We start from the raw sequence: 144179 nt of genomic DNA, 5'->3' as shown, positions 1-144179 counted from the left end.
GCTGTTAAACCATATTGTTTAGGAAATAATGACAAGGAAAGAAAAGTCTATACATATTCAGTATAAATGCTTTTCTCCCAGATATTTTCAATCCACAATTAATTGAATTCACTGATGTAGAAACCCCAGATATGAGGAGCCAACTATATATATACATATCCTACTGGCTCTTTCTCTCTGGAGAACTCTAACATGCCTTCCAAAACATTTAGAAAGCAAATATGATCCTGAAAACAAAATCTACTATGAATATTGTTGCAAACTTCTGAATAAAATACTAGTAAATTTAATCAAAAAGTATATTAAAATAACAAAACATGGCCAAATAAGGTTTATTCCAAGGATGCAATAAAATTTCAATACTAGGAAATCTGTTGTCATAATGCAGCACATTAACTGGTAAAAGCAAAATATGTTCATCTTTATTTTTATTTATTTATTTATTTATTAGATGGTTTTGCTCTTATTGCCCAGGCTGGAGTGGAATGGCACGATCTCAGCTCACCACAACCTCCGCCTCCCAGTTCAAGCGATTCTCCTGCCTCAGCCTCCCAAATAACTGGATTACAGACATGTGCCACCAAGACTGGCTAATTTTGTATTTTTAGTAGAGACAGGGATTTTTCATGCTGGTCAGGCTGGTCTTGAACTCCCAACCTCAGGTGATCCACCTGCCTCAGCCTCCCAAAGTGCTGGGATTACAGGCATGAGCCACCACACCCGGCCAAAATATGCTCATCTTGATATGAGCCTGTGATGGTTAATTTTATGGTCAACTTGAGTGGGCCCAGATTAAACATTGTTTCTGAGTATATTTGTGAGGGTGTTTCTGGATGAGAATTGCATTTGAATTGGTGGGCCTAGTAGATTGCCCTCCCCAGTGTCTATGCAGCCGCATTGCTTGAACTGACACATCTTTTATCTTCTGCCGCCCCCAAACTAAGATTTATGTCATCATTTCCTCTGCTTCTCAGGTCTCTGGACCCAGACTGAATTATAGCCCAGGTTTTCCTGGGTCTCCAGCTTGTAGAAAGCAGATTGTGGGACTCTTCAGCCTCCATAATTGCATGAGTCTACTCTTCATAATAAGTTTATTCTTAGGCCAGGCACGGTGGCTCACACCTGTAATCCCAGCACTTTGGGAGGCCAAGGTGGGTAGATCATCTGAGGTCAGGGGTTCAAGATCAGCCTGGCCAACATGGTGAAAACTTGTCTCTACTAAAAATACAAAAATTAGCTGGGCGTGGTGGCGGGCACCTGTAATCCCAGCTTCTCAGGAGGTTAAAGCAGGAGGATTACCTGAGCCCAGGAGCTGGAGGCTTAATTGAGCCATGATCATGCCGTAGCACTTCAGCCTGGGCAACAGAGTAAGACCCTGTCTCAGAAAAAAGAAGAAGGAAGGAAGGGAGGAAAGGAAGGAAGGAGGGAGAGAAGGATTCTAGTTATATAATTCTATGTATAAAATATGCAAATTTTAAAAATATAAGAAAGACATAAAGTTATATTCTTTTTGACAAAAAGAATTTTGTGTAATACAGATATTATGTAAAGGCTATTTATAAAAGATATTAAAAAGAAACTAGTAAATAGGAGAAAGAGATGTAAACAGAGTCACAGATGTAAAGATGCATTTTTGGTAACAAAGATGAAAAAGAGAATAATATTGTATGAGAAATAATCTTGTATGGTAAACTTTTGTCCTACAGTGAAATGACTGTTTATTTAAGAAAGAGGGAAATTTAGGACAAAATAAAAAGTTCAAGTGTGTTGTAAATTTTCTGTATAAATCATGATAAAGTTCATAAAAAGAAAAGTTATAAAAAATTTTGTGTATGATTAACTTGGCTATAATTAAAAGGAAATAATTTATAACAGTCCTTCTAGAGATTGAGCTTTGATATTAGAAATACACTAATAGGCCGGGCGCGGTGGCTCAAGCCTGTAATCCCAGCACTTTGGGAGGCCGAGACGGGTGGATCACGAGGTCAGGAGATCGAGACCATCCTGGCGAACACCGTGAAACCCCGTCTCTACTAAAAAATACAAAAAACTAGCCGGGCGAGGTGGCGGGCGCCTGTAGTCCCAGCTACTCGGGAGGCTGAGGCAGGAGAATGGCGTAAACCTGGGAGGCGGAGCTTGCAGTGAGCTGAGATCCGGCCACTGCACTCCAGCCCGGGCTACAGAGCGAGACTCCGCCTCAAAAAAAAAAAAAAAAAAAAAAGAAATACACTAATACAGGCCAGACGTAGTGCCTCACACCTGTAATCCCAGCACTTTGGGAGGCCTAGGCGGGTGGATTACCTGAGGTCAGGAGTTCGAGACCAGGCTGGCCAACATGGCAAAACCTGTCTCTACTAAAAATACAAACCTTAGCTAAGCATTGCGGCACGTGGCTGAAATCCTAGCTACTAGGCGGGGTGGGGGGCTAAGGCAGGAGAGTCACTTGAACCTGGGAAGTGGAGGTTGTGGTGAGCCAAGATCACATCACTACACTCCAGCCCGGGTGACAGAATGAGACTCCGTCTCAAAAAAAAAAAAAAAAAAAAGCAGCTGGGTGTGGTGGCACATGCCTGTAATCCCAGCTACTCAGGAGGCTGAGGCAGGGGACTCGCTTGAACCTGGGAGGTGGGAGTTGCATGAGCCAAGGTCAAGCCACTGCACTCTAGACCTGGGCAATGGAGTAAGACCCTGTCTAAAAAAAATTTTTTTTAAAAGAGGAAGAAAAAATTAAATCTGGTCCTGCACCCCAATATTAAGTATATCTACCACATGGGTGCTCCTACAGGGAAGGCTACTTCTGTGAACACAGAGAGTGGGTGAGAGTCTCAGGTCCTTGAGGAAACTGCAGGCTTCCGGTTCCTCCCAGTCCTGGGGAGTTTCCCAAACCTCTCTCCCTTTGTCTTGACACTTCCTCTCATTCTCTTCCCCTGGGGTCAACCCACATAATCCCGGTGCAGCCCATTCCTTCCGGGATTAGCCCACTAAAATGCTAAAATCCTTCAGAGTTTCCTTACCACCAACACTGCTCATGAACACACCTGTCACCAGGACATGAACTGTACCAAGGGATGCTTTTCCCAACTATAATCTTCATCAACCTCTTAAATAAAATAAGCACTTACAATATCCTCATATAAACACGAATAAAGGCATCTCTGGAAAATGTTTCTGTTTTAGTTAACCTGCAAACGCTTCATCCTTACAAGGCACATACCGTTTCAAGGCAAATCATAGCTGCCCCCTGCATCCCCAGACCACCCCCTCCTGACTGAAGCAGGAGAGCAGGGTCTGGAGGCAGGGAACCTAAGGTCGATTCAGTGTGAATCGACCTTAGGTTCTAGAACTAAATCAAAAGGAAAATCCCAACTTTCCACACCTAAGTAACAAAAGGACTGGAGGCTACTCCCTTTGCAAACCCCACCCACCTTTTCTGTGGGGCCGTTGGAAAATTGAAAGTATGTCTGATTGGTTGCAGAAAGCAACCAATCAGATCTTTGCATAGGAGTGTATCTTTGTAACTTCACTTCAGCCTCTTCACTTCAGCCTGGTTGGTTAATTTCGCAACCAATCGGACTGATAGTGGGCCACTATTTCATTTACCTAGAGTGTACACCAAGTCGCCAATGGGAAACCTCTAGAGGGTATTTAAACCCCAGAAAATTGGCCGGGCGCAGTGGCTCAAGCCTGTAATCCCAGCACTTTGGGAGGCCGAGACGGGCGGATCACGAGGTCAGGAGATCGAGACCATCCTGGCTAACACGGTGAAACCCCGTCTCTACTAAAAAATACAAAAAACTAGCCGGGCGAGGTGGCGGGCGCCTGTAGTCCCAGCTACTCGGGAGGCTGAGGCAGGAGAATGGCGTAAACCCGGGAGGTGGGGCTTGCGGTGAGCTGAGATCCGGCCACTGTACTCCAGCCTGGGCGACACAGCGAGACTCCGTCTCAAAAAAAAAAAAAAAAAAAAAAAAAACCCAGAAAATCCTATGCTTGGTCTGCTCACACCCTGTGGAGTGTACTCTCGTTTTCAATAAATCTTTGCTTTTGTTATTTCATTCTTTCCTTGCTTTGTTTGTGCATTTTGTCCAATCCTTTGTTCAAACTGCCAAGAACCTGGACATCTTCCACCCATAACGTAACCAGATTGCTGCCTCTGAGCCTCTTCTTTTTAGAAATTCTAGAGGCGCTGCTGAGAATATGATGCATGTCCCTTCAGCCACTAGCTGTTCCCATCCTCTCCATCCGCCCACAGGTTCAGGGAGCCAAGGGAGCCTTCCAGAGCCTCTAAGACACCTCTCTGGGAGGCTGTCTGCCTGGCCCACACACAGGCAGGCCCCATTCTTGGCCTCCCCAAGCCAAGAGGGCACAGACTGATGATCCAGGGCAGGTCTAGGCAAGTAGGACATGCAGGGATATTGTATTATAAGCCTAAGCATCACGAGAGGATCTGATGACTCAGGGAGCAATTTCTTGAGCCCATATTGTCCACCTGGGAAGAAATTGTGGCTGAAGAGTGTTCAGGAGCAGCTATCGGGGAGAGAGGGGCAGAAATGCACTTCAAGGTAGGCCTTTACTGGGTTCAGGAGGTCCCGGGGCTAGGCAGAGAAAGGCAAGCTTGAGACCCAACAGTGCCACCCACGGTGCATAAATCGGCTCGCTAGTCATCAATTCGCTTATGAATACCGAGGCCCCAGAAAGGTGAAGGGGTGCCTTCTGGTGGCCAGCTGTGGAGGTGGCCTCAGAGAAGAGTGACCCCAGTGACTTCAGTTGCAGTGAGCGCCGGCTGCGTGCCCAGCCGCGTTGCACAACTCCAGGGACACCAGGGGGCGCAATTCTCACAGGCTCCAGCGCGAACGGTGCTCCTTGGAGTTGAGCGGCGCGATGGTCCTGCAGCAGCCAGCCTGGGATGTACCCACAGCTCACCGGGGAGGCCGGGCCATACTTCAGCTGGATCTTGAATGAGATGAAGACGGGAAGAAAGGGCCTTCCGGACAAAGGGCTTACGCCCTAGATAAAGGGCGTGGAGGGGCGTGGCACATTCAGTCTGGACAGAGCATAAAGTGCATTGGAGAGAGGCTGCAGACAGCATGGAAAAGGAGGGTGGGAAGAGCTGTGAAGGGTCCCCAGAGCCTTGCTAACGTGTTTGGACTTTATCCCGCGCCAGACATTTTAAAGGTAGTAAGTAGTTTACAGATGTGCATTTTGAGGCCAGCACAGTTTTTTTTTTTTTTTTTTCTTTGAGACGGAGTCTCACTCCCAGGCTGGAGTGCAATAACTCGATCTCAGCTCACTGCAACCTCCGCCCCCCAGGTTCAAGTGATTCCCCTGCCTCAACTTCCCGAATAGCTGGGGCTACAGGCGCCTGCCACCATGCCTGGCTAATTTTTGTATTTTTAGTGGAGACGGGGTTTCACCACGTTGGCCAGGCTGGTCTCGAACTCCTGACCTCAGGTGATCCTCCCGCCAAGGCCTCCCAAAATGCTGGGATTACAGCCATCGCGCCGGGCAGCAGCACAGTGTCTTAAGCAATTTTGGATGTGAATATCTTCAAGACGAGCTTGCGCTCCCACAGACCCCACCACTCCTGCAGTCTGTAATTACCCCCAGCTGCACCCATATACGTAGCTTCCCTGGTCCAGAGGGACGTGCGTGTGTGACCCTGCAGGATAGTGGGGTGGCCTTGCATGGCATGGCTGCCAGTGCTAAGAGGGGTGTACCGCCAGCCTCCGGTCCCTCTCACCCGCGGGCCCCCCATCATCATCACTATATGATGACCTCAGGCTCCCGAGGAAAGGCTGCCGCCCTGGTTCCTACAGTGGACGCCTAAACACAGAGTCCTAAACACATGCAGGGTTGGAGGGAGACTGACGAACTCAACCACCAGCCTGCAGTCGGCAGCCATCAGTGGATTGCAGGTACCCTGCGTGCGAGTCTCGGCTACATTGCGGAAGAGGCCTTAGGAAGTGGGAACGGGCGCCATCTGGTGGTCATCTCTGGAGTGACAACAGAGAATTGGAACATATTTCATATTTTGTTCCGACTGCTCCATGACTTGAATGAAGCAGAAACAATTCGGAGAGTAATGTAGTATTAAATACCTAAGGACAGGCCGGGCGCGGTGGCTCAAGCCTGTAATCCCAGCACTTTGGGAGGCCGAGACGGGCGGATCACGAGGTCAGGAGATCGAGACCATCCTGGCTAACACGGTGAAACCCCGTCTCTACTAAAAAATACAAAAACCTAGCTGGGCGAGGTGGCGGGCGCCTGTAGTCCCAGCTACTTGGGAGGCTGAGGCAGGAGAATGGCGTAAACCCGGGAGGCGGAGCTTGCAGTGAGCTGAGATCCAGCCACTGCACTCCAGCCTGGGCGACAGAGCCAGACTCCGTCTCAAAAAAAAAAAAAATAAATAAATAAATACCTAAGGGCCACACCAGGCCAGAAAGAGCAACAAAAAAGAAATGCTAAAAAGTTCTTCAGAGAGAGATCCAAGAAGGAATAAGTGAAGGTAAAATGAAATATTTTTTCTTATACTTAATTAACCTAATAGATAACTGATCAAAGTTCTAACAGCAACAATGTATTAGGCAATTATAGCGTATGGATAAGTGAACTGAATAACGGCAATGTTATAAAGGATGGGAAGGAGGAATTGTGGATGCATAAATGGTACCTGCACCACTTGTAACACTTGTGAAGTGCTGCAGCGTTATTTACAAGTGGAAGTAGCCAGACACGAAAGGGCAAATATTATATGATTCCATTTATATCATTGCCTACAATAGCCCAAATTAGAGAGAGAGAAAGTAGTATAGAGTTTACAGGGACTAAGTCAAGGGAAAAATGGGAAGTTGTTATTTAATGGGTAGAGTTTCCGGGATCGTGAAAAAATCCAGGGACAAGTAGCGGCGATTTTTCTTTTTTTTTTTTTTTTTTGGGGGGAGATGGAGTCTCGCCCTGTCACCCAGGCTGGAGTGCAGTGGCCTTCTTGGCTCACTGCAACCTCCGCCTCCCAGGTTCGAGTGATTCTTCTGCCTCAGCCTCCCAAGTAGCTGGGGCTACAGGCGCCTGCCACCACACCCCGCTAATTTTTGTATTTTTTAGTAGAGATGGGGTTGCCATGTTTGCCAGGCTTGTCTCAAACTCCTGACCTTGTCATCCGCCCACCTCGGCCTCCCAAACTGCTGGGATTACAGGCCTGAGCCACCGTGCCTGGTCCAGCAGTGATGTTTATACAACATTGTGAGTGTACTTGATGCCACTGAATTATACACTTAAATATTGTTAAAATTTGTCAGGCATGGCTGGGTGCGGTGGCTCACACCTGTACTCCCAGCACTTTGGGAGGCCGAGGTGGGTGAATCACCTGAGGGCAGGAGTTCGAGACCAGCCTGGCCAACATGGTGAAACCCCGTCTCTACTAAATATACAAAAATTAGCTGGGCGTGGTAGCGCATGCCTGTAATCATAGCTACTCGGGAGGCTGAGGCAGGCAGAATTGCTTGAACCCAGGAGGCGGAGGTTGCAGTAAGCCGAGATTGTGCCACTGCACTCCAGGCATTCCAGCCTGGGCTACAGGGCAATACTCCCTTTAAAATAAAATAAAATAAATAAAATAAAATAAAATTTTTTCGGGCATGTTGGCTCATACCTATAATCCCAACTCTTTGGGGGGCAAAGGTGGGAGGATCACTTGAGCCCAGGAGTTTCAGACCAGCCTGGGCAATATAGTGAGACCTCAGCTTTAGAAAAACTTTAAAAAGTAGCCAAGTGTGTGCACGTGTAGTTGCAACTACACAGGAGGCTGAGGTGGGAGGATCCCGTCAGTCTGGGAGGTGGAGGTAACAGTGAGCCGAGATCATGCCACTGAACTCCAGCCTGGGCTACAGAGCAAGACCCTGTCAAAAAAAAAAAAAAAAAGGTTAAAATGACAAATTTTGGGGCTAGGTGCGGTAGTTCACACCTGTAATCCTAGCACTTTGGGAGGCCGAGGCGGTTGAATCATTTGAGGTCAGGAGCTCGAGGTCGACCTGGCCAACACAGTTGAAACCCCATCTCTACTAAAAATACAAAAATTAGCTGGGCATGCTAGACTGCACCTGTAGTCCCAGCTACTTGGGAGGTTGAGGTGGGAGAATCACTTGAACCCGGGAGGCGGAGGTTGCAGTGAGCTGAGATCACAGCACTGTACTCCCACCTGGGCAACAGTGAAAGACTTTATCTCAAAATAAAAATAATGAGAATAATAATAAACGACAAATTTTATGTTATGTATATTTTACCACAATAAAAAATGAAATAGGCTGGGTGCGGTTGCTCACACCTGTAATCCCAGCACTTTGGGAGGCTGAGGCTGGCGGATCACCTGAGGCTGGGAGTTCAAGAACAGCCTGACCAACATGGAAAAACCCCATCTCTACTAAAAAGACAAAATTAGCCAGGTGTCGTGGCACATGCCTGTAATCCCAGCTACTCGGGAAGGCAGAGGCAGGAGAATCGCTTGAACCTGGGAGGCGGAGGTTGCAGTGAGCCGAGATCACGCCATTGTACTCCAGCCTGGGCAACAAGAGCGAAATTCTGTCTCAAAAAAAAAAAAAGGGAAATAAATAACATGTGGCCAGGCACTGTGGCTCACACCTGTAATCCCAGCACTTTGGGAGGCTGAGGAGAGAGGATTACCTGAGGTCAGGAGTTCAAGACCAGCCTGGCCAATATGGTAAAACCCCATCTCTACTAAAAATATAAAAAATTAGACAGGCGTGGTGGTGCACACCTGTAGTCCCAGCTACTTGGGAGGCTGAGGCAGGAGAATCTCTTGAAGCCAGGAGGTGGAGATTGCAGTAAGCCAAGATCGCGCCACTGTAATCCAGCCTGGGCGACAGAGCAAGACTCCATCTCAAAAATAAAAAAAAAAATTAAAAAATAAACATGTGACATGAATAGAAAACAGTTACAAATATGGTAGATATTAATCTAACTATATCAATAACCTTTAAAATCTGAACCATTTTTTAAATCTACTCTGATGGTGTGATCATCCGAGTGGATTTTAAAAAGAAACCCAATTAGATGGTGTATACAAGAAATCCACTTTAAATATGAAAACTCAGATTGATTAAAAATACAAGAATGAAGTAAGATATATTATGCTAAAATTAATCCAAAAAGAAAACTGGAATAGCTATATTAACGTTGGACAAAGCAGGCTTCAAAACAAGGAAAATATCATGGATAAAGAGGGCAGTATGTAATGACAATGGAGTCAGTTTTCCAGAGGGATATAACAATCCTTAACATACGTATACCTAACAATAGAGCATCAAAATATGTGAAGCAAAAACTGATAGAACTGCAATGAGAAATAGACATTCACCATTTTAGTTGGAGACTTCAGCGCCCTTGTATCCGTAATTGACCCACTCATGAGGCAGAAAATCAGTAAGGATATAGTTGAACAGAAGAGCATCATCAATCAATTGAATCTAATTGACATTTATAGAATATTTCATCCAACAACAGCAGAATACACATTCTACTCAAGCTCATATGTAATATTCACTAAGATAAACCATATTCAGAGCCACAAAACATGCCTCAACAAATTTAAAAGAATAGAATACAAAATACATTCTGAGACCACAGTGGAATTAAATTAAAAATCAGTAAGAGAAAGATAGCTGGAAAATCCCAAAATATATGGAGAATACACAATATAATTTTAAATATTCCAAATAAATAGATCATAATAGAGCTGTCAAGGAAATGTTTACATATTTTGAACTAAATAAAAATGAAAATACAGGTCAGCCATGGGGGCTCATGTCTTTAACCTCAGAACTTTGGGAGACCAAGATGGGTGAATCACTTGAGGTCACGAGTTGGAGACCAGCCTGGCCAATATGGTGAAACCCCATCTCTGCTAAAAATACAAAAATTAGCTGGATGTGATGGCACGCACATGTAATCCCAGCTATTCGAGAGGCTGTGGCAGGAGAATCACTTAAACCTGGGAAGTGGAGATTGCAGTGAGCCGAGATCGTACCACTGCTCTCCAGCCTGGGCAACAGAGTGAGACTCATTGCTAAAAAAAAAAAAAAAAAAAATAGAAACTACAACTCATCAACATTTGTGGGCTATAGTGAAAGCAGTGCTTAAAGGTAAATTTATAGCATTACATATAAATAGAAAAGAAGAAAAGTTAAAAATCGATAATCTGGCCCGGCGCAGCGGTTCACACCTATAATCCCAGTACTTTGGGAGGCCTAGGTGGGTGGATCACGAGGTCAGAAGTTCTAGACTAGCCTGGCCAACATTGTGAAACCCCATCTCTATTAAAAATACAAAAAATTAGCCGGGCATGGTGGCGGGCACCTGTAATCCCAGCTACTTGGGAGGCTGAGGCAGGAGAATCACTTGAACCTGGGAGGCAGAGGTTGCAGTGAGCCAAGATCATGCCATTGCACTCCAGCCAGGGCGACAGAGCAAGACTCCATCTAAAATATATATATATTTTGGATCAATAAATAACAACTTTCCATGAAAGAAAATACCAAGCCCAGAGAGTTTCAGTGGTGAAGTCTAACAAACGTGTTCTTAATGATATCAGTTCCCTCTCATCTTTTCCAGAAAATAGAAGCAGAGACAATACTTCTGTTTTGTGTTTTCCTACAGTCTATATTTATCTGTTTCACATCCATTAGTCACAGGGCCAAACTAATGGCCAAAGTTGTTTAGCACCTGTCCTGCAATCCAGAGTCCATACCCTGAACCACCACCCTTTGTATCTAATTCTCAGACATCAAGACAATATTTTCTTTTCCCTAAATCAACCCAGGGTCCAGTACCAGACAACTAGGGACAGCCTCTGTGCCCCAAAGCCCACTGGAATTCTTCCAACCGGCTAATCCTAAAACGTTTCCTTCGCCCTGCCTTGCTTTTCCCATGGAAAACACAACATAGGCTCTGGGCCAGGCTGTCCCCTGGCTCACTCTGCCTCTTGACCTACTTTGGTACTTCCCCATGTGGCCCTCTATTGCATGCCCCCTTCTCCTGGGAAACACAAATAATAAGTTATTCTTTCAAAGACAGTTGTCTGTATGTCTGTCAACTTACCACACCTAATTAAGACAAATCCCAGGTGCACATTTTAGAGCAACTTCCTGACTCATTGAATGGGGCCAGCCTTACCCTAATACCAAAACCAGATAAAGGCATTATAAGAAAGGAAAACTAGAGATCAATATCTCTCATGAACATAGATGCAAAAATCCTCAACAAAACATTAGAAAATCAAATTCAACAATGTATAAAAAGAATTATACACCATGACTAAGTGGGATTTATTCCAGGTATGCAAGGCTGGTTCAACATTCAAAATAAATTAATGTAATTCATCACATCAACAGAATAAAAAAGAAAAATCATATGATCATATCAATTGATGCAGAAAAATGCATTTGATAAAACCCGACATTCATTCATGATAAATGAGCACCCACTCTCAGCAAACTAGGAGTAGTGGGAAACTTCCTCAAGTTGATAAAATCTATCAAAAAACCACAGTTCACATCATACATAGTGGTAACAAACTACATGCTTTCCCCCTAAATTCAAGAACAAGAAAATTACATCCACTCTCATCACTCCTATTAAACATCACATTGAAAATCCTAACTTATGCAATAAAATAAGAAGACAAAAAAAAGTTAAAGGCCAGGTGCAGTGGTTCATGCCTTTCATCCCAGCACTTTGGGAGGTTGAGGTGGGAGGATCTCCTGAGTTCAAAAACAGCCAGGGCAACATAGTGAGACCCTGTCTCTAAGAGAAAAGAAAAATGATCTGGGCATGGTGGTGTGCACCTGTAGTCCCAGCTACTTGGGAGGCTGATGTGGAAGGATCGCTTGAACCTGGGAAGCAGAGGTTGCAGTGAGATCAAGCCACTGCACTCCAACCTGGGCAACAGAGCGAGACTGTGACTCAAAAAAAAAAAAAAAAAAAAAAAAAAGAGAAAGGAAAGAAAAGAAAAGAAACATTAGCTGGGCATAATGGTGTGCACCTATAGTCTCAGCTACTGGAAAGGCAGAAGTGGGAGGATTACCTGATGCCAGGAAGTCAAGGCTGCAGTGAGCCATGATCATGCCACTGCACTCCAGCCTGGGTGACAGAGCAAGACCCTATCTAAACTAAAAAATAAAAATAAAAAAGAAGAAGAAGAAATAGTAGGGGGTAGGTATAAGCATTGGCAAGGAAAAAAAAAAACCTGAGTTTCCTCACAGATGGCATTAATGTCTCTGTGCCCAAAAAACTCAACAAGATCCTCCTAATGCTAATAAGCCTTATAGCAAGGCTGCAGAATCCATTAGTCGCAGGGCCAATATGCAACAGTCAATTGCTTTCCTATACACTAGCATGAACCATTGCAATTTGAAATTTATTTTTATTTTTTATTTATTTATTTTTTGAGACAGAGTCTCACTCTGTCACCCATGCTGGAGCACAGTAGCCTAATCTCAGCTCAATGCAACCTCCACCTCCTGGGTTCAAGCGATTCTCATGCCTCAGCCTCCAAGTAACTGGGTGCCCACCACCACACCCGGCTAACTTTTTGTATTTTTAGTAAAGATGGGGTTTCACCATGTTGGCCAGGCTGGTCTCGAACTCGTGACCTCAGGTGATCTGCCCACCCCGGCCTCCCAAAGTGCTGGGATTACAGGGGTGAGCCACAGCGCCTGGTCACAGTTTGAAACTTAAAACACAATACCATTTATATTAGCACCAAAATAGAAAGAAGAAAGAAATATTTTGGAATAAACCTAATAAAAATAAAAGGAGAGATATTCCACGTTCATGAATGAGAAATTTCAATATTATTAAGATGACAATTCTGCCCAACCTGATCTATAGATTCAAGGCCATCCCAATTAAAAAAAAAAAAATGCTGACAAGTTATTTTGTGGATATCTATAAATTGATTCTAAAGTTTATATGGAAAGGCAAAAGACCCAGAATAACCAACACAACATTGAAAGAGAAAGAACAAAGTTACAGGTCTGACACTATTCAATTTCAAGACTTACTATAAAGCTACAATAATCAAGGCAGTATGGTATTTGCAAAAGAACAGACAAATAAATTAATGGAACAGAATACAGAGCCTTAAAACAGATATACACAAATACAGCTATCCGATCCTTGACAAAGGAACAACGACAATACATTGGAGAAAAGACAGTCTTTTCAACAAAGAGTTGGGAACAATTAGATGTATATAGGCCAAAAAAAAAAGAATCTAGGTCGGGCGCGGGGGCTCACGCCTGTAATCCCAGCACTTTGGGAGGCTGAGGCGGGCGGATCGCCTGAGGTTGGGAGTTCGAGACCAGCCTGACCAACATGGAGAAACCCCATCTCTACTAAAAATGCAAAATTAGCCAAGTGTGATGGCGCATGCCAGCTGAGGCAGGAGAATCACTTGAACCCAGGAGGCAGAGGTTGCGGTGAGCTGAAATCGCACCATTGCACTCCAGCCTGGGTGACAAGAGTGAAACTCCATCTCAACTAAAAAAAAAAGAAAGAAAAAAAAGGAATCTAAACACAGGCCTTACACCTTTCACAAAAATTAACTCAAAATGGATCAGACACCTAAATGGAAAATGGAAAACTATGAAACTTACAGAAGATAACGAGCCAGGTATGGTGGCTCACACCTGTAATCCCAGCATTTTGGGAGGCCAATGCAGGTGGATTGCTCAAGCTCAGGAGTTCGAGACCAGCCTGGGCAAAACCCCATCTCTACAAAAAATACAAAAATTAGCCAGGTGTAGTGACATATGCCTGTAGTCTCAGCTACTCAAGAGGCTGAGGCAGGAGGATACCGTGACTCTGGGAGGCTGAAGCTGCTCTGAGCTAAGATTGTCCCACTGCACTCTAGCCTGGGCAACAGAGCATGACCCTGTCTCAAAAAAGAAGAAAAAAGTCAACTTGAATTTAAACTATGGACCTTAGCTAATAATAATGTGTTCATATTGGCTTATTAACTGTAATTAATGTACCACACTAATGCAAGATGTTAATAATAGGAGAAACAGTGAGAGGAAAATATATGGGAACTTCCTTTACTATCTGTTCGATTTTTCTATAAGTTTTCTATAAATTCAATTTTCTATAATGGTGGGCTGGGCACAGTGGCTCATGCCTGTAATCCCAGCACTTAGGGAGGTCAAGGCAGGCAGATCACCTGAGGTCTGGAGGCCAAGACCAGCCTGGCCAACATGGTGAAACTCCTTCTCTACTAAAAATACAAAAATTAGCTGGGCATGGTGGTGCACACCTGTAGTCTCAGCTACTCAGGAGGCTGAGGCAGGAGAATTGCTTGAACCTGGGAGGCGGAGGTGGATGTGAGCCAAGATCGCACCACTGCACACTGCACTCCAGCCTGGGTGATAGAGCAAGATTCCATCTCAAAAAAAATTAAAATAAAAATAAAGGTGTTCTAAAAGGTTTTTTTGTTTTGTTTTGTTTTGTTTTGTTTTTATGCTTAGACCAGGCGCGGTGGCTCACGCCTGTAATCCCAGCACTTTGGGAGGCCAAGGCACGCACCTGTAATCCCAACTACTCAGGAGACTGAGGCACAAGAATCACTTGAATCCAGGGGGTGGAGGTTGCAGTGAGCCAAGATGATGCCACTGTGCTCCAGCGTGGTCAAGAGAGCAAGACTCTATCTCAGAAAAAAGTCTGGGCATGGTGACTCACGCCTGTAATCCCAGGACTTTGGGAGGCTGAGGTGGGAGGACCACTTGAGCCCAGGAGTTCAAGACCAGCTTGAGCAACATAGGGAGATCCTGTCTCTATAAAAAATGAAAAAATTCACTGGCTGTGGTGGTATGCGCCTGTGGTCCCAGCTACTCAGGAGGCTGAAATGGGAGGATCGCCTGAACCCAGGGGTAGAAGCTGCAGTGAACTGTGGTCACGCCACTGCACTCTAGCCTGGGTAACAGAGTGAGACCCTGTCTCAAAAAACAAACAAAACGTCTGAGTCTGGACTTTGAGACTTCCAAAATCTAAAAGTGACTTAGAAGATATTCATTCAGACTGGATAGTTTTCCTTTTGGGGAGGAAAGAAAAAAAGTGTCCTGGACTAGGCCAGGTGTGGTGGCTATAACCCCAGCACTTTGGGAAGCCGAGGCAGGCAGATCATGAGGTCAGGAGTTCGAGACCAGCCTGGCCAACATGGTGAAACCCCGTCTCTACTAAAAATACAAAAATTAGCCGGATGTGGTGGCATGCACCTGTAGTCCCAGCTACCTCGGAGGCTGAGGCAGGAGAATCGCTTGAACCTGGGAGGTGGAGGTTGCAGCGAGCTGAGATCACGCCATTGCACTCCAATCTGGGCAACAAAAACAAAACTCCTTCTCAAAACAAAAAAAAAGACAGATGATCTTAATGTCAATGTGCAATGTCCAGTGGTCTTCCATGTTGTTTTCAGCACAACCTCTTCAACTTGCATACAAAGGGAGGTTAGACAAGACACATCTGCTCTGCCCGTCTAATCTCCATCTTGATCTGGAAAGGGTTTATAGTGGTTTACAAGTTTATAACAAGACAGAAATTAAAACGGAGGCAAAAGGGCTGGGCGCGGTAGCTCACGCCTATAATCCCAGCACTTTGGGGGGCCGAGGTGGGCGGATCACCTGAGGTCAGGAGTTCAAGACCAGCTTGGCCAACATGGTAAAACCCCATCTCTACAAAAATACAAAAATTAGCCAGGCGTGGTGGTGCATGCCTGTAATCCTAGCTACTCGGGAGGCCATGGCAGAGAATCACTTGAACCTGGGAGGCAGAGGTTGCAGCCAAGATCGCACCATTGCACTCCAGCCTGGGGAACAGAGCAAGGCTCAGTTTAAAAAAAAAAAAAACTGGCCGGGCGCGGTGGCTCACGCCTGTAATCCCAGCACTTTGGGAGGCCGAGGCGGGCGGATCACAAGGTCAGGAGATCGAGACCACAGTGAAACCCCGTCTCTACTAAAAATACAAAAAATTAGCCGGGCGCGGTTGTGGGCGCCTGTAGTCCCAGCTACTCGGGAGGCTGAGGCAGGAGAATGGCGTGAACCCGGGAGGCGGAGCTTGCAGTGAGCCGAGATCGCGCCACTGCACTCCAGCCTGGGCTGGGCGACAGAGCGAGACTCCGTCTCAAAAAAAAAAAAAAAAAAAAAAAAAAACTGAGGCAAAAGTAGAGAAAAAGTCAAGCCAGGAATAGGGATTACAAATTCAGAGCTTAGGCTAGGCGTGGTGGCTCACACCTGTAATCCCAGCACTTTGGGAGGCCCAGGCGGGCAGATCAAGAGGTCAGGAGTTCAAGACCAGCCTGGCCAACATGGTGAAACCCCGTCTCTACTAAAAATACAAAACTTAGCTGGGCACAGTGGCGTGTGCCTGTAGTCCCAGCTACTCGGGAGGCTGAGGTAGGAGAATCGCTTGAACCCAGGAGGAGAGGGCTGTACAGTGAGCCAACATCACACTACTGCACTCCTGCCTGGGTGACAGAGCCAGACTCTGTCTCAAAAAAAAAAAAATTCAAAGTTTAACCAGACGCGGTGGCTCACGCCTGTAATCCCAGCACTTTGGGAGGCTGAGGCCGGTGGATTGCCTGAAATCAGGAGTTTAAGACCAGCCTGGGCAACATAATGAAACCCCATCTGTACTAAACATAAAAAAAATTAGCTGGGCGTGGTGGCGGGTCCCTGTAATCCAGCTACTTGGGAGGCTGAGGCAGGAGAATCGCTTGAACCCGGGAGGCAGAGGTTGCAGTGAGCCAAGATCGTGCCACTGCACTCTAGCCTGAGCAACAAGAGCAAAACTCCATCTCAAAAAAAAAAAAAAAAAAAAAGGAAGGAAAAAAAATTCAAAGCTTAAAGAACTCAATGCTCAATGCTTGCCAGAGCTGGGCCGTATATTTGATTCAAAGTTTCCTAGCAGCCTGTGTGAAAAGGGAAATCTGATTAGTTATGCAGTTTACAGTATCTATGAGATAAAGGCAAACTCTTAGCCTTTATAAAAAACTGTAAAAAGAGAATAGTCTCTATTTGTCTCCCAGCACTTTGGGAGGTCCATGTGAGAGTCCAAGAATTCGAGACCAGCTTGGGCAACATAGTAAGACCCCACCTCTACAAAACATTTTAAAAATTAGCAGGGTGTGGTGGCACACGCCCGTGGTCAGCTACTCAGGAGGCTGAAGTGGGAGGATGCCTTGAACCTAGGAGGCTGAGGCCACATGAGCCGTGGTCACACCACTGCACTCCAGTCTGGGAGACAGAATGAGACTCTGTCTCAAAGAAAAAAAAAAGGCATACTTCTGAATCTAAAGAAGTATAACTCTTTTTGATATAAGACCAGAAAAAAAAAAAAAGAGTAAAACTCTATCCTGGAGTTTCGTATAAAGATGACACGTGTATGACTTATTATTCATTTAAAAAGTGAAACCAGAGGAGAAACATCCTGAGGTAAGACTTTAACTGAACACATACATGGTATAACAGACCTTATTTTTCAGTTCATCACGCTACATGCTAAGTTAGAAACAAGTTCCCACACATGTTAGAGTACATTTATGCTACCGTGTCAGAGTCCATACAGTTATTTTTTTCTTTCTTTCTTTTTTTTTTTTTTGAGATGGAGTTTCGCTCTTGTCGCCCAGGCTGGAGTACAATGGCACAATCTCAGCTCACTGTAACCTCCTCCTCCTGGGTTCAAGCAATTCTTTTGCCTCAGCCTCCCGAGTAGCTGGGATGCCCACCACCATGCCCGGCAAAGTTTTGCATTTTTAGTAGAGATGGGGTTTCACTGTGTTGGCCAGGCTGGTCTCAAACTCCTGACCTCAGGTGATCCACCCGCCTTGGCCTCCCAAAGTGCTGGGATTACGGGCGTGAGCCACCGCACCAGGCCGTGTCCACACAGTTTTCTAGTTTGCTGAGCTGCAGACACACCAGCAGGTCTGCAGAGAAGGGATGTTCCTGGTAGAGCTCCTTAGGCCTCCCTCGGATCCATGGGATGCACTGGGACTATTTCTTTAGCTACACAGATAGGTGACCATGTTCATCCTCTGCAGTTATTTGGTTACCCCAATCTTTCAGTGAATTATCTGCTAGACAAATGGAGTTGTAAGGTGACCTTGGTGTGACAGTGGGGGTAGTGATTATGGTAGTGGTGATGTGAAAGGGTGGTGGTTAAAGTGAAGGGGATGAGGGTAGTGGTGGGGGGCGGTTACTTAAGGTTACAGTCTGCAGTCCACTGCCGTGGCTGCTGAGAACAGTCTTTATTTGTCTGCCATCAGTCTATCCAGATCCTTCTACCTGGGGGAAGATCTGGACTGGCCAAGCCTGGTCACACGGCAGCAACCAGGTTGCAACGAACAAAATTTCCTCTCTGGAGGGAAAATTAATCTAGATTTAGAAACTGCCAAGAGTGGGTTTCTCAAGCCATCTTGGCCTTGAACTTCCTCCAAGGGAGGCCATCAGTGAGGGTGTAAGAGGTACTTGGGAGCCTGCAGTTGGTGGAGCTGAGATGGGTGTGGTGACCCCGCCTTTGTGATGACCTGCAGGTTTCAGTTTTAAGCACGTGGATTTAAAGGGGAATTTCCCCACCAGAGGAGGAAGAGCTGACAATTGGAACAGCCCCTGAGCTTAACAAACTTTGCCAAAAGCAGCTACAATTGGCAAGCAATAAAGACTGAGATGGTGGAGTGTCCACGCAGCTGCCAGCCGCTAGAGCCAAAACTGAAATCCAGAAACTTACCCTGACCGAACCAGGAGTTCGTGAAAGCACAAACTTCTCCCCTTTTGTGGGGAGGACAGGGGAAATGAAAGTTAATATTAGGCTAAGCAGTTGTTGATAACAGTAAAAGTTTGTGCCAAGTCAACGTGAAGAAAGAAATGACCAAAGATGGGCTTTCTGGTGGAGGAGATAAAGGATCATTGGGATGAAATGAGACCAGCATACCTTCCCTGAGATGCAAATTGCCCTCACCCCCCAATCTCAGCTAGGGAGACTGGGGGAGGGGGCTCTTTAAAAAGTCAGGCCAGGCACAGTGGCTCATGCCTGTAATCTCAGCACTTTGGGAGGCCAAGGTGGGCGGATCACTTGAAGTTAGGAGTTTGAGACCAGCCTGGCCAACATGGTGAAACCCTGTTTCTACTAAGAATACAAAAATTAGCAGGGAGTGGTGGCGCATGACTGTAATCCCAGCCTGTGCAACATGGTGAAACCCCATGTCTACTAAAAATAGAAAAATTAGCTGAGCACCTATAATCCCAGCTACTCGGGAGGCTGAGGCATGAGAATCACTTGAACCCAGGAGGTGGAGGTTGCAGTTAGCCCAGATCATGCCCACTGCACTCCAGCCTAGGCAACAGAGCGAGACTCTGTCTCAAAAAATAATAAATAAATAAATAAATAAAACATAGTAAGTTCAAAATTCCAATGGTAAAAAGAATACACAGTGGAGTTGCCCACTCTGGGACACCCAGATCCCTTCCCCAAAGGATCTACTGGTTTCTTTTGTTTCCTTCCCTGAGCTAGTTTATACATATCCAAATTATATGAGTGTGTATGCATATGTATACTTTTTACCTTTTTTTCCTACAAAAGGCAGCATATTATTAATATAATAGGGTTCAGATACATGCTTTTTCATATCTCAGGATATCTTGGAATGATCCAGATCAGTACCTAAAGAGATTCCTCTTTTTTTTTATAGTTGCATAGTATTACTCTGTGCAGTTGCACCGTCGTTGTTATTTATGTTGAGCACACAGGTTACTTCCAGTCTTAGTTATTACCAACAGTGCTGCCGTGCAAAACCTTATACAAATGTAATTTCATACACATGCAAGGAAAGAAGCAGTCCTAGAAGAGAAAATGGTGGTGAAATTTTGTTAGTTTTATTGCCAAATTGCCCTCCGTAAAATTTACACCAACTTTACGCTCCCATTTGCAATACAGGGCAGTGCTCCAGGTTTGAATGGAGACAACTTCAAGCTCACTGTGCTGAGAATCTGCTTTTCAGAGGGCTTCCACAGAGCCCACAGGTGAGTGAGTCCCTGGAGGAAGGGGCAGCTCTCGCCTTCCAAAGCTCTTCCTGTATACCTTTCTTATCTGAAGTTACGAAATGCACCATGGTCATTTGTTTAGTCAGTCTCCCCACTCTGGCTGTGAACTTCTCAGGAGCTAAGATTTGGCCTTATTGGCCAGTGTGATGGCTCACGCTGTAATCCCAACACTTTAGAAGGCCAAGGTGGGAGGATTGCTTGGGCTCAGGAGTTGGAGACCAGCCTGGGCAACATGGCAAAACCCCATCTCTACAAAAAATATAAAAATTAGTCAGGCGTGGTGGCTGTCACCTGTAGTGCCAACTACTCGGAAGGCTGAGGCAGGAGGATCACTTGAGCCCAGGAGACCGGGGTTGCAGTGAACCAAGATCGTACCACTGCACTCCAGCCTGGGTGACAGAGGGAGACCCTGTCTCAAGAAAAACAAAAACAAAAACAAAAGATTAGGCCTTATTCACCTTTACACATTTAGTGTCTGGCCCAGAGCTCTTAGATGATCAATAAGGGTTCATTAGATGAGTGAAAAAATTGATAAATTGGGCCAGGCATGGTGGCTCACACCAGTAATCCTAGCACTTTGGGAGGCCAAGTTGAGACAATCATCTGAAGTCAGGAGTTCAAGACCAGCCTGGCCAACATGGCAAAATCCTGTCTTTACTAAAAATACAAAAATTAGCCAATTGTGGTGGTGTGTGCCTGTGATCCTAGCTAGTTGGGAGGCTGAGACAGGAGAATCACTGGAACCCGGCAGGTGGAGGTTGCAGTGAGCCGAGATCACACCACTGCACTCCAGCCTGGGCCACAGATTGAGACTCCATCTCAAGAAAAAAAAAAAAAATGATAAATTGGGCTTCTAGGTTCAATCTTAGGAAAACAACTGGAAACTATATACTGTAAGGACTGAGGCTATAATCACCTTAAGAGATTTCATGACTCTGCAACTTCCCCATGTGTGGGGTTTTTGTCTTCTCATGTATATTTCCCTAGAGAGACTAGTAATTAAACATCTAAAACAAAAAGGGTCTGTTCCCTGTAAGCATGTAGAGTATCCTGACTCAGCCAGCAGGTATCTTCTGCTCACTGGGCCCACTCTGGCCACAAGGCCAGGACACAGCATCTGTCTCAGAATCCTAGGTCATGGCTCTGTGGTGCCATCTTTTCAGAAGCAGAAGTATTTCTCGAGGGCTACAATGTGCCAGGTACTTGACTGGTGGTCTGAGTTCCATCTGCATGGGGGAGAGATTTCAGAGCATTGCCCTTTATAGTGAATACTTGTTGCTTGTTCCACACCCCTCTTTCTCCAGCACAAGACCCTGCTGCAGGCTCCTGACCTCAGAGATCTATTCAGGGGCCAACAAATGACCCTACTGGCCCCATCAGAGTGACTCTCAGCACTGTTGCAGGCACCTGTGGATAAAAGGCTTGCCCTTTTTGGCTTGACTTGATCTGGAAAGGAATGAGTTGGAGCTACTATTACCATTTTTTGTTGTTGTTGTTTTAGATGGAGTCTCACTTTGTTGCCCAGGCTTGAGTGCAGTGGTGTGATCTCGGCTGACTGCAACCTCTGCCTCCCAGGCTCAAGCAATTCTGGTGCCTCAGCCTCCTGAGTAGCTGGGATTACAGGCATCCATCACCACGCCTGGCTAATTTTTATATCTTTTTTTTTTTTTTTTTTTTTTACTATGGTACAAAACATTTTTTTTAAATTATTTTTTATTATTATACTTTAAGTTCTAGGGTACATGTGCATAACATGCAGATTTGTTACATATGTATACTTGTGCCATGTTGCTGTGCTGTACCCATCAACTCGTCAGCACCCATCAACTCGTCATTTACATCAGGTATAACTCCCAATGCAATCCCTCCCCCCTCCCCCCTCCCCATGATAGGCCCCAGCGTGTGATGTTCCCCTTCCCGAGTCCAAGTGATCTCATTGTTCAGTTCCCACCTATGAGTGAGAACATGCGGTGTTTGGTTTTCTGTTCTTGTGATAGTTTGCTAAGAATGATGGTTTCCAGCTGCATCCATGTCCCTACAAAGGACACAAACTCATCCTTTTTGATGGCTGCATAGTATTCCATGGTGTATATGTGCCACATTTTCTTAATCCAGTCTGTCACTGATGGACATTTGGGTTGATTCCAAGTCTTTGCTATTGTGAATAGTGCCACAGTAAACATACGTGTGCATGTGTCTTGATAGCAGCATGATTTATAATCCTTTGGGTATATACCCAGTAATGGGATGGCTGGGTCATATGGTACTTCTAGTTCTAGATCCTTGAGGAATCGCCATACTGTTTTCCATAATGGTTGAACTAGTTTACAATCCCACCAACAGTGTAAAAGTGTTCCTATTTCTCCACATTCTCTCCAGCACCTGTTGTTTCCTGACTTTTTATATCTTTAGTAGAGATGAGGCTTCACCACGTTGACCAGACTGGTCTTGAACTGCTGACCTCGAGTGATCTGCCTGCCTTGGCCTCCCAAAGTGCTGGGATTACAGGCATGAGCCACTGCGCCTGGCCTACTATCACCAATTTTTGCCACCACACAGAGAACCCCCCAAGAATACAGCTGAGAGACAGGAAGTGAGACTGAATCATCAGGGAGTGAAATCAAGGGCCTTGCCACATTTACATCCCTAGATTCAGTCATGCCTAAAGTGAGGCTTTTGGTTACATGTGAGAAAGAGCTCTAGAATATATTCTCTGGTCCCTCTGAGTATAGAAGATCAGTCACATGACAAATTTTATTTCACAAAGCTGCTGGAGGCCTGAGCTATGGGTCTGTGTACAGGTAAGAGGCCCTTCATGAAGACTGAGAGGAAAGATCCCTAGATACATGGGTGACATAAGGTCAATAAAAGGCATTCTGCCTCCACTGAGATACAACAGGTATATAAACACATGGGAGAGAATGGGAAATTATCAGGGGAACCCACCCCCGATGGTTAACATGGGTTCTTTTCTATTTCCCTAAGTGTCTCAGCTGGTTTGAGAAATAAAGGGAAAGAATACAAACGAGAAATTTTAAAGCTGGGTGTCCAGGGCAGACATCACATGTCAGCAGGTTCCCTGATGCTCTCTGAGCCGTAAAACCAGCAAGTTTTTATTAGCGTTTTCAAAAGGGGAGGGAGTGCATGAATAGGGTGTGGGTCACAGAGATTACATACTTCACAAGGTAATAAAATATCACAAAGCAAATGGAGGCAGGGTGAGATCACAGGACCACAGGATGGGGCGAAATTAAAATTGCTAATGAAGTTTCGGGCACGTATTGTCATTGATAACATCTTATCAGGAGACAGGGTTTGAGAGCAGACAATCTGTCTGACCAAAATTTATTAGGTGGGAATTTTCTCATCCTAATAAGCCTGGGAGCACTACAGGAGACCAGGGCTTATTTCACCCCTTCGGCTTTGACCGTAAAAGACGTAGCTCCCACGGGGGCCATTCATAGGCCTACCCTCAGGGTCACATTCTCTTTCTCAGGGATGTTCCTTGCTGAGAAAAAGAATTCAGCAATAGTTCTCCTATTTGCCTTTGAAAGAACAGAAATATGGCTCTGTTCCGTCCGGCTCACTGGCAGTCATACTCCAAAGTCTTCTCTCCCTTGTTCCCTGAAGCTTGCTGTTATCCTGTTCTTTTTTCAAGGTGCCCAGATTTCATATTGTTCAAACACACATGCTCTACAAACAATTTGTGCAGTTAACACAATCATCACAGGGTCCTGAGGCGACATATATCCTCCTCAGTTTACGAAGATGACGGGATTAAGAGATTAAAGTAAAGACGGGCATAGGAAATCACAAGGGTATTGATTGGGGAAGTGATAAGTGTCCATGAAATCTTCACAATTTATGTTCAGAGACTGCAGTAAAGACAGGCATAAGAAATTATAAAAGTATTAATTTGGGGAACTAATAAATGTCCATGAAATCTTCACAATTTATGTTCTTCTGCTATGGCTTCAGCCAGTCTCTCCGTTCGGGGTCCCTGACTTCCCGCAACAGGAAATGGGTCAGTCAGAAGCCAAGCCACGCTGGGGTTGTCAACTCGGTCCAGGAGTGGGAATGAATGTCCCAGTCACCCTGTATTACCAGGAGACATAATAAATGATTGTTAAAGGCTGGGTGTGGTGGCTCACGCCTGTAATCCCAGCACTTTGGGAGACTAAGATGGGTGAATCACCTGAGGTCAGGAGTTCGAGACCAGCCTGGCTAACATGGTGAAAGCTTGTCTCTACTAAAAATACAAAAAAGTAGCTGGGCTTGGTGGCACACACTTCTAATCCCAGCTACTCGGGAGGCTGAGGCAGGAGAATCGCTTGAACCTGGGAGGAGGAGGTTACAGTAAGCTGAAATCACACCTGTGCAATTCAGCCTGGGCAACAGAGCAAGACTCTGTCTCAATAAATAAATAAATAAATAAATTGTTGTTGTTTGTGTCACCGACACAGTAGGTAACTGAAACAATCTTCCTTCCCATATCTGCTCCTTTTCTCTTTTTTTTTTTCTTTTTCTGAGACGGAGTTTCACTTTCGTTGCCCAGGCTGGAGTGCAATGGCCTGATCTCAGCTCACCACAACCTCCTGGGTTCAAGCAATTCTAGTGCCTCAGCCTCCTGAGTAGCTGGGACTACAGGCATGCACCACAATGCCCAGCTAATTTTAGTAGAGACAGGGTTTCTCTATGTTGGTCAGGCCGGTCTTGAACTCCCAACCTCAGGTGATCCACCCACCTCAGCCTTCCAAAGTGCTGGGATTACAGGCATGAGCCACCGCACCCGCATCTGCTACTCTTCTCATATCTCCCGCCTTGGCTAATGGCACCAGCACCTCCTGTGGTAAATATGTATTCCGTCTTTGTCCTCAGTCTTGGCACATGGTTCCTATAACCCTTGGAATCTCCGGAATGATGACTTTTGTGTGCTAATGAAGTGCCTGGTGGCTGGGAGGGTCCCTGACATAGCTTGAGGATGGGGACTGGTCACCAGAGAGACCAAGGCATGACAGAATTGGAACTTTCAGCTCATCCCCCAACCTCCAGGAGGGAAAAGGGGCTGGCTACTGAGTCAATCACCATTCGTCACTGATTTCATCAATCGTGCCTGTGTAATGAAACCTCCATAAAAACCCCTAAATGATGAGATTCGGGGAGCTTCCAGGTTGGTGAACACACTGAAATGCTAGGAGGGCAGTGTGCCCAGGGGAGACATAGAAGCCCTGTGTGCCCCTCCAATACCATGCCCTATGCTTCCACCTGGCTGTCTCTGAGCATACGTGCTTTATCATGAAATGGTAAGCCTAACGAAAGTGTTTCCCAGAGTTCTGTGAGCCATTCTGGCAAATTATTGAACATGAAGAGGGGGTAGTGGGAACCTAGGACTTACATAGCTGGTTGATCAGAAATACAGATGGTAACCTGGTACCAGTAACCGACATCCGAAATCAGGGCAATCTTGTGGGATGGAGCTCTTTAACTGGTGGCATTGACACTAATTCTAGGTAGATAATGTCAGAATGTAATTGATTTGTTGGATACCCAGTTGGTCATCTGGAGAGTTGAATAATTGGCCAGTATAAGAAAAAACTCACACATGTGATGGCAGAAGTATTGTGAATAAAAACAGCTTAGAGCTCCCTACTCCCAAACCAGAAAACCTGGAGTCATCTTCAATGCCACCCTCTCACCACCCACCCTCTGCACTATCCCTGCCAATCACTTGCCAAGGTGTCCTGATTCCACCCCCAAATACCTCTCTCATCTCCCATCTTCACTTTTCATTCATCATTTACTCATTCAATCACAGATTATTTGCTCTAACCTTCTCTGTGCCAGGCTTTGTGATAGGCATTGGAGTCAGAAAAACAAATGAGACCTGGTAGGAGAATCACAAGGTAGTGGTAAAACAAAAACCACAACACAATCATAAAGCAATGGGATGCACACAGAGAGAAATGCACAGAGCTGCCAGGCGTGGTGGCTCACGCCTGTAATCCCAGCACTTTGGGAGGCTGACGCGGGCAGATCATGAGGTCAGGGGTTCAAGACCAGCCTGACCAACATGGTGAAACCCCGTCTCTACTAAAAATAGAAAATTAGTCAGGTGTGGTGGCACATGCCTGTAATCCCAGCTACTCAGGAGGCTAAGGCAGGAGGATCACTTGAACTCGGGAGGCGGAGATTGCAGTGAGCCAAGATCGCACTACTGCACGCCAGCCTAAATGACACAGCAAGACTCTGTCTCAAAAAAAAAAGAAAGAAATGCCCAGAGCATCGCAGAGTCCAGGGCAGGGGTCCCTGACCAAGCTCAGGAATGGTGGGGGATGGGGTGGGGACATCAGTGGAGTTTTTGGGGTTTTTTTGTTTTGTTTTGTTTGAGACAGGGTCTTCCTCTGTCACCCAGGCTGGAGTGCAGTGGTGTGATCATAGTTCACTGCAACCTTGAACTCCAGGGCTCAAGAGATCCCCCTGCCTCAGCCTCCTGAGTAGGTGGGATTACAGGCATGAGCCACCACACCCAGTCAATAGACTTTTCTTGATGGGGGTGACGCCCAAGCTTGAAGACTAAAGGAGAGCTGGCACACCAAGAGTATAGGAGAGGAGAGGACACAGCAGGCTGGTAGGGCAGCTTTGAGCATGGCTCAGAGGCGAGGCAAGCAAGGTCTGAATCACTTGTGCTCCAAGTCTAGGCCCACATTACTTCTTACATGGACAAGAGTCCAGCAATTGCTCTACCCACACATTCTCCTCCCCTACCATCAGAAAACTCTCCCTAAAGCTCAAATTTGACTTCCTGTCTTCCCTGCTGGCTACCTTCTGCTGGTTCCCCTTTCTGATCTGTGGTGTCTCAGCTCCACCTCTGTTCATAAACTTCATATGGTGCCTTCAAAAGTATTTCCGTCTCTGGACCTTCATCCCTGCACTGCTGTCTGCCTGCAATTTCCTGCCCTGCCTTGGTTGATGAGGTGGACTCCTATTCATACTTCAGAGTGACTCAGATGTGACTTGTTCCACAAAGTCCCCACCCACTTGCACTCACCTCCGTGGTGCACGTATTCCAGGGCCGTGAGCTTCACCTCTCTGCACAGCTGTGAGGGTTCAGACCTCCTCTGCTGGCACCAGGGCCCGGCCTGCGGTGGGCCTTTAGCAAATGCGGAATTAAGGCTCCCGGTAGGTGAAAATGCAGCTAATGACCAGGAAGCTAGAAGCTGTTGGAACATTTTTTGAGACCCTTTAGACCTGGAAATAGCTCTATGTGAGAGGACTGCTGATAGGGAAGCCTGGAAGTGAGGTCCCTCTGTCCCCAACTTGCCTCAGATCCTGGTTCCAGATACAGCCACATGTGTTTCCAACCAAAACTCTGATCTGGCTCCTCAACCAAACCTCCCCTGTGTCCATGGATCTGTCTGAACTCCCATTTATAACCGTAAGAGGTTGTGGGTTAGAGAGGCACTGTGCTAATGATGGCTGTATGGTTATTATGATTGTGAAGTTGTTATATTTTACATAGAATACAAGTTTATGTACATTACGATTAAGACTAGTAAAGCTCTTTGGAACTTTAAAAACAAATCCCAGTCAGGTGTGATGGCTCATGCCTGTAATCCTAGCTCTTTGGGAGTCCAAGGCAGGAGGACTGGTTGAGCCCAATTCTCCAGGAATTTGAGACCAGCCTGGGCAACACAGTAAGACCCCATCGCTACAAAAAAAAAAAAATCAAAAAATTAGCCAGACATGGTGGCATGCACCTTTAGTCCCAGCTACTCGGGAGGCTGAGGCAGGAGGACTGTTTGAGCCCAGGAGGTTGAACCTACAGTAAGCCATGCTCTCACCACTGCACTCTAGCTTGGGCAACAGAGTGAGATCCTGTCTCAAAAAACCAAAACAAAACAAATCTCAATTCAATTACATTTAATTATTCCAAAAACCAAGCTCTCTCATTGTACAACATTCAAACAATAAAGTAAGAAAAAGTGCCTATGTGCCCCAAATTGGCGTGACTACTGCTTGCAGTTTAGATGTGTGTCCTGTCAGCCTATAGAAACACAAGTGTCTGTGTGTGAGTGTAACTTTGACCCCTTCCCCTCCCCCTCCAACAAATGTACATATATATATATATATATTCTTTTTGTTCGTTTTGTTTTGTTTTGTTTGTTTTTTGTTTTTGATGTTAGTAGAGACAAGGTCTCACTATGTTGCCCAGGCTGGTCACAAACTCCTGAGCTCATGCGATCCTCTCACCTTGGCCTCCCAAAGTACTGAGATTATAGGTGTGAGCCACCATACTCAGCCTATATATTCTTTTTTTTTTTTTTTTTTTTTTTTTTTTTGAGACAGAGTCTTGCTCTGTCACCCAGGCTGCAGTGCAATAGCATGATCTTGGCTCACTGCAACCTCCACCTCCTGGGTTCAAGCGATTCTCCTGCCTTAGCCTCTTGAGTAGCTGGGATTACAGGCATGCACCACCACACCAAGCTAATTTTGTATTTTTAGTAGAGATGGGGTTCCACCAGTCAAGTTGGTCTTGAACTCCTGACCTCAGGTGATCTGCCCACCTCAGCCTCCTAAAGTGTTGGGATTACAGGCGTGAGCCACCACAGTCAGCCTTTTTTTTTTTTTTTTTTTTTTTTTTGGTGAGACAGAGTCTTGCTCTCTTGCCCAGGCTGGAGTGAAGTGGCACAATCTTGGCTTACTGCAACCTCTGCCTCCTGGGTTCAAGCAATTCTCCTGCCTCAGCTTCCTGAGTAGCTGGGATTACAGGTGTCCGCCATCAAGCCCAGCTAATTTTCTGTATTTTTAGTAGAGATGGGGTTTCACCATGTTGGCCAGGCTGGTCTTGAACTCCTGACCTCAGGTGATCTGCTCACCTCGGCCTCCCAAAGTGCTGAGATTACAGGCGTGAGCCACCATGCCCTGCTACATATCCTTTTTTTTTTTCTTTTTTTGAAAAGGAGTCTTACTCTGTCACCCAGGCTAGAGTGCAGTGGCATGATCTTGGCTCACTGCAACCTCCACCTCCTGGGTTCAAGCAATTCTCCTGCCTCAGCCTCCTGAGTAGCTGGGATTACAGGCACACGCCACCACGGCTGGCTAATTTTTTGGTATTTTTTAGTAGAGATGGGGTTTCACCATGTTGGTCAGGCTGGTTTCGAACCCCTGACTTTGTGATCCGCCTGCTTTGGCCTCCCAAAGTGCTGCGATTACAGGCAGGAGCCACTGCACCTGGCCTTATATTCTTTTTTTTTTTTTTTTTTAAACAGCCTGATCAGGTGCAGTGGCTCCTGCCTGTAATCCCAGCACTTTGGGAGGCTGAGGTGGGCAGATCACTTGAGGTCAGGAGTTAGAGACCAGCCTGGCTAACATATAGTGAAACCCATCTCTGCTAAAAATACAAAAATTAGCTGGGTGTGGTGACGCACGACTGTAATCCCAGCTACTCAGGAGGCTGAGTCTGGAAAATCGCCTGAACCTGGGAGGCAGAGTCTGCAGTGAGCCGAGATCACACTATTGCACTCCAGCCTGGGCAACAAGAGCGAGACTCCGTCTCAAAACAAAACAAAACAAAACAACTTGATGGACATCTTTGTCAGTACATATAATTCTATTTGGTTCCTTTTAATGGTCACATAGTAAGACTTATTATATTAGGGTCAGCAAAGTATGGTCTCTAGACCAAATATGGCCCAGCACCTAAATGAAGTTGTATGGGAACATAGCCATGCCTATTCCTTTCCATAGAGTCTCAGCCTACTTTTGCACAATAGTAGCAGAATTAAAAGGTTGCATCAGAGACTCTGTTGCCTACAAAGTCCAGAGAGTTTACTATCTAGCTCTTTACAGAAAAAGTATGCCAACCTGTGCAATATATGGCTGTATCATGCTTTATTTAGCCAGTCCCTGTTAATAACATTTAAATTGTTTCCACTTGTTCAGCATTAACAATCTCACAATTAACATTTTCTTTTTCAACATTTACATCAGTTGATGGCCACCATGGCTATCAGTGAGTGAGAACATTAGTAAGTGTGAACCCAATGTGTCGATACAGAAATATTTCCTTTAAGAGTGGACCCTCTCATTAATAGACATTGTGGCTCCAGGGGCAACTCTGGAAATAGGAGCAATTACCAAAGTTGCCAAGGCAAAGGGCTGTACAGAAAAATCTCATTTTCATAATAAAGAACCAGAACACTCAGCAAAGAGCATCAAAGCAGACTTTAGGGTCCAGCATGAGGTGAAAATTCAGGGATGCAGAACAATGAAACATAGATACAAGCCGAGGATAGCCTACTGTCACTGACGGAGTGACATAAAGGAGCCCAAAAGTAAAGGGAAGGATATCATTTCAAACATTAGCTGGGCATGGTGGCACATGCCTGTAAGCAATCCCAGCTACTCAGAAGCTGAGGCAGGAGAACTGCTTAAATCCAGCAGTTCAAGGCTGCAGTGAGCCATGATCGTACCACTGCACTCCAGCCTGGGCAAGAGAGCGAGATCCTGTTGAAAGAAAGAAAGAGGCCGCACGCGGTGGCTCACGTCTGTAATCCCAGCACTTTGGGAGGCTGAGGCAGGTGGATCGCCTGAGTTAAGGAGTTTGAGACCAGCCTGGCCAACACAGTGAAACCCTGTCTCTATTTAAAATACAGAAAATTAGCTGGGCTTGGTGGCGGACGCCTGTAATCCCAGCTACTCGCGAGGCTGAGGCAGGAGAATCGCTTGAACCTGGAAGGCAGAGGTTGCAGTGAGCCGAGATCATGCCACTGCATTCCAGCCTGGTCAATAAGAGCGAAACTCCGTTTCAAGAAAAAAAAGAAAAGAGAGAGAGAGAGGAAGGAAGGGAGGAAGGGAGGGAGGAAGGAAGAAAGGGAGGGAGGAAGAGGGGGTAAGGAAAGGGAAGGGAAAGAAAGGAAGGAAAGAAGGAAAGAAAGAAAAAAAGTAGCAATTACCAAGCATTTGCCAGGCACGAGTGCTTGATACTGTACAGGCAGGCATGGTATTCCAAATGTTCAATAAGGATTATGGCTCAGACATCAGCCAGTCAGAACAGATGCAGAACTTTTTCGTTTTTCCTTCCTTCCTTCCTTCCTTCCTTCCTTCCTTCCTTCCTTCCTCCCTCCCTCCCTCCCTGCCACCCTTCCCTCCCTCCCTCCTTCTCTTTCTTTCTTCCTTTTTTTTTTTTTTTTTTTTTTTGAGACACAGTCTTGCTCTTTCACACAGGCTGGAGTACAGTGGGGTGGTGCAATCATGGCTCACTACAGCCTCGACCTCCCAGACTCAAGTGATTCTCCCACCTCGGCCTCCGTAGTGCTGCGATTACAGGCATAAGCCACTGCACTCGGCCAGATGCAGGACTTAAATAATTGATATCACTGAACCAGTGTGAGTTGCTGAATATCACACTGCCCATATTCAGTACTCAATTTAATCCCCACAGTCATATGCCACCTGACAGTCAAGAGAAGCAACTTTGAGGAAAAATATCAACCAACACAGTTTCCTTCTCCTCCAAGCATGTCTCAGGATATGCCCCCTCCACTCTAACCACTGATAGTAACTGAAGAAGCAATTGTCAGACCTCCTGCCCAGTCTCAGACTGTACTAGAAAAGATGGATATGTGTGTGTAAAGTTATATATTGCTATAGATATTTCTCCAAAGAAGATATACAAGTGGCCAATACGCACAAGAAAAGATGCTCGACTGGGCGTGATGGCTCATGCCTGTAATCCCAGCACTCTGGAGGCTGAGGCGGGCAGATTACCTAGGTCAGGAGTTCGAGACCAGTGTGGCCAACATGGCAAAACCCCGTCTCTACTAAAAATACAAAAAATTAGCCAGGCACGGTGACAGGCGCCTGTAATTCCAGCTACTTGGAAGGCTGAGGCAAGAGAATCGCTTGAACCCGGGAGTTGGAGGTTGCAGTGAGCTGAGACGGTGCCACTGCACTCCAGCCTGGGCAACAGAGCAGGACTCCATCTCAAAAAAAAAAAGAAAAAGAAAGAAAGAAAAGAAAAGATGCTCAACATTATTAGTTATTAGAGAAGTGCAAATCAAAACCACGAGATACTACCCCACATCCACTAGAATGGATATAATAAAAAGAGGGACCATAACAAGTCAGTAAGGATGTGTGTAGAAGTTGAAGCCCTCATCCACTGAAGGTAGGAATGTAAAGCAGCACAGTTGCTGTGGAAAACAATTTGGCAGTTTCTCAAAAAGTTAAACAGAGGTACCATATAACCCAGCAATTCCACTCCTAGGTATATACCCAAGAGAAATGAAAACAAGTGTCCACACAAAACTTTTACACAAATGCTCATAGCAGCACTATTCACAATAGCCAAAAGTAGAAACAACACAAATGCTCATCAACTGATGAATGGCTGAACACAATATGGTATATCCATACAATAGGCTATATTATGCAGCCATGAGATGTACTGAGACATGCTACAACATGGATGAACCTTGAGGACGTTGTGCTAAGTGAAAGAACAGACACAAGGCCTGGTGCAGTGGCTCATGCCTGTAATCCCAGCACTGTGGGAGGCTAAGGCGGGTAGATCACCTGAGGTCAGGAGTTCGAGACCAGCCTGGCCAATATGGTGAAACCCCATCTCTATTTTTAAAAAGTACAAAACTTAGCCAGGCGTGGTGGTGTGCACCTGTAATCCCAGCTACTTGGGAGGGTGAGGCAGGAGAATCGTTTGAACCCAGGAAGCAGAGCTTGCAGTGAGCCAAGATCGCACCACTGCACTCCAGCCTGGGCGACAGAGCGAGACTCCGTCTCCAAAGGAAAAAAAACAAAAACAGAAACAAAAGGCCACATGGTATATATGATTCCATTTTTAGGGAATGTCCAGAACAGGCAAATCCATGGACACTGAAAGTAGATTCATGGCAGCCTGAGACCGAGGGTGGGAGAAAAGGAAATGACTGCTAATGGGTACAGGCTGATGAAAATGTTCTAGAATTAGATAGTGGGGATGGTTACATAACTTTGTTAACATACTAAAAACCTTTAGAAGAGAGTGAATTTTATGGTATATAAATAACATTTCTTTTAAAACTATAGATTAGGCTGGGCACAGTGGCTCATGCCTGTAATCCTAGTACTTTGGGAGGCCAAGGCAGGAAGACTGCTTGAGCGCAGGAGTCTGAGACCAGCCTGAGCAACATAGCAAGACATCATCTCTACAAAAAAATGTTTTTAATTAGCCGGATGTGGTAGCACTCGCCTGTAGTTCCAACTACTCAGGAGGCTGAGGTGGGAGGATTGCTTGAGCCCAGGAGGTCAAGGCGGCAGTGAGCTGTGATTGAGCCACTTGCGCTCCAGCCTGGGTGACAAAGTGAGACCATCTCAAAAACTAAATAATTTTTTTAAAGTTACATATTATTAGCCAGGTGTGGTGGTGCATGCCTGTAATCCCAGCTACTCAAGAGGCTGAGGCAGAAGAATTGCTTGAACCCGGGAGGTGGAGGTTGTGGTGAGCCAAGATTGTGCCACTGTACTCCAGCCTGGGCAAAAAGAGTGAAACCCCATCTAAAAAAAAAAAAAAGTACATATTATTATACCAATGAACCACATTCCTTGGTGACTTACCTTCATTTTTCATCCTAAAGATCTCCCTGTATAAGAGAGAGTATGTGCTTCATTTTGGCACATCCTAATTATCAGTAAATGCTTATACAGGCTTACTGTGGGCCAGATACTACGCTAAGTGCTTTCCATGAGTGAATGAACTCTACTGGGTGGGATGAGCCACTATTTGTACTTCTGGACCCGTGATCCTTGATGTCTGCCCATTTGAGTTCTGAGAGTTGGCCTCAGCATTAGGATGGTGGCAGCAGTGGTGCAGAGAGAGAGCGCACAGGACCTCGGGTTCGAAAAACTCAAGAAAACTCAGAACACTGATAGAAAATAGCCTGGGACAGTATCCAGCAACAGAAGAACAAGTTGAAGCTCAAAATCAGGAACTAGGTTGCAGACTGGGATTGGTAAAGAAATTGGAGTCGGGGGTGGGTTCCCAAAAAGGGACAATGTCAGCACTCCATGCTACAACACTGAATCCCAACAAAACATAGCAGATATAATCCAGGTCTACATCAAAAGTTCTTGGGAATGTACATGAAATCATACTGGGGCCAGGATATGTTGAGCGAGGCACAGATCTGGCCATGCAGTGCAGGGATGATGCCAGTGTTGATTTCTAAGCCTGTGTTTTCTCTGAGTTCTGATGGATCAGTGCCTAGGAGAACAAAGGCAGGATCAAGTGCTCCAGGTACTCAGAGTCAGAAATCCAATCTACAAGGCAAGCAATGAAGACAGCAAGAAAGGACCGCAAGACGAAAACTAAAGGCCAAGCCCAGGGATGGGTAACGATTTCTGAGAAAACATGTAAGCGCAGTGGCTGTCGCTGGCCACTGGCTCCTGGTGCCAGATTATAAAGCGAAGGTATGGGAAACAGCAGCATGAACTCAGGGATCAGCTGAGGACAAACAGAGCTGAGTCTGCTTTCAACCTGCCCCCTGGAATGAAGTGAGCTATGGACTACATAACAGGATGCGATGAGACGACAGGACAGCAGAAAGCTAAAGGTAAGCCTAAGAGACTCTATCCAAAGTGTCCATCTGGGTTGGACACGGTGGCTTATGCTTGTAATCCCAGCACTTCGGGAGGCCAAGGCAGGCAGATTGCTTTAGTCCAGGAGTTCAAGATCAGCCTCGGCAAAATAGTGAGACTTCGTCTCTACAAAAAAAAAAAAAAAATTGGGGCCAGGCGCAGTGGCTCACGCCTGTAATCCCAGCACTTTGGGAGTCCGAGGCAGGTGGATCACAAGGTCAGGAGTTCGAGACCAGCCTGGCCAATATGGTGAAACCCCGTCTCCACTAAAAATACAAAAATTAGCCAGGCATGGTGGCGGGCGCCTGTAGTCCCAGCCACTCGGGAGGCTGAGGCAGAAGAATTGCTTGAACCCGGGAGGTGGAGATTGCAGTGAACCGAGATCGTACCACTGTGCTTCAGCCTTCACCCACGAGACTCCATCTCAAAAACAAACAAACAAAAAAATTGTAATCAGCTGGGTGTGGTGGTACGTGCCTGTAGTCCCAACTACTCCTGTGGCTGAGGTGGGAGGACTATTTGAGCCCAGGAGTAGTGAGCCATGATCATGCCACTGCACTCCAGCCTGAGTGACAGAAAGAGACCCCATTTCAAAAAACACAAAACAGAAAAATAAAAAAGTTTGGTTGCAATGGCTTTTTAGATACACCATGTCTAAAAAAACAAGAAAAAGAAGGGCCAGGCACGGTGGTTGATGCCTGTAATCCTAGCACTTTGGGAGGCTGAGGCAGGCGGATCACTTGAGGTCAGGAGTTCTAGATCAGCCTGGCCAACAGAGTGAAACCCCATCTCTATTAAAAAATACAAAAATTAGCTGGGCATGGTGGCACACACCTGTAATCCCAGCTACTCGGGAGGCTGAGGCATGAGAATTGCTTGAACCTGGGAGGCAGAGCTTGCAGTGAGCCGAGATTGGGCCACTGCACTCCAGTGTGGGCAACAGAGCGAGACTCTGTCTCAAAAAGAAAAAAAAAAAAGAAAAAGAAACAACTGGCCACAGAGTAGAGAAAGAACAGAATGGGAGAAAGACGAGAGGCTTGGGGACCAGTTAGGAGACAGCTACAAGTTGAGAGTAAAGTGATAAAGGCCTAAATCAGAGGCTAACAAACTTTTGCTGTAGGGCCACGTGGGAAATATTTTAGTCTTTGCTTGCCATAAGGTCTGTGTATCAATTTTTTAACTATGCTGTTGTAGCATGAAAGTAGCCATAGATAAGAAGTAACAGGCTGGGTGAGGTGGCTCACACCTGTAATCCCAGCACTTTGGGAGGCCAAGGCAAGTGGATCACTGGAGTTCAAGACCAGCCTGACCAACATGGCTTCGCTATCTCTACTAAAAATACAAAATTAGGGCTGGGCGCAGCAGCTCACACCTGTAATCCCAGCACTTAGGGAGGCTGAGGTGGGCAGCTGAGGTCAGGAGTTCGAGACCAGCCTGGCCAACATGGTGAAACACCATCTCTACTAAAAATACCAAAATTAGCCAGGCTTGGTGGCATGCCCCTGTAATCCCAGCTACTCGGGAGGCTGAGGCAGGAGAATTGCTTGAACCCAGGAAGCAGAGGTTGTGGTGAGCCAAGATCGTGCCATTGCACTCCAGCCTGGGCAAAAAGAGCAAAACTCCATTTCAAAAAAAAAGAAAGAAAAGGAAAAAAAAGAAAAATTAGCTGGGCATGGTGGCGCGTGCCTAAATCCCAGCTACTCAGGAGGCTGAGGCAGAAGAATTGCTTGAACCTGGAGGTGAAGGTTGCAGTAAACTGAGATGGCACCCCTGCAATCCAGCCTGGATGACAGAGACTCTGCTTCAAAACAAACAAACAAAAAGTAACAAATAGGCATGACTGTGTTCCAATAAAACTTTATTTACAAAAATAGTGGTGGGGAGCCAGATTTGGCCCATGGGCTAGTTTGCCTACCCTGGACCTAAAGTAATAATATAATAGTCAACATTTGTTGAGAACTATGACATACCAGGCACTTTATTACTGATTCTCACAGCAACCTTGAGGGGAAGTATTATTGGCTCTTTTCTAGAGATAAAGAAACTGAGGCTGAGAGATGTTAGGTTACTTTCCCAGGGTCACCCTGATGGTATGTGGCAAAACTGGGATTCAACTCAGGTCTTACTCCAGAGCTCATGGTTAGTCTATGCCACCTGCCAGAGCAGTCAAAAGGAAGGGAGAGGGGAATATATGACTATCACATCTCAGTTCCTGGGAGAATTCACTCACTCGCTCGCTCACTCACTCACTCACTCACTCATTCATCCATTCAACAAATATTTTACTTATGCTATTTGCAAAGTACTTGGGATTCAAAGACAAGTAAGATATGATTGCTGTCCTCGAGTAGCTCAGAGTCTAGATTTTTTTTTTTTTTTTTTTGACAGGGTCTTGCTCTGTCATCCAGGCTGGCATGCAGTGGCACAATCATGGCTCACTGCAGCCTCGACCTCCTGGGCTCAGGTGATCCTCCCACCTTAGCCTCCCAAGTAGCTGGAACTACAGATATGCACCACCATATCAGGTTAATTTTTTGTTTATTTGTTTGTTTGTTTGTTTTTGTAGAGATAGGGTTTTGCCATGCTGCCCAGGCTGGTCTCGAACTCCTGGCTCAAGTGATCCATCCACCTTGGCCTCCCAAAGTGCTGGGATTACAGGCATGTGTCACCGCACCTGGCCAAGTCTAGCATTTAAACCTCTAACTGAATGTAAGGGATGAAGAAAAGGGAATGTGATTTATTAATAAGATCAGTGAGTTAAAACATTGAAGTTGCTCTCATCCCTGCTTCCTTCCTTCCTCTAAGCATCCAGAGAGCTCTCTGATCCTTTGGGATCACAGACACAGGATATTTTTACTCTCCAGAATGAACACATAGGCGGATTTACTGTGAAACTACTGAAGCTTACGCTTCAGGGTCCCTTGCTTCCTCAAACAAGGCTTCCAAGCCCTGTATCTAATTTTGTATTTCTTTTTTTTTTTTGAGACGGAGTCTCATTCTGTTTCCCAGGCTGGAGTGCAGTGGCCGGATCTCAGCTCCGCCTCCCGGGTTTACGCCATTCTCCTGCCTCAGCCTCCCGAGTAACTGGGACTACAGGCGCCTGCCACCTCGTCCGGCCACTTTTTTGTATTTTTCAATAGAGATGGGGTTTCACCATGTTAGCCAGGATGGTCTCGATCTCCTGACCTCGTGATCTGCCCGTCTGGAGGCCTTGTGATCTGGCCTCCCAAAGTGCTGGGATTACAGGCTTCAGCCACCGTGCCCGGCCCTGCATTTCTTTCTTAAGAGTTGCCTGTCCCAAATATATAAGCCTCAGGGCCCCAAACCTGGATCCAGCTTAAGTGAGTATTTTTTAAGAGCCAGGTCTGATAGAAGCCTGTTTTTAAGGAATTACCAGGAACTGAGATGCTGTTTTTGGCCTTCAGGGGTTTCTCTCAGAACTAAGAATTTGGGGGCTGTCCTCAGTCACAGGTGCAGCCTGAAGTCTGTTCCCACCACGTCCAGTCTCCTCCATTTCCCATCACCTGCCCCTATTTTGTCTTCCTTTAAAATACAGCCCTGGGCACTAAGCTTTGTGCTGATTCAAGCTCTTTGGAATTCAAGACATCCAGGAATCCGATGCTCCAAGAATTTTCCCAGTGACCTCTCAGTGGGCCGTTCAGGCAGGAAAGGACACACACATTCCTAATGGGGCCAGGGGCTGTGACTGAGCCTGTGTGTGGCTGGGAGTCTGCTGAATACAAGGTGCTGGCAGTTGGCAGGCCTTCCCAGGGTGGGGACGTCTTGCTGAGCTCATCAGCAGGCCCAGCTCTGTACCCATTTGTCCAGGGAAAAATCAACCCCTAGTGGAACTGTTTGTTTTATACTCTCTCACCCAAGTCATAAATGACTCACAACTACAATGTTATTAACGTGAAACAGGAGGCCTACCTGGCAAAATAATTGGTTTTGGTCATTTTTCAGAGTGGCAGGCAAATCCACAAAGCATATCAAATTACAGGTTAGAAACTTGATGACTAAACAAGAATAATACTGTGAGTTCTCAAGGGTACATCCTGTACCTGTTTTGCCCACTGTCATATCACCAAAAAGACACAGTGAATACAGCCCCTGATACATTGGAGGAACTCTATAAAAGAGTTACTGAATGACTGAAGAAAAGGGATGAGCTGTTCTTAGCGGAAACACCCATTTCTCCTAAGATGAATTCACATTCTTTTGGACCAGTTCCTTCTAAATTAACTGCACTAGCCAGTAGTATCAAAGCATATTTATCTTTGGATATTACAACTCTATAAATTCGAATTTCTTCTTTTTTTTTTGAGACAGAGTTTTGCTTTTTCGCCCAGGCTGGAATGAAGTGGCACGATCTCGGCTCACTGCAACTTCCACCCCGCCTGGGTTCAAGCGATTCTCCTGCCTCAGCCTCCTGAGTAGCTGGGATTATAGGCACCTGCCACCACGCTGGTTAATTTTTCTATTTTCAGTAGAGACAGCAAAGTCATGTTGGCCAGACTGGTCTCAAACTCCTGACCTCAGGTGATCCACCCACCTGCCTCCCAAAGTGCTAGGGTTACAGGCGTGAGCCCTGCACCCGGCTGAGATGCTATAATTTCTAACCTATGGCTTCCCCTTTTCTGGATTCCATGCAGTCCACACACAAGCATTCTATGACTCATTACCTCCTGAGCATCCAGCTTCTTAAGTGTTACATTCCAGGGATCTTTTCTACAGTATGTTTCTAACTCCTTGGCGGTTTTTGGGGAGACCTTGGTGACACACTTGGAACAGACCTGCTCCAAGGGCTTGCTCATCCACTTTGTGTACATCCCACTCCCTTCACTTTCAGGTGACCTCATTTTCTAACCTTCCTTAGAGCAACCAATCCCCCATACCGTCTCCTTCTTCAGAGAATCTTTCTATGGGGATTTGTGGTTTTTTTTTTTTTTTTTTTTTTTTTGAGACGGAGTCTCGCTCTGTCACCCAGGCTGGAGTGCTGTGGCCGGATCTCAGCTCACTGCAAGCTCCGCCTCCCGGGTTCACGCCATTCTCCTGCCTCAGCCTCCTGAGTAGCTGGGACTACAGGCGCCCGCCACCTCACCCGGCTAGTTTTTTTGTATTTTTTAGTAGAGACAGGGTTTCACCGTGTTAGCCAGGATGGTCTCGATCTCCTGACCTCGTGATCCGCCCGTCTCGGCCTCCCAAAGTGCTGGGATTACAGGCTTGAGCCACCGCGCCCGGCCGGATTTGTGGTTTTTAAATTGGCATATGAGTTTTAGGCACAGTTGGAGCAGGAAATGCCTTCATGAGGAATTCAGCAGCTTCCAGAGATAAAATGTGATAGGGCAAATTATGAGTCTGGGAATCAGGACACTTGGGTTCCAGTTTTGTACACATCATTCATTCATTTCACAAATGAGCACCCAAAGCCCACTATGATAGCCAACTGCAGGGCTGTGCTAGAAGTATGTAAATAAACACACCTACTCCCGCCCAAAGGCAGCCCAGTGGGGGAAGTGAAAGGATTAATTGCAATAATAGAGAATTGTAAAAGGAATTGGGAGCACTTAGTGAGGTGGTTCTCCAACTTTATTGCACCATCAGGATCCCCACGGGTGTTCTTTCAAATGCCAATCTTTTGAGTCCCAGCCTTCAGAGATCCTGATCCGGTCGATCTAGGAATGCTCAGGGACATTGAATATTTATTCTGAGCGCATTCTCTCCTCCCTCTACTCCCCTCCCGGTGATTCCACTGGAAGTGGCCCCAACCCACACACTTTCCTTCAAGAAAAGGTTCACAAAGGCAGGGGTCTGCAGCTGATTTTTTTTTTTTTTTTTTCAAGAGACAAGGTGTTGCTGTCATCCACTCTGGAGAGCAGTGGCACAATCATAGCTCACTGCAGCCTCAATCTCCCAGGCTCAAGTGGTCCTCCCGCCTCAGCTTCCCAAGTAGCTGGAACTACAGGCATGTGCCACCACATCCAGCCCTTACAGCACATCCAGCTCTTACAGCTGATTTTTAGAGGAGGAAGGAATACAAACTTATGAGGCACAGAGACAAAAAATGGCATGATTTTACCCTACACTCTAAGACAATGAAGGCCACGAAGCATGAATACCACAGCTTCCTGACCTACTCAAATGGACACCTTTATCTCCACTAGCAACTTTTTCTTTTGAGACAGAGTCTCACTCTTGCCCAGGCTGGAGTGCAGTGGTGCGATCTCGGCTCACTGCAACCTCTGCCTCCCGGGTTCAAGCAATTCTCCTGCCTCAGCCTCCTGAGTAGCTGGGACTACAGGCATGAGCCACCATGCCCAGTTAATTTTTGTATTTTTAGTAGAGATGGGGTTTCACCATCTTAGTCAGGCTGGTCTTGAACTCCTGATCCACCCGCCTCGGCCTCCCAAAGTGCTGGGATTACAGGTGTGAGCCACCATGACTGGCCAATTTTTGTATTTTCTTAGTAGAAACAGGGTTTCACCATACTGGCCAGGCTGGTCTCAAACTCCTGACCTCGTGATAAGCCCGCTCGGGCTCCCAAAGTGCTGGGATTACAGGCATAAGCCACCACGTTGGGCCCATTGGCAACCGTTTCTATAGCACCAGCAGAGGAAGAGGTATCCTGCTCCTGGTGGAAGCTAAACTCATCTAAGCTCCTTCTCCCCTCCATCTCCCACTCTCACCAACCCCACCTCCCTGCTCCACACACACATACACCCTTCAGTTCTCTGCCACCTCTCCTGGATCCTTCCCCTAAACCTCTAAACACACTAGACTCTCCTATTCCTAAAACCAAAAACACTTCCCTTCACTCTGGGGCCTCCACTTACCATCTCTTTTTTTTTTTTTTTTTTTTGAGATGGAGTTTCACTCTTGTTGCCCAGGCTGGAATGCAATGATGCAATCTCGGCACACAGCAACCTCCGCCTCCTGGGTTCAAGCGATTCTCCTGCCTCAGCCTCCCAAGTAGCTGAGATCACAGGCATGAGCCACCATGCTTGGCTACTTTTGTATTTTTAGTAGAGACGGGGTTTCTCCATGTTGGTCAGGCTGGTCTCGAACTCCCGACCTCAGGTGATCCGCCCGCCTCGGCCTCCCAAAGTGCTGGGATTATAGCCATGAGCCACCATGCCCAGCCCCACTTACCACCTTTTATTTCTCATTTATTTCTCTTACAAGCTTTTTTTTTGAGATGGAGTCTTGCTCTGTTGAGTGCAGTGGCATGGTTTGGCTCACTGCAACCTCCAGCTCCTGGGCTCAAGTGATCCTCCTGCCTCAGCCACCCAAGTAGCCAGGATTACAGGAGTGCGCCATGACGCCTGGTTAATTTTTGTATTTTTAGTAGAGATGGGGTTTCGCATGTTGGCCAGGCTGGTCTTGAACTCCTGACCTCAAGTGATCCATCCGCCTCAGCCTCCCAAAGTGCTGGGATTACAGGTGTGAGCCACCGCGCCCGGCCTCTGCCAACCTTCTTTAAAGAAAGAAAAAAGAAATAAAAGGGCTATGAAACCAGTGTATGTTAATTACAGAAAATTTCAAAACTAAAAGGAGAAAAAGGCCTTCACACCTTATCATAAGCTCTCAAAACATCAATCGTAACTGCTTCAATTAATTTTGTCACCAGAATGTAAATACCTCCAGGATGGGGACATGGTTTTCTTTTTCTTCATTGTGTCCTCAGTGGACCCAGAAGACTCAATAAATACGTATTTATTGGGGACTACTAGATGGAGGAGAGAGGGAGGGAGACAAGGGCTAAAAACCTACCTTCTGGGTACAATGCTTAGTACCTGAGTGACATAATCATTCATACCCCAAACCTCAGCATCATGCAATACACCAGATAACAAACCTAGGTAACACAAAAGTAACACAAATCATCCATATTATACACCCATAACCATATTGACTCTGGTATCCATCCAATCTTTATGTGTTTTATTAAAAATAAAAAATGAGGACAGGTGCCATGGCTCACGCCTGTAACCCCAGCACTTTGGGAGGCTGAGGTGGGAAGATCATTTGATGCCAGGAATTTGAGACCAGTATAAGCAACATAGCAAGACCTCATCTCTAAAAAAAAAAAAAAAAAAAATCTTAAAATTAGCTGGGCGTGGTGGTGCATGCCTGCAGTCTCAGCTACTCAGGAGACTGAGGGTGGGAGGATCGCTTGAGCCTGGGAGGTCAAGGTTGCAGTGAGCCATGATCATGCCACTGTCCTCCAGCCTGGGTGACAGAGCAAGTCCCAGTCTCAAAAAACAAAAACAATAATGACATCAGGCTGTACATACATAATTTAGAAAAGAATGTTTTATAACCTGCTTTTTTTGCTAAAAACATATCATAAGTATATTTCTAGTTCATTACCCATTTTTAGTTGCTGCTTTTGGTTTGGATAGACAATAATTTATAGATTTTCAATTTTAAATATTAAAAAGAACACTGTGACAAACATCCTTGTGTCTAAAATCTTTGCATGTATCAGTAATTACCTAAATAGGCTGAGTTGAGCCGGGACTGCTGTGGCAAAGAATGGGCAAAAATCTATGGCTCTTGAAACCTACCATAAAATCCCATTTGGAATGCTTGTAACAAGTCATGTTCCTTTCTTGACACCCTCATTATCAAGTATTATTAAAATTATTTTTCTGCCAATTTAAGAGGTGAAATGGTGTCTCCTTTTAATTTGGATTTATTTGATTCCTAGTGGTTGAATTTGTTTCATATTCTTATTTCAGCTCATCTTCTAGAAGTCACCTATAGCTACTGTCAGTTTCCAGGCTTCCAAGGACTCCCTTCAGCCTACTGCAATGCAGCTTCTGACCCTACTCCTCCATGGACAGATGACATCCATTTCTGAAATCCAGGGGCCACACTTCAATCTATCTCATGAGGTATCTCTGCTGGGTGGACGCCAATGGTCTCCCTGCCTGAAGACTGCTTCTCTGACTTCTGTGAGCAGAGCCTCTTCTGGTCACTCTTGTTCTCTGGCATAGACTTCTCTTGTGGGGGGTGGCCTTCAGCATCATTATTGCTCAGGGCAGTACAAAAGACCACATAACGGAGTATGATTGTTAGTGAGGAGCCAAGATCACGCCACATCTCAAGAAGAGATGGTAGCAGCCTGGAATGGTTTGTTGGCCATGGGAATAAAGAGAAAGGGATTGATTTGACAGATGTTTAATGGGTAAACATCACAGGATTTGGCAATTGGCTCTGGAAGATAAATGGGAGGAAAGAGTCTAGGATGACCACTGTGTTTCATCTTGCGGGGTGGGGGTGACTTGACTAGGTTGGTGACTTTGCTCAATCCAATAGGGGATACAAAAAGAGCAAAGACATGAAAGGGAAGATGATGAAAGTGGTATCCCAGAAAATGAGAAGGTGACCAACAGCACCAAAAATCAGGCAATCAGATAAACCAGTTTCTAAGCTGAGGAAGGGGAGTGACAATTCTTTCAAGAAGATTGTCCATGGAGAGAAACAATAGGGTAATAACCAGAGGGAGTACAGGGTTGAAGGGGTGTTTTTTGGCTGAGGGCAACGGACCAGTTGAGGCTGAGCAGCTGAAAGTACAGATGCCAAGCAGGTGGCTGAAGGAGTAAGATCCCAGAGATGGGATGAAGTGGGATCATAACAGAGGAAGGGCTGAACAGAAAGGATATCTCCATGCACGAGGCAGCAGGATGCAGATGTACACATTCCCTTGGAGGCTCACAGTAGGAAGTGAAAGTTCCTGCATTTTGAACTTTCCTCCCTCTGTGATTTAGAAGGTGAGGTTATCTATTAGGCACGTCGGTAAGTAAGCAGTTGGAACCAAGTGGTGAATGTTTATAGTAGAGGGTTCTGACCACAGACAAAGATTGCTCAATGGCACTGAGGTCCAACTGTAGTTGAATGCCCTAGATTTATAACAGCCACAATCTGTACACTTCTATCATTTTTAGTTGCTATATTCTACACCCCAAACAGATATACATAGGGATAAACTGAGTCAGGCAATTCAGGCTTGGAAGCTTGCAAAGCTGGTAGAGTTTGAGGATGAGGGGTTTAAGGAGTTGAGGGCATTAATGAGAAGTCTGAGTTGACCACAGGGCACCAGTTGGGTCAGGTAGAGAATGCAGTTAAAAAGGGAAAAAACAAAAGAAAAAATGGCCGGGCATGGTGGCTCACACCTGTAATCCCAGCACTTTTGAGAGGCCAAGGCAGATGGATCACTTGAGGTCGGGAGTTCAAGACCAGCCTGGCCAACATGGTGAAACCCTGTCTCTACTAAAAATATGAAAATTAGCCAGGCATGGTGGCAAGCGCCTGTATTCCCAGCTACTTGGGAGGCTGAGGCAGGAGAATCACTTGAACCCAGGAGGCGGAGGTTGCAGTGAGCTGAGATCACGCCACTGCACTCCAGCCTGGGCAACAGAGTAAGACTCTGTCTCAGAAAAACAAACACACACACACCATAACAGCAAGTGCAAACATCAAGGATTAGGCCAGGCGTGGTGGCTCACACCTATTAATTCCAGCACTTTGGGAGGCTGAGGTGGAAGAATCACTTAAAGCCAGGAGTTCAAGGCTAGCCTAGGCAACAAAGCGAGACCCTTGTCTCTACAAAAAATAAGAAAATGAGCTGGGTGCAGTGTGGGGCATGCCTGTAGTCCCAGCTACTCAGTGTCCGCTGAGAAATACAGATGATTGCTTGAGCCCAGGAATTCAAGGTTGCAGTGAACCATGATGCACCACTGCACTCCAGTCTGGGTGACACAGCAAGACACTGTATATTTAAAAAAAAAAAAAAAAATGGTTTAGTGGTAGAGAGTAAGAAAACTGAAAAATAGGAAGTTACAATAAGACAGATGATTGGAGTTTCGAGCATGGTCACAAGAGAGGAATGTGTGGTTGAAATGGAAGTGGACATAGATTTGAAAAAAATCAAAGCCTTGTATAGCCAATTGTAAGGCCTTGCTTGAAAACATTCAGGGTGGCAGAATTTGGGATGAAGACTGCAAAGCAGAACTGAGGCCTCAGTGACTCCTGCATAGTGACTGTGAGATTGGTAGACAACAGAGAGCTGGTGAAGTAACCAGATGGCATGGGCCTTCTGACCCTTTCCAGACCTCATGGAAGTGGCAGAAAACTGTAGTCAATATCAGGGCCTCAAATTGTGGCTCCAGCAGTGATTAGCAACATGGCCTTGGGCAAGTCAATTTAACCTCTCTGTGCCTCACTTGCCTTATCAGTAACATGAAGATATAATAGTACCCTCAAGTAAAGTGCTTATAAAAAGGCCTGCCACATGTACCAGAGCACTACTTAAATGTCAGCATCATTATCATTTCTCATTTCAACAATGAGGGGGTTGTTAATAGTCTCTAAGGCACAGATTCTTAAATTTTTTGGTCTCAAAATCCTTTTACATTCTTAAAAATTGTCACAGACACCAAAGAACCTTTTTTTTTTTTTTTGAGACAGAGTCTTGCTCTGTCACCCAGACTGGAGTGCAGTGGTGCGATCTCAGCTCCCTGCAACCTCCACCTTCCAGATTCAAGCAATTCTCCCGCCTGTCTCCTGAGTAGCGGGGATTACAGGTGCGCTCCACCACACCCAGCTAATTTTTTTTTTTTTTTTTTGTATATTTAGTAGAGATGGGGTTACACCATGTTGGTCAGGCTAGTCTTGAACTCCTGCTCCTGATCTGCCCACCTCGGCCTCCCAAAGTGCTGGGATTACAGGCGTGAGCTACCGTGCCCAGCCCTAAGAACTTTTAAAAAAAATTTATCTGTCAATATTTTTCATATTAGAAAACTGAGAAAATATTTTTAAAATACGTAGTCAGCTGGGTGCAGTGGCTCACGCCTGTAATCCTGACACTCTGGGAAGCTAAGGTGGGTCAGGAGTTTGAGATCAGTCTGGCTAACATGGCAAAACCCCGTCTCTACTAAAAATGCAAAAAAATTAGCCAGTCGTGGTGGCAGGGGCCTGTAATCTCAGCTACTTGGGAGGCTGAGGCAGACTTGCTTGAACCCAGGAGGCAGAGGTTATAGTGAGCCCAGACGGCGCCATTGTACTCCAGCCTGGGCGGCAGAGGGAGACTATCTCAAAAAAACAAACAAACAAAAAAACAGTCACTTGAAAACAGTAATAAATCCACTAACTAGAAATATAACACGTTTTAAAGAAAAATAACTATTTTTTTCCCAAAAAATGTGGAAGTACGATATTGTTTTGCAGATCTCTTTAATGTTTGGCTTAAATGAAGACAGCTAGATTCTCTTCTTCTGCATTCAATCTGTTAGGATGTGCTGTTTCCTGTTTGCTTAAAGCGTGAAAATCCTAGCAACTCACCTCACCTCTTGGGGACCTTGGACCACACTTTGAGAACCATTACTTTTTCTTTCAGCTCTAAATCATTCACAGCCCTGCACGGTGGTGGCTCATGGCTGTAATCCCAGGACTTCGGGAGGCTGAGGCGGGCAGATCACCTGAGGCCAGCAGTTTGAGACCAGCTTGGCTGGGCCACATGATGAAACCCCGTCTCTACTAAAAATACAAAAAGTAGTCAGGCCTCATGGCACCCTCCTGTAGTCCCAGCTACTCAGGAGGCTGAGGCAGGACAATCACTTGAACCCGGGAGGCAGAGGTTGCAGTAAGCCGAGATTGCTCCACTGCACTCCAGCCTGTGTGACAGAGAGAGGCTCTATCTCAAAAATAAATAAATACATAAATACATAAATAAATAAATCATTCATTCACTCACTCACTCATTCAACACTACTGGATCCCAGAGACAAAGAACAATGTGGTCACTGCCTTTGAGGAGTCTAGTTGAGAAAAAAGATGAAAACAAATTAGAAATTACAGCACGACATGAGCGAACAGAGGAGGAAGTTAGGAAATTACTGGTGTGCCTAAGAGAGGCAGGGAAGGCTTACAGGAGTACAAGGAACCCGAATTTGACTTTACTTTCCTATGCTCCATCTAAGGAGAAGGAAGATAATGCACAAAGGCGCAAGGGCAGGAATTAATATAGTATAAGGAAGACCAGAGTACACTGGCAGGAGGAAGAGTCCGTATGCTGGAAAAGCACGTCGGCCTTAAAGTTACATTTCATCCTATTAGCCCCAGGAGGCTGGGGTGATAAGAGCTTGCTTTTCTTTTTTTTGATTGGGAGTCTTGCTCTGTTGCCCAGGCCTGGACGCAATCTCGGCTCACTGCAAGCTCCACCTCCCAGGTTCACGCCATTCTCCTGCCTCAGCCTGCCATGTAGCTGGGACTACAGGTACCCACCACCAAATCCGGCTAATTTTTTTGTATTTTTAGTAGAGACGGGGTTTCACCATTTAGCCAGGATGGTCTCGATCTCCTGACCTCGTGATCCGCCCATCTTGGCCTCCCAAAGTGCTGGGATTACAGGCGTGAGCCACCACACCTGGCCAAGAGCTTGCTTTCCTTATTTTAAGTCAGGTTTACCGAAGTATAATTTACATAGAAGTAAAAACCACCCTTTGGCTGGGTGCAGTGGCTCACGCCTGTAATCCCAGCACTTTGGGAGGCCGAGGTGGATGGATCACCTGAGGTCAGGAGTTCGAGACGAGCCTGGCCAACATGGTGAAATCCCGTCTCTACTTAAAATACAAAAAATTAGCCGGGCGTGGTGGTACATACCTGTGATCCCAGGTACTCGGGAGGCTGAGGCAGGAGAATCACTTGAACCCGGGAAGCAGAGGTTGCAATGAGCCGAGACCCTGCCATTGCATTCCAGCCTGGGGGATAACAGAGTGACTTCGTCTCAAAAAAAAAAAACCAAAAACACCCTTTTAGGTCTATAGTTCTGAGTTTTGACAGATCCATAGATTCATCCAGTCATGTAAATACCACAATCAAGATATAGAATATTCTCATCATCTCAAAAAGTGTGGTCAGTCCACCCTTCCCCAGCTGCAGTTGCCAGCAACCACTGATCTAATTTCTGTCCCTATACTTTTTTACTTTGAAATAATCATATACCCATAGGTAGTTGCAAAGAGGGCCCAGGTACACTTTCTCCAATGGGAACATCTTATAAAGCTATGGAGAAATATCAAAAGCCAGGAAACTGACATTGGTACAATACTATCAAGTAGACTACAGACCTTATTCAGATTTCACTAGTGCTTACATCCATTAGCTTATTTGAAAAAACATAACTGGGCCATAGTATGAAAGAAGGGTTAGCCTAGCAAAAACATGCATTAGTTACAGTTGTCCACAGAAGAAAGGAGAACTCAGGGGGGTGCAGAGAGAGGAAGGGAATGGAGGAAAACATTTCTGGAGTGGAACAGAAATCATTTGGTAGACACTTTGGTATAAGGATTTAAATTAATCCTTCTTGATCTTTTCTTTTTTGAGACAGAGTGTCACACTGTCACTCAGACTAGGATATTGTGGTGCAATCACGGCTCACTGCAGCCTAGACCTCCTGGGCTCAAGCAATCCTCCCACCTCAGCCTCCAGAGTAGTTGGGACCAAAGGCAGATGCCACCACACCTTGCTAATTTTTTTTTTTTTTTTTTGAGACGGAGTCTCACTGTCACCCAGGCTGATACGTTCCCAGGTTCAAGCAATTCTCTGCCTCAGCCTCCCAAGTAGCTAGGATTACATGCACCCGCCACCACACCCGGCTAACTTTTGTATATTTAGTAGAGATGGGGTTTCACCATCTTGACCAGGCTGATCTTGAACTCCTGACCTCGTGATCCACCTGCCTCAGCCTCCCAAAGTGCCGGGATTACAGGTAGGAGCCACCGCTCCTGGCCGCTAATTTTTGTATTTTCTGTAGAGATGGGGTTTCGCCCAGGCTGGAAATTAATCCTTTTTTTTGGAATGAAATTTCCCATATGGCAGGGCAGCAAGCAAAAGGTTGTTTTAAATTGAACAGCCTGACCTCTAACTGAATGAAGGTCATGAAAACCCCAAATAACCATAATATTTCTGAGAATGGTTTAGTTACTCTCTTTCCTTACTCTTATCTGACTGAAAACAACGAAGTAACTATCAAAAACAAAGTTATCTGTTTAGTTAGCTAACCGTTTGCAAAACCCAAGCAAATGAAATCTCTATATTTACTCTTATTCCCTCTTGCAGTTCAGTACTGTAGTAGGCTTTCCTATCTGTTCCACCATTTTATCAGACTATAGTACTGATAATGCCTTAATCTCTATACAATTTATTTATAGACATCACTTACCCATCAGGAGACAATGGGATCAGCGTTGTTGTCCCCACTTTTACAGCCCAAGAAACTGAGGCTCCTGATACCCAGGATCACATATGCCAACACCATAAAATGCTCAGAAAGGCATCGACACAGGATAAGCATTCAATAGACGTTAACTAGCTTTACTTAATACCCTTCTTTCTACTCCACCACACCCCATTTACAGCCAGGTTGGACCTCTTTCTACAAGAGAAATGGAATAAATTTGTGCAGAAGTTCCATATAGGCAATGAAATTATCTCTGGTGACAAAGTCCTCATTTAAACTACAGTTTAACACTAGTTACTACCAAATACAGTCCCTCGGGAGTTCTGAGTGACCCAAAACCTACTTCCTGGACTTTAAGATGAGCTTTTAGTTTCTTTAAAATCAGAAAGTGTCTTAAAACCAGATTCAATGAAATACGGTAACAATCTTTTTACTGTGTCCTGTGATAGGTATTTTATATGCATTTTAGCACTTAACCTCCAAACCTCTTATTATTATATATCTGCTGTTACGTCCATTTTAAAGATAGAGAAGTCAGGGCACAGAGAGGTTAAGAGGTCACACAGTGAATGGTGAACAGTATAAGAGTAACCCCAAAGCAAGCAGTACCCTAGATTCCAATTTCAGTTGACTTCGCCGGCTAACAGTTCAATTTTATGCAAAAACCACAACTTCAAATGGAAAAACATAAATTAAAACAACCACAAAAACCAGACAAATGGAGGCTCAGCAGGCCTTGTAGCTCGTCCACGTTACACAGAGGGTATCAGAGCCAAAATCCATGGCCGATCTGTCTTCAAAGCGCGATCTATTTCCACCAAACCACGCTACCACCGACACGTGGTAAGGGGCAGTACAAAGATCTGTCGAATTAATGATGCCTGAAAACAAAGTTGACAATAAGAAGGTAAAAATGGAAAACACAGATAAAATGGGAAAAGCAGACCATTTGCAGGAAACAAAAAACTCAAGTTTTCAAGGCAGGGCATTCACGGTGAGCCAAGGCGCTGGGACAAAGTTTGCGCGGGTACCGCCGGACTCCCGGGCTGCCCGGCGCGGAGTCTTTAACGGAGATGGTTCGCAAGGAGTCGGCCTCGGATCCTGGCAGCCTCCTGGCTTCCCTCCCGACCGCCAGTAACACGGCCGGGGAACACCGGCGACGACCGGGGGTCAGTCGCCTTTCCCTTCTGGGCTGATGGCTTAAAATACACATAAACACAAGTCCCCAGACGGTCCGCGGCCTCTCCGTGGGGCCGGAGCTCGCGGCCCGCGGCCGGTCCGGAAGCCATGCACCTGGGGACAGGAGCACCTCCGAGTCGCAGCTCGGCGCCGAGAAGCACCCACCTCCCGCGGCCGGCCCAGTCCAAGACCTTGGCCCCTATAGCCCGGCCTAGGCCCGCCCCAGGCGGGGCTAGGGGCGGCGAGGCTGGCGGGCGCCCCTCAGGCCGCGCGGGTGAGCAGCGGGAGCCGGCGCCGGGCATTTCCTCTTCCTCCCTACGCGCGGCGCGGCGGCGGCGGCGGCGGCCAGGCCGAGGCTGGGCACGGGCGCCCGATCGCGGCCTGCTGGCTAGCGCGGGCAAGCGCCGCGCCCCGAGCCGCCGTCGCCGCGCCGCCCCCGTCACGACCGCCGGCCGCGGGGCCTCCGGGCGGCTGGGCCCGGCGAGGGCAGCGAGAGGCGGGGCTGGCGTGCGGGCGGCGGAAGGAGGCGGAGGAGGAGGAAGAGGAGGAGGCGGCGGCGGCCGGGAGCCGGGGGAGAGGGGCGGGGGGTGGGCCGGGGGAGGGGAGGAGCGGGATTTGCGGAGCGCCGCGCCGCTGCCGGGAGCCGGCAGGCCCGAGAGTGACCGGAGTCACGGCGGGCGCCGGCGGAGCCGCGGCGTCGGACCCGCCTCCTGGAGGAGCTCAGCCCCGACCAGGCCCGGCCCCATTCCCGCCCCGCGCCGCCTCCCCGCCGCCGCCGCCGCCGCCGCGGGAGCGCTCCCTTGCCCACCCCGCCCCCGCGGCCGAGCCCGGGAGTCGAGTGGGAGTCGGCCGGCCGGCGCGGGCAGCGCCGGGACCCCGCGGGGGACACTGCAGCCGGAGCCCGGGAGGGGCCGCGCCGCCACCGTCTGAACTAGGATGTCCCGACATGAAGGTGAGAGGAGCCCCCGCCCCCACCCGCACCGCCCGGGCCTCGGCCTACCCCGCCCGGGCCCGGCGCGGCAGAGGGCGGCCAGGAAGCGGCGGAGACTTTGGCCGAGCCCGAGCCGGGCCCGAGGCGCTGGACCCGGGAGTGAGCGAGCGAGGGCGGAGAGCCGCGGCGCCGCTGCCGCCACGGCCGCGGCCCTTAGCTGGGCCTGGTGCTGGAGGCGGGGCGGCCCGGGCGGCCGGAGGGTTTGCACTGTCATGGGGCGGGGGGGGAGGGGAGGCGGCGGGGCCCGTTACCGGCGGGAGCTCGGCCCTCGGGACTGATACCGGACGCCGAGGCCCGCCCGGCCGGTTCAGGAGCCGCGGGCCCCAGCGCGGCCTAGCGCTCCCGTCGCCCCGGAAGAGCCCGGTGTGGTCGCAGAGCCGGGCCGCGGGCGGCAGCAGGAGGCAAAAGAGCCGGTCCGGGACCCGGCAGGCGCGTCCGGTCGCCGGGAGACGACGGCGAGTGTCCCCGCCTGCGGGCGACCGCGGGGCTGGCGGGAAGGCTCTGCGGCCAGGGGACGGGAAGCCCTCGCCGCCTGGAGCCCGCCCCAGCCTCGCGGCTAGGCCTCGGCGCGTCCCTGGGCTCGGGTAACCAAGTTCCCGGGGTGGATCCGACCCCGCCGCAGCAAGCAAACTCCCTGCTCAGTCACCCAGGCAGAGCAGGGCTCGCTCCCCGCCGGCCCCGGTGCCCTCGCCGGCATGTGCTGCGTACCAGACAAGGTTTTGGAAAATGACGATGGTGAGGTCTATTCATGGTCGGGGGTCGTTTTGGACCTTGTTATGCGATTTAAAAACACGATTGGAGTACAGTTGCAAATAAGCAGACTGCTCTAAGCCCAGTCCCAGGGCACAAAGAGACAAATGTTTAGGGTCGAGGCTTTGAGCTGGTAAGAAATAAGTTAACTTTAATTTACTGCCATATGGTTTAGAAAAGGAGGAGGGGGTTGTGTTTTCTTTGTTTCACTACTACAGGTTTTTGGATAAAAAGTGTTACGAGTCTTGGCGGAAAGTTTGCCCTGTTAAGGTTAATACAAGATTGTAGAAGTGGCTTGAAAGTTTGTGTACTCACGATTTTAAAATCCTGTATAGGTGATGTAGGAGTGGAGAAAGTTTAGTGAGTCAGTTTAGTGTGTGCTTCGCACTGTGGGAAAGATATTCTTTGGGAAATACAGACCTTAGAATTTTAAGGCTGAAAAACTCAGATTGATTAAAATTGTATTTAGAACAAGTTTCAAAATTCGCATTACTAATTACAGCGTTGAAATTGACTCAACATTCTGTGTTCAACGATTCTGTATTTTAAAAGTTACAAAACTAATATGAAATATACTATATTTTCTTCGCAAAGCATTTACTGAGTACTTACTGTGTTCAAGTGTTGGACATTTTGAAATAATGAGGTACCTAGCCTCATAGAAAGGAACACATAAGTGGGAAGCTGTGCCTCTTTTCCCACTTTGGCTGCTTCATGGAAATGTATCCTTATCTCTGTAATTTTAAGAACTTGTAATTAAAGTTATAATCAGATTTCAATTTGGGATATTAAAGTTTATCTTAAACTGTAGTCCTGTGTACACTGACCACTTTCAAGACAAAACAAAAGTGAGCAATGGCTGCAGGCTTTCTTAACGCTTAAAAACTGGGAGAGTTAAAGTTACAGAATCACAGCCATGGAAGAGTGTTTCAGACTCATTCTCCTTGGTCTAAGAAAGCACACAGATAGTTCCAGAGAAGCATTCTAATTGAAGTGTCCTGGGAAGAAAATTCCTTCACCCCCCATGCTCTGTTGGAGTAATTAAAATCTCATATTTGGAACATTCTTGAATGTAACATACATTCTGTAATTTAAGCCCATTTCCCCCCATTTGGTCCTGTGCAAAGGTGTGTGGTTATGAAACTTCTGTTACCTTTTAGTTACTTGAATATTACTGAACCTCAGCACACTAGTAGCACACCTTTCCTAGTAACTTACGTTAATGTCAGAAAATAGAACATACCTAATGAAAAAGGACCATACCTTACATCTGTTGAAGACTTACAATACAATATTTGATAAGTGATTATCTTTCAGTGGTCTAGTTTATGGTCTGAGACAGGAATAGCAGTCTCATGAATCACACTTAACTCATTAGATATATGTTTTGTGGAATATTAGTTCAGACTGTCATTATTGTCATCAGTACGACTTTGACTTATCAGCAAATACAGGGTATGGCAACCTTGCTGTTCTTTTCTTACCTTTCCCTTTTTTGGGCCAACGAATCCCATTTCTTTCAGCATTTCTTTCTTTCAGCATTTCTTTCTTTCTTTCTTTTTTTTGATGGAGTCTCGCTCTGTCACCAGGTTGGAGTGCAGTGGCGCCATCTCGGCTCACTGCAACCTCTGCCTCCCGGGTTCTAGCCATTCTCCTGCCTCAGCCTCCCAAGTAGCTGGGATTACAGGCGCCCGCCACCACGCCCATCTAATTTTTGTATTTTTAGTGGAGACGGGGTTTCACCATGTTGGTCAGGCTGGTCTCAAATTCCTGACCTCAGGTGATGCACCTGCCTTGGCCTCCCAAAGTGCTGGAATTACAGGTGTGAGCCACCGCACCTGGCCTCAGTATTTCTTTAGTGGTGTGATTTTTGCTCTCTCAGTCATCTGTCCACCTCCAAATTCTCTGTAGTTCTCATTTCCTTTCACACTCTCATTTCAGTAGTGTGACCCCAAGTTGGATGTAATAGTCTGGTAAAAGGTTTGAACAAGCCTATCATGTTGTACTTGCCTGGTGCTTCCTTTTCAGGGCCTTGTGTGTGCAAGTAATATGTTTCTTTGTCTTTGTACCCACCCTAATGAATTACACTAAATCCTATTATTTTACTAATGTAACTTTGGACAACACAGTCCTGAGATGGACACCTGTCAGGCTTGAAGGCTGAACCTTGTGAAGCAGTGCCTCTGAGAAAGGCAGTGCAACCAGGAGCAGAGAGAAATGCTCTAGTCCAGGGGTCAGCATGCTGCTTCTGTAAAGGGCCAGGTAGCAAACATTGCAGGCTTAGCGAGCTATAATAGTACGAAAGCAACTGTAGACAACATGTAATTGAATTAGCATGGCTCTGTTCCAATTAAAACTTTATTTGTGGACACTGACATTTTAATTTCATACAATTTTTTTTTTTTTTTTTTGAGACAGAGTCTTGCTCTGTTGCCCAGGCTAGAGTGCAGTGGCGTGATCTTGGCTCACTATATCCTCCCCCTCCTGGGTTCAAGTGATTCTCCTGCCTCAGCCTCCCAAGTAGCTAGGATTACAGGCACCCACCACTGCGCCTGGCTAATTTTTGTGTTTTGTTTAGTAGACATGGGATTTCACCATGTTGGCCAGGGTGGTCTCAAACTCCTGACCTTGTGATCCACCTGCCTCGGCCTCCCAACGTGCTGGGATTACATGTGTGAGCCACCACGCCTGGCCGAATTTTGTATAATTTTCATGTATCATGAAATATGATTTGTCATTTGACACCCCCAGCATTCAAAAATACAAATAACCATTCTTAACTTTCGGGCTGTATAAAAGCTGGTGGTGGGCCGGGCGCGGTGGATCACGCCTGTAATCCCAACACTTTGGGAGGCCGAGGCGGGTGGATCACCTGAGGTCAGGAGTTCAAGACCAGCCTGGCCAAAATGGTGAAAACCTGTCTCTACTAAAAATACAATAATTAGCTGGGTGTGGTGGTAGGCGCCTGTACTTCCAGCTACTCAGGAGGCTGAGGCAGAGAATTGCTTGAACCCAGGAGGCGGAGGTTGCAGTGAGCTGAGGTCATGCCACTGCACTCCAGCCTGGGCGACAGAGTGAGACTCCGTCTCCAAAACAAACAAACAAAAAAAATGGTGGTGGTTGGATTTGGCCTGAGGGCTGTAGTTTGCCTTACCTTACCTCTGCCCTAGACTGGCGCTTTAGAGAGTTGATAGAGCTTGAACTGTCAAGAGTCTAGAAGGGGCCCAGTCGGCTTGGTGTTCCATCATTTCCTTTGGGTGATGGGAAATGAGTTCACAGACTGAACCAGCTCCTCTGTACGTCACTTTTCAGCAGCACCATGTGGAACGGAAATAATTGTTCCTCACGAGTGGGCAACAGACTCCCCACCCTCCAGACCCTTAATGGAGATGGCAGTACTCTTTATTTTTCCTGTTTGCCCGTTACTACTTTTCCAGGGAGAATTCCAGGGCCACTTTTAACTCACTTTGTGGTGTTCTTGTCATGTTAACATTTTGTAGACTTTAGTGCCCAGTCACTTTATGTTCACCCTACCAACACTGTCTAGTTCACAGTGAACCCAATCATTTTTTATCTTGATGTATTTTTTAAAATGTGTCACTGCCATACTTTCAAATACATTTAAAATGTATGTTATTCAGAGCTTAAAATCTACTTTTAAAGCTTTCCAAATAAAAAAAGCAACTTATCAAATTGCTCACTGCTTATTAGCTAAAATGAAATTTGAATGTTCTTGAATAGATTAGAGCCTCGTTGATTACCTGGATCTCGGTACACGTGTCGCCTTAAATCATTCAACCTTTCAGTCACTACTATGTGTAAGGCAGTCTGCTAGGTTCCAAGGAATGTGGGGCTAAGTGAATGAGATGCAGCTCCTTACCTTAAGTCTGGCGAGGAAGATGCATTTTTTATCTAACTTCCACAGTGCAGTGTGAAACATGGCATAAGGAAGGGGTAAACATTGATGACAAAGTAATTACCAACTTTTCTCTTACTAATTTTGTCAAATTTCAGAGAGGTACTCTACTGTGATTCTAGCACTTTTTTCTTGAGTGCCTTCTTAACTCCCTTTTTTTTTTTTTTTTAAGACAGAGTCTCGCTCTGTCGCCCAAGCTGGAATGCAGTGGTGTGATCTTGTCTCACTACAACCTCTGCCTCCCGGGTTCGAGTGATTCTCTTGCCTCAGTCTCCCAAGTAACTGGGATTATAGGTGCCTGCCACTGCGCCTGGCTAATTTTTCTATTTTTAGTGGAGACAGGGTTTCACCATGTTGGCCAGGCTGGTCTCGAACTCCTGATCACAAGTGACCCACCCACCTCGGCCTCCTAAAGTGCTGGGATTACCAGTGTGAGCCACTGCACCCAGCACCTTCTTAACTCTTTCTGGGCCACTTTTGATTTTGGGTAAAGTTGTTTGAGATTTCAAGCCGGTTGCATTGATGTGCACATGTAGTCCCAGGTACTTGGGAGGCTGAGAGACCCTATCACTTAAAAAAAAAAAAAAAAAAGATTTAAAATAGAGTCCTTATCTTTATCTGATTTATAATTTCCCTAGCTTTTTGAAGATTTTCATATGTAAAAATGATAGTGGATAAATGAGCAGGTGGTCGTGTTGTTGTGCTGTTCTCAGAAGTATCTGATACTATTTATTTTTAAAATGTAAAATACAAGACTACGTAAGCCATTAATCTAGTTAGTCCCAACTTTTTTTTGTTTTTATTTTTTAATTGGCAAAAATTGTATATATTTTTCGTGTATAACGTGATGTTTTGAAATATGTATATTTTGCAGAATGGCAGCTCCAACTTTTTGAAAGTTGTACCACTTTTTTCTTAGTAGATTCTAATTTTCTCTCGCTCTCTTTTTTTTTTTTTTTTTTTTTTTTTTTTTGAGACGGAGTCTCTCTCTGTTGCCCAGGCTAGAATAGAGTACATTGGTGGGATCTTGGCTCACTGCAACCTCCACCTCCCAGGCTCAAGTGATCCTCCTATCTCAGCCTCCCATAGTGTTGGGATTACAGGTGTGAGCCATTGCTCCCAGCCTTAATTTTCTCTTCTCAAAACATGTTATCTGCCACTGAAACACACATATAGACAGAAATAATTTGGTTTTAGAATTTGGGGACTGCAGAGCCAACATGGGTAATTAGCATGTGATTTTAATGCAGTGCCTTTTGCCTCCCTGTAGAAATGTAAATGGACTCCCACTGATAAGATCCTTACCATCAGATCTTCCTATAACTTATTTTACTTTAACTATAATCTATTAAAATATTATGACATTTTTAAGCCTTTTTCAGTTGGTTTTCTGTTTTTGAGACAGGTCTCTGTCGCCCATGCTGCACGCGAGCACAGCCTGCTGCAGCATTGACCTCCCAGGCTCAAACAGTCCTCCCACTTCAGCCTCCGAAGCAGGTGGGACCACAGGTGTGCACCCCACACCCGGCTATTTTTTTTTTCTTTTTTGCAGAGACTGGATCTTCCACTATTGCCTAGGCTGGTCTCAAACTCCTGGGCTCAAGTGATTCTCCCACTTCAGCTCTCGAGTGCTGGGATTATAGGTGTGAGCTGCCATGCCCAGCAACTTTTTCAGTTTCAATAAATCGTAAATTATATTTACCTTGACTTTCAATGGAGAATGTATAAGAATGTAAATTTATGGAAAAACGAATCACATTTTAATTTCTGGGGTCTTTGATTTCATGATTTCATTTAAAGTTCATTTTGGAGCTCATTTTCCCGTATTTTTACATTCATGTTTAAGTTAAAATGTAGCAAAACATGACTACATGTTCTTCTTTCAAATTGGGAACTTAATTTGGAAGAATTTCCTTTTGGTCTGAGGATTTTAAGATGTATTAGCAGCAATCTTTTTTTTTTTTTTTCTCCTTAGTCTTGTTCCCCAGGCTGGAGTGCAATGGTGCGATCTCGACTCACCGCAATCTACGCCTCCTGGGTTCAAGTAATTCTCCTGCCTCAACCTCCTGAGTAGCTAGGATTACAGGCATACGCCACCTTACCCAGCTAATTTTGTATTTTTAGTAGATACGGGTTTCTCCATGTTGGTCAGGCTGGTCTTGAACTCCCAACCTCAGGTGATCCACCCACCTCAGCATCCCAAAGTGCTGGGATTACAGGCATGAGCCACTGCACCCAGCCTCAGCAGCAATCTTGTAAGATGGTAACTTTTTCACAGTAGGAGCTTATGAAACTTATGATGTGAAATATCTAAACAGATCCCTTCATATTAAGCTTTGCAACCTTTTTAAAAGAAATCCCCGCATCATAACTTACTTTTCAAAATATCAACTTTATGAGATCTATGATATATATTTGCCTAGGTTTTTTGTTTTTTGGTTTTTGACTTTTTTTGAGACAGAGTCTCACTTTGTCGTCCAGGCTGGAGTGCAGTGGCATGATCTCGGCTTACTGCAACCTCCGTCTCCCAGGTTCAAGCAATTCTCCTGCCTCAGCCTCCCAAGTAGCTGCAATTACAGGCATGTACCACCATGCCTGGCTAATTTGTGTTTGTTTTTTGAGGTGGAGTTTCGCTCTTGTTGCCCAGGCTGGAGTGCAATGGCGCAATCTCAGCTCTCCGCAACCTCCACCTCCTGGGTTCAAGCGATTCTCCTGCCTCAGCCTCCTGAGTATCTGGGATTACAGGCATGCACCACCATGCCTGGCTAATTTTGTATTTTTATAGAGACGGGGTTTCTCCATATTGGTCAGGCTGGTCTCGAACTCCCGACCTCAGGTGATCCACCTGCCTCAGCCTCCCAAAGTGCTGGGATACAGGCGTGAGCCACCACGCCTGGCCATGTGTTTTCTGTTTTTTAAACTAGAAGTTCCAAAAGTTTTTAGTGAAGGCTAAGATGTCATTGAATTACCATAGAAATAATGTTTTTTAAATCACTTGATGGGCTGGGCGTGTGGCTCATGCCTGTAATCCCAGCACTTCGGGAGGCCAAGATGGGTAGATCACCTGAGGTCAGGATTTTGAGACCAGCCTGGCCAACATAGTGAAACCCTGTCTCTACCAAAAATACAAAAAAATAGCCAGACGTGGTGGCAGGTGCCTGTAATCCCAGCTACTTGGGAGGCTGAGACAGGAGAATCTCTTGAACCCAGGAGGTGGAGGTTGCAGTGAGCTGAGATGGCCCATTGCACTCCAGCCTGGGCAACAAGAGCGAAACTGTCTTTAAAAAAAGAAAGAAAAATCACCTTATAAATATTGCTGTGGGGCTACTTTTATGAATATGGACTCGAAGCATTCCCTAACTGCATATATTCATAAAAGTTAAAAGTAGAATGCTCTTCCTAATGTCTTTGTTTATAGAAGATTAATTTTTTTTATTAATTTTAGTGTTGCGCTGAGGACCATGATGTTTTTCATTTCCTTAAAATGATAAAGTATTTTTTTTTTCAGTCTTTGAAGTTATTCATTAAAGTTGAAAGAACCTGTGAGCAGTATACAGATCAGAGCATCTTAAAATGTGGTAATTTTTTGTTTTGTTTTGTTTTGAGACTGAGTTTCACTCTTGTTGTCCAGGCTGGAATGCAATAGAGTGATCTTGGCTCATCGCAACCTCTGCCTTCTGGGTTCAAGTGTTTCTTCTGCCTCAGCCTCCCGAGTAGCTGGGATTACAGGCATGCGTCACCACGCCCGGCTAATTTTGTATTTTTTTTTCTTTCTTTCTTTTTTTAGTAGAGATGGAGTTTCTTCATGTTGGTCAGGCGGGTCTTGAACTCCTGACCTCAGGTGATCTGCCCGCCTCAGCCTCCCAAGTACTGGGATTACAGGTGTGAACCACCATGCCCAGCCGGTTATTTTTATATATTAGCCATGTCTTGATTTATGTTAAAGATCTGGGGTAAGGCAGACAGTTTCCTAAGGGAACATATTACCTAGATGACATGGGAAAGAAGTGAGGAGCCAGGAAAAGATAGGCTGTTCTTGGGTTGGTAAGGACCAGCAGCCAGGTGGGTGTCGGCAGAGGAAAGACAGGCAGGGTGGGTATGAAGCTTGGAAATGGATCTGTAGCTACGGGATATTGGAAACAGAAAACCAGCTCTCAGGCCTGGTGGAATGTCTTGAGAGCTGAGTACCAGGAAGTGAAAACTCTGCCCAATGAAATGAACAAGAGATGAATTACCTTGTTAAGCACCTCCCACCGTTCCGTCTCTGCTACATCCCTGATGGTCCTCTTGGTGTTTGTTAATCATGATAACTGCCTAAAGAATTGTTTTTAGGCCGGGCGCGGTGGCTCAAGCCTGTGATCCCAGCACTTTGGGAGGCTGAGGCGGGTGGATCACGAGGTCAGGAGATCGAGACTATCCTGGCTAACATGGTGAAACCCCGTCTCTACTAAAAATACAAAAAACTAGCCGGGCGTGGTGGCGGGCGCCTGTAGTCTCAGCTACTTGGGAGGCTGAGGCGGGAGAATGGTGTGAACCCGGGAGGCGGAACTTGCAGTGAGCCGAGATCACGCCACTGCACTCCAGCCTGGGAGACACAGCGAGACTCCGTCTCAAAAAAAAAATAAAATAAAATAAAATAAAAAAAAGAATTGTTTTTAGTTGTTGGCTCTCTGAGTTGTAGCAAAGTAGAATTATGAGTCCATCCAATTCATATACACAGTCAATTAGCCTCATCTCTTTTTGTTTTTTGTCTTGAGGCAGAGTCTCACTCTGTCACCCAGACTGGAGTGCAGTGACATAAACAGGGCTTACTGCAGCCTCAACCTCTGGGCTTAAGTGATCCTCCTACCTCAGCCTCCCAAGTAGCTGGGACTACACCTGAATAATTTTTAAAATTTTTGTAGAGATAGGGTCTCATGTGTCATCCAGGCTGGTCTTGAACTCCTGGGCTCAAACGATACTCCTGCCTCAGCTTTACAAAGTGCTGAGATTATAGGTGTGAAGCACCACACCTGGCCTAGTCTCATCTCTTGTATGGCCACAGTACCAGCCAGCAGTCCATCAAACTTTGCCAATGACCACAGGTATGGGCGAAGAGGTATGGATGGATCCCTGTAAATTGATCACTGCTACTAGAAAAAAAAAAAAAAAAAAAAACTGAAATCAGAAGAGTGGGTCAGTTGTGTTACCTTCAGCTAGAAGGGACAGCAGAAGAATAAGTGGATGAAGCATCTTGATATGATGACTAATTAGGTTTGCACATTATCTTCTGTTGAATTTTAATGTGGTGGTTTTTTTTTTTTTTTTTTTTTTTTTGCTCTCTTGCTGGTACTCAGTGCCAGTGTCACGAATATCAGCTTTTTCTATAGTAAGAGGGTTTTCATTAGGAGAGTCACTTCTTAGAGTACTAGGTAGATGAGTTGACTTGGAACAGTTATAGGTGTATTTGATTATTTATTATTTGGTTATGACTTTTATTGTTCCTTTAAGACTCTGTCGTCCTCCTACTCAGCAAAGTAAAGGGTCTCTCCAGTAGCACTCCTGTCTTATTCACCAGGCTTTAAAAAAATTTTTTTTTGAGATGGAGTCTCGCTCTGTCAGCCAGGCTGGAGTTCAGTAATGCAATATCGGCTCACTACAGCCTCCGCCTCCTGGGTTCAAATGATTCTCCTGCCTCAACCTCCTGAGCAGCTGTGATTACAGGTGCCTGCTACCACACCCAGCTAATTTTTGTATTTTTTTAAATAGAGACAGAGTTTCACCATGTTGTCCAGGGTGGTCTCGAACCTCTGACCTCAATTGGTCCTCCTGCCTCAGCCTCCCACTGCGCTGGGATTACAGGCGTGAGCCGCTGCGCCTGGCGATTCCTCACAGATTTGTAATTATGTTTTGATACTTAGAAAAGAGCTAAAGGGATTAAACATTTATTTTTGTGTTCATTGTAGTTTTTTGCATTATGGGTTTTTGTGAATGGTTAGATAACTAACAACTAACTACTGGGGTGAATAGCTGGACCCTACTGTTATTGTTCCACCAGTATTCTTCTTTGGTGTGCTCTGTGGTTGTAGAGGTTTGGCAGTGTGAGCAGAGAAGTTTTCTAAATTAGGAGTTAAGGATGTTGAAGTAGAGCAGACAGGGATTATATAAAGGAGTTACAGATGTGTTCCTTCTTTTCTTTTCTTTTCTTTTCTTTTTTTTTTTTGAGACGGAGTCTTGCTCTGTCGCCCAGGCAGGAGTACAGTGGCGCAGTCTCGGCTCACTGCAACCTTCGCCTCCTGGGTTCAAGTGATTCTCCTGCCTCAGCGTCCCGAGTAGCTAGGATTACAGGCATGCACCACCACGCCCTAATTTTTGTATTTTTAGTAGAGACAGGGTCTCATTATGTTGGCCAGGCTGGTTTTGGACTCCTGACCTCAGGTGATCTACCTGTCTCTCCCTCCCAAAGTGCTGGGATTACAGGCTGAGCCACCACATCCGGCCCTTCTTTTTTATAATAATAAAATACATGCTGGGAGTTGAGGATGGTTGGATGATGAATGGGAACCCAGGTAGTTTTCGTATTCAGAGATCTTGATGTTTAGTCTGACACTATTAGGGATTTGTATGTAGTTAATTGCGCTTCTAAGTCAATGTAAATTATACAGTGTGTTTGTATGGCTCTACATATGAATACACATTGTGGTGGCAGAGGTGGGACTGATTTTCTCTTCTCTAGAAAAATGGTGATAAGAACATCAAGTGACAGTGGATGAGAAATACAAGTATTCCTATATTACACCAGTATCAAGGGTCTTCATTCTGAGTCAGACATACTGTATATTTTCATGTTTTTTCGTTATTCTAGATCATTTTCTACAAGTTTTTTAAAAGCTACCAGTGGAAAAGAGATAGCAAATCTACTTGCAGAATTGGGGTAGACCATTGCTATCCAATAGAAATCTAATGTAAGCCACATACATAATCTTAAATTCCCTGGTAGCCACATTTTTTAAAAAGAGGTGAAATTAATAATGAAATAACAACCCAATATATCCAGAATACTATTTCAACATGTAACTGACATAGAATTATGATATATTTACATTTTTTTCTAACAAAGTCTTAATTTTTTCTTTTAAGAGACAGGGTCTCACTCTGTTGCCCAGGCTGGAGTGTGGGGGTGTGATCGTACCTCACTGCAACTTTGACCTCCCAGCCTCAAGAGATTCTCCCACCTCAACCTCCCGAGTAGATGGGACTGCAGACCTGTGCCACCACACCTGGCTAACTTTTGTTTTGTTTTGTTTGTTTGTTTGAGACAGAGTTTCGATCTTGTTGCCCAGGGTGGAGTACAATGGCCCAATCTCAGCTCACTGCAACCTCCACCTCCTGGGTTCAAGCAATTCTCCTGCCTCAGCCTTCCGAAGTAGCTGGGATTACAGGCACCTGCCACCATGCCCAGATAATTGTTTTGTATTTTTAGTTGAGATGGGGTTTCACTGTGTTGACCAGGCTGGTCTTGAACTCCTAGCCTCAGGTGATCCACACACCTTGACCTCCCAAAGTGTTGGGATTACAGGTGTGAGCCACCGCGTCCGGCTGACTTTTGTATTTTTTATAGAGATTGAGTCACCCTATGTTGCCCAGGCAGGTCCTGAGCTCCTGGCCTCAAGCAGTCCTACCTTGGTCTCCTAAAGTGTTGGGATTATAGGAGTGAGTCCCTATGCCCAGCCAAAGTCTTAAATCTTAAATTTTACATTCAGCATATTTTAATTCAGATGCTAAATTTTCATTTAAAAAATGCCTTAGTTGAAAAACGTATTCAAATTTATGCATTGAAGGTCTGCTGACCACCCTATCTAAAGTAACTCATACTCTGGCTGGCCATGGTGGCTCATGCTTGTTATCCCAGCACTTTGGGAGACTGAGGAAGGAGGATTGTTTGAGCCCAGGAGTTTGAGGCCAAGTTGGGCAACATGGTAAGACCCCATCTTCACAAAATAAGTAAGTGAAATAATAGAAGTTTCTTTGAAAAAAATGAGTAAATAAAGTAGCACACACTCTATATGTATTTTTTGTAGGGATGGGATCTTGCTGTGTTGCCCAGGGTAGTCTCAAACTCCTGAGCTCAAGCAATTTTCCCACCTCAACCTCCCAGAGTGCTAGGATTACAGATGTGAGCCACCACACTTGGCTGTGGATTTCTGCTTCAGTTTCTCTCCTAAGAACTTAGAGTTTTCATTTCCTTTTTCACCTTAAAATTATTTGTTAACATATGCTGGTTTCATGACCCTTTTATTTATTTTTCTTTATTTTATATTTAAAGAAGCTAAGCAGAGGCTGGGTGCAGTGGCTGACACCTGTAATCCCAGCACTTTGGGAGGCCGAGGCGGGTGGATCACCTGAGGTCAGGAGTTCAAGACCAGCCTGACCAACATGGAGAAACCCCATCTGGCTAACTTTTGTTTTGTTTTGTTTTGTTTTGTTTGTTTGTTTGAGACAGAGTTTCAATCTTGTTGCCCAGGGTGGAGTGCAATGGCCCAATCTCAGCTCACTGCAACCTCCACCTCCTGGGTTCAAGCAATTCTCTTGCCTCAGCCTTCTGAAGTAGCTGGGATTACAGGCGCCTGCCACCATGCCCATACTAAAAATACAAAATAAGCTGGGTGTGGTGGCGCATGCCTGTAATCCTAGCTACTCGGGAGGCTGAGGCAGGATAATTCCTTGAAACCGGGATCGGATGTTGCAGTGAGCCAAGATTGTACCACTGCACTCCAATCCAGCTGGGCAACAAGAGCAAAACTCCATCGCAAAAAAAAGAAAGAAACTTCTATTGTTTGTTTATTTTGTGAAATTGGGGCCTTACTATGTTGCCCAGGATGGCCGCAAACTCCTGGGCTCAATCCTCTTGCCTCAGCCTCCCAAAGTGTTGGGATTACAAGCATGAGCCACCATGGCTGGCCAAAGTATGGGCTGCTTTAGGTAGGGTGGTCAGGAAAAGCCTGTCTGAAGATGGATGTTTAAGAAAAACCTTAGTTAAATGAGAGAGATTTAAAGGAAAAAAAATGAGAGAGATTTAAAAAAAAAAAATGGCTGGGCATGGTGGCTCATACCTGTAATCCCAGCACTTTGGGAGGCCGAAGCAGGCAGATCATGAGGTCAGGAGATCAAGACCATCCTGGCTAACATGGTGAAACCTCGTCTCTACTAAAAATACAAAAAATTAGCTGGGCGTGGTGGCGGGCGCCTGTAGTCCCAGCTACTTGGGAGGCTGAGGCAGGAGAATGGCGTGAACCCAGGGGGTGAAGCTTGCAGTGAGCCGAGATCACAACACTGCACTCCAGTCTGGGCAACGCAGCAAGACTCCATCTCAAAAATAATAATAATAATTAATAAATAAAGGGAAAAAATACGACTGAGGATACAGCAAGTGTAGAGGTCCGGAAATTGGAATGTTCTTGGAACAGCACAGAGGCCGTGTGGCTGGAGGGCAATGGTTCAGGTGGAAAGGGGTAGGAAGTGAAGTTAGCGTAGTTGGAGCCAGATCTTGCACACCGTTGCATTGTAGGCTGTATTGAGGACTGTTGAACTGTGAATGCTTTGAGAAACACATTTTGGAAGCCCTGCTTTGACTAAATAAATGGCAGAGGGTGGAAAGTAAATACTCAGTTTGTGTCCCAAACACCTCTAAGAACATTTCTTTACAAACTTTCCCTACATTTACCATTATTTTAAGCTTTGTCTTTCTTGACCCCTATTACTCTATTTAACTGATGTTTCCTGAAGGGTGTGGGGTTTGATGGAAAGTGAATCTTTCTAGTTTGAATGTAAAACCCTTGGGCCTGGCCTGATCGGTGGCTGACACCTCTAATCTCAGCACTTTGGAAGGCCCAGGCAGGCGGCTCACGAGGTCAGGAGTTTGAGACCAGCCCGGCCAACATGATGAAACCCTATCTCTACTAAAAATACAAAAATTACCTGGACGTGGTGGCAGGCACCTGTAATCCCGGCTACTCAGGAGACTGAGGTAGGAGAATCGCTTCAAACCGGAAGGCGGAGGTTGCAGTGAGCCAAGATCGCGTCACTGCACTCCAGCCTGGGTGACAGAGCCGGACTCCATCTCAAGAAAGAAAAAAAAAAAAAAACAAAAACCTTGGGCCTAGAAACTGGGTCATCTAAACTAGCAGCTCTCAAACTTTAAAAAAAATATATATTTTATGCTGAGAAATGTATTTTATGTTCTGATCCAGTAGTCACATACATATGTAACGAAGCAAGAGTAATGCAAAATAGTACTTATCACTACTTTGAAACATATACCTTGTTTTCTATTCTGCTTCATTAAAAACCAAATACTAGTTATGTCCTTCTAGATCGATTTCACATTCTATTCATGGATTGTCACCTCCTATTGAAAAACACTGGCCTTGGATGTCAACCTAAAACTTTGGGTCCTTATGTGCAAGGTATTATGATAGGTACTATGAGGCATATAGAAAACTGTTAGAATTTTTACTCCTGAAGTATGTGGTATGACTGAAGCAATAAGGTCTAAGTATTTAAAATAAAATAGCCCTTGTATGACTGGGGCATTTAAAAGTGTCAACTCATTTACTACAAGTTCTGTAGTGTTGGCAAGTGGAATGAAGTGTTATTTGGGCGTCAGAGAAGAGATTTCCTTAGGGTGGCATTTAAACTCAAGACTTGAAGAAGTACTGTATTTTTATAGGATGAGTTGGGGGAAAGGGAGCTGCCAAGTGAGAGAATGTAGGAGGTAAAGTGCAGAACTAAGAAAACATGCAGTGTGTTGGAGAGAGGTAGGTGGGACAACAGTGAGGAGACCAGAGTTTCTGGAACAGAAGACTCCCATATGTTAGCAGTGGGAGTGAAGTATATTAGGGCCAGGCGCGGTGGCTCACACCTGTAATCCCAGTGCTTTGGGAGGCTGAAGTGGGTGGATCACGAGGTTAGGAGTTTGAGACCAGCCTGGCCAAGATGGTGAAACCCTGTCTCTACTAAAAATAAAAAAGCTGGGTGTGGTGGCGGGCGCCTGTAATCCCAGTTACTCGGAGGCTGAGGCAGGAGAATCGCTTGAACCTGGGAGGCAGAAGTTGCAGTGAGCCTGCACTCCAGACTGGGCGACAGAGTAAGACTCCATCTCAAAAAAGAAAAGAAAAAAAGGAAGGTTGATTGACTTACCTAAGGTTCCAGGGGACTCATTTGTTCGGACCTCAGTTCAATGCTAGTAGTCTGTTTTCTCATCTGTAAAAGAAGGACACTAATGCCTGTTTAGCTACTCTCTAAGGCTTTTGTCGAGATGAAATGCCAGTGCATGTTAGAAGGTTTTCTAAACTAGATAAAGCACTGCATAAATGTAAGGTGATGGTATTTTTTATCACGGTAGATAAGAAAAGAAATGGAGGTGGGAGCAAGGTAGATAAGTGAAAGATTTTGATTGCCACGTGAAGGTCAGTCTTGTTCTTTTCCCATACAGATTGTGGGATGGAAGAAGGAGTAGTGCATTAAAAGTGTTAAGCAGAGAAAAGGAACAATGAAAATTGGTATCATTTAAGAAGATTGGTATGGTAGTATGTGAGAGAGAGATTGGTGCCTGTGCCTGTGGCAGGGATACCTGTAGACCTTTTTGCTGGAATGAGCTTGAGCTTGAAATAAAAAAGACCTGAGTTAGTCAATGGTCATAGGAACAGAAAGAAAAAAGATGCCTTAAGATAAAAGCTTATTGTTGAGAGAGCAAGGAATAAGGGTATAAATTGCAGGACAGCCAGCCAGAGTGCAGGAAGAATTGTAGGTTCTTCTAGTAAATTGGGCAGCTAGGAGGGGAGAGACAGGAAAAAATCTTTTTCAGCTTTTGATGTTTTGAATTTAAGGTGATGGTAGGCAACTAGACAGAAATCAGAAGTGGGAAATACTACTCTGGGGTTCAGGGAAGAGAAATTGGGATTTAAGAATTTCATAGCCTTCTACATTGAAGCCTGGGGATAGGCTAGATTTCTAAGGAAGAAGGCATAGAGAAGGGAAAAATATGTTCATATTTAGAAGCAAGAGACAGAGGAGTCAGTCAGCCCAAACAGAGAGCTAAGAGGAGGACCCTGCTTGTGTATTGACTTGGAAGACATCTTTTATAGTATAATAGCTCTTGTCATGTGGGTGTTGACTTACTTGTCTGTTTCCTTAAAAATGTAGGCTTCTGCCGGGCGCAGTGACTCACGCCTGTAATGCCAGCACTTTGGGAGGCCGAGGTGGGCAGATCACCTGAGGTCAGGAGTTCGAGACCAGTCTGACCAACATGGAGAAACACCGCCTCTACTAAAAAAAAAAAAAAAAAACAAAATTAGCTGGGTGTGGTGGCGCATGCCTGTAATCCCAGCTATTCGAGAGGCTGAGGCAGGAGAATCACTTGAACCTGGGAGGCAGAAATTGGGGTGAGCCGAAATTGCGCCATTGCACTCCAGCCTGGGCAACAAGGGCGAAACTCCGTCTCAAAAAAAAAAAAAAAAAAAAATGTAGGCTTCTTGGGAATGGGAATGGGAAGTAGAGTAGATGAAGAGGCAGCAAGGGGAGAAACTAATATTAACCAAGCATCTGCTATATTAATATTTATTGAATGCTTACTACGTGCCAGGCACTGTTGTAAGCATTTCATGTGTACCAACTCATTTAATTCTCTAAACAGTCCTATGAGATATGTATCATTATCTCAGTTTTATAGATTAGGAAATTAATGCACTGAGAAGTTAAGTACCTTGCCCAAGATGGCAGTGTCTGAAGAGCTAGAACTCAAACCCAGGTCTGGGTTCTTAACCTTAAGCTCTATACCAAGAACTTTTAGACTGGTTCTTACAGCAGAGACCTCAGTTTAATAAAGGCTTAAAATGTCAGATCAACCCAGCCAGGCATTTGTTATTCCATTTTACAAATTAGGAAGTTGAGTTTCAGAGAGGTTAGGTTATTTGTCCTAGGTCCCATAGGTAGTAAGAGAGAAAGCCAGGATTTTAAATCAAACTCTATTAGAGACCAAAGCCCACGATCATTCATATTTAGCTGAGAAGCCATCTGACTGCTTTGAAGAACCAGATAGCAAATGTGGTTTTGGAGGCCACATGGTCTTGATTGCAATTACTCTACTCAGCTGTTGAGGTATGAAAGCAGCCATAAGACTGTGCATAAACAGATGAACATGTCTGTGATCTGGTAGATCTTTATGGGCACTGAGTTTGAATTTCATGTAATTTTCAGGCACCACCAAGTATTATTCTAAGTTCCCCCCCACACCATCATTTAAAAATGTGTAAAAACCATTCTTAGCAGGTTGCACAAAACCAGATAGGGGACCAGATTTATCCATGGGCCATAGCTTGCTGACCTTTGCTTTAATTGATTCTTCTAATATATATGTATTGAAAACTTACTTTGTGGAGATGTGCTGGGCACTGGTGACAAAATAACAAAGGGAGTTTCAGTCCTGTGAGACAGGTGATTATAATACAGTGTAGTAAGAACTGTAATAAATTTATATTTACCAGATATAGTAGAAAAAAACAGATACAGAGGCTCCATATTTTGGTGAATTTATAAAGGCATCTCAAAAAAGAATGATAGTTGATGGATTGCCAGGCTTGTGGTGTAGGGGGAAGGCGTAGATAGCATTGCTGAGGCAGAAAGGGAGGGACAAATGCCAGGAGATGAGCTTTGTCAAGAGGGTAGGGTGATGAGGAGTGAGTTTGTAGGTAATTTTAAGCCAGGGAGTAACATCTGATTTTTGTGCTCTGAAAGATAGCACTTTGGAGGATGGATCTGCAGGGGGGAAGGTATAGGAGGGAGACAGTTTGGTTCCACAAGAAAAGATCATTGCTGTAGAGGTGAATAAGAGGCATGTCTGGTGATTGATTAGGCACAGAGATTGTGGAAGAAGGAAAAGTCTAAGAAACTTGGGTTTCTGGCTTGATTAATTGGGTATTGCCATTCATCATGATGCATATAGAGGACAGAGAAGCATGCTTTGAGGGTGGGTGCAGGAAGCAGGGAAAAGAGAAGGGACTTTGGTTTTGGCATGTTGGGTTTGAGGTACCTGAGGGACATCCAGGTAGAGATGTCCAGGGGGATTTGAACATGTGAACATGAGGTCTAGGCTAAGAGGTGTCCGTTGTTGTAGAGTGATTGATTGCTCAGGGATGGTGAAAATACATGGATTGAGAAGATAAGGAAACTGAATTGAGCATTGAAGGAGCAGGAAAATAACTGAACAGCCTGGAGAGTGGGAGGACCAGGTGAGAGTATTGGTGTTGAAACTTAAGTGATGATTTTCCTGAAGAAGAATATGGTCAATAGCGCTACAGAAAGGTCAAGAAGATAAGGAATGCCGTGTTCATTGGCTTGAGCCATTGGAGTAGGGAAGGTTGTGAAACTTAATGAGCAGTTTCAAAGGAGTGGGCTGGACCCAGATTGCAATGTGTTAAATTCTGACTGAGCATGAGAAATTGAGGACACTACCCAAAGGTTTGGCTCTGAAGGGAAGGAGAAATGACAACAGCTGGAGGTATCTCTAGCACCTAGTGCATATTTTGGCACATAATAGAGACTGGGAAAATTCATTCATTCTACAAATACTGTGCCAGACACTATTACTGAAGCTAGGGATAGAGTAATGAAAGATTAGAGGAACTTCTCACTCTGAAGCTTACATTTTAGTGGAGACTGGGGGTTGGGGAGTGGAGTAGAAATGAAACATCATTTTGGAAGGTGATAAATATTCTGAAGGAAATAAAGGAGAGTGAGAGAATAAGGATTGCATAACCTGGCTGGGTACAGTAACTCACGCCTGTAATCTCAATACTTTGGGAGGCCGAGGTGGGAGGATTGCTTAAGCCCAGAAGTTAGACCAGCCTGGGCAACACAGGGAGACCCTGTCTCTATTTTAATCAAAAAAAAAAAAAAAATTGCATAACCATGGAAGTCAGATGATTGGGGTGTGTGGCTGTTTTAGAAAGGATGGTCAGGGAAGGCCTTTTGAGGAGGTGACGTTGGAGCAAAGACTTCATTAAGTATAAAAGCCCTGAGTTGGAACACGGTAGGTTGGTTGAGGAACAACAGGGTGGTTGAAGCTGCTAGGCAAAGAAGAGTAGAGAAGAAGAGGTAGGGATACTGGGCCCAGGTTATATGGGACATTTTAGGCCATGGTGAGGAATTTGATTTTGATTCTTGCTCAAAACCCAGTGGATGGTTTTGAGCAAGTGACTGACTTAACCACTTGTGTTTGAGATCTTTCTAAGCTGCAGGGTGGAGTGAGGCAAGAGTATAAGGCAAGACTCCTAATTGGAAGGCTGCTTTGGTCAAAAGATGAAGGTGTCTTTAGCTAGGGTGAAGGCATGACAGTGATGAGTAGTGGTGGCCTCGCCCAGGTGTATCTTGAAGGTAGAGACAACGAGGACTTGCTGGTGTAATGTAGGGGAAAGGAGGAATCAAGGATGACAGCTCAGTCGTCTTTGTGAAAGCAAATGGTAGAGAAGAGGGCCATTTACTGAGACGGGAAAGGCAGGAGGAAGGGAGAAGCATTTTGGAGATGGAGGTCAGGAGTTCTGTTTCAGGCGTGAATTAGGGATTTCTGTTAGATGTTCAAGTGGAGATGTTGTGTAGGCCATTGGGATGACCCAAGTGTATTAATTTGGTTGAATGAATATAAATAGATACATGCTCAGCAGCAATATCGTTAGAAATCTTGAAGTCAGGAGTTGATGTGATTATGTTGCCTTTCTCTCTAGTTTAAACTTTTATCAGGTAGACATCATTTTGGTGGCCTGTGAACTTTGTCTTTTTTCCCACAGTTGCAGGAGAGAGATAGAAAGCCCGATGTGTCTTCTGTGCCAGTGCTACAGTGAGACAGGTCCAGGCCTGGAGATCACACTGTGGGAAATAGGCCAGTTTGGCAGCTGGATAATGAATTAGTTTATTTTAGTGCATTTCTCTCCAATAAAATCAAGAGGAAGATAGAATAATAGACCTTTTGGTCCAGAAGGAAATCAGCCACAACAGCCTCCTCACCAGCCCCCTTTAATAATACCTCCAACTGTGGTCTAGAGGAAAGATTGAACCATACTACTTGAGATCATACTACAACTTAGTGACAAAGTCAGGACTAGAATCTAGATCCTGTGACCCATATTTCAAACCCATTTTCTACTGTATATGCTGCTGGTATAAGAGACCCAAAACCACAGGCTCAGAGAGAATTTATTAGTTCATCAGTACCCCGAGGCCACATTTCTGCAATGGATGAAATTTTCCTGTTTACTCTTAACTTTTTCCTGAGATGATGAGTAATGAAGTTAGGAATAGAACTTTGGAGCCAGACTGCCTGAGTTCAAACCCCAGCCTGGTCACTTACTGTGACCTTGGGTAAGTTATTTATCGCTCTCTGTATCATTTTATGAAATAGGCTTAATGTTTAGTAACCTCAGAGAATGGTTGTTATTGGATGGTTTTATATATAAGATGTTTGGAGTAGTGCCTAGCATATGGTAAGCAGTCATCATTTTAGTTTTTTTTTTTTTTTTTTTTTTGAGATGGAGTCTCACTGTGTCGCCTAGGCTGGAGTGCAGTGACACGATCTTGGCTTACTGCAACCTCTGCCTCCCAGGTTCAAGTGATTCTCCTACCTCAGCCTCCCAGGTAGCTGGGACTACAAACGCATGCCACCACACCCAGCTAATTTTTGTATTTTTAGTAGAGATGGGGTTTCGCCATGTTGGCCAGGCCAGTCTCAAACTCCTGACCTCAGATGAGCCACTGCGCACGGCCCATTTTAGCTCTTAGTAACCATCTTCATTTTCTTCTTGGATACAGAAAAATAGCTGTCTACCATCCTTATAAATACTTTGCATACAGTTTTAAAGATTTTATTTTTTTGTGTTTTTTTGTTTTTATTTTTGTTTTTCTTTGAGACGGAGTCTCACTCTGTCGCCCAGGCTGGAGTGCAGTGGCACAATCTCGGCTCACTGCAAGCTCCGCCTCCGGGTTCATGCCATTCTCCTGCCTCAGCCTCCTGAGTAGCTGGGACTAAAGGCGCCCACCACCACACCCAGCTAGTTTTTTGTATTTTTAGTAGAGACGGGGTTTCACTGTGTTAGCCAGGATGGTCTTGATCTCCTGACCTCATGCTCCGCCTGTCTCGGCCTCCCAAAGTGCTGAGATTACAGGCTTGAGCCACTGCGCCCAGCCTTATTTGTATGTTTTTAAATTGACATGTTGTATATATTGTACATATTATATATAACATGTTTTGAAATATGTATACATTGAGGAATGGCTAAATTGAGCTAACATATATAACACCTCACATATTCTTCGTGGTGACTTTGGATATAATTTGAGTGCTAACAACATGCAAGGTACATTTCTTTGTATAAGATACGGTCTGTGCCCTCAAGGAATCTTTATTTTAATGGGAAAGAAAGTGTAAAAATACAAGGTACACTACAAGGCTTACCTGTTTAAAATTATAGGACAGTAAGAACTACAAATCGTCTCTTCCTTTCCATAGTCTATGAATTAAGAATGTGTTCAGATGAAAGCCAGGGGACTGAGGAGGAGTTTGAGCAAGTTTTGTGAAGAAAGTAGAAGTAGATAGACATTCCAGGACAATGAGTGTGTAGGACAGCAGCTAGGGCAGGAAAACACAAGGGAGAATTTGTGAACAGTGAAAAGAACAGTTTTGTTAAGGAAAAGCCCATGAAAGATAGTGATTAGGATCCACTGGGGGTATACAAGACCAAGCATACCAAACTTAGGTCTTTTTCGACTGGGCTTCTAAATTGGTGTATCAGAGCATCGCCATAGACAGTATCTTTTAGCTGGGCTCAGTGTGTAATCCCAGCACTTTGGGAGGTCAAGGCAGGCAGGTCGTTTGAGCCCTGGTGTTCGAGACTAGCCTGAACAACATAACAAAACCCTGTCTCTACAAAAAAATTAGCCAGGCGTGGTGGCACATGCCTGTAGTCCCAGCTACTTGGGAGGCTGAGACAAAAAGATCACCTGAGCCCGGGAGGTTGAGGCTGTGGTGAGCCATGATTGTGCCACCGCACTCCAGCCCAGGCAATAGTGTGAGACCCTGTGTCAAAAAAAAAAAAAAAACAGAAACAGGAAAACAAAACAAAACAAAAAAACTAAAGACAGTATCTTTGCTTCATTAGGGAGTGTCAGACAAGACTGTCATTGTCCTCATGGACATAATAGATGTGTTGGATGATAATATAAGAGGAGCTCATTACGATTGAGTAGCTCACAGAGTGTTGATCCACAGATAGTGTCAACCTGGAATACAGAGAAGATCACCGAGGTGATAATCACTTTTTTCTGTTGGGAGATAATTTGTTTTGTATGGACCGAGATTAACACATAGTTGACATACTCTCTTAATCTATTACCCAACTTCACATCAACATTTTATCATTTTTTTGGTCAATTCTCTACATCCATGTTTTGTTTGTTTGTTTATATATGTTTTTATTTATTTTTGAGAAGCAATTTCACTCTTGTCCCCCGGGCTGGAGTGCAGTGGTGCAATCTTGGCTCACTGCAACCTCCGCCTCCTGGGTTCAAGTGATTCTGCTGCCTCAGACTCCCAGGTAGCTGGGATTACAGGCACACGCCACCATGCGTGGCTATTTTTTGTATTTTTAGTAGAGACTGGGTTTCATTATGTTGGCCGCCTGGCTTCAAACTCCTGACCTCAAGTGATCCACCAACCTTGGCCTCCCAAAGTGCTAGGATTACAGGCGTGAGCTACCACACCTGACCTACCCCCATTTTTGAGTTTGAACATTGTAAAGCAAATTTTAGACCTGTGTATCCTTTTACTCACAAATATTTCTGTATTTATCCGTAACTACTGGATAGTGTACTACACACACGTGTGTGTGTGTGTGTGTGTATGTGGAATTGCAATGTTACTATCACACCTCACTAAATTAACAATACTTCTTTTTTTTTTATTTTTTTTGAGACAGAGTTTCGCTCTTGTTGCCCAGGCTGGAGTGCAATGGTGCAATCTCAGCTCACTGCAACCTCCACCTCCCGGTTTCAAGCAATTCTCCTGCCTCAGCCTCCTGAATAGCTGGGATTGCAGGAATGCGCCACCACTCCCAGCTAATTTTGCATTTTTAGTAGAGACAGGGTTACTCTATGTTGGTCAGGATGGTTTCAAACTCCCAACCTCAGGTGATCCACCTGCCTTGGCCTCCCAAAGTGCTGGGATTACAGTCATGAACCACCACGCCTGGCCAACAACACTTCTTTAATATTTAATACTCAGTTCATGTTCAGTTTTCTCATTTGTCAAATATGTCTTTTTAGTTTGTTAAAATCAAGATCCATATAAGATCCACATGTTACATTTGGTTGATAGGTCCTTTAAAATGTCTATTTATAGTAGCCCTCCTTTTGAAAATACTGTTTATTTGTTGAAAAAACTAGATCATTCCTTTGATAGTATTTCCCATATTTGGGATTGCATTTTAATGATATTTTACTATGTTATTTTCATCACCTATATTTCTTTTAAGTGGTACTCAGTTCTAGAGCCTTTTTTGAAATTTAAATTTTATTAATTTTTTATTTTTTTATTTTATTTTTTTTTTTTGAGACGGAGTCTTGCTCTGTTGGCCATGCTGGAGTGCAGTGGTGCAATCTCGTCTCACTACAACCTCCGCCTCCTGGGTTTAAGGAATTTTCCTGCCTCAGCCTCCCAATTAGCTGGGATTGCAGGCGCCTACCACCAAGCCCAGCTAATTTTTGTATTTTTAGTGGAGATGGGGTTTCACCATGTTGGTCAGGCTTGTCTCGAACTTCTGACCTCGTGATCCACCTGCCTTGGCCTCCCAAAGTGCTGGGATTACAGGCGTGAGCCAACCGCGCCTGGCCAATTTTATTATTTTTTCTTGGTATGATAGATGTGTTCAGAGTGTCGGGGTTTCAGTTCTAGAGTCTTGATTCAGGTTTTTGTCTTTGGTAAGAATATTTCATAGGTGCTGAAAATGTTTTTATAAAAATGTTAGTATTATACTTCTTACTACATCACACTGACAGGCTTACAATGTCTGGTTGTCTCAGTGGATTCAGATGTCAGGCTGTCCCTTTATTGTCTGTCACTGATGTGAGCTGCTTGGATCTATTCTTTGTTAGTGATTGCAAGAGGTTGATTTTCCAACTTTATCATTTTTATTTCTGTGTTTATTCATTAGAATTATTTTATAAAGAACTGTTGGCTGAGCACTGTGGCTCATGCCTGTAATCCCAACACTGGGAGGCCAAGTTGGAAAGATCACTTGAGGCCAAGAGTTCAAGACAAGCGTGGACAATACAGTGAGACCCTGTGTCTTTGAAAAATCCATTTTTAAAAAGAACTCTTATTCACATACTTTAAAGAAATCACTAGAATGCTCAAATGTAAAGGAAAAATGAAAACAATATATGATAAAATAATATGCCTTTCAAGATACAGATGCTCAGGAAGTTATTTGAAGCAGTCATGAAGAAGTCAGATACTCTATGAATGTGATGGCTTCAGATGCAAGTCCATAACAGACATGTTGTATTGAAGTTCAGATACCACAAGCAGCATTGCCATCAATGTTGTTTCTTTTTGAACAGCTCATGGTGTCAAGTTCCAAACAATTGTATTACTGGTGATTTCATTGTGTGTTAAAATCTTGCAAAAGTTCTTAGTGTCTGTATAAAAAATTGAGTTAGCTTCTACACTCAAGTAATTATAAACAGGTTTTTCTTTTGGGACATTTGACAGTTATGTGAAAGATGAGTCTTCATTGTATAGTATTGTCTGTCACACTGCAGATGTCTAGAATCGCTGATAGTGTTCTCCCAAATGCCAAACTGTCACACAATCATTGTGACAACCAAATTTTCATTTTACTCTCTAAAGTAATGTCACCCTCATTAAGAACCACTGGTCAATTGACAACAGGAAGATAGGAAATCAAGTAACCAGTATAAATAAGCAAACATTTGAAAATAGGAGCTAAAAATCATCTCTTTTTGCTGATATTACTTTATACCTAAATAACCTAAGAGTTTTTTTGTTTGTTATTGTTTTCTTTTTGAGACAGAGCCTTGCTCTGTCACCCAGGCTGGAGTGCAGTGGCACAATCGTGGCTCACTGCAACCTCCACCTCCTGGGTTCAAGCAATTCTCCTGCCTCAGCCTCCTGAGTAGCTGGGATTACAAACATGCGCCACCATGCCCAGCCAATTTTTGTATTTTTAGTAGAGACAGGGTTTCACCATGTTGGCCAGCCTGGTCTCAAACTCCTGATCTCAGGTGATCCACCCGCCTTGGCCTCCCAATGTGCTGGGATTACAGGAGCCACTGCGCCCAGCCTAACCTAAGAGTCTCTTTAAAAATTACTAGAATTAATGAGATAATTTCATAAGTAGCTGGGTATGTATAGTGATTCTTTGCTTAATGACAGGGATACGTGCTGAGAAATGCATCATTAGGTGATTTTGTCATTGTGTGAATATCATGGAGTGTACTTACAGAAACCTAGATGGTAGAGCCTACTACACATCTGGGCTATGTGGCATAGCCTGTTGCTCCTAGGCTACAAACCTGTACAGTATGTTACTGTACTGAATACTGTAGGTAATTATAACAGAATAATAACTGGATCTAAACAGAAAAGATACAATAAAAATTTATGATCTTGTGAGACTGCCATAGTTATGCAGTCTATTGTTGATTTAAGTGTTGTGCATGACTATACCTAGTGTGACAACTACTCAGTCATAGAACAGGTTTGCTACTTAGTTTCACTGAAAATTTTTTTGTGGTGCTCACTTTTTTTTCCCTCATAAAATTGCTTGTCTCTTCCTGATTGTTGTAGGCCTTGAGGATATTATAGGATTTTTTTTCCATTTTCATTTGGCTTATATGTAGTGTCTTGGTTCCCCAAAAAGATACTCATTTTTATTTTAGACATATCCTCTGCCTTTCCTTTTGGCTTTCTGGATTTCATCATATCTAAAAAGGCAATTACCATGCCCATGATTCTTTTGTTTGCTTTTAAGACCAAAAAGGTGAAAAAGCAATTGAGGGGGGACTTGAAGAAGGCATATATTTCTTAACCCTCACTCCCCCATGGTCTCCTCTTAAGAGAAAGGCAACATATTAGGAAATGGATCACAGAGTAAGACACAGAGCCCAGGAATGGAGGAGACCTTTCTGAAGGAGGCAAGGAGTGTGAGGTACCTTGTAGAATTGTTGAGTGGTGTCTGTTCAGTTTGTGCCTCATCTATAAGTGTTGAAAGGCCTTGGGGTTGAGGGAGCACTTAACAGTGCCTTGCATACTAATTTGATGTTGACTTACGGCAAAAAATAAATTTTCTTTTTTTCTTCTTTTTTTTTTTGAGATGGAATCTCACTTTGTCATCCAGGCTGGAGTACAGTGGTGCAATCCTGGCTCATTGCAACCTCTGCCTCCTGGGGTCAAGTGATTCTCATGCCTCAGCCTCCTGAGTAGCTGGGATTACAGGTGTACATCACCACACCCAGCTGTTGTTTTTTGGTTTTGTTTTTTGGATTTTTTTGTATTTTTAGTAGAGATAGGGTTTCTCCACGTTGGCCAGGCTGGTCTTGAACTCCTGACCTCAAGTGATCTGCCCGCCTTGGCCTCCCAAAATGTTGGGATTACAGGCATGAGCCCCCACACCCAGCCAAAAAATACACTTTACTTACTTACTTACTTATTTATGGTTTATTTATGTATTTATTTTTGAGACGGAGTTTTGCTCTTGTTGCCTAAACTCTGGAGTACAGTGGTGTGATCTTGGCTCACTGCAACCTCTGCTTTCCAGGTTCAAGTGCTTCTCCTGCCTCGGCCTCCCGAGTAGCTGGGATTACAGGTGCGCACCACTACACCTCGCTGATTTTTTTGTATTTTTAGTAGAAACGGGTTTTCACCATGTTAGGCTGCCCTCAAACTCCTGACCTCAGGTGATCCACCCGCTTTGGCCTCCCAAAGTGCTGGGATTATAGGCATGAGCCACTGCACCTAGCCTCTTACTTACTTACTTAGTTACTTATTTATCCAAGTGTCGCCCAGGCTGGAGTGCAGTGGCGTGATCTCTGCTCACTGCCTCCTCAGCCTCCTGGGTTGAAGCAATTCTTCTGCCTCAGCCTCCCAAGTAGCTGGGATTACAGGCGCCTGCCACCACACCCAGCTAATTTTTGTATTTTTTTAGTAGAGACATGGTTTCACCATGTTGGCCAGGCTGGTCTTGAACTCCTGAATTTGTGATCTGCCTACCTCGGCCTCTCAAAGTGTTGGGATTACAGGCATGAACCACCACACCCTGCCTCATTTATTTTTTATAACATATATTTTAATGCCTATTCATTATCCTGAAATAAGGTTAATAGGTGAGTCTTTAACTACATTAGAATCTGACATTATAGTGAAGTAACTGAGTACCTATTTACAATAAATAAGTTGGACTTAAAAGAAATAAGATCAGAAGAACTTTCATTTTCCTTTACTATTTATAGATATGGGGAGATACCAGAATGAAAACTGTTAGAATGAGTAAAAGCAGAATTATTTGCATAGAAGAGAAAGGGGGAAATAATTTTGTTTGATGTAGGGATAACATAAGACAAATTACATACTTTCCACATGGAAAAATAAAAATAGTATCATGTAGTCACCAGTGAGTTTGCCCTAATTATAGTATCAAAATAATTCCCAGTTAGAGGCCCTGACATGAGACAAAGAAGTGAGGAAATCTCACAGAAAACCTGGTGGCATTTACATTCAGCCCCTAGTACTTAAATGTCCCTTAGAGAAAATATCTCTTGATAGGCAATGGGGAATAAAGGATAGATTAGAAAAAGAAACAGTAATAGATGTGTGGTTGACTTCAGGGGACATTAAAAACAAAGAAATGATAGCAACCTCAAAATAAATAAGTTCAATATTTAATTTTTACAACATAGATGTCTATTGTGTCACAAAAAATTAAACATAACTAAGATGATATTGATGTGAAATACGTATACACACACACACACACACACACATATATATATGTACGTATGTATGTATGTATGTTTTTTCTTTCCTTCGAGATGGAGTCTCGCTCTGTCGCCCAGGCTGGAGTGTAGTAGCACGATCTCAGCTCGCTGCAAGCTCCGCCTCCCAGGTTCACGCCATTCTCCTGCCTCAGCCTCCCGAATAGCTGGGACTACAGGCACCCACCACCACGCCTGGCTAATTTTTTTGTATTTTTAGTAGAGACGGGGTTTCACCGTGTTAGCCAGGATGGTCTCAATCTCCTGACCTTGTGATCTGCCTGTCTCAGCCTCCCAAAGTGCTGGGATTACAGACGTGAGCCACCGCACCCGGCTATGAAATATATTTTTTAATGTTAATAAAATCTAGCAAGAACCATGTGTTTCATAAGCCCCTTGTGATTTAATAATGTTTAGAAATAAATATCTTTGGTCTCTATTTCATATTTGGAAGTTATAGCTCTGAAAGCAGTCTGATCAGGTACAGTGTACTGGAAAGTCAGCAACAAATGGCTTTGTCATCCAATTTTCTGGAATGTTAAACAGTCTTTGGTAAAGTTCTAAATGAAGCAAAACAATATTAATTTGTGGAATAGTGACATACTAGAAAATAAGTGTTTACTAAAACTGAAATAATATTTTGTGTTAAGGTAAACAATTGAATTAGGTATTGTGCTTCGATAATTTTACTTTTTTTTTTTCTCTAAGAGTCAGGGTCTTGCTTTGTTGCCCAGGCTGGAGTGTAGTGGCATGATCATAGCTCACTGCAGCTTTGCACTCCTGGGCTCAAGCAATCCTCCCACTTCAGCATCCTGAGTAGCTAGGGCTACAAACAAGTGCCGCCATGCTCAGCTAAAGTTTTGGGGTTAGTTTTGTTTTGTTTTGTGGGGGGGTTTTTTCTTTTCTTTTCTTTTCTTTTCTTTTTTTTGTAGGGATGGGGTCTCACTGTTGCCCAGGCTGGTCTTAAACTCCTGGTCTCAAGTGATCTTCCTGCTCTGCTTCCCAAAGTGCTGGGATTACAGGTATGAACCACTACTCACAGCGTTATATTATTTTATTTTATTTTATTAATAAATTAATTTTTTCATTTTTTTGAGACAGGGTCTTTCTCTGTCACTCAGGTTGGAGTACAGTAGCGTGATCTTGGCTCACTGAAACCTCTGCCTCCCGGGTTCAAGTGATTCTGTATCCACCTCAGCCTCCTGAGTAGCTGTGACTACAGGTGTACACCACCGTGCCCAGCTAATTTTTGCATTTTTTGGTAGAGACAGGGCCATGTTGGCCAGGCTGTTCTCGAACTCCTGACCTCAAGTGGTCTGCCTGCCGTAGCCTCCCAAAGTGCTGGGATTATAGGTGTGAGCCACCGCACCCGGCCCCCAGCCTTACATAATTTTACAGTTTTGGGTTTTTAGTTTCCTTCTTGAATGTCTGGTAGGAGGTTTAGAAAATCCTGTTGGGATGCCGAACAATTCTTTATTGCATTTTCTGTGCGTTGCAAAACGCCTAGCATCTTTGGCACTTTTACTCAATAAATGCCAGTGCAGCCCCTAATCATTGTGATGACCAAAAAATAGCCCCCATACCATTCCAGAATGTCCCGTGGGGGTGATACCTCCCAGTTGAGAGCGATAGTGACTGAACTGATTTTACTAAAAACCTGTAGTTTGAAAAACACACGATCACATGTTGCCTAGCAACATAGATACATTCTGAGATCCATTGTTAGACAATTTCATAATCATGTAAATATCATAGGGTGTACTAACACAAACCGAGATGGTACAGCCTACTGTACATCTAGGCTATGTGGATAGCTTATTGTTTATCTAAGCTAGAAACCTGCATAATATGTTGCTGTACTCAATACTGTAGGGAATTATAACACAATGGTGTTTGTGGTTTTAAACATATCTAAACGTAGAAAGGGTATCAGTAAAAATATCATATAATAAACTTGTGGGACCACCATCAAATATGCAGTCCTTCATTGACCTAATCATGGTAGGCTTTGGCATCCTCCTCAAAACAAGTAGAAGAATTGATTGTATTAATAACATTAGTGCAAATACAAAATTGTTACTTTTCTAGTATTGATGGATCTACTTCAGTTAGCTTTGTTCTTTACATTCTGGTTTTCAGGCTCCAGTATAAATATTAATGGCCCTACTAAACTCATTTAACCTCCAGTTTAGATGGTACCAGTGTCCTATGAAATATGCAGAAACCCTTTCAAAAGCATGTTTCAGTTTGTATTTTAAACTCTGACCATAACGCATGCATTGACAGAGCATTCATTGTACCATCAGAGAATCATCCTTTTGAACCACCTGCCTCCTTGTTAGCTTACTTTTTAAAAATAAGCTGTTATTTTGGGATAATTTTTGATTGACAGATAAGTTGCAAAGGTAGTATAGAGACTTCCCATATACTCCTTACCTAGTTTTTCCTAATGTTGATATTTTGCATTACCTTGGTACATTTGTCAAAACTAAGAAACTAACACTGGTACATTATTACTAATAAAGCTCCTGACTGTATTGGGGTTTTACTTTTTTTTTTTTTTTTTACTTATATTCCTTTTCTGTGTGTGATCCAGGATACCAGGTTGCATTTATTGTCTCCTGGTTTTGACCTTAGTAACTACAGAGAACTGAGTGTACTGCTTCTTTGTGATAGCTCTGTATGGAGCTGTGGCATCCCCTCAGCATTGCCTGTTCCCAGCTCTTTTGCTAAACAGCCCATTTTGTCCTTTAGTAATTTATCTTGGTGTAGTTTCTAGATACTTTGCCATTCTGTCTATATACTATATATACTAACTATATAACTATATATACTACTGTACTTGTTTCCCATTTTAAAACAAGACACACAGAACTGAATGTAGTTTTTCACATATGGTCTGGCAAGAGTAAAATGTTGTAGATATATCACAGTTATGAATCTTGTATGGCTATTAATGCAACCTAAGCTTGCTTGTTTATTTGCTGGCATTTTTAGCAACTGTATCTCATCCTGAGCTAATATTGAAGCTAAGCTTTTGCTTAATTATTCCAGGATTTCTTATCGCATGAATTGTTGTTTTATCCAAAGGCAAAACTTTGTACGAAGTCCTTTTAAAATTCATCTTGTTTTACATACGCGTTTGCCTCGCTTCAATCTCTGTTCTGTCATCCAGCATTTTAACTGTTTGTTTTATGCACAAGCTTATAAATGTTTGCTGTCATTTTCTTTTCTTTTTATTTTTAATTTTTTTGTTTGTTTGTTTTAAATAGAGACAGGGCCTCCCTATGTTGCCCAGGTAGGTCTCAAACTCCTGGGCTCAAGGAATCCTCCTGCCTAGGATTACAAGCATGAGCTACCACACCCGGCCTATTGTCATTTTCTAAGTCACTAATAAAAACATGTATAAAATAGGGTCAAGCACAGGACCTTACAGGCCCAAGATAACTGGGCAGATGAAAGAAGATATAGCAAGCATGTAATTGTGTGAGGAAGCTAAAAAGGGTTAGCATAGGGTAAAGGCCCTGATTCTGCCTTACAGTAGTCACCCTTTATCTGAGGGGGACATTTTTCCAAGACCACCCAGTGGGTGCCTGAACCTGTGGATAGTACTGAATCCTGTGTATCTGTTTTTCATCTGATAACCAGCTACTAAGTGACTGCTGGGCAGGTATACAGCACAGATATGCCAAGCAAAGGGATGATTCACCTCCCGAGTGGGACGGTGCACGACTTCATCACACTATTCAAAACAGCATGTAGTTTAAAACTTATGAATTGTTTGTCTCCGGAATTTTCCATTTAATATTTTCAGACCATTTTTGACCATGGATAACTGAAACCTCAGAAAGCAAAACTTTGGGGCCGGACACGGTTGCTCACGCCTATAATCCCAGCACTTTGGGAGGCCGAGGTGGGCAGATCACGAGGTCAGGAGATTAAGACTATCCTGGCTAACATGGTGAAAACTCATCTCTACTAAAAGTACCAAAAATTACCGGGTGTGGTGGTTGGTGCCTGTAGTCCCAGCCACTCGGGAGGCTGAGGCAGGAGAATAGCGTGAACCGGGGAGGTGGAGTTTACAGTGAGTCGGGATCACGCCACTGCACTCCTGCCTGGGCAACAGAGCAAGACTCCGTCTCAAAAGAAAAACAACAACACCACAAAGAAAACGAAACTTTGGATTGGGAGGACTATAGTATATTCTTACCTGTGGGTGGTGCCTAAGCTAGAACTCTTGCAGAGCATGAGAACAACTGAATTTTTTGGAGGGGGGCAGGTGGTGGGCACAGGGTCTGTCTTAACTGAGAATGAAGCCAGTTGTGATTCACAGGATTGTTCACCTATCTTTTATATTACCGGTCATGCCTCAATCTTCTGTCTTGGGATTTTCGTGAGTCTTGCTTGAACTAGGCCTTTTTATGAATGGCATTGAAAATTTTGGAGGACTGTATGCCTATTTATTTATTTATTTATTTATTTATTTTTGAGCTGGAGTTTCACTCTTGTCGCCCAGGCTGGAGTGCAATGGCACAATTTCAGCTCATTGCAACCTCCGCCTCCCAGGTTCAAGCAGTTCTCCTGCCTCAGCCTCTCGAGTAGCTGGGATTCAGCTCACTCGAACCTCTGCCTCCCGAGTTCAAGTGATTCTCCTGCCTCAGTCTCCCAAGTAGCTGGGATTACTGGCACCTGCCACTGCGCCCAGCTAATTTCTGTATTTTTAGTAGAGACAGGGTTCCACCACGTTTTGGCCAGGCTAGTCTTGAACTCCCTGAACTCAGATGATCCACCCGCCTCAGCCTCCCAAAGTGCTGGGATTATAGGCATGAGCCACCGTACCTGGCCTAAATTTTTATTTTTAATTGAGACATGATAATTATACATATTTCTAGGGTACATGGTGATATTTTGCTTTTTTATTTTTTATTTTCTTTATTTATTTTTTTTGAGACGGAGTCTCGCTTTGTCGCCCAAGCTGGAGTGCAGAGGTGCGATCTCAGCTCACTGCAAGCTCCCGCATTGGGTTCACGCCATTCTCCTGCCTCAGCCTGCCAAGTAAGTGGGATTACAGGTGCCTGCCACCACACCTGGCTAATTTTTTTGTATTTTTAGTAGGGATGGGGTTTCACCATTTTAGTCAGGATGGTCTCGAACTCCTGACCTCAGATGATCCACCCACCTCAGTCTCCCAAAGTGCTGGGATTACAGGCATGAGCCACTGTGCCTGGCCTAAATTTTTTATTTTTAATTGACTCATGATAATTACACATATTTCTAGGGTACATGGTGATATTTTGCTTTATTTTATTTTATTTTTTTATAAAGTAGTGATAAGCTCTCACTGTGTTTCACAGGATAGTCTCAATCCCTGGCCTTAATGGTCCTCCCATCTTGGCCTCACAAAGTGCTGGGATTATAGGCATAAGCCACCACACCCAGCCGATAGTGATATTTCAGTAAATACATATAGTGTGTAATGACCAGATCTGGGTAATTAGCGTATCTATCACCTCAAACATTTATCGCTCATTTGTGTTAAGAGCATTCAAAATCCTCTCAGCTATTTGAAAATATGCAATAAGTTATTGTTAATTAGGCATACTTCTTTTATTTACCAAGCATGTATTTGAATGACATACTTCCTCCTCAGTAATGCCTGGGCACATACCAGTTCCTATTTTTCTATTTTTTTCCCCCTCCTACTGGTCTTTCTCTTAATGTTTAGGAGTCCATTGTTATATTTGTTACCGATATTTCTCCCTACTTGTTGTCATTTGAGTTTGTTTATGGAACCTTTTGCCAATATTAAAGTGTTATATGTATTTATGATCAAATTTACAGGGTGTTCCACTTTCCCCTGTTTATAGTTTCACTTTCCCTATATTGCTTAGAAAGGCCTTACCCACTAAATATTCTCATTTTCTTTTAAGAAGAGTATGTCTTTTTAAAAAAATCTAAATAATATTTGCCATTTTAAAGACATATGGCCAACCAGTTCTTTTCTTTGAGAATGGAATTTTTATGTATGTGTGTGAAATGTGTCATAACATTTAGAAGAGTGTACAAAAGTATGTATCCAGTAAAAACAGAATAAAACAAACGTCCACACATCCACTACTCATATTAAGAAATAGAACATCTCAGCCAGGCGCAGTAGCTCACGCCTGTAATCCCAGCACTTAGGGAGGCTGAGGCAGGTGGATCATCTGAGGTCGGGAGTTCGAGACCAGGCTGACCAACCTGGAGAAACCCCGTCTCTACTAAAAATACAAAATTAGCTGGGCACATGCCCGTAATCCCAGCTACTCAGGAAAGCTGAGGCAGTAGAATCACTTGAACCTGGGAGCCAGAGGTTGCGGTGAGTCGAGATGGCACCACTGCACTCCAGGCTGGGCAACAAGAGCGAAACTCAGTCTCAAAAACAAAGAAATAGAACATCTCGTCCACATGTCCATAACCACTAACTGGATCTTCGTTTCAATAATCCTCTTCCCTTTCTGTGCAGGTTTACTCCCAATATATCCATTTCTATCTGAGCCACATATTGTTTGGTTACGAAACATGGAATAGCAAGCCTAGGCCTCACCATGTGAGGAAAGAGCAGTTTGCACTATCAGGGGGAAGCCCTTAGAAGAAAAGCTGAACAGAGTCTACCTTCAGCTTCCCTGAGTTTCCAAGAGTCTGAAGAAATCATTGGGCAAGGTCGCAAATGCACCTTGGAAACTCAGGACCCAACATATATGGAGCGTTTAGTGGGATTATTGTATGGACCAGCTTGGATTTCCAGCAGAGGGATAGTCAGAGGACTGTTCTTCACTTGGCCCACCTCTAGCTCCCAGGAATAGGTCAGAGTGGGACACTCTCATGGGGTGAAATGAGATCAACTGAACCTTTTTCCTTGAGGGGAGAGCAGGAACTTCAACATCACTTGGGCAAGACCAGCCAAGTTCAGATAAGATGGGTACTGGACCCCAGGTACCATTGTGTCCTCAGGTTACAAAGAAAATGTATGATACTGTATGATTTTATGTACATATGTGTAATTAATTTTTGTTGTAGGTGCTAGTTGTGTTGTTGTTGTCGTTGTTTTGAGACAGAGTCTCTTGTTGCCCAGGCTGGAGTGCAGTGGCGTTATCTCACTGCCACCTCCCCCTCCTGGGTTCAAGCAATTCTCCTGCCTCAGCCTCCCAAGTAGCTGGGATTACAGGCACTGCCACCACGCCCGGCTAATTTTTTGTATTTTTAGTAGAGACGGGATTTCACCATGTTGACCAGGCTGGTTTTGAACTCCTGACCTCAAGTGTTCCACCCATCTCGGCCTCCCAAAGTGCTGGGGTTACAGGCATGAGCCACTGCACCCAGCTGCTAGTCGTGTTCTATAAAGTTTACATGAACAGCAAGTTAGCAATTACTGAACCTCTGTTCCTAAAGGAAATTCAGGTTGAGTTTCCTCTGAGCCTCTGGTTATAACATTTTTATCGATGGATTAATACATAACCTTGTTTTATGTGTATTTCTGCTAAAATATATATTATATATTACATATAAAATACACTACAATATATATAAAAATATATATATATAGTTGATTCATTAACATTAAACTGAAGGCCAGCAACACTATAACTCATGCCTGATACATGTGTTTTCTCTGTAAGCCTCATGTCAACCTTGTGGTGAGGAACACTAGGCAGCTTTTCAGCAATACACTTGGGAGCCATTTAAATTAGTGAAACCACCAAGAAACAGCACAAAAAGATGAAAACATGGGACTAAACAGACCATGAAAACGACACTTGTTTACAAAATGAGAGCTGAAACAAGAAGGCAGAGCATTGCTTTGTTGGACCTGAGCTGGAAACATGCATATCAAGCCACTCAGCTTTCATGCTGTTGTGTGCCTGTTTCAGCCACTCACTGGAAAGACTGAAAGCACTGCAAGTATTGATGTGTACTTTTTTTTTTTGAGACAGGGTCTTGCTTTGTCTCCCAGGCTGAAGTGCACTGGCTAAATCTCACCTCACTGCAACTTCTGCCTCCCAGGCTCAGGCAGTCCTCCGCCAATCAGTCTCTCAAATAGCTGGCAATTTTTGGTAGATAGGAGGTCTCACTATATCACCGTGGTTGGTCTCAAACTCGGGCTCAAGCAGTCTTCCGGCCTTGGCCTCCCAAAGTACTGGGATTGTAAGTGTGAACCACCACGCCCAGTACTTTTGTATGTATATGTTATGGTTTGGCTCTGTATCCCCACCCAAATCTCATCTCAAATTGTAATCCCCATATGTCATTGGAAGGTGATTGAATCATGGGGGCGGACTTCCCCCTTGCTGGTCTCGAGATAATGAGGTCTGGTTGTTTGAAAGTGTGTGGCACTTCCCCCTTCAAGCTCTGTCTCTCTCCTGCTCCACCATTGTGAAGTGGGTGTCTGCTTCCCTTTCACCTTCTGCCATGATTGTAAGTTTCCTGAGGCCTCCCAGTCATGCATGCTTCCTGTTAAACCTGCAGAACTGTGAGTCAGTTAAACCACTCTCCTTCATAATTTACCCAGTCTCGAGTAGTTCTTTATAGTAGTGTGAAAATGGACTAATATAGAAAATTGGTGCCAAGAAAGTGGGGCATTGCTGTACAGATGCCTTTTCAGTGGGGCATTGCTGTACAGGGGCCCTTTCAGCCTGGCAACTCCTATTCTCTGTTCTGGAAAGTTTTCTTGAATTACTCTGTTGATTATTTCCTCCCTTCTGTTTTTCTTACTTTGAGGATATTGAAGCTTCTAGAGTAGGGTTCCAGTTTTCTTCTGTGTTCTAATTTCTGTCCTTTTCTGTCTTCCCCCCTCCTCTTCTTTCTTTTTTCTGTTTCTGGAAATGATTTACTTAATCCCTCTGTTTTCAATAAAATATGTGCTTTATTCTGTTTTCAATGATGTCTTGAGTTCCTAGGGGTCAGAGACCCTCTTTAATGAATAAACTTCTACTTTCCACTTGAAATGCAGCATAATGTTGAAGAAGCAACTTAGAGATTTAACTGCTTCTTAAAGACCTTTTATCCATATTCTATCCTTCAGCAGTTCTTCACCCTAACCAGGGTTCCAGCAATGTTGCTGCCAGTCCCAGACGTTTTGTTGAATTTGCTTGGTAAATTGGTTTGTTTCTTAGCTTTCCCCTTTGCCCATATGGGGATTCAGCTCTTTCCAATCTCCTAATTCAGTTATCTAATTCTGCTTTTCAGCATCCAAAATTGTATTCGTCTTGTTTCTTTTGTTCTCTTTATCCTTGTGAAATTGTCTTTTATTTCAATTTCATTACAAAATTTTAAGAGTTTCAGAAAGCAACAAAATGAGATCTTACTTTAAGACCGTTCTAGATCAGGTGCCGTGACTCACCCCTGTAATCCCAGCACTTTGGGAGGCTGAGGTGGGATCACTTTAGGCCAGGAGTTCAAGACTATACTGGGCAACGTAGTGAAACCCCATCTCTACTAAAAATACAAAAATTAGCTGGGTGTAGTGGTGCACCTGTAACCCCAGCTACTTGGGTGGCTGAGGCATGAGAATCACTTGAACCAGGGAGGCAGAGGCTGCAGTGAGCCTAGGTCGCCTCACTGTACTCCACCCTGGGTGACAGAATGAGACTGTCTTCAATAAAAAAGACTGTTCTAGACATCATTTTCACAAAATTATGGCTCAGTCTCTTAAATGCCATTGTCCAGCGCACCACTGTCCAATGCAGCAGCCATTAGCCACATGAGCACTTGAAATGTGGCCAATGCAATTGAGGAACTGAATTTTTAGTTTTATTTAATTTTAGTAGGTTACATTTAAATAATGACATGTGCCTAGTGGCTACCATATTGGACAGCATACTTCTAGTACCAGTGAAGTAAGAAGTAATTTGGAATTACTGTAATTGGAATGTAATTTCTAGTCAATCTGTCTACCACAAGGAAGATTTTTTTTTTCTGTTTCCTCCTTCTGATTTATGTATTCCTTTATATCAGTATGGAGTCGTGGATTCCGGTGCTATTCAGTGAGTTATAATCTATTACTTTTTTTTTTTTTTTTTTTTGAGACGGAGTCTTACTCTATCATCAAGCTGGAGTGCATTGGCATAATCTCAGCTCACTGCAACCTCCACCTCCCGGGTTCAAGCGGTTCTCCCTCAGCCTCCTGAGTAGATGGGACTACAGGTGCACACCACCATGCCCAGCTAATTTTTGTATTTTTAGTGGAGATGGAGTTTCACCATGTTGGCCAGGATGGTCTTGTGATCCGCCTACCTCGACTTCCCAAAGTGCTTGGATTACAGGTGTGAGCCACCGTATCCGGCCAGTCTGTTACTTTTATTATTTATCCTGATGCTCAAATTGTCCCAGGTTTGGCTGGTGAAACCCCTTTAAAGTTTCTTCTGTGTACTTTTGATATGTCCCCATCATTCTTCCTCAGACATTTCTAGATGATTCATTTAGAACTGGATATATTTACAGGCTCATGTATTTGCCCTGCGCAGCCCATAGAATCCTTCATTTCTGTGAGGAGCCCTGGTTCCTCTTAGTGGAGGATGCTATTTAGACTTACTTGGTACTTGGTTGGTAAACTTGTTGTATCACTGCTTCTAGGCCCTGTCACCTGACAAGGCATTTTAATTGCTAATGGCTATTATTGGACAGTATAGATGTAAAACCATCATTGCAAAAAAGGAAAAACAAGTTACTAGAATTTAGGAGTTCAAAGTCTCACCTGCACATCTCTGCACAGTTGGTATTTGGCCTTCTGAGCAGGATGCAACTAGCTGGTGATAAGAGTGCCTGAAGATGCTTAGTGTTGGAGCTCTGGATGGAAGAAGCCCTGCTGCTAGAAGGATGCTGACCTCTTCCCATTTTTTTCTCTCCCTGTGAAGCCTCTCATGGGCACAGTGTAAACCAGAAGCAAGCTGCTAAGGGATTCTGAATAAATGAGTCGGCACTTCCTAGGCCATGGTTTCTCATCCTTGGCGTCGTAGACATTTTGGGCCAGGGGGCTGTCCTGTGCTTTGTAGGATGTTTAGTAATATTCCTAGCCTCTACAAAATTGATGCCAGTAACCCTCCCTGTCCCAGTAATAGAACTGAGAGTGTCTCCATGCATTGCTAAGTGACCCCTAGGGGGCAACATGGAACCTGGTTGAGACCCATTTCCTAGACCCAGCAGAGCAGGCTTGGAGCTGAGAAACAGTAGTACTAACCAACCATCAACCTACTTTACTTCAAATGTTCTTGAAATGTAGAGGAAGGGCAAAGGGATTATGTTTATGGGCCTGTGATGGTTCTGTAATGTAGAGAGATGATGCTTTTTCTTTTTTTCATTGACAGGGAAAGCAAAGATCAGGTAAGCAATCTCTTTATAGACAGGCAAGATTCAAATCCTGATAAAGTTGATATTTGTTTACATGCTCTTAAAGTGTGTTGTTGAATTTTCTGAGTTGGAGTTATTGCCATACTGTTTTTACATGAGTGAACTGTTTTTTGTGTGTTGCATTTCAGTCTTTCTTGGTGCATTATTAACATGAATGCATTTTCTGGATGGTGCCCTGCTAGGGTCATACTGTTCAGGCTCATGGCTAGACATTGTAAGTGGAGGAAAGAAGAAATGAATATTAAAGCCAGTGTTTAAAAACTTTTAAATTTTGGCTGGGCATGGTGGCTTACGCCTGTAATCCCAGCACTTTGGGAGGCTGAGGTGGGCGGATCACAAGGTCAGGAGATCGAGACCATTCTGGCTAACACAGTGAAACTAATTTTTTAGTCTCTACTAAAAAATACAAAAAATTAGCCAGGCCTGGTGGCAGGCGCCTGTAGTCCCAGCTACTCGGGAGGCTGAGGCAGGAGAATGGCGTGAACCCTGGAGGCAGAGCTTGCAGTGAGCTGAGATCGCGCCACTGCGCTCCAGCCTGGGCAACAGAGCAAGACTGTCTCAAAAAAAAAAAAAAAAAAAAAAAAAAAACTTTTACATTTTGTGTAATTATACTGTGTTTGTATACCTTGGTTTATTTGAGATTCACTTCAAACTGTATAAGCACTATCCATTTTCCTCATTTTATCTTTATGCTTAGTCCCTTCTTTCTTTCTTTTCCATACTACCATATATCACTCTTAGACATCCTCTCTCAGAGAAAGTCTCCCAAAGATCAGCTTATCCTAACCAACTGTTTACCTTTCAGCTTGCATGTCTCATCACCTCAAACCAAACATGTCTAAAATCAGACTTGCATGTCTCCTAAACTAGACATAAACCACACCTCTTTTCCCCCAGGGCTAGGGTATTCTCTATACTTTGTATTAATTATTCCTACTCCTATCCAGAGTTTGATGTTTGTTGGAGGTCCCTTTATTTTAAAATCCCTGAAGAAACTGGCGCAGACATAAAGAAATGTAATTTAACAGTTGAAGGTAGGATTTTGGAGGACTTGCTAACATTTTAAATTGGTTAGCCTGCAAAACAGGGGAAAGTGACTTAATTCATGTCTGTGGTGAGTTTTTGAGACTGGATTTAGAATAACTGCTCTGTATGTAGAGCACATTAGAACAAAGGGACCTGAAGTTGTATTTCAGTGTCTTAGAGAGGACTTCAGGAACTGCTTGGTATGAAGAGTTGTGTCAGGGTGAGTCTGTTGTACAACTAGAACAAGTCATCTTTCATCATTTTTATATATTTGGCTGTGTTTCTGTAGATCTCTATCCCTTAGTCTTCGTACTGTTTTAAATGCTTATTTACTTATCCTTATTCCCCATTTAAGCTCTAAGCACTAAGTGGGTATTACAAGTGCTCAAAAATTTTGGTTGTTAGAAATAGTAATGTTAAGTCAATGAGAAATGGTCTTAAAATACAGATCCAGGGCAGATCTTTTCCTACCTCAATATAAGGAGCTGTCACGTGCCTTACTTGACTGGGAATCTGTCACAAATACATATGCAGACATTTCTAGTTTAGATAACATTAAAAAAAATTTAGCAAACAGTATGTTTTCTGCTCCCTCCTTATACATCTTGTGGTACATTAAAGATTTCCAGTTCTCCTTTCCCTCAAACAGTTGCAGAAAGTCAGTATAAGAGTGTTTAGGCCGGGTGCAGTGGCTCATGCTTATAATCCCAGCACTTTGGGAGGCCGAGGTGGGCGGATCACAAGGCCAGGAGTTCCAGACCAGCCTGGCCAGCATGGTGAAACCCTGTCTCTACTAAAAATACAAAAATTAGCCAGGCATGGTGGCATGCGCTTGTAATCCCAGCTACTCAGGAGGCTGAGCTAGGAGAATCACTTGACCCCGGAGGCAGAAGTTGCAGTGAGCCGAGATCCAGCCACTGTACTCCAGCCTGGGCGACAGAGCAAGTGGGGTGAGGGAGGGGAGACATTAAATGTGTTTCCCCCCTTTCATTGTTTGAAATGACATTATTCTCTTACGTGTAGTGTGTCTTTTCAGGCTAGAGGTCACCTGTTGCTGTGCATACATTATTAGCCAAGTATATGATGGGAAGGCTTTCTAAACAACTCTTAGACTCTGTTTTCAATGCCCAGTGGTACACAGTCTTTTGCATTGCCTGTAAGTTGTATCTGTAATTTTCAAAAAGTTGAGAAAACACTACATTAGAGTAAGAACTTAAAATAGTGACTTTAAGTAGAACTTTGTTTGGTGATAAATCTCTGAAAATAAATATCTATAAGCACCTGCCTCAAGAGTAATTCCTCAATTTCAGGATTTCATTCCAGAGAAGTTAGGTAATTGGTAGAATCTTCTTAAAAAATAAGTCAAGGGAAAAACAATAAACAAAGCATGAAATATATATCTCCATATCGTAATAAATACAGTTCTGAAGGCATCTACTTCTGGGGAAAAAAAGATTATTATCAAACGATATGCTTCAGTAGGCAACCCTTAATCACTGGTTTGCCACTTAATGACTCTGCCTTTGGAGCAAATTACTTAGTGCCTGTGTGCCTCCGTTTATCCATCTGTAAAAGAATCAACAGTTAAGTGACTAAGTCTTTAGCAGATTAAAAATCATCACCTTCCCTTAAAAGAGCTCTTTTTTGGGAAAAGTTGGAGCCTAAACCAAGCTCTCTCTGCCTTGCTCCCACAGACCTGTCTGCAGAATTTTCAAAACAGAGCAGTTTCTATCTAGTGTGCATTGTTTAAAGCAACTAAACTGAATTGCAAATGTATATGGAAATACTGGGGTGTGTGTGTGTGTTTAAAATAGAGATGAGGTCTCGCTATGTTGCCCAGGCTGGTCTCAAACTCCTGGGCTCAATTAGTCCTCCCGCCTCAGCCTCCCAAAGTGTTGAGATTACAGACATGAGCTACCTCACCTGGCGTTATTTTTGGTTTTTACATGTAAACTTTTTATCACAAAACCATGGCTGACAGGATTCATTTCTTCAAAACCTGTTCCCCACTAACCACCTGTTAAAACTTGCAACCTAGTTCTCCTGGGCTGTTGTTGCCACCTGGTGGCTTACTCCTGGAGGTATTTGGTATAGCATTTTTATCTACTTAATTTTATTTTCTCCTATAGAAAACAAGTACTTGTTCAGGGCCTTCTTTTTCCCCCCTCTACTTTCATTATTCAGTAGTTCTTACATCACGAAGTCTGTTATAGAGGTTGCAGTGAGCCAAGATAGCGCCACTGCACTCCAGCCTGGGCGACAGAGTGAGACTACATCTCCGAAAAAAAAAGTCTGTTATAGACACACATTAGTCCCCTCCCCCTTTCCCTTCTCTCTTTTTGAGCTCTTATCTAATTACCCTAGGAAAACATCCCCTTCTTTTCATTTACTTCATTCATTCAATAGATATTATTGAATTCCCACATTGTCCCAGGCACTGTTTATCCACCTCCTCTTCCTTCATATTATGAGTCAGAAAACAGCTCTAATCATGGCAGAGTATAATAGTAGATTGAGTAATATAGAAGCTTCTCTATTTCCAGATAAGAGGCTCTGAAAGGCTGTTCCTAAGCTCACTCATGAGCAAGTCCATTGTTGCTAAGTTTCTGTTTTCAAAACAGGGATGCATTTCTACGAACAAATGAAGGAGTGTAGATCAGTTCTTTAAAATCAGGCAAACCAATCAGTTATTCCAGAGAGGACCAAGTTCCTCTATACTGAAAACTTTTAGAAATGAATTAATCTTCCCTCTTTCACAAAGTTCATAAAGAACTCTTTAAATACAATATTTCACCCATTTTTCAATTCACTTTGTTGGGCAGATTTGAACCAGCTTTAAATCAGCTGTAGCCACAAAAGAAGTTTTATCACTTTCCACCTACCTCATGACTTTGTGAAGATTGGCAAAGTAATATATGTAAGTCATTAGGTACATAATTAAAAGTGAAGGAACTTGCTATTAAACCACTAGAGGGAACTCTGTGTGGCAAGAATTTTTACTCACTGTTGTATCCTCAGCAAATATTTTTGTTCACTGCTGTATCTTGGCATATAATAGATAACAAATAATGAAAGGATAGGTGGATTCTCCTTGTTGTTACGTATCACAGAACTCGCAGAATTCCACCTGGAAAAAAAAAAAGTAGAAAAGCCAATTTCCAGTAAGAAAGGGTTGTTTTAAATGTTTTAAATGCTGAATGACCATACAGTTCATTCAAATAAGACTACCGTGTGAGGAGTACACATTGCAAAACCTACTTACTGAGCTTCTTGGTTCTCTTTCTTCTGGATCTTGTTTCTGGATCATGCTCTCCCCCTTTTTCATTTCTCTTTCTCTGCTGTGGAATCTCTTTAGCTATAGGTTTATTCTTGAAGAGTCTGTTTGAACGGGTCTCAGTACCCCATTTCTCCTCTTGAGTCTGTCCCTTAAACACAGGGCATAGGTTTTTAAAAATACGCATATATAGAGTTATATGTATGTTTAATAGACCTTTTTATTCTCTTCCTATTTCTAAAAATAACTAAGGAAAGCTCTTAAAAAAAAAACATACACACAGACAAATCCTAGAGTTTCTTTTTGTTTCTTTTTGTTTTGGCAAGGGATGATGTGTATTTCCTTTGTGATTCTTAAGTAGAGGATGAAAAAACTCTCCACTCCTGACGTAGGCTCCCAGTTTATGAAGCATTATAAACTTTGTCTTAGATTTCCTTCCTCCAGCAGTTTCACATCTGGAAGTATCCTTTGGCCGTTTTCTTTAAGCAAAATAATTCTGGTTACTTCTACTTTTCATTGAGTTACTTATACTATAGTTTGTCTTTTTTTTTTTTTTTTTTTGAGACAGAGTCTTACTCTTTCACCCAGGCTGGAGCACACTGCCACAATTTTGGCTCACTGCAACCTCCACCTCCCGGGTTCAAGCAATTCTCCTGCCTCAGCCTCCCAAGTAACTGGGATTACAGGCACCCGCCCCTACACCCAGCTAATTTTTGTATCTTTAGTAGAGACGGGGTTTCACAGTGTTGGCCAGGCTGGTCTGGAACTCCTGACCTTAGGTGATCCTCCCACCTCAGCCCCCCAAAGTGCTGAGATTACAGGCATGAGCCACTGTGCCCAGCCTAGTTCATCTTTTTTACTTGGTTTTGTGTTCATCTGAGATCCTCTTCTAAGGGTTGCACAGTTTTTCAACTGCTTAAATGCAGAGTCTCTTCTTGGAGATTGTCTATCATTTAATAGTATTGTTCTTTGGGCAGTTCTCAGTGTCAAAATGATACAGCCTATATGATACATACCCTTTTTTCAAAAAGTCACACTTGGAGAGATGCATGGGCCTTGAAGAGACAATACACAGACATTTCACAGAAGTAGAAAAGAGGCCTTCCCTCTCTCCACCGCCCCCGCCCCCATCACATGGTAGCTAGAAGTCAAAATTGGCTGTCAATGACAAGTGCTGTGTAATCCCAGGCCTTCAAATTCCAGATGAGGTCGACTTCCTGTTGTATTCTTTTTTCCCTGTGTGTCTTGAAGGTAACTTGCCCTTTGTTGACCTTTTCTTTCCCATCAACTCTCTATTCCCTAGCTAAAAACTAATTTTATTAAAAAGTAAAAGGTATACCAACCTGAGATTTTTCTCCTTTAAAAAGCTGTAAACGAATATTAGAAACTTTTTTCTTTTTTTTTTTTTTAATAAGAAAGCAAAGACTACATATTATTTCAGTGGCTTTTTAAAAATGTGTTCCCAGGCAGGGCGCGGTGGCTCAAGCCTGTAATCCCAGCACTTTGGGAGGCCGAGACGGGCGGATCCCGAGGTCAGCGGATCGAGACCATCCTGGCTAACACAGTAAAACCCGTCTCTACTAAAAAATACAAAAAAAAAAAAAAAAAAAAAAAAAAACTAGCTGGGCGAGCTGTAGGGCGCCTGTAGTCCCAGCTACTCGGGAGGCTGAGGCAGTAGAATGGCGTAAACCCAGGAGGCGGAGCTTGCAGTGAGCTGAGATCCGGCCACTGCACTCCAGCCTGGGCAACAGAGGGAGACTCCGTCTCAAAAAAAAAAAAAAAAAAGTGTTCCCACTAGAGGGCATCCTTTTCTCCTTAAAATTTTAGTTCATAGCTTTCGTTTGTTTTCCAGAACTTCTAAATATACAAAACAATGAGAAAAGATGGGGGATTACAAATATAACACCTTAACCTTATAATGTAGCTTGTCCAAGTTACGATTTTACAAACTACCATTTACAAACTTTGTGATTTTACAAATCACAAAGAAGTGATTTCTCAACTTCTTTATGACACGGTATGACTAAGCTAGATTTTTTTTTTTTTTTTTGGAGACGGAGTGCCGTTCTGTTACCAGGCTGGAGTGCAGTGGCACAATCTCAGCTCACTGCAACCTCTGCCTGCCGGGTTCAAGCGATTCTCTTTCCTCAGCCTCCCGAGTACCTGGGATTACAGGCACGCACCACCAGTCCCGGCTAATTTTTGTATATTTAGTAGAGATGGGGTTTCACCGGGTTGGCCAGCCTGGTCAGGAACTCCTGACCTCAGGTGATCTGCCCTCCTCGGCCTCCCAAAGCCCTGGGATTACAGGCGTGAGCCCCCGTGCCCAGCCATGACTAAGCTAGATTATTCAGTGATGGGTTGCACATGTTATTTGGTTAACTCAGTTTTTGCAGAATATATGTAGTGTAAGGTAAATGAAACCTAAATGTTTTTTAATGTAATGGATATCAGTGCTATCTAGACAACTAGTGGTTATTCAGCTTTGCCTCTCAAGGCATTATTTTACAATATTTGAACTCTTGTTTCTGTTATAATACTTTTCAGAGCTTTGATTTGATTTTTTTTTTTTTTTTTTTTTTTTTTTTTTTTTGAGATGGAGTCTCGCTGTGTCACCCGGGCTGGAGTGCAGTGGCCGGATCTCAGCTCACTGCAAGCTCCGCTTCCTGGGTTTACGCCATTCTCCTGTCTCAGCCTCCTGAGTAGCTGGGACTACAGGCGCCCGCCACCTCGCCCGGCTAGTTTTTTGTATTTTTAGTAGAGACGGGGTTTCACCGCGTTAGCCAGGATGGTCTCGATCTCCTGACCTCGTGATCCGCCCGTCTCGGCCTCCCAAAGTGCTGGGATTACAGGCTTGAGCCACCGCGCCCGGCCGATTTGATTTTTTTTTTAAACGGAGTCTTGCTCTGTCACCCAGGCCAGAGTGCAGTGGCATGATCTTGGCTCACTGCAACCTCCACTTCCCAGCTAATTTTTGTATTTTTAGTAGAGATGGGGTTTCATCTCTACTAAAAAGAGTTTCAGGCTGGTCTTGAACTCCTGACCTCAGGTGATCCACCCACCTCGGCCTCCCAAAGTTCTGGGATTACAGGCGTGAGCCACCACGTCCAGCCAGAACTTTGATTTTTTAATATCTTAAATACAGTGTACTGATACCTCATCAGAAGCAAGTTCATTCTTCCTGTGAAGGAATTGATAGTTTTACCTATGCCATGTATCTGTTCTGTTTCAGATTTCTCTGACTTCCTGATACCAGGTAGAATCACTATTGTTAACCAAGGGACTGCAGCAAAGAGCTAGCTTATTTCCTCCCATAGGAACGTTCAATTACCTGTAGTTGACAGTAGCGGAGCAGGTTTTGTTAGTCTGTGTCATAAAATGATACAAATTCTGACAGATATACTTAGGAGGTCCTCTGTATTGAGTGAGAGTCATTCTAAGGGGGACAATGGGCTACTATTGAGAAATTGAAAAAGTCTGTGCTTGTATACTTTTATTTAGAGACTTAGGTGGTATGAAATGTTCTATAAAATTAAATATTAACTTCAACAAGTTTATGACAACAGAAGGAATTAAAGGACAGCTTTCGTAAACAAAACAATGAGAAAGGATGATAGCAGACTATATGGAAAAACTGTATGTTATAAAACATTTTTACTTAGCTCAACTTCTTATTCATAGTATGCTAATCACCAAAAAACCCTCTGTAGCATGGCTGCCACAGAGATTATTATTATTATTATTATTTATTATTATTTTTTTTTTATTTATTTATTTTTTTGGAGACAGAGTCTGGCTCTGTCATCCAGGCTGGAGTGCAGTGGCCGGATCTCAGCTCACTGCAAGCTCCGCCTCCCGGGTTCACGCCATTCTCCTGCCTCAGCCTCCCAAGTAGCTGGGACTACAGGCGCCCGCCACCTCGCCCGGCTAGTTTTTTGTATTTTTTTTTTTTTTAGTAGAGACAGTGTTTAACCGTGTTAGCCAGGATGGTCTCGATCTCCTGACCTCGTGATCCGCCCGTCTTGGCCTCCCAAAGTGCTGGGATTACAGGCTTGAGCCACCGCGCCTGGCCGCCACAGAGATTATTAATAAAGTGAATCTTATGTTGTAAGAAACCCTGCTGTAAACTTACCTAAAGTTTGACTTAAATATTTTATATATATGTATGATGTATCTGTATTTGAAGTACTGATCTTGAATCATAAAAGGCCTTTCAGTATTTGAGAAGCTAAAAAATATATATTACAGAAATGATTTCATCACAAATAGACAGTAAATTTAAACAAACAAACCCTGTTTCCTTTTTAAAGGGCTTACAGTTACAGAACTCTAGCTGGGTTTAAGTGAAGCCTGAGGCTACCACCCCCATCCCTTATGTGAACCATTTAGGTAGCTTTGAATTAAATCACAAGAGTAGAGTGAGCAAGGGATAAGTATCAGCATCTTTTTACTGAAAGATACAGTGTTTATCAATATCACCATGCACAGCTGCCTTAAGCTTTGTTCATCTATACTTGCCAGTAGGCATCCCCACCTCAGAAAGAGAAGGCAGGCCTACAGAATAATGTCAGGCTACACACCAAAAAGTTCAGAGCTGGGTTTACCTTCCTGGCACCTAAATTCACAGTACAATTGTTTGTCCATGTTATTATACCATTTGTGAACCTAAATAGGTATCATAGGTATCCCCCCCCCCCCAATTCATTATTTTCAGTGTTGTGCTTAAAGCATCATCATGCATGAAAGCTGTTTTGTTTTTGTTTGAGATAGGGTCTCACTCTGGCACCCAGGCTGGAGCGCAGTGGCACAATCTCCACTCACTGCAGCCTCAGCCTCCTAGGCTCAAGTGATCCTCCTACCTCAGTCTGAGTAGTAGGGACTACAGGTGCTCACCACCACACCTGGCTAATTTTTCTATGTTTTTTGTAGAGGCGGGGTTTCTCCATGTCTCCCAGGCTGGTCTCAAACTCCTGCACTCAAACAATCTGCCCGCCTTGGTTTCCCAAAGTGTTGGTATTGATTACAGGCCTGAGCTGCTGCGCCTGGCCTGGAAGCTATTTTGAATAAGCAAATTTTTAAGTATTCCGTCTCTTTGCTCAAGTATCTTTTTTAGTAATACTTTCTTTGCCCACGCTGTCCTTCACTGGTTTATGTTTCTCCATAGCACTTACTTCCACCATGCTCTGCAACTTTTTTTCTTTTTTTGGAGTCAGGGTTTGCTCTGTCTGCAGGCTAGAGTGCAGTTGCATGATCATAACTCACAGCAGCCTCGACCTCCTGGGCTGAAGCAATTCTCCCACCTCAGCCTCCTGAGAAGCTGGGTCTACAGGCACACACCACCACACTTAGCTAACTTTTATTTTTATGCTTGTCTTAGTGCGTACTAAATGTTAGTTTCTTGGGGGCAGGCTTTGTTTTGTTCATTGCTATATCCTCAGCATCTAAAACATATTACATATTAGATAATCAATATTTGCTGAATTTGCTGAAAAATTGCCACCATGATGCCATCATTTGGCTGTCATTGTAAGTTGCTCAGGGAGTCTCACTGCAGCTTTTGAGATCAAGGATCTCGAAGGATATTTTGAAAAGTAATTTAAAAGGTTGTGTATATTACTGAGATCAAATTGTATTGTAGGAAAGTACTAAAATAATCTTATAGCTCACGCCTGTAATCCCAGCACTTTGGGAGGCCGAGGTGGGCGGATCACAAGGTCAGGAGATCAAGAACATCCTGGCCAATGTGATGAAACCCTCTCTCTACTAAAAGTACAAAAATTAGCTGAGTGTGGTGGTGGGCGCCTGTAGTTCCAGCTACTCGGGAGGCTGAGGCAGGAGAATGGCATGAACCCGGGAGGTGGAGCTTGCAGTGAGCCGAGATCGTGCCACCACACTCCAGCTTGGGCGACAGAGCGAGACTCTGTCTCAAAAAAAAAATCTTACTGCATCTGAATAAGTTAATATTACCACTTTAGAATTTAGGACTTTCATATCTTTTTTTCCTCATTTGATTCTCATAGCAAACTTCATAGATGAAGAAAGATTGAGCAGAGAACATTAAGTGATTTGTCTAAGTGGTTATTGTTAATGGCTAAGTAATAACAGGGAATTCCATTTTTTTTGTTTCTTTTTTTTGGTGGTTGTTTTTGTTTTTTTTTTAGAAGAAGTCTCCCTCTTGTGCCCCAGGCTGGAGTGCGATGGTGCGATCTCGGCTCACTGCAACCTCTGCCTCCCAGGTTCAAGCAATTCTCCTGCCTCAGCCTCCCGAGTAGCTGGGATGTGGCTGCCACCACGCCTGGCTAATTTTTGTATTTTTAGTAGAGATGGGGTTTCACTATGTTGGCCAGGCTGGTCTTGAACTCCTGACCTTGTGATCTGCCTGTCTCAGCCTCCCAAAGTGCTGGGATTACAGACGTGAGCCACTGTGCCTGGCCTGATTTTTTTTTTTTTTTTTTTTTGGTGTTTTTTGTTTTTTAATAAAAACATTCAACAAACATTAAGAATCTACAACCTAGGCCAGTCTCAGTGGCTCATGCCTGTAATCCTAATACTTTGGGAGGCTGACACAGGCAGATTGCTTGAGTCCAGGAGTTCAAGAACATCCTGACAAAAATTATGTGGGCATGGTAGCACACACCAGTAGTCTCAGCTACTCAGGAGGCTGAGGCAGGAGAAAGGCATGAACCCAGGAGGTCGAGGCTGTAGTGAGCCGAGATTATGCAACTGCATTCCAGGCAGGGTGACAGTGAGACCTTGTCTCAAAAGAAAATCTACAGTCTGCCAAAACTATGTTAGTTTTCTGGTTTTCCACCTCGAACTGACAGCCCAAAGGTGGTTGTAAACAATTCCAGCTTTGCTTTATGTTTTTGTTTTTTGTTTTTTTGTTTGTTTGTTTGGAAGGAAGGAAAGAACTTTTAAAAATAAAATATTGGTTGGATATATGAGAATTTTCATAAAATAAATGCAAAGGAGAAGAATGGTACTACAGATCCTCTTGGCCAGATGTAAAAATGTTACATTTCAAGATCCCTAAAAGCTTCACACACTCATCTCCTCATCCCCTTAACCCCCAGAGGGAACCACTGACCAAAATTTTATCATTCCCTCATTTTCCTTTTATAGTTTTACTACATGTTTGATTTCCTAAACTAGATACTGGTTTTCAACTTTATACTATATGTATTCTTTGAGACTTTCTTTCATTCATCTGAGGCGATGTTCTTACCTGTTGCTTTGATTCATTCTTTTTCCAATTCATTCTGTGCATATTGAACTGTTGAGCTTTTGAATCTGAATAGTCTTTTTTTTTTCTTTTTTTGAGACGGAGTCTCGCACTTTTCGCTCAGGCTGGAGTGCAGTGGCGTGATCTCGGCTCACTGCAAGCTCTGCCTCCTGGGTTCATGCCTTTCTCCTGCCTCAGCCTCCCGAGTAGCTGGGACTACAGGCGCCCGCCACCATGCCCAACTGATTTTTCTTTGTATTTTTAGTAGAAACGAGGTTTCACCGTGTTAGCCAGGATGGTCTTGATCTCCTGACCTCATGATCCGCCCGCTCGGCCTCCCGAAGTGCTGGGATTGTAGGCATGAGCCACCACGCCCGGTCCCTGAATCGCCTTTTTAAAATTCAGTTACAAAAACTGCCGTCAACATTCTTCTACATTCTCTAGGTGCACACAGACAAAAGATTCCCCCTGGGAACGTATTTAAGAGTGAAATTACGGTATCATAGGAGGTATATGTATTTAACTTGACTAAAATATGAACAAATTTTTCAAAGTGGTTGTGCTGACATACACTCCCACCAGCAGCGTATAAGCACTTCTGCTGCCCTTTATCTTCATTAACACTTGACATCATGAAACTTGTAGTTTCTTACCAGTTTGGTAAATGTAAAATGCTAGCTCGCGGATGTTAATCATGCACTTCTTTGATGACTAATGAGACTGAGCGTCTTTTCATATGTTTACTGGCCATTTATGTTTGTTGTTCTTTGAGTGCCCTTTGACAGGTTTCTCCATTTTTCTATTGAGCGTTCATCATTTACTTACTGATATGTAAGAGTTCATAATGCATTCTGAATACCAAACTTTTGTCTGACATGTATGTTGTACATATCACCAGTTTCTGAGCCTTGTGTTTTCAGTCAGTGGAGGCTGTTAAAAGATGAAGAAAAAGTCTTAACATAGTTATTTAAGAAATTGTTTTCTACTTTAGGCTGATAAAAATATTCTATATTGTCTTCTAGAGATATTTTTCATTGTTCTTTTGAATCTGTCTTTAAACCATGTGGAATTGATTTTTTGTGTGTATGGGATATGGGGAAGAGATCTAATTCTGTTTTCCCCACACGTAGATAATCACCTGTTCAACACTATTTATTGTCCACTCCCTTCTTTTCTCAGTGTTCTTTAGTGACCGTGCTGTCGTAAAACAGATTTCAACCTCTGCTTCGGGGCTTTCCATTCTATTCCATAGGCCAGTTTGTCTCTACGCTGGTGCCATTCCTTCTTCTTATAGTTATTATAGCTTTATAATTTGTTATTGTATTACTTATTATTTATTAGTGTAGCTCTCTCTCTATATATAAAACAAGTCCCTCTATCTCGTTTTTCTTGGGAGCATCTTGACTGTCCTTGGCCCTTTTTGTAACTTGTATCAGCGTTTGAGTCAGCTTACCATGTCCCACAAAAAAATTCTTTTTAAATTTTGGTTATAATTGTTTGAATCTACAAATCAGTTGACATTTTATTATGAACCTTCCAGTCCATGAAGTTGGTATCTGTATTTTTTAAAGTCCTTTAGTGTCTTTGAATACATTTGTACTCATTTGCTTCATAAAAGGCTACCTATCTTTGGTTAGATTTATTCAGAGGCACTTTTTAAAAATGCTGTTGCAAATGGCATATTTTTTTATTACAATAAAATATACATAGCATAAAATTTATTTTAAGCCCTTTTTGGTGTACAATTCAGTAGCATTAAGTATATTCACATTCTTGGAACCATCACCACTGTCCATCTCCAGAATTCTTCCATTATCCCAGACTTCAAAACTCCCTACCTGCTAAACTGTAATTCCCCATTCTCCCTTTCCTCCAGCTTCTGATAGCTAGGGCTACAGGCACAGGCCACAATGCCCAGCTAATTTTTAAATATTTTTGTAGACAGGATCTCTCTATGTTGCCCAGGCTGGTCTTGAACTCCTGGCCTCAAGCCATCCCTCTGAGGGCCTTGCCTTGCCAAAGTGCTTGGGATTACAGGTGTTAGGCACAACACTCAGTTATTTCTTTTAACAGGTTAAGAATTATTTGATATCCAGTTCTGATATGAACTCATGACTGATTCTGCTGCTCCTGCTAGTTCTTTCTGATAGTGCTTTGCTTTTTTGTATTTTATGATTTAAATTATGAACTTATTCCTTGGATGTTAATATATGCCAGATGCTTGCTGTCAATTCTAATTTAAGACCACTTAAAATTCTTGACCCAAGGTCTTTGGAACCATTTGATAGAATTTGGGCTATAAACCCATGAGGACTGGTTTGTGGTTATGGCTTTTTGTTGTTATTTTGTGCCCCCAGGGCAGGGGGCTTTCACTAGGGTAATTTTTGTAATCCCCTAGGGAGGATTTCTAGCCCACCCATGCATTGTGAGAGTATATTAGGATCTTGGTTTTATGAGGAATCTTCTGTTAATTATCCCACCTTCAGTAGGCCTTTGTCCTGTAATGCTGTGGAACTTAAACTTAGATTTTTACCTGCTTTGGCAAATACCCTCATTGTGAAAAGCCCTCTTTAGTGCTTCCAGTCAGTCACCTCTTCATCTTGGTTTTTACTTTCTTGCTGGCTTATCAAGGCTTTTTTTTTTTTTTTTTTTTTTTTTTTTTGAGGTGGATTCTCGCTCTGTCGCCCAGGCTGGAGTGCAGTGGCTTGGTCTCGGCTCACTGCAGCCTCCGCCTCCTGGGTTCAAGCGATTCTCCTTCCTCAGCCTCCGGAGTAGCTAGGATTACAGGTGTTTGCTACCAAGCCCAGCTAATTTTTTGTGTTTGTTTTTTTTTTAGTAGAGACGGGGTTTCACCATGTTATCCAGGATGGTCTCCATCTCCTGACCTCGTGATCTGCCCACCTCAGCCTCCCAAAGTCCTGGGATTACAGGCCTGAGCCACCATGCCTGGCCTATATCAAGGCATTTTTTAAGGGGGGAAAAGGGTGATTACATTGTGTCAGTCATTTTACTTTATTTAATTTTAAGTGGTTTTTTGTTTGTTTTTAGTTTTGGTTTTGGTTTTTGTTTTTTTGTTTTTTTTTTTTTTTTGGAGACAAAGTCTTGCTCTGTTGCCCAGGCTGGAGTGCAGTGGCGTGATCTCAGCTCAGCTCACTGCAACCCCACCTCCTGGGTTTAAGCAATTCTTGTGCCTCAGCCTCCCAAGTAGTTGGGATTACAGGCACCCGCCACCAAGCCCAGCTAATTTTTGCATTTTTAGTAGAGACGGGGTTTCAACATGTTGACCAAGGCTGGTCTTGGAATTCTGACCCCAAGTGATCCACCCGCCTTGGCCCGCCAAAGTACTGGGATTACAGGCGTGAGCCACCGCGCCCAGCCTGTATCAGTCATTTTAAATTATTTTCATCTGGAGTATATAAATCAGAGTAATGAATCCAGCACATGGCTAAAAATTCCCATACCATTTTACTAAGTCATTTCTAGTCATTTTGGAAAGGATATGTGGGGTTAAATGAGCACCTGAAACATTCATAAAAATGAAATCAAGAGTGGTCTTTATAACTGGTAACGAAAGATATTTCTTTTTGTTATAGGTGTCAGCTGTGATGCATGTTTAAAAGGAAATTTTCGAGGTCGCAGATATAAGTGTTTAATTTGCTACGATTACGATCTTTGTGCATCTTGTTATGAAAGTGGTGCAACAACAACAAGGCATACAACTGACCACCCAATGCAGTGCATATTAACAAGGGTAGATTTTGGTAAGTAATTAAAAATTTAATGAATTACATCATTTAGAATTGTATGTACATGTGAAGAAGTAAAGGCAAAGTGTTCTAAAACTCCCCAGCAGCATACCATGAGGCCCCATATTCATTAAACATGAAATAAATCTTACCTTTTTTTTTTTTTGGGAGATGGAGTCTCACTCTGTCACCCTGGCTGGAATACAGTGGCGCAACCTTGGCTCACTGCAACCTGCACCTCCCTGGTTCAAACAATTCCCCTGCCTCAGCCACCCAAGTAGCTGGGATTACAGGTGCACACCACCACACCTGGCTAGTTTGTTTGTATTTTAGTAGAGACAGAGTTTCACCATGTTGAACAGACTGGTCTCGAACTTCTGGCCTTAGGCAGTTCACCCGCCTCAACCTCCCAAAGTGCTGGGATTACAGGCGTGAGCCACCATGCCCAGCTTTTTTTTTTTGAGATAGAGTCTTGCCCTGTCGCCTAGGCTGGAGTGTAATGGCGCTACCTCAGCTCACTGCAACGTCCACCTCCCAGGTTCAAGCGATTCTCCTGCCTCAGCCTCCCGAGGAGCTGGGATTATAGGCGTGCACCACCGTGCCCGGCTAATTTTTTGTATCTTTAATAGAGACGGGGTTTCACCATGTTAGCCACGCTGGTCTTGAACTCCTAACCTCATGATCCACCTGCCTCGGCCTCCAAAGTGCTAGGATTACAGGCATAAGCCACTGCACCCGGCCTTACTTTTATATACCAAGTAATTCTGTCTGTTCGTCTTAATCATAGCTTACTTGTTTAAAAAAACCATTCAGAAATACACACCACTGACAAGGTATGAAATAGAAGAGTGCTTCAGTAAAGAAGAAATATGGTCTGTCTTTTGTTCTTGCTATTAACACACAAATAATAGCTTTTTTTTTTTTTTTTAAAGTCAGAGTCTCACTTTGTCACCTAGGCTGAAATACAGTGGCCAGATCTCAGCTCACTGCAACATCTGCCTCCTGGGTTCAAGCAATTCTCGTGCCTCAGCCTCTTGAGTAGCTGAGACTACAGGTGTGTGCCACTGTGCCCAGCTAATTTTTTTGTATTTTTAGTAGAGGTGAAATTTCACCATGTTGGCCAGGCTGGTCTTGAACTCCTAACCTCAAGTTATCCACCTGCCTTGGCCTCCCAAAGTGCTGGGATTATAGATGTGAGCCACCATGCCTGGCAGTAATAACTTTTGTAATGACCAGAAAGCAGATTGTTGGCTGGGTGTGGTGGCTCACACCTGTAATCCCAACACTTTGGGAGGCTTAGATGGGCAGATCACTTGAGTCCAGGAGTTTGAGACGAGCCTGGGCAACGTGGCGAAAACTGTCTCTGCACCCACCCCTCAAAAATACAATAAATTAGCTGGATGTAGTGGCACACATACATCTGTAGTCCTAGCTACATGGGAGGCTGAGATGGGAGGCTCACTTGAGCCCAGGTGGTCGAGGCTGCAATGAACCCTGATTGTGCCACTACACTCCAGCCTGGGCAATAAAGCAAGATGCTATCTCAAAAAAAAAAAAAAAAAAAAGATTGTTTCCACAGTTGATTAGAAGACATTGTAAGAAAATATATAAATGTTTCATGCTATAATTTTTATTTATTTATTTTTTGAGACAGAGTTTCAGTCTTCTCGCCTAGGCTGGAGTGCAATGGCGCCATCTCGGCTTACTGCAACCTCCACCTCCTGGGTTCAAGCGATTCTCCTGCCTCAGCCTCCTAAGTAGCTGGGATTACAGGTGCCTGCCACCATGCCCAGAAAATTTTTGTATTTTTGGTAGAGACAGGGTTTCATCATGTTGGCCAGGCTGGTCTTGAACTCCCGATCTCAGGTGATCCACTTGTGGGCCTCCCAGGGTGCTGAGATAACAGACATGAGCCACCACACCTGGCTTCATACTATAATTTCTTACCTAGCCCCACACTTTTTGTCCTTTTTATTTCAGCCATCCTAGTAGGTGTAAAGTAGTATCTCAGGTGGTTTTGATTTATATTTATCTGAAATATAAATTATGAGCATATTTTCTTGTGCTTATGGGCCATTTGTATATCTACTGTGAAGAAATACCTAGATCCTTTGCCCATTTTTAATTGGATAATATGTCTTTGTTATTGAATTGTAATAGTTTTTTATTCCATAGATAAGTGTTTTTATCTGATAGATGATTTGCAAAAATGTTCTCCCATTCTGTGGGTTGTGTTTTCACTTTCTTGGCGGTGTGCTTTGAAGCACAAAAGTTCTAATTCTGATAATGTCCCATTTATGTATTTTTTCATTTGTTGTGCATTTGGTGCTGTATCTGGAAAATCACTGCCTAATTCAAAGTCACGAAGATTTAAACCTGTGTGTTCTTCTAAGAGTTTTATAGTTTTAGCTCTTATATTTAGATATATGACCCATTTAGAATTAATTTTTATATATGGAATGAGGTAAAGCACCAACTTTATTCTTTTGCATGTGAATATTCAGTTGTCCCAGTATCTTTTGTTGGAAAGACTATTCTTTATCCAATGCATTGTCTTGGCACTCTTGTTAAAGATAGGTTGACTGTAAATGAGGGTTTATTTCTAGACTCTCAGTCTATTCCATCGATCTATATGCTTGGTGTTTTTGTTTGTATTTTGACACAGAGTCTCACTCTGTCACCCAGGCTGGAGTGCAGTGGTGTGATCTTGGCTCACTGCATCCTCTGCTTCCCAGGCTCAGGCAATCCTCCACCCTCAGCCTTCCAAGTTATTGGGATCACAGGTGGAAGCCACCACGCCTAGCTGATTTTTTAATTTTTTGTGGAAATGGGGTTTCGCCACATTGCCCAGGCTGGTATCAAACTCCTGAGCTCAACGTGATCTGCCCGCCTCAGCCTCCCAAAGTGCTGAGATTACAGGCGTGAGCCACTGTGCCAAGCCTATATGTCTGTCTTTATGCCAGTACTACACCGTCTTGATTTCTGTAGCTTCATAGTAAGCTTTGAAATAAAGAAGACTAAGTCTTCCACCTTTGTTCTTTTTCAAGACTATTTTGGGTATTTTGTGTCTCTTTCATTTCTGTATTTTAGATTCAGCTTGTCAGTTTCTGCAAAGAAGCCAACTAGGATTTTGAATGGAATTATGTCGAATCTGTAGATTAGTTTGGAGAGTACTGCCATCTTAATAATACTAAATCTGCTGATCCATGAACATGGGATGTGTTTCCATTTATGTAGGTCTTTAATTTCTTTTGACACACTTTTGCAGTTATCTCAGTATGAGTTTTGCACTTCCATTGAATTTATTTCTAAGAATAGATGGTCCCCAGTTTATGATGGTTCAGCTTATGATTTTTGTATCTTATAGTGGTGCAAAAGCAATATATGTTCAGTAGAAACAGAACTTTAAGTACATACAACCATGCTGTTTTCATTTTCAGTGCAGTCTTCAATAAATTCATAAAATAGGCTTCGTTTTAGGTGATTTTGCCCAACTGTAGGCTTACATGAGTGTTCTGAGCACATTTAATGTAGACTAGGCTAAGCTATGATGTTTGGTAGGTTAGATGTATTAAATGCATTTTCAACTTAAAATAGGTTCATCAAGTTTTAGGATATAACCCCATTGTAAGTCAAGGAGCATCTGTATTCTTTTACTGTCTTAAATGGAATTTTTATCTTATGTATTTATTTTGAAATGGGTTCTCATTGTGTCACCTAGGCTGGAGTGCAGTGGTGCCATCATGGCTCATTGCAGCCTCAATCTCTCAGGCTCAAGTGATCTTCCCATCTCAGCCTTCCGAGTAGCTGGGACCACATGCACATGCCACCACAACAGACTGAATTTTTAATTTTTTGTAGAGGTGAAGCCTTGTTACGTTGCAAAGGCTTGTCCTCCTGGGCTCAAGTGGTTCCTGCCTCCATCTCCAAAAGCATTGGGATTACAGGCATGAGCTACCATGCTTGGCTGTTTTTTTAATTTTATTTTTGAATTGGTCATTGCAACCATATAGACAAACAATTGATTTTTTTTCATATAGATCTCGTATCCCACAGTGCTGCTGAACTTCTTTATTCGTTCCAAGAGGGTTTTGTTTGTTTGTTCGTTTGTTTATTTTCTTTGAGATGGAGTCTCCCTCTGTTGCCCAGGCTGGAGTGCAGTGGTGCAATCTCGGCTCACTGCAACTTCTGCCTCCTGGATTCAAGCGATTCTCCTGCCTCAGCCTCCTAAGTAGCTGAGATCACAGGCATGCACCACGATGTCTGGCTAATTTTTGTATTTTTATTTTATTTTATTTTGAGACAGAGTTTCACTCTCATCCCCCAGGCTGGAGTGCAGTGGCGCGATCTCGGCTCACTGCAACCTCCGCCTCCTGGGTTCAAGTGATTCTCCTGCCTCAGCCTCCTGAGTAGCTGAGACTTCAGGTGTGCACCAGCACGCCCAGCTAATTTTTGTATTTTTAGTAGAGACAAGGTTTCACCATGTTGGCCAGGCTGGTCATGAGCTCCCGACCTCAGGTGATCCGCCACCTTGGTCTCCCATAGTGCTGGGATTACAGACGTGAGCCCCCACACCCAGCCTAATTTTTGTATTTTTAATAGAGATGGGGTTTTCCTAGTTGGCCAGGCTGGTCTCAAATTCCTGACCTGAAGTGATTCACCTGCTTTGCCTCCCAAAGTGCTACGATTATAGGCGTGAGCCACAGCACCCGGCACCAGGAGTTTTTTTTTTAGTGGATTCCTTAGGACTTTCTGTACACAAGGTCATGTCATCTGCAAATAAAAATCATTTTACTTCTTCCTATCTGGATACCTTTCATTTACTCTGGATAGATCCTCCAGTAAAATACTAAATAGAAGCGGCAAGAGTGGACACACTGGTCTTGTTCTGATCTAGGGGAAAGCATCCAGTCTTTCACCAGTAAATGATGTTTGCTGAGTTTTTGGTAGATGCCCTTTATGAGATGAGGAAGTTCTATTCTTCTTAATATATTTATCCCCACTTACTCCAAATCCACCTGACAAGTCTTGTACACCTAATAAATGGTCAATATATACATAATACATAAAACTTTTATGATCATTTAAATCTCCCTAAAAATGAATATGAACAAATCTATCATGTAATGAACACTTTCTTCCATTTTCTTTTCTTAAAAAAGCTCCCTTAAATTTGGTGTTTGTTTTATGCTAAATAATTAAATAATTCCTTGTGGTGGCATAACATACTGAATATACTTGCATCTTATTTTATGTTTCTGTCTCTCTGTTTTCTCTTAGTATAAGAAAATCCGCCGGGCGCGGTGGCTCACGCCTGTAATCCCAGCACTTTGGGAGGCCGAGACGGGCGGATCACGAGGTCAGGAGATCGAGACCATCCTGGCTAACACGGTGAAACCCCGTCTCTACTAAAAAATACAAAAAAACTAGCCGGGCGAGGTGGCGGGCGCCTATAGTCCCAGCTACTCGGGAGGCTGAGGCAGGAGAATGGCGTGAACCTGGGGGGCGGAGCTTGCAGTGAGCTGAGATCCGGCCACTGCACTCCAGCCTGGGCGACAGAGCGAGACTCCGTCTCAAAAAAAAAAAAAAGAAAATCCTTGAAATTAGATAATTTCTAAAGGAAAGGGGTCTGTTTAGCTCACAATTCTGGAGGCTAACAGGGCCAAGACGGTTCATCTGCATCTGGTGGACTTCGGGTGAGGGCTCAGCTGTGTCATAACATGGCAGAGAAGCAGAAGGGGAAGTGGGCATGTGTAAAGAGACCAAACAGTTGTAAGTGACAGACAGCCTCACTTTAAAATAACTCACTCTCAAGGGAACTGATTCAGTCCTGAGAGAGCGAGAATTCACTCCTGAGAAAGGCATTAATACCTCTTAACAACCTTATCATCTACTAAAGACACCACCTTCCAACACCACCACATTGGAGACGAAGCCACAGCATGAGCTTTGGTGCGGACAAACCATATTCAAACCACAGCAATTACCTAATGGAAAAAATAGACTTATTCCTTGAGATAAACTTATGAGGTGAACAAATTATTCCCACAGACTACTGGTTAGTTTTCCAGTAAACCAGTTGGGCGAAATATTTTGTGACAGGCCAGGCGTGGTGGCTCATGCCTGTAGTCCCAGCACTTTGGGAGTTCAAAACCAGCCTAGGCAACAAGGTGGGACCCCATCTCTACCAAAAAAAAATTTTTTTTTTTAATTAACCGGGTGTAATGGCACACACCTGTAGTTCAGTTATGTCGGAGGCTGAGGCAGGAGGATCATTTGAGCCCAGATACTGAGTGTGCAGTGAGCTGTAATCATGCTACTGTGCTCCAGCCTGGGCGACAGAGTAAGACCTTGTCTCAAAAAAAACCTTTTTAATGTTGTTGGTAGTATCTTAAGTTAGCATTGTCCTCCATGCTCTGAGAGCAGCGTGTTCTATAGACAGCTAACTACGTCTGGCAGTTCTCGTATTGATCATGGTTGTCTGTCTTTCCCTCTGAGCACATTTGTCCTTGTTTCTTGGTGGACCCTCCTGATTTTTTCTGTTGATATCAGTGTTGCCACAGTGTATACAGATAAGGAAAAAATAAATTACAATAAAATTAGAGCCAGATGTAAAATGACCAATGTTTCAAATAAGTGAAGGAGGATGGAGTTGTTTGCTTCGTTCTCTCTTAAGGCTATATATATAGTAGCTATCTGGGGAAGGAATTTTGGAGGAATAACATGGAGTCCTCATGGGAATAAGGATATTACAAATGTAAATAGGTACCTAAGCATTCCTTGACCACATGAGGTTGTCGAATATTTTAGGCACACTTTCTTTTGGAGTGCAATGGCGCGATCTTGGCTCACTGCAACCTCTGCCTTCCAAGTTCAAGCAATTCTCCTGGCTCAGCCTCCAGACCAGCTGAGATTACAGGCATCTGCCACCATGCCTGGCTAATTTTTGTATTTTTAGTAGACACGAGGTTTTACCATGTTGGCCAGGCTGGTCTCGAACTTCTGACCTCAAGTGATACACCTGCCTTGTCCTTCCAACGTGCTGGGATTACAGGCGTGAACCACTGCTCCTGGCCCACACTTTCTTTATTACATTTTTATGTGTTTAAAGACTAATATTCCTCAATGCAATTCTACTTTATTTTTCAGATTTATACTATGGTGGGGAAGCTTTCTCTGTAGAGCAGCCACAGTCTTTTACTTGTCCCTATTGTGGAAAAATGGGCTATACGGAGACATCTCTTCAAGAACATGTTACTTCTGAACATGCAGAAACATCAACAGAAGTGGTAAGTGAAGCAGCAGCCTTATGACTAAAATGATGTTGTAAAGTACATTATTTCTAACGTTAATAAAGCTAGGTCACTGTCATCTACTTCCTGCTCAGTGTAATGATACCATTTGCATAGTTATTAAAATCATCTTTTAACAGCAAATTTTAAACATCATGGGAGGCTGCATTTTTGCAAAATAGTACCTCTTACTGTCCACACTGGGTTTCTTAACCTGTAGCTAAAACCACAGCATGGAGTCTTGACCAAATTCAGGAGCCCTTTATTCAATGCATTGTGAAAGGTTAAAAGGACGGCAACCTGCAGTGCATCTCTTGTTATAGTATCCTTGCTATCTGCTTAACTTTTCTTCTACAAGGAACTTCACAAGGAAATTTAAAAACCTTTGGTAGTGTCATAATAATCCATTGTCACATCTCATTGTAGCATATCGCTGATCTTACCTGGTTTTCATCAGATCACATCTCTTGCTTCCTAGGTCAAGCTCTGGGGTCCCTAGAAGTTCTTCCTATCCTGATCTTTCCAGTGGCTAAAGGCCATGGACCCAGAATAATACACAAAGAAAGTCTTACCTTGAAAGCTTGTTGGATTTTTTACTTGACATCTGAGTCAGCATGCATCCACCTTCAAGAAATGATAAAGTACACCTAAGAGTCTCTCCCCCACCTCTTTACCATTGATAATAATAGGTAAAGTGAAGGCTTTATATGGAACTATAGATACTGAATTGGGAGAATTTTGGCACAAGTAATTGCATATTGCATCAACTAATAAACCCCTAAATGTACTCAAAACAAATTAATTGAAACCCAGAGAAATAAAGTAGCATGCTCAAGGACATTCAGCTTAGTAAGGGGCAGGGGTAGGGGCAGATGTTTGGACTCAGCTAGTGTCCCTCTGGGTTCCAGAGTCTCTACTTAACTCTGCTACAGCTATGCATATAATATAGGGTTACTTTTATTCCCACTGACACTGCTAGTTTGATGCTTGAAGTTGTTATAACATGTATCAAGCAGTAGGTAAATTTATTTTGTATAGACATCAAGCCAAATGTTACTGTCTTAACAGCTCAGAAATGCTCTGATCTTGCACCTAGGAGAGCCTCAGACTACTGTTGTCACATTTTATTACTGTTCTTAGTTTGTTCTTTTTATTCTGTAAAGTGACTTTGCTTCCTTTTGGTACAGTCCCACATACCAGTATGAAGAATCCTGACTCAGTTGCATCTCCATGCTGGTTGTTGTGGAAAACTTGGAATCATTTTTCTTTGATTTAATTTCTGTTAAGTTTGGGTCCTTTACCTAAATACAATAAGATAAACATGAAGTTCTTATTGTAAATTAGGCATCCTTAAAATCATTATCAGACTGTGCACAGTGACTCATGCCTGTAATCCCAACACTGGGAGGCTGAGGCGGGAGCATTGCTTGAGCCCAGAAGTTTGAGATTGGCCTGAGCAACAAAGTGGGGCCTTGTCTCCACAAAATTTAAAAATTAGCTGGACGTGGTGGCACATGCCTGTGGTCCCATCTACTTGGGAGGCTGAGGTGGGAGAATTGCTTGAGCTCAGGAGGTTGAGGCTGCAGTGAGCCATGATTGTGCCACTGCGTTGCACTGCAGCCTGAGTGACAGAACAAGACCCTGTCTCCAAAAAAAAATTATGTATTATTATATATATTATATATAATATATAAATAGCATTATATTATCATTAATAAATATATATAATGATATATAACAAGTAATAATATATATTATTATTATTATCAGCCGGTAGTCCCTAGTATAGTATTCTCATCTCCCCACAAGGGCAAGACAACCCAGTTTTCCATAACGTTGCCTCTGGTTGGTTTGCTCCCCAACCCCCACCCCCCGGAAAGTAAATACTCAAAATGTGTTGTTTACACTCTGGCATACCTGATACATAGTTTGAAAATTAAATACCCACCACCTGCAAATGGTTTCATGGTCTATTTCTTGTGAGTTGTGTTTATGCCTTCATTAAGTTTCCAGGCTTTTGGTACATAGCCCAAGGCAGTTGTCACTCTATTTTCATATTGGCTTTTGTGGAATATTTTAAGGATTTATCTCTCCTCATTAGCCCTTAATCTTCACATGAATACTATATCTACCTCTGTTCCCACCCATACACCCAGACATTTCAAAGTGAAAAATGGCAGGCAGATAAGAATCTTTAATATAAAAGTACAAGATTTCTTCAGGTCATGTGGGTCAAGTCCTAGAGGCAGGGCTGGCATTCAGCAGGTGTAGTCAAGTGTAGCATGCTGACTAGTGTCCATTCCGAAGGATTGGTGCCTATGCCATACCAGTTAAGTGTTTTGAATGCCTCTCTGTATATATGTGAAACATATTATCAACTCCAGTGTGCTACAGTTACATGTAATTGTCCAGGTGATAATACTGTGTGTCCTCTCTCACCCCTCAATGTTTTGCATTTTTGAATTAGGGAATTCAAGAGTGATTTATATCATTTTGGTTTGGGGGATTATATCTACACAACAACTTGCTATATCTCCTTTTCTATTCCTCTTAACATGTTCCTTTCTGAATGCTCTGTTTGCTGTCTTGCTTTGTCCCACATTACCTGCATGTGTCCTCTAGACCAGGGTTCCCCAACCCCTGGGCCACAGACGGGACCAGACTAGTACCCATCTATGACCTGTTTGGAACCGAGCCACAGAGCAGAACATGAGCAGTGGGCCAGCGGGCATTACCGCCTGAACTCCACTTCCTGTCAGATCAGCTACATCGTTAGATTCTCACAGGAGTGCAAGCCCTTTTGTGAACTGCTTTCTGATTTCTTTGGAATTATTTTTCAGTATTGCTAAATTATATTAATACTATTTCAAGTTTTGTGAATTCCCAAGATGTCGTCATACACATAAATTTTTGTACAAGAACCATGTTTAAATGTAAAACATAATTGCTTTTTAGGAATTCCTAAATTACATGTAGATGCTGCTCTTTAGAAGCCAGTGACAAATCTAACTTCAGCATTATGGGAGAATGGAATTGAGAGGGAAAATAATTTAATATGAAGTAATTCACAATTGTAAGTTAATTTCACTTATAATTGGACACTTATTAACTGTTCACTGCAGCAGCAGAAAATTAGATTGTAATCTAGTTGAACAGTGCGCTCACTCAACTCTTGAAAGGACCTTTATTTATATTGGCAAAATGGATGGCCAAGGTGCAGGTAGCTACAAGCTAGACGGTTCTACAAGGCCCAAAAGGAGTTTCTTGACCATGTAGCATAGATCATCCACTAGTCCTTTATGTATATTCTCAAAACAAAACTTCAGTTTCTGTCTTGTATTCATTATATCTGCAGATTTTGTAGGATAAACTAATACTTTTAATTGGGAAGGAGATCCAAAAGCCTGAAGTTGTCATTGGCCGTGGCAGTTAGTTAGCTCAATAGAATGTCTTTCTTCTAATTTTTTTTTTTTTTTTTTTTTTTTGTATAAGCACTAAAGTATAACACGTGTCAACAGGTTTTGTGTGTTGGCTTTAAATTTGGATGACTCTTTTTGGGTCATTACTCTTCTGTGGAAAAAGTGTTTTAAACCCCATTCCCCCCATTGTATTGCAGGTGATCAGAAAATCCCTTGGCATAATAAGCCTGGGTGTTTCTGTGGCTGAGTTCTAAGAGCCGCTCAAAAGCAGAGACGTGAATTGTACCCCAGTTTGAAGAAATAATGAAAAATATACACCAATTTTTTAAAAAAAATTTTGGTAGAGACTGCGTCTCACTGGGTGGCCCAGGCTGGTCTCAAACTCTTGTCTGCAAGTGATCCCCCTGCCTCATTCTCCCAAAGTGTTAGGGTTACAAGTATAAGCCACTGTGCCCTGCCCCAATTTTGGCCCCAGTTTTTAAAAAGAAATGAAATTCATATGAACTTTAATATTGGCAGGAACTATGCTCATTTCTTGATAATGTTTTAACCTAAAGTGTTAAGTTAGTTCTGATTTGGTACTCAGTAAATGCTTAATGGATTAGTGCATGGTAACAAAATTATATAATATAACAGTCAGAACTTTAACTTTACCAGTTTACCTGGATTTCATAGCATAGATCCTTGAACTAGAAATAGGAAGGTGGTTATAAAGAATAGTTTTTAAAGCTGTGCATAGTACCCAGAGAGAGAATGCTGTCTGATGTGGTTGTATTAGTTCAAGAGAGAGGTGAGAGGAAATCCAAACTTGCCTTAGAATGGTTGATAACTGTATGGGGAAGAATCTGTGGAGCTGTTGTTTAAAAAAAAGTCACGCATGCTGACTTCAGGTGCTTTCACAGAGGAAAAGTTCTGTGCATTCAGCAGTGACTCGGTGTTTATATGTGGAGTAATGACTTCAGAAGGTATATTTTAAAGACATTGGCAACTGTGCTATATAATGTGCCCTAACTGGTTGCTGGCTGGCAGTCATGCGCTGGAACCACGTGGAAAAATGGAGACTCTGTATGTTCTTGGAATGGGACCTTACCTCAATTAGTAAAGGCTTCCAAAAGGGCTACAGATAAAAAGCAAGATTGATGGTGACCCTCAGTGGCATGGTGAAGGAGAAGAGGAAACTCAAGCAATAGCAGAGACGACACTGAGAATGGCAAGAACATCTGTGAATCCAAATTTTTTTGTTATGTTAGGTAACAGTAACATTTGGTGTTTTCGTATAACAGAGTAAATACAGTTTTTGAATATCATTGTATATTTAAACTGTATTTGCCAAACTTACGTAGTTTGTTAATAATCAACCAGGACCTTTGTCAAAATAGATTGTTAAATCCCTCTATTTCCAGGACTAGGAAACTGTATTTTTAACAATTGCTCCAGATGATTTATATTCTTTTTTTTTTTTTTTTTTTTTGAGACGGAGTCTCGCTATGTCACCCAGGCTGGAATCCAGTGGCTCCATCTTGACTCACTGCAACCTCCACCTCCCTGGTTCAAACAATTCCCCTGCCTCAGCCTCCTGAGTAGCTAGGATTACAGGCGCACACCACCATGCCCAGCTAATTTTTTGTATTTTTAGTAGAGACGGGATTTCACCATGTTGGCCAGACTGGTCTCAAACTCCTAACCTCAGGCAATCCACCTGCCTCGGCCTCCCAAAGTGCTGGGATTATAGGCGTCAGCCACTGCGCCTGGCCCTGACGATTTATATATATATATATTTTTTTTTTTTTTTTTGAGACACGCCCAGACTGGAGTGCAGTGGCACAATCTCGGCTCACTGAAAGCTCCGCCTTCTGGGTTCATGCCATTCTCCTGCCTCAGGCTCCCGAGTAGCTGGGACTACAGGCGCCCACCACCACGCCCGGCTAATTTTTTGTATTTTTAGTAGAGACGGAGTTTCACTGTGTTAGCCAGGATGGTCTCAGTCTCCTGACCTCGTGATCCGCCTGCCTTGGCCTTCCAAAGTGCTGGGATTACAGGCGTGAGCCACCGCGCCCGGCGATGATTTATATTCTTAGCCAAATTAAAGAAATACTGACTTAAGCCAGTTAAGTAAATCTTAATTGATAAGTTGTTATAATTTTAAGCTTGTGTGTTACATGGAATTTTCCTGTACGAATAACAGATACTACTCTATCATGTAGCAGTGGAAGTGTGATAAATATTAATGTTGACAAGCTGTCATAATTTTAGGGTCAGTACCCTAAAATTACCCTTGTGTTGAGTTTTCCTGTGCTGTAAGAGATATTAGGCACCATGATGTGGAAATAAAGACACACTCAAAACTAAGAAGTGTTTGTGGCCCTGAGTGGTACAGTGGCTTGCTTCCTCCCACTCCCCACCACCTCTTTTCCATTTCTCTTGCCCCGCTTTGCTCTCCTTTTTCTTTCTTCCTCTTGTTCCCTTCATTTCCTTTCAGAAAACACAGTCTTAAGAACAAGCGTTTTTGTCTTAAAGCGTAAGTTAGCTTGCTAAATATAAAATGTAAAACCTAAAAGATGACCAGGCCTCTGTGGTCACATCAGCATCTGAGCTTAGTTTTCCTTTCCAAGTCCTCATCTGAGTTCACTTTATGTGACCCAAGTGTGGCAACATCTTCCACTTGGTTCTAAATCTAGCCTCTTGATTTTCTTTTTTCCTTTTTTTTTTTTTTTTTTTTTGAGATGGAGTCTCTGTCGCTCAGGCTGGAGTGCAGTGGTGCGATCTTGGCTCACTGCAACCTCCACCTCCTGGGTTCAAGTGATTCTCCTGCCTCAGCCTCCTGAGTAGCTGGGATTACAGGCATGTGCCACCACGCCCAGCTCATTTTTGTATTTTTTAGTAGAGATGGGGTTTCACCATGTTGGTCAGGCTGGTCTTGAACTCCTGACCTCGTGATCCACCCGCCTCAGCCTCCCAGAGTGCTGGGATTACAGGCATGAGCCACCACGCCTTGCCTAGCCTCTTGATTTTCTATGCTAGCTGTCAACCTGGGTGATCCTCCCGCATAGTAATTTCTTATCCTCAGTAATTCTTTATCCCTAGACGTTATGGAATTTTGGTTGGTTGATTGGTTGGTTTTATATTATTTCTCTATGAATGAAGCAGTTCTGAATACCTTCATCCTGCCATCTTAACATAGTTACTCCAGTGAAATAAAAAAGATTTTGAGTATAGAACCAAAGTCAATACACAATAAGGAAGGATCTTGGCTTTATTTTATATCCTCCTCTCAAAGGTACTTTTCTACTTGTTAAATTATCTATCTTATTAGGACATTCTTAGTACATTTGGTATCTCTGCTTCCTATTCTGTTTTCCTTCTAGGAATTTATATCCTTGTGGAGACTTTTCTCATCTGCCAACATTTTTATGTCCCCTCAAGTACCGAAGCCTCTGCAGCAATCTCTGGATAGCTCAAGTTGTTTATAGATTTTACCCGAAGGCCAATATAAAGGAAGGTATCTTAGAAGAAAGATGCCTTTTCCTTTTGGTGGTTATTTTCTCTTTAAATAAAAATCTTATACAGCCTTATAATATTGTAATAAGACTATAACCCAGCACTTGTTAACTTTTTCAAAATGATGAGTCTCTAAGGTAGCTTGTTTTATTTTTAAATAACTGGAACATTTTTTCTGTTTCTCCAAACATTGCTGGTCTTTTTTTTTTTTTTTTTTTTTTTTTTAAAGCAAATCTGTCTGGAGTTTAAAACCAAAGACAAATCATACTGTGCTGCATCTCAGAGTTTACAGTTTAGCTAGGTAAGACCAGAAGCACATGAAAAGTAAAATAGGTATATCAGACATAACCAGGTAATGTCAGAGTACAGGAATGGTACAGATAGTAGAAGTTAAATTCCTAGTAAAGAGAGAGTGGATAATCTGTAAACTTGTGACACATACAGCTACTTTACTGACAGAGGAAAGAATCTGACCACCTTCCTGGCATCTTTTAAGAAAGGCATAGACAGGTCTGTCTACTTCTTTTTCTCGTTTGCCTCATCACATTCCATTGTGACCTCTCTAGTTCTTTTGCACACTGTCATGCTTAAATGTTATTTCTCATGAACATATTTAGGTTTTCCTGAGGATATTTCTCAGAGTCCTGAGTCACATAATCAGGACAGCTGATTAGGCATAAGAGAGACTGATACCAAATCAGAGTTGAACTCTCAGGGGACTTCTGCTGTCTGGTTGTTAGATGATGGAAAGTTATGTTTGTTTGGGCTCCAGGAATCGGAGCAGTTTGTTTTCCCTCCATACCCCAGGATTGTCCTTCCAAGTCTCACCCCTCCCATCTCCCCTCATCTCTAGCACTACCACCTACTCCCAGTGTGCTGTCAGCAGATAATAAGGCTGACCAATTGCCTAGATTTTGCCTAGGTGAAAGAATTTTGGCTCAAGTACTAGCAAGATGAATCACGTATCCTGTCTTTAACCTTCTTATTTATTTATAAAGACACAAGTCTACCACTTGAACTGTGCACTTCCTGGGGCTCCCTTTGGTCATGCCCCTTGCTTCAGACCTTTCTTCTTGGCCCTGTTCTTTAAGATTGAAATTGTTCATACTTCAAGGCTTGGCTACCATTGTTAGAACATTATCTGCCCATTTGAATTTCGGAAGAGTAAGGACCTTTCCTCTTTAAAAAGTTCCTCATTCTTTCTATCCTTCCCCTCTCCTTCCCTGTTTCACCAATTCTGTTAACTATAGACACCGCCTTCCCAACTTGTCACCCACTCCCCAAACCGTGACTGTGTACACATCATTTTATTCCTACTTTCTCCTGTCTCTTGCCAAAAGGCCCATGGAAAGTTGAGCTTCTACTCCTTGAGCCTGACCTGGTTACAAGCTTATGGCCTACCACCCATTTCTTTGGAAAATAAGGTTAAAAAATTGACTTCCATACAATATGCCCCTTGGAAGTCACATTCATAAATTTATAGACCACATTTGCATATTATTAGTAATCATAATCTGTCTTACATTCAACATATCTGTTGAATGTTTGCACAGTTGCATTTAATCAGACCTCTGCTGTCTTATTTGGGAATTGTCTCTCAAGTATAGCTTACTTTGGAGAAGTGTGCCATAGGCTTGTATCTGTCTTTACCATTCAAGACTGGACTTAAACATAAATGTGCACTAAATAGCATATTTTTAAAGTCTTTTTAATGGAAACTATTTTGCTAGGCCATACGAATGAATCAGGCAGGCTGTTAGAAGGCCCTGCCAGAGATCAAGTTTGGTGTGTCTGAAACTGTTGTGTTTGACCCTGAGGGACCTTGTGTGAACAGTTCTTGCTTAGGCTTCTACTGGTTTTCACTAATTCAGGATCTGCTGAGTTTTTTATGGTTAAAACTTGATAATAGTAAAACAACAGAATACTCGTCCGGAAAGATGTCTTATTGACATTCATTTATTAAGCTGCTTTCTTTACTTCCATTTCAGATTTGTCCAATATGTGCAGCGTTACCTGGAGGCGATCCTAATCATGTCACGGATGACTTTGCAGCTCATCTTACACTTGAACACAGAGCCCCTAGAGATTTAATATCCTTTTAAGAGATGACAAGGAAAAGAGTTGTTTGTAATGTCTGTCATTTTGATTTTTTGTTTTGGAGACAGGATCTCGCTGTGTCGACCTGGCTGGTCTCAAACTCCTGAGCTCAAGTGATCGTCCTGCTTCAGTCTCTTGAGTAGCTGGGACTATAGGCACACAAGTGCCACTGCATCCAGCTTGTCATTTTGATTATTTTTAAGGATAATATCCCCCAAAAGAGGAAAAGTAATCTCCAAATTATTTTTACTTATTTGAACTTTTCCTAGAAGTGACTCAGTGTTGAGATGCAATTGATTTCTCTTTTTATATACTATCACTGTTGCATGAACATTTTCACTAAGTGAAAGTTGACTTGTCCTTCATCTTTAGTTCACTATAATTAGATTTTTTAAGGCAATTTGACCAGATTATGTCTTCCAGGATGGCATTTTCATACAAAAGCGGAAAATGTTAATCCAAATTAAAATTTAATTAGTTAAATATGAAGAGGCATTATTCATTATTTGCTTTCCCTCTCTGTTCCTCTGCTGCCTTACCCTGTTGTGGCTGTGGTGTGGTGAGTTGGTGGGGCAGGTGTGCATCTTAGTGTTCCTTTCGTTTTTGGGGTCTCCTTCTCCAAAGAGAGCCATTTCCTGCCCAGTTCCTAAGTAGGATAGTGTAAGGTCAGCTCTAGCTTTACATTTCCTTTCCTGCTTTTCTTTTTTCTTTTTTTTTTTTTTTTTTTTGAGTCTGAGTCTCACTCTGTTGGCCAGGCTGGAGTGCAATGGCACGATCTTCAGCTCATTGCAACCTCCACCTCCTGGGTTCAAGCAATTCTCCTGCCTCGGCCTCCCAAGTAGCTGAGATTACAGGTGCCCGCCACCATGCCCAGCTAATTTTTGTATTTTTAGTAGAGATGGGGTTTCTCCATATTGGCCAGGCCGGTCTCTTGGCCAATCTGGTCTCGAACTCCTGACCGCCCGCCTTGGCTTCCCAAAGTTCTGGGATTACAGGCATGAGCCACTGCGCCTGGCCAGTTTTTGTATTTTTTTTTTTAGTAGAGATGGGGTTTCACCATATTGGCCAGGCTGGTCTTGAACTCCTGACCTCAGTGATCCGCCCGCCTCGGCCTCCCAAAGTGTTGGGATTATAGGTGTGAGCCGCCACGCCCAGCCTCCTGATTTTATTTCTTCATTCCCTTCCTTATCTCTCAACAGTTGCTGGCAGTGTTCCCTGAGATTACTGGCCTACCAGAGCGATTAATTTTGTGGTCTTTGCTTCTGGTTTCAGGTTATGAATTGTTCGTCTAAAACTGTCACCAGCTGGGTACAGTGGCTCATGCCTATACTCCCAGCACTTTGAAAGGCCAAGGTGGGAGGATCACTTGAGCCTAGAAGTTCGAAACCAGCCCGGACAACATAGGAAGACCCCGTCTCTACCAAAATAATGAGCTGGCCATGGTGGCACACACCTGTGGTCCCAGCTACTCAAGAGGCTGAAGTAGAAGGATGGCTTGAGCCCATGAGCTCAAGGCTGCAGTAAGCTATGGTTGTACCACTGCACTTCAGCCTGGCAACAAAGTGAGACCCTGTCTCAAAATACATATATATATAAAATCATAATATATAAATTATCAAATATATAAATATGATCGTATCACTTTCTCTAAAACCCAAACCATCCTTATTAATATGATGGAACACTGCATGTACAGTGACACCTGAAGGCCTCCTGGAGCTGCCCATCTGGTAGTTAAATAACTCCAGAACCATCAGCTGAAAAACTGAGAAGCCAGCAAAAAAATGAATCTGCATTATAAAGCTGGTCTGTTTGGTGCTTTAAAGGAAAAATCTCTTCTATATGATCTGGCCTCCCCCACCTCTTATTTGCCTTTGTGGAAACGTAGGGTTGTCTTCATGAGTTTTGACAGCTATTTGCGACTCAGGACCTTTTTCAGTTTGACTCAAACTCAGCTATGTAAGATGGTTGAGGCTGCTGGGAATTTGACTTCGTGATAAATGTAATGTTAATCTGTCTGTGTGTCTTACACAAGAAATGCAAATCTGTTTTCTGCTTAGCAGCAGCATTGGAAAAAAGCTTGAAGACAGATTAAAACTGATAATCCAAAAGGAATCTTTGATCTGCTGAATATAAATTCAATATTGTTCCTTTTTCATTATAGGTGGTATTTGAGATTTCATGAGCTATATAGAGAAGCTTTCTTACCTCACACAGCCAATACACACACACACACTCACATGTTGCCTTATATTTGAGTGTTTTTTTAGGGTTAATAGCCCTCCCTCATAGATAGAGTTGGGACATTTGCACTTTTAAGTTAAATGTGCTGTTTTTAAATGCTTACAATTCAGGAAGTCTTTATATCTCTTTAGCAAGGGCTCAAGTGATTTTTTTTTTCTTTCTGTGAAATATTTTCATTTTTTTCTTAACTTTTGGGTTATGATGAATCGAGTGGTGTTCGACATGTACGTAGAATGTTTCACCCTGGCCGGGGATTAGGAGGTCCTCGTGCTCGTAGATCAAACATGCACTTTACTAGCAGTTCTACTGGTGGACTTTCTTCTTCTCAAAGTTCATATTCTCCAAGCAATAGGGAAGCCATGGATCCTATAGCTGGTAAGTTAGTTTCACATTAATAAGGGAAATGGCAGGGGAAGGAGGAGCTCCTTTTAAAACTTTTTGTGATGCCAGGTGCGGTGGCTCACACTCTGGGAGGCTGGAGCGGGTGGATCACTTGAGGCCAGGAATTCAAGACCAACCTGGCCAACATGGCCAAACTCCATCTCTACTAAAAATACAAAAATCAGCCAGATGTGGTGGTGGGCGCCGGTAATCACAGCTACTCAGGAGGCTGAGGCATGAGAATCACTCAAGCCTGGGAGGTGGAGGTTCCAGGGAGCCGAGCTCGCACCACTGCACTCTAGCCTAGGTGATGGAGTGAGACCCTGTCTCAAAAAAAAAAAAAAATTGTGAGATTTTTGTAGCCTCACCTCTCTGATCATAAGCCATGTTCCTTCACAAAATTGCCAAATACTTTAAAAGTGTAGAATGTGTTCAAAGCAGATACTTAACATAAAGTAATTCATACTCTTCTGGTATCACTTAAGTCCAGTAGTCCCCCTCTCATATGTGGTTTTGCTTTCCTGGGTTTCAGTTACCCATAACCAACTACAGTCAAAAAATAGGTGAGTACAGGACAGTAAGATACTTTGAGAGGGAGAGAGACCACATCACATAACTTTCATGGTATATTTTTAGATTTACTCTATTTTGTTGTGAATCTTGTACTATGCCTAATTTATAAATTAAACTTGAGCACAACAGATAAGTATATATAGGAAAAAACATATAGGGTTCTGTGTTATCCAGATGCCCATTTCAGCCATTCACTGGGGGTCTTGGAACATGTCTCCTGCAGGTAAAGGGAGTGGGAGACTCCTGTTCTAGAGACATAAGATGATAAAAAATGGTTTTATGTTGTATTTGTGGCCTCTATTGAAGCCCAAGGAAATCATAAAAGATTTCAGTTTGAATACCTCCAAAATTTCATGGTTAAACCTCCATAAGTACACATAACAAATGTCCAAAGCACATTTGAAATTAAGGTTTTATAAGACATAGCTAACATTTTTAAGAACATGTTATCTGTAAAATTCTATCACAGATTTATGCCTATCTCAGGTGTTGTGCAGGGCGCCTCATGGCTTCCAGGTACACATACATTCCACCACATGGACACATTTCAGAACTGTTATCTATAGCTAATTGACAAGACTAAAAAATTAAGCTCTTCTCATGGAAGAAAGGAACGTAAGACTTAATGTCCTGATCTTGATTTGAGAACTATATTGTTGTAGAACATACTGAAAGGTACATGTTTAATAGCTTGGGGAAAATCTTAAAAAAAAAACAAAAACAAAAATACACAGTTTTTGAACCTGGCCATGTCACTGGGTCTAGTACATGACAAACCTGGGAAGTTGGTAGCAGAACACAGGGTCAGAATAAAATATAAGAAATCACTGTAGCCTGACAATCTGCAAGACACACCAAGCAGACAAGTGGTAAGACTGTGGGACGTGTGCACACATTTAAAGCAACAATTCTGAAATGTGTCCATGTGGTGAAGTGTGCACCTACCTGGAAGCCATGAGGTGCCCTGCAGAACACCTGAAACACTGGTAAGTGTAAATCTGTAATAGAAACTGAGAACATCAGAGCTAAATGACAACTTAGGAACACAAAGGAGGAGACAGCAGACACTGGGGAAGGGTGGGAAGAGAGAGAGGAGCAGAAAGATAACTGTTAGGTACTGGACTTAATTGGGTACTGCGTGATGTAATAATATATACGACAAACCCCCGTGATGTGTTTAACTGTGTAACAGACCTTCACATGTACCTCCAAATCTAAAATAAAAATTTAAAAAAGAAAAAAAAAACCTAAGAATAATTTTACACCTATCATGTTATTAAAAAGTTAGATATACCATATAAAATTTTAATTCCAAATGTGCTTTGAACATTTGGGTGTGCAACAACAAAAACAAGCCTAACAAACTGAGTTTGGGGGATTTAAAAAATATTTCTTCATCCAAAGGGAATATTTACCTGCTATTTTGGTGGCAGACACTAAAAATTAAAGTAGTTTCTGAGAGCAGAATTCAAATTTGAGAAATTTTCACTTGTTTTTTTTCTGTCAGTGAAAATTAGTTTATTTTAGTGATAGACTGTATATTCCATGAAAGAGTGGTGTAAGAGTGCTATCAAAAGCCTGGGATAAAGCAACTGAACAAGAAAACAAACTGTTAATGAGTTTTAATGATAAAGAGTTTTTGCTGGCCTAAGAGTGTATGCAAGGCAATCATCGGTTCCCTATAAGCGAGGTAGACCCTCCACTTGGAAGAAGGCATTTCACTGCACCTTACGTAGATGAGGGTGCAGGGACAAAGGTTTACACCTCTCTTAATGAGTACAGCCTTATGGACACAAGACAGTCTGGATCATAACAGGCCACTAAGTACGCTGTACAGTCAGATGCAACAGGTTCTCAGGAGCCTTGCTGAGCACTGCTAGTGGTACCTACTGCAGTGGTACTCTGAAACAGCAGTACCAAAAGGTACTAGAGGGAGAAGGCAGAGGCGAGTGTTCAAGGGCCACTATCAGAAATGATCCAGGCCTCTTGGACTAAATCCTAATAATTCATTCAGTCATTCAGTAAATGTTTGAATTCCTGCTATATCAGGCCCTGTTCTGAGAGCTGGGAATATAGTCAACAGTAGACCTCATCCCTGCTTCCATGAAACACATATTGAGAAGGCTTATATTATAATTGGGCCCGCAGATAAACCACTTCATTAAATACTAAGAGAAAGCTTAACTAAATTAGTCTATTATACAGATAATTTTAAAGACAATTTAAGTTTTACTTAAAGCAAACATAGTTGGGTCTGGGTTGATATTCGTATGCATTTGCGTTCTCTGTACACAGTAACTCCTGCCTCCAGGAGGCATTCTAGAAGGTATTCAGCTCTTAACTGAAACTCTGTGCTGCTGTGGTTACCTACCTGTTCACAATGCTTTTGATGTTGTTCCAGTGAAAGAGTGATCTGTAGCGTTTTGTTTTCCTCAGTATTAAGCAGACATTAATTGTCTTCATTTCCATTGGCAGAGCTTTTATCTCAGTTATCAGGAGTGAGACGTTCTGCAGGAGGACAGCTTAATTCCTCTGGCCCTTCCGCTTCTCAGTTACAACAACTGCAGATGCAGCTGCAGCTAGAACGGCAGCATGCCCAGGCAGCACGGCAACAACTGGAGACCGCACGCAACGCAACCCGGCGTACTAACACAAGCAGTGTCACCACTACAATCACACAATCCACAGCAACAACCAACATAGCTAATACAGAAAGCAGTCAGCAGACTCTCCAGAATTCCCAGTTTCTTTTAACAAGGTAGCTCATTTGTTAATAGAATTTTGTTTGGGAAGTAGTATTTTATTGCCACTACAGTCTGGAATTATCTTTTCTCTTTTGTGCATATATATTTCTTTAAAATTCTGTGTTTGATTAAAACTCACAAATCTCTGATTAAAACTGCATATTCAGTATTTCCTGAAGAATGTGAAACATAGTAATTCTTTTAGATAAATTAAGAATACTGGGCCAGACCCAGTGGCTCACACCTGTAATCCCAGTACTTTGGGAGGCCAAGGCAAGCATATTGCCAGAGCCCAGGAGTTCCAAACCACCCTGGGCAACATGGTGAAATCTTATCTCTACAAAAATTAGCCAGGTGGCCGGGCGCAGTGGCTCAAGCCTGTAATCCCAGCACTTTAGGAGGCCGAGGCGGGCAGATCACAAGGTCAGGAGATCGAGACCACAGTGAAACCCCGTCTCTACTAAAAATACAAAAAATTAGCCGGTGCGGTGGCGGGCGCCTGTAGTCCCAGCTATTCAGGAGGCTGAGGCAGGAGAATGGCGGGAACCCGGGAGGCGGAGCTTGCAGTGAGCCGAGATCGCGCCACTGCACTCCAGCCTGGGCAACAGCGTGAGACTCCGTCTCAAAAAAAAAAAAAAAAATTAGCCAGGTGTGATGGTGCGCACCTGTGGTCCCTGCTACTTAGGAGGCTGAGGCGGGAGGATTGTTTGAGCCCTGCAGGCAGAGGTTGCAGTAGCCAAGATTATGCCATTCATTCCAGCCTGGGTGACAGAGTGAGACCCTGTCTCTAAAATAAAATAACTGGTCTTCTTGTTCTCAAGGTATATATCATCATATAATATGAATTGTTTTGCCATAGTACCCATAAAACATTAAACACTATATCATTATATATATATATATGGTTCATATTAGGTGCATTTATCATAATTAACATTGCTTTTTATTGCCAGTTTTAATCTACTGTGAAATATTAAAAGGTATAAGAAGGATTTCATAATACAGTGACAGTTTTCTCCTATGAATTTCTAAAAAAGCTAGATTTAAATTTTTATGGTTGGCACACAAAAGTAACTGTTAAAAAAAATGACTTCCCATGGTATAAATAATATTCAGTACAACAGTAAACTACTCTACTGGATGGAGTTCCTGTTCGCTTCTGAAACTGTTAGCAACTGTATGTATTTGTCTGCCAGAACTTCATAGGCATTTTATGTGACTTTCAGGAACATAAAGAATTTTAAAAAGAGCAATGATGAGTGGAGACTTAGCCTCAACAGATAATGAACCTGGACTAATTTGGGCTTTTAAGGGAGCAGAGAGGAATATAAAGAAAGAACTGTAAAATGAAGAATAGAGTTTGTATAATACATCATTATCTCCAAAATGCAGTGTGTATGACAATTCATTGGGATGTTAGAAGAAAATATTATAATTTCTACTTATATTTCTTTTATCTCATACTCTGTTAATCCAGTGGTGCATGTGTATAGTTATAAATAACATAGTGTGGGTGCAGAATAAAAAATGCTTGAAAATCCCTGGACTAGAGCCCCAGCTTTGCCACTTGCAAGTTTTGGACCTCAGGCAAGTCATTTTACTCCTCCAAACCTCAATTTTATCATCAGTATCCCAGAAGTTTTGCCTCTAGAGAGAGAATTATTTTGAGGATGAAATGGAATACTGGTATGTGTATGGTCTGGCTCAGTATCTGCCCTATAGTAAAGGCCCAATTAATGGTATTCATTATTATTTGTTATGAAACAAAGAAAAAAAATGTAAATGGGTAATTTACCTTTGAATTACTCTGCTAGGTCAGGAACTGTGCCTGGTTATTAGCAGATAATGCTGCTTTAATATAAGAGAACCACAGGGCCACAGATGGAGCTACCTGCTGCCATGTAGCCTTACCTATAGGGACTGACCAGCAGCAGGTCTGTAGCATACCACATCTAAGTTCCTGCCTCAAAAAGGAGATCTACTAGTGTGCATTCTCCTGAGAGTTCACAGAACTGTGGGTGGAACGTCTTGCCAGTGCCCTTTGGAAAAGACATCTTCCTGTCCACCCTTGCCCTATGCTTTTTTTTTTTTTTTTTTTTTTTTTTTTAAAGACCCAAACTACTCAGTGAGCTTGTCTGTGCATTTATTCCACACCCAACTCTCAGAGCATGGTAGGAGTAACCTCTGAGTGCTCTCTCTGAATTCTGGTTGTAGCTTCTTGAAATTCCCCTTCTGTCATCTGATACTGTACATTGTATGGTACCATGTAATTTGCAAACCACTTTCCACATATTTCATTGTATCATATGATTTATTTAAGGCAATATTTCCCCAGAAATACTCTCTTAACTTCATATATTCTAAGGAATATATGTAATTATGTTATTCTACCCCCAATTAATAAGGTCAGAGAAAGCAAAGTAAGAAGAATAAAGAGATTATTTACTGTTGGGCTTCTCAGAACTTCACATGTATTAACATGCATTGTGAATTTTCAAGGCAAGGAGAACGGCTGCAGTGTATTCAGGAGAGATCCTGGTCTCTGGTCACTCAGCTCTTATGTGATATATATAGGGCCCAAGCCTTATTTTTGGTCTTTTCTTTGACCAGGGGCAGTTCCTATTGATGTTGCCCTGGAACTGATGGTAAGGTCACAGTTTCTTTGGAGTTCAAGATAGTTGACCTTTTAGAAAGTGATTGTTGGAGTGTGTAAGTCAGATCGGTCTTTTTTTGAGACAGTTTCGCTCTTGTTGCCCAAGCTGAAGTGCAATGGCACGATCTCAGCTCACTGCAACCACCTCCCAGGTTTAAGCGATTCTCCTGCCTCAGCCTCCCAAGTAGCAGGAATTACAGGCACACACCTCCACACCCGGCTAATTTTTTGTATTTTTAGTAGAAATGGGGTTTCACCATGTTAGCCAGGCTGGTCTCAAACTCCTGACCTCAGGTGATCCGCCCGCCTCGGCCTCCCAAAGTGCTGGGATTACAGCTTTGGAGCCACCGTGCCTTTGACAATGGGACCAGCTCATTTTGCTAACCCCAACTTGAAGATCCTTGCAAGCCTTGCAGTTTCAATTATATCCTAAATTTTATATTTCATCAGGAAGTCAAGACCTAGTACCAGTACCTCACACGCAGACTTTACCTGCCTCTCAGGAATGAGGTGTCTTCTCAGTTACTTCCCTGAAAAACAGACAGTAATATTGTTACTGCATGTTCTCTCGAGGACTGAAGGCCGCAGCCTGTATGTCTTTAGTTCGCCTCGTTGTTACGTGGGTAGTCCTCTTTACGTTCTTTATCTTTCTGTTACGAGGTTTAACTTCTCTAAAATTTTTTTTTCTTTACCAAAGACCTTTTCCAAAGCTAAGAACATGGAATGACTTCAGTTCGTAATATTTTTATAGCTTTGGGTTGAAAACGTGTAGTCTACTCAATCTTCTATTCCATTAGATACTCTCTTATGATATCCTTAATTTTTTTTTAACCATAAATGTAATCAGTCATTTTCTTTCAATGTGGATTTTATGGCTTTTCTGTAATTACCTTTCAGATATTTTTGCATTCTTTCAGTTCTGAAATTTGATCTTTTGTTTTCTGAGTCATAGATACCTAATTATTTAGTGGTTTTGAACTTAGCACCTATGAGATTTTGTGCAAATTACTTAACCTTTGCTTCAGTTTCCTCTTCCTGTAAAATGTTGATAATAATAGTCCCTAACTCAGAGAGTTAAATGAGCTAATGCACTCAAAGAGCACGCAAAGCCCGACCCGCCGTTAGTATCATCCATGGTGGCATGGGGGTGCTCCTGTGCCTTGCAGTGCTGGTAGAACAGCAGGGAGCAGGTGCCAGGCAGTAGGGCAGCATAGAATAGATCTGTCTCTGGGCTCAGGGTGCTGCCTCTGGGTACTCAGGGAGAAGACCTGTCATGTGTGCCTGCCGGGCCTCCTTTCAGTGTCCCCATATTCTCCCTCTTTGTTCCTTTTGCTGCCCCATTGCTTCTGTTAGTTTCCCTTTCTTTGCCACTGAAAGTGTAGAGAAAACCAGTATTGAAACTAAGCAGAATTTTATATCATTTTTTGTTGGAGATTGACCTTTTTTTTTTTTTTTTTGAGACAGAGTCTCACTCTGCTGCCCAGGCTAGAGTGAAGTGGCACGATCTTGGCTCACTGTAACCTCCGGCTCCCGGGTTTAAGCAATTCTCGTGCCTCAGCCTCCCAAGTAGCTTGGATTACAGGCATGCACCACCACACCCTGCTAATTTTTGTATTTTTAGTAGAGAAGGGGCTTCACCATGATGGCCGGGCTGGACATGAACTCCTGATCTCAGGTGATCCACCCATTTCAGCCTCCCAAAGTGCTGGGATTACAGGTGTGAGCCACTGCACCTGGCCAGAGATTGACATTTTAAAGTAATTTAACAAGTTTAGTAACAAGTGATAAGTAGAATTTTCAGCTCTTGACATCTGTCCAGTCTCTGTGCATATGAACCGGGTTTCCCAGCATAGCCCAGATCTCATAAGTACATGCGTCAGGGGAGCAAGTCAGGCAGGTAGACCTTGCGTCTGCCCTGCTACACGGTAGGTCCTTGGTAGAAGAAATGTAGGAGGGTGTATGTGTTTTCTTGCCCTCTCTAGCTTCTGCATATACCAGGAAGAATTAAATAGAGTAATAGAGAAAAGTCAGAGGAAATTTTCGGATATTTTTCAGTTGAATATTCTGTTCACTGCAGATTTTGTTTTTGTGTTTTTATTTTCCTGTATTTACCCCCAGATGAAATTCTGGTTAGATACTTTCCCAAGCGTCTAATCTGTAAGAAATCCTGTTTTCCTTAGAAAATTTTCACCTAGCTTTCTCTGGAGTGGAAAAAGTCTAAATGTATTTTTTTTTCTCATTGAGTCTAATTAAAGCATAGATTTGCACCTCCAGGTAACAGTATTGCAACAAATGTGGGGAATTCGTCTCAACACAATTAAGGATAAATTAGAGCCAGATATTCCAGCAATGTCTCATTCTGAATTTTGCCAACTGTAAAACTTGCACAGTGGAGAGCACTGTAGATATTGGCCATGCCATTGTTCATTGACTTTTTAACAATAAGGTCTTTTCTTTTTAACTTAAACAGGTTGAATGATCCTAAAATGTCTGAAACGGAGCGCCAGTCCATGGAAAGCGAGCGTGCAGACCGCAGCCTGTTTGTCCAAGAGCTCCTTCTGTCCACTTTAGTGCGTGAAGAGAGCTCATCCTCAGACGAGGATGATCGGGGGGAGATGGCAGATTTTGGTGCTATGGGCTGTGTAGATATTATGCCTTTAGATGTTGCTTTAGAAAACCTAAATTTAAAAGAGAGTAATAAAGGAAATGAGCCTCCACCACCTCCTCTTTGATGACATCCCAATTCGCAGACAATGTCCTCTGTGCTGTATTTGCCAATGAAAGTGGACAACAACTATCTTGGGTTTGTTTGGTGATTGTAATTTCAGGTCTGTCACTCTTGTTACATTGTGTACATTCAAAAGGAAGAGAGAAAATATATATGATAATCATTTCCACTTAACTAATTTTTACTTCTAGCAGGTAAATGTAGGTAGCAGTGCAGGGGTGATCTCTGCTTCCTGTACCTTGACATGCAAAAGGCTGTCCTAATACTCCACATTCAAACTGAAGAGGAAAATTGAAATCTCTAATGAAGCTGCTGTGTGTATTTATGAATATTAATGAATAAAAACTGCTTGGATGGTTTACCTTAACTACTGCATGAGGTTTTTTGCAGCGTGCATGAGTTTTAGTGACCTTGTTATTTAAAAAATTAAATACAAGGAGTAAAACTTAAAAAAAAAAAATACAAAGCCCAAAGCTTTCCCAAACATTATTCAACGGTTACACTACGAAGTAGCTTTTGAATAATGTCTGCCTGAATCACCTTTCTTTGTGTGCCTCCTACGCACAAAGCCAGCTCTGCAGTGGAATCTGGGGATTGTGGCCGGGTGTGGCACTCCGCCCTGTGTGACTGTCCTGTCTCCCTGTTAGTCATCTTGCCTGTGTGGAGCTCAGCCTGTCTCTTTAACTCATCTGTAGAAGACACACCAGTAAAGCTACCGTTGGAATCTGCTGCAGGGGCCTTTGTGTGCCCTAAAAACAAATCCTGTTCATGTTTGTTTAAAGTTTTTACTTTTTGTGGTTGTTTAAAATTTTTTCAATTGTTAAATATGTTTTATTCAGGTGTAGATGAATTTCATTTATTGACTGTTCAACAGAGTTAACCTGAATTATGTTGTCTTTGTTTTTAAAAATCTCACATTCTCAATCATATTTTGCGTTATTTATGTATTTGCTTTGTAGTTTGCTGAGACAGATCAGTATCAGGGGAGCTTTGAGGATTTGCCTTCCCAGATTTGTCAATATATTACAACCAAATTCTTAATGCTAATTTCAGCACCTTTTATTTATTGGGTTTTTTTTCTGGCATAAAAAGTAAAGCCTTTTAATTGAATCATGCCACCTATATGCCTATATTATTAATCCTATGTGTAAAAAAAATGTACAGCTTTTCTGGGGTTTGTTTTGGGGTTTGGAAGGGCTGGGTTATTTTTTATTTCCTGTTTCGGTTTTTGTGCATAGACTTTCACAATAGCTCCAAGGCAGGGACAGCGGGTTTGGGGGTTGGGAGGGCAGTTTTTGGAATGTAAATTTAGGACTTTTAAAAAGGTGCGCACAGCTTCTGATAAATTTATAACCAGACTTAACCTAATCATGTCTCGTTCCAGTTCTGTTTTCTCTGAGCCCTTTTCTTAGTCTCCTCTCTTTCTCCTGTCATCCTTTTCCTTTCCTGTCCGTGTATCTCCGTTTCTTCAACATGACAAGCATACAGACTTGAACACCTTTCCGGTGTTCTTCCGAGAACTGTGAAGTCCATGTTCATCCAAATGTAACCAAAAAAGAAGTCACCCTACATGTCTGAAAAACTGTTGCTTCTCCTCTGAAACTTCAAACTCCAATAATAGCTTTGTTTTCTTTAGTTTCTGTAATGGAAAATGTTTAAAGGAAAACTTTACACCAGGCTTCTGGTTACACTAGAAGTCAAGCCCAGTAGGGATTTTCATTTTTTTTTCGATTGGTTGTTGAGAAGTTTCAAAAACCAGTTTTCAAGCTGTGGTCTTTCAAACACATCTGCACTAAGTCACACATTTCAATAAAGCATTTTCAAGACTGTTGACCACTTGAATTTCTTTGGTGTTGGTGGATGAACCTAACCATTACTCAGAGATTTTATATCTCTAATCCAGTATTTTTTTTTCTTTTTATGCTAAACGTGGGAGATCCTGGTTTTGTGTGAATGCATTATTTTGGATGTGAGAAATTTTTAAAAATGCCAATTATGTACTTTCCCTTTTCTGCACAAATTCTGGGAAAATGTAAGAGCCTTCATTTTTTAACATGGTTTTAGGGAACAAATGTAAGTCCATTCAGAGCAGTTTAATTTAGATGATCACTTTAACACTGCAGAAGACCTAAGGAGTCATAAGATTCCATCTCATGTAGAATACTGTATATTAATTATTTTTTACCAGATATTTTACAAATACCTCACCTCATCCTGTATGTAATCAATAATGTATTATTTTAGGGTAGAAAGACACAGAATATCAATATAAAAATATATTCAAGCCCTTGAAATTCTTGTGTCCTTTTTCTTTAGTTTCTGGATCAAAATCTTATTACTGGATGTACTGTTGAATAAAAATTGCAAAGACTTTGATGGACAGGAGACAAAATCAAAATATACCACTGTTTATTTTGGCAGTACCTTCAAATTTCTAAGGACCAGATCCTGAATTTTGAGAAGTTTTTGTTTTGTTGAGTTTTGAGCGTCTAGGATATAAGTTTATAAATCTTCTACAGTGCTTGTCTTTACTTCCTGTTAAGAAATCATTTAAATCTTTCTCCTCAAGGTGCTCTGGAAGAAGTTTAATTTCAACTCTGAACAAATAGAAATAACTGTGCTTCCTTGTATGGCTGCAATCATAAGATACAATTTCTATGGTTGGCTACCGTGAAATTATTGTATTTATATTGCATTGTTTTGTTTAAAACAAAAAAAAATCCACAGAAGTAGAACCTAGGTTTGCTACTAACAAAATAGTGGATTCTTATAATGAGGCTCAGGTAAAGTAAGAGAAAGCTTCTCTCCCTGTGGTCCCCAGAGAAATGAAGTTTAGGATAGCACATTACACTATTAGAAATAATAGATGTAACAAAAAAAACCCAGTCCATTATCCCCACCCCTCATTTTCCCTCTCAATATTAGAAATTTCAATAATATACTGACAGATTTTCAAAGGTCACCAAGGCTTTTGTGTTTTTTCTCGTCTGTGGGCCACAATTAGAGAACAGCTAACAGGTCCAGAGTTCTCTTGATAGGTCCAAGACTTAGTTTACAGAAAAAAGCTAGGCTCCTCACTGCAAATATTAATACTTCATACACTTTACTCCATGGATCTTGGGGTGAGCACACGTCAATAGTTCATGGCTCTAGTTAAGGACAAATAAAGCGGGGTTGGGAGTAGGAGGAGAACACTCTACAGAGAGGTTACGGTAGCAGGTGACTGGAGAAAAGGATCTTTTGAATGGGATTCCTGTAACAGTGTTCAGTACCAATGTTAAGTCTTCTGTAAGTGGGGTCTAATATGGCTTACTGATACAGGCATGTGTGAAAAACTAAGTGTCATGGAGGAATGGGTGCTAAAAGCTCTTAACAGTTTTGTAGAGAAGCCCTGCAGCAGTGTTTCTATGACATGCCTGTTTCTTAATTATTTGCATGCACAGTTTAAGGGGTACATGCAATATTGGTTTCATGTGCAGTAAAAACATAGCTGAGTGCGGTGGCTCACGCCTGTAATCCCAGCACTTTGGGAGGCCAAGGTGGGTGGATCACGAGGTCAGGAGTTCAAGACCAGCTTCGCCAACATAGTGAAACCCCATCTCTACTAAAAAGCACAAAAAATTAGCCGCGCTTGGTGGTGGGCACCTGTAATCCCAGCTACTTGGGAGGCTGAGGCAGGAGAATCGCTTGAACCTGGGAGGTGGAGATTGCAGTGAGCTGAGATCATGCCATTGCGCTCCATCCTGGGTGACAGTGCGAGACTCCATCTCAAAAAAAATTAAAATACTGGGTACGAAATTTTCCCAGAATTACATGCAAAAGTTGGTGTTTATGCTGGAAAAAGGTAACAGTTATCTGTGCTCTTTCTAAAGCTCAACTAAACACTAAAACAGTTCTCTCCTTGAGATTGGAGGTAGGATGGCAGTTGGCAGGGTGAAGGGAAGAGGTTGGGGAGGAGTCTCTCATAACATTTCATCCCCAATGGTAACTGAAGCCCTGTGTCTGGCCTGGAGTGGATAGAGGTTAGGGTTAGAGTGCAGGAGGGAGCAGCAGTCTGCAGACTTTCAGGTTGTGACAGTGTAATGAAATTCTGTGCTGTTAAACATGGCTATGTCTGAGTTAGTCATTACAGTATTCCAAAGCCAAATTCAAGTGACTGTTTTTCAGAATAGTGTAAAAATCAATTCCCTGTGCTCATCGGCTTCAACCATGCAGACGCAACATTTGTTTCTAATTAGTACTCTTGCCTCTTGGTTTCTGTAGTTTTTCAACCATCTCTGTCAGTGTTCTATAAATGCAAACATTCATTACTTAAGGAACCCTGCAGCAGACCTCGAATAAGATGTGACTTGATGTTTGTTGCCACTTCCTCAACTTGGTTAGCAAATTCAAGTTTTGAAAGATGATTCATCTCAGAGAAGTTGATCCTGAACCTCTACATCACATTTTAGTTGGTTGCTATCACGTGGGTAATGTCTTAACCTGGGTTCCTCGAATCACAAAGGAGAATGCTCTAAAGTCCTCACGTTACTTTAGTAAGTCAGTTACCTTTACGGCAACTAAAGAGATGAATTAAAAAGAACCCTTAAGCCGGGCGCGGTGGCTCACGCCTGTAATCCCAGCACTTTGGGAGGCCGAGGCGGGCGGATCACGAGGTCAGGAGATCGAGACCACGGTGAAACCCCGTCTCTACTAAAAATACAAAAAACTAGCCGGGCGCGGTGGCGGGCGCCTATAGTCCCAGCTACACAGGAGGCTGAGGCAGGAGAATGGCGTGAACCCGGCAGGCGGAGCTTGCAGTGAGCCGGAGATCGCGCCACTGCACTCCAGCCTGGGGGACAGAGCGAGACTCCATCTCAAAAAAAAAAAAAACCCTTAAGTCTGACTGTCTCGGGTAACTTTACTTGGTGTACAGATAGTGCACAGATATGGATGAGGGCTGCACATGGCTGACTTGAAAACCCATGTCGGGCCGGGCGTGGTGGTTCACACCTGTAATCCCAGCACTTTGGGAGACAGAGGCGGGTGGATCATGAGGTCAGGAGTTCAAGGGCAGCCTGGCCAAGATGATGAAACCCAGTCCCTACTAAAAATACTAAAATTAACTGGGCGTGGTGGCGGACACCTGTAATCCTAGCCACTTGGGAGGCTGAGGCAGTGAATTGCTTAAACCCAGGAGGTGGAGGTTGCAGTGAGCTGAGATGGGGCCACTGCACTCCAGCCTGGGGGACACAGCAAGACTGTCTTAAAAAAAAAAAAAAAATGTGGGCTGCATGTGCAAAGCCTGGGGCTGCTTTCCACAGGCCTAGATAGTGATTCTCTTCAAGGAGGCCTTTACTAACCACAGGGAACCGAGCATCTGACTGTGTCCTTGGCAGACAGTGCAGGTATCCTGTAGAATGTTGGCTCCTCTGTCTATAGAAACCATCAGTTCCCTGCTCGCTCTCATTCATACATACTTTTTGAGTTCCCAGTAGGTACCAAGCTTTGTCTAAGCATTATTTGCCAACTGTGATTTTTACAGACTTCCCCTGTAAGAATTTTCTAAAAGAGCCTTTCTCCCTTACACAATTGAAATGTTTTCAAAGGTCATCAAGCCTGTTGCCTTTGGTCGATCACGTGACCAATCAGATCTGGTGAGTGAGCTGCTGCCTTAAATCTACCAAATTAGACTAAGAGCGTTTGGAGTCTGCCTCACACATAAGAGATCCATATTCATTTAATAGTGAAACCAGCCCAGAAGCATCCTCTTCTGTAAGTTGGATGGAGTCCCAGCTCTCTCTCCTTGTAGATTTTCTGACCACACCCTGTATATAAGGTTTTCTTGAGGTAGATGCAGCAATATTCCTGAGGTAAGATTCTACAATGCTCCTGTACTGGCGAGTGGACTGGACCAACAGGCACTGGCTTCAGCCACTGTCCCTAGGGACTGAAGGAGAGTTCATGGATTCTTACACCCTAGTCATGAAAGCTATTCTGGCCAGCCTTGAATCCATTTAATTTTGCCCAGGAGAACCTCTCATGACAAGAAGACATTATTTTGCCCATGAAAGTCCATTTTTAAATATACAGTATGGGCCGGGCGCAGTGGCTCAAGCCTGTAATCCCAGCACTTTGGGAGGCCGAGACGGGCGGATCACGAGGTCAGGAGACCGAGACCATCCTGGCGAACACAGTGAAACCCCGTCTCTACTAAAAAATACAAAAAACTAGCCGGGCGTGGTGGCGGGCTCCTGTAGTCCCAGCTACTCAGGAGGCCGAGGCAGGAGAATGGCGTGAACCCGAGAGGAGGAGCTTGCAGTGAGCTGAGATCCAGCCACTGCACTCCAGCCTGGGTGACAGAGCAAGACTCCGTCTCAAAAAATAAATAAATAAATAAATAAATAAATAAATAAATAAATATACAGTATGCTAATTAGCAGTGTCTATTGAATTGCCCTATCGGATAGCAGCCACCACGTGTGCTGACCTCTCAGGATTCAGACTCACCTTGGAAAATATCACACTGATGATACCGTACTTTAGAGTAAATTGCATATTGTGGCGGGCTCCCAGACTAATTCATACTGAACCCTTGATATAGATTTTCCTTTAGAACATCACCACCTGTCATGAAGCTTACCTGTTTTCTGATTTGAATAAACTTTGGGTTGTGCGCCTCACTTTACATTGCATTCGCTGAGATAACTGAGTGTGACTTCCGTGTTGTGTCATCTTAAGATGTCAGTAATGTTCAACACAGACTTGGCCATCTGTGGCACTGGTGTTTTGGCGTTTCTGTAGTTTTTGTTTTGGTTTGTTTTTTGAGATGGAGTTTTGCTCTTGTTGTCCACACTGGAGTGCAGTGGCACGATCTCGGCTCGCTGCAACCTCCGCCTCCTGGGTTCAAATGATTCTCCTGCCTCAGCCTCCCAAGCAGCTGGGATTACAGGCACATGCCACCAAGCCTAGCTACTTTTTTATATTTTTAGTAGAGACGGGGTTTCACCACGTTGGTCAGGCTGGTCTCAAACTCCTGACCTCAGGTGATCCACCTGCCTCGGCCTCCCAAAGTGCTGGGATTACAGGCATGAGCCACCACACCTGGCCTCATTTCTATAGTTTTAAATCCCCTGTGAAATACAATTTCTCCTATTGTCCCTCTCTGCTTCCTCTCCTGTTTCCTTATGGGTGTGTGTGTGTGTGTGTGTGTGTTTTATTAATGCTTCTAGTGACATCTGCCATTTCAGTTCCATTTGCCTACAGAATTTTCAGGACCATCCAGGTTACCATTCTTGCTGCTGTCTGAGCCTGAGGGGTGAAGGTGTGGCCTCTGTCCTCAGTCCAGAAAAGGACTTTGGAATACTGATTCTACTTACAGCTTCACAGGGCAAGACTAGAAAGAAGGACTTGAGAAGGAGCCCCCCGAACTTCAGCATGAACATAAGCCCCACCCACTCAGGACCAGAAGGGACAAGACTTGCTCCTTATCCATTTTTTTTCCCTCTTCAGACTTCCTGTTGGCTTTTGGTGGTTGTTTTTCCCCATTTTGAACAACTCAACTGCCTCTGGCCAATGGCAGGGGTTTTTTTGTTGTTGTTTGTTTTTGTTTGTTTATTTTATTTTATTTTATTTTGAGACAGAGTCTCACTCTGTAGCCCAGGCTGGAGCGATATGGCTCCGGCTCACTGCAACCTCCGCCTTCCAGATTCAAGCGATTCTCCTACCTCAGCTTCCCGAGTAGCTGGGACTACAGGTCCGCACCACCACACCCAGCAAATTTTTTACTTTTAGTAGAGACAGGTTTTCACCATGTTGGCCAGGCTTGTCTCGTACTCCTCACCTCAGGTGATCTGCCCACCTCAGCCTCCCAAAGTACTGAGATTACAGGAGTGAGCCACCGTACCCCGCCAAGCCAACGGCAGGTTTAAAAGCAATTGGTGAAAATTACATTTTAGTATCTACCTGAACAAATGCCTTTCACTTCAGCCTAGGGCTCTAGGGTTGTCCCCCAAGTCACTGTGTTCTGAGGAGGAGGGTGGATTGGATCTTATTTTTTCTTTTTTTTTTCTTTTTTTTAAGACAGGGTCTCACTCTGTCTCCCAGGCTGGAGACTGTGTCTCCCAGGCTGGAGTGCAGTGGTGCAATCTTGGCTCACTACAGCCTAGACCTTCTGAACTCAAGCTATCCTCCCACCTCAGCCTCCCCAGTAGCTGGGACTACAGGCACATGCTACCATGCCCAGCTAATTTTTGTATTTTTTGTACAGATGGGGTTTCGCCATGTTGCCCAGCCTGGTCTCGAATTCCTGGGCTCAAGCGATTTGCCTACCTTGGCCTCCCAAAGTGCTGGGATTACAGGTGTGAGCCATGCCTGGCCTGATTGTATCTTTTTAAGAACACTATTGGCATATTTTGATAAAACTTTTAATCTTTTCATAGCGTTTTCCAAGTGTTCACCATTTTATGGTTATAGAGTCCCAAGCAAGTCCACCTAACAAAACCGAAACCCACCAAGTTCACTCGCAGGCGCTTGTCCAGTGGTCCTGGGCAACACATTCTTTTCACACAGCTGTCTTTCAAACTGCCTTCAGCTCCGGTAGAGTCTGGCCGCCAAGGATTGGGGCGGGTTGGTTGACCATTAATCCTAAAATGTAAAGGTTGCAACAAATAGCACTTTTCACATCTTATACTGTTGTAAATTACACATTTTAGACGTTGTTACAAGACATTTCAAGTAGACAGCATTTGATGAAGTGTTTGTAAGATAGCTTTTAGATGCTTATAAATTCTGTAGCCAGCCATAACAGATGTTGGTTGGGAGAAAGAATGGAATTAAGTTTGTAAAAAGAAGTGGTTGGAAAATTTACAATGAATGATGAGAATGGATGTGAATCTTCTGCATCAGAAATTAGGGTTCAGCTAATCATCTTGGGGTTCTCTCTCTTACCTCAAAAGTATTCAGATCATGCTTGGACTAGGAGGAAAGTCGTGGGTAATAATTGGTAGGTCAATTCTGGGGAGGTAAAATTTGCAGAAC

At 43.4% G+C, this 144179-nt stretch overlaps 1 protein-coding gene across 1 annotated transcript; it reads left to right on the top strand.

The window, feature by feature from the left end:
- The first annotated feature begins 52414 nt into the window (after positions 1-52414).
- KCMF1 (potassium channel modulatory factor 1) lies at positions 52415-136992 on the top strand. Its single transcript, XM_005575446.5, has 7 exons — positions 52415-52873; positions 107380-107547; positions 114682-114821; positions 123730-123831; positions 126283-126457; positions 129512-129794; positions 134904-136992. The coding sequence occupies exons 1-7, from the start codon at positions 52834-52836 to the stop codon at positions 135163-135165; spliced, it is 1170 nt and encodes a 389-aa protein (XP_005575503.2). The 5' UTR covers positions 52415-52833; the 3' UTR covers positions 135166-136992.
- The last annotated feature ends 7187 nt before the right edge of the window (positions 136993-144179 follow it).

The sequence above is a fragment of the Macaca fascicularis genome, chromosome 13 (assembly GCF_037993035.2).
Source record: "Macaca fascicularis isolate 582-1 chromosome 13, T2T-MFA8v1.1".
Classification (NCBI taxonomy): domain Eukaryota; kingdom Metazoa; phylum Chordata; class Mammalia; order Primates; family Cercopithecidae; genus Macaca; species Macaca fascicularis.
The sequence above is the reverse complement of the archived record's forward strand: the minus strand, read 5'-3'. Positions and strand labels throughout refer to the sequence as shown.

What these genes read in the sequence shown, in the direction of transcription:
- KCMF1 (XM_005575446.5), top strand. Translation starts at nt 52,834, where the DNA reads ATGTGCTGCGTACCAGACAAGGTTTTGGAAAATGACGATG. An exon ending in CAGAAACATCAACAGAAGTG is followed by an intron (nt 114,822 to 123,729) that starts GTAAGTGAAGCA and finishes CTTCCATTTCAG; the next exon opens with ATTTGTCCAATATGTGCAGC. An exon ending in ACAGAGCCCCTAGAGATTTA is followed by an intron (nt 123,832 to 126,282) that starts ATATCCTTTTAA and finishes CTTTTGGGTTAT; the next exon opens with GATGAATCGAGTGGTGTTCG.